The following is a 144,179-nucleotide window of genomic DNA, read 5'->3' on the forward strand; positions in this document are numbered from 1 at the left end:
GTATAGGCAGTGACAATGATGTTATGACTACTGCCTGGACAACAGTCATTGCAGTGGGCCATTATCTATGAATTAAATCCTGATTTTAGAGGTTTTAAAATGTGAAAAAATGTGCATCTTGGAATCAATAAAGAACATTAAAATAAAAGATAATAACACTGCCTGGAGGAGATGGGAGATTTAAGAAATCTCTCAGAAAGTAAGCAGGGGGTGGAGGGAGACACAGAGAAGGAAAATAAAAGACAAAAGATAAGAAAATGGGAGACTGAATACAGAAAGTCCACTAAATGAATGTAAGAAATTTGAGAATGAGGAGAGAACAGACCAAATGGAAGGAAAAAACAATAAAGAAATAATTCAAGTTTTCAGATGGAAAGGGCTCACCAAATACCCAGCACAATGGATGAAAATTATAATATTCAAAGGCATGTCACCATGAAATGAGGGAGAAAGGCTAACCTTAGAAACTTCCACAAGGAAAAAACAGATTGCTCATAAAGAAGCAGGTATTAAAAGGATGGTAGACACCTTAATGACTACATTGTAAGCAAAGAAAATAAAATAATGTAAAAATTCTCAGGAAAATGAGATTTAGATTTAAATTTCTATCTCCTGCCAAATTATCTCTCAAATATGAGAGTAGAATGAAGAAGTCTCCAGATATGCAAAGTCTCAAAAAAAGGTATCTACAACTACACTTGGAAGATATTAGAGAACGATATCTGAGAAGATACTCCACCAAAATGAATGAATAAACCTAGAAAGAATTCAGGGAATCCAACAAAGGAGAGCTGCAAAAGGAATCACCAGGAAAAAGGGGAAGGAAATCCAGGATGACAGCTTTATTTTGAGCCTAGAGAGTAACCAGCCTCTCCAGAAGCAGGTCAAAACAGTTGGGGAGAGAAAATTCCAAACAGATGAAACTGACAGAAAATCCATGTTACTGACAGGAGATCAGGCCATGGGGAAAATTACAGAAAAATATTAGACAGGGTAAGTTGCTTAAAAAACTAAGCAAAAGAAAAAAATCTTGACAGTTACTAACTTCAGGGAAAATATAAAGTTGATAAGTAATCATAGTATATGTATGACTCAACTAGTCAGCAGTGACAAGCATTTTTAGTCACATAAAGAAACCCCCAAACACCAACATACCCCAAACTGTGAAATATCCTGAGTGTGTTGTGAGATGGGAGCAGGGGAAAAGGTAATGATAGAAAATAAAATCCTCACCTTCCAATGTGGGAAATCAGTAGATAGTGCTTAAAAGTGGGGAAAGAAAAATCAAGAAATAGCAGTATAAGCATGTTATTAGAGATGTGAAGATAAGGACCAAAAGTTGCAGCTAAAAGTTCAAGTGGTTCCTTCTGGAGATTGTTAACCAGGGCTGTGTGCTTGGGCCTGCTCTTTTTTTTTTTTTACAATAAACCTTACAGAATTATTTGATAGATTAAAAGGCATAGCAAAAAAAAAAAAAAAAAAAAACCCAAAATATTTTGTTGTTGTTAAAACAACAACAGAATATTTGGAGAGAAGGAAAAATAAAAGAGGCATTAGAATGAGGTGATCCCCAGAATCTAGGCATGGGTCCAAGCCTTCTAATCTCTCCAACACTCAGTTTCCTAACCTATAAAATATAAATTATAGTAAGGATCCTAACTGCAAGAAATAAATACAGTAAGCTATGTGTAAAGGTTTTATAGATCTAAAACTCTATAGACATGTAAGGACTTGTATGTATTAAGTGCACAAGGCAAAATGCAGCATAAGAAAACCAGTTAATACCAATAAACAGGGACACTTGGGTCAGTCGGTTAAGTGCCTGCCTCCGACGCAGGTGGGATCGATCGAGCCTGCTTCTCCCTCTGCATGCCGCTCTCCTTTGTCCTGTCTCTGACAAATAAATAAATAAAATCTTAAAAAAAAAAAAAGTATCAAACTTAAAAAAAAATACCAATAAACAGTTGGCTCTTTGGAACTTGTTTGCAGCCTTCAGAAAACTTGAACCAAACACCACTGCTGTGCAGGGATGTCACGGCTAATCCTTACAAAAAAGAAAATGTTGCTTCCTCCCACAGAGCACTTAGGCTGTTCTCGTGAATGTTCGTGGAGTCTGAAGTGAAGCTAGTCTTTCACGTTGTGTGCTGGGTACATATCCAGGGTGTCTTGTAGGATGCTTCCCAAGGTAACTCCTGAGCCATCTTGACTAGATAACCACACACCAAAAATGGCCAAGTTTGTAGTATGATTAATAACATTGTATGAATTTCAGTTTCCTGGTTTTGATAACACTCCGTGGTTATGTAAGATGTTATCACTGAGGGAAGCTGGATGAAGAGGACACAGGAACTCGCTGTACTATTTTTGCAACTTCTTGTGAGTCTAAAATTAATTCAGAACAAAAAGTGAAAAATAAAAGTATCCAGACCCAATCAGTGCCCCAGAAGAAAGGGAACCCAAGCTCCATCTGGGCTGCAAGGAGGCTGTAACCCGAAGAGGACACAGGATTGTTCTTACAAGGAAATGAGGTATCTACGGCCTTCTAGGCTGCTCTGTTCTTGTCAAGAAGGAATGGTCTTTCACCAAATCCATCTTCCTGGCCACTTGCTTAGTATGTCTCCTCAAACCACTATTTTATTTATTTATTTTTTAAAAGATTTTATTTGTTTATTGGAGAGAGAGAAGGAAAGAGAGAGCATGAGAAGGGGGAGGATCAGAGAGAGAAGCAGATTCCCCATGGAGTTGGGATCCTGATGCAGGACTCGATCCTGGGACTCTGGGATCATGACCTGAGCCAAAGGCAGCCACTCAACCAACTGAGCCACCCAGGCGCCCCTCAAACCACTATTTTATTTCTGCCATTAAGAAAAATTATCAGGTATAGTCACACTCTTTGAAGAAGGAAAAGAATATAATCATTCTATTTATTTTCAGATAACAGAGCAGGAAATCAGAGGTCCTTGGGAAACCTGAAAAACTCCCAACTTTGTTTTCTTTAAGGGTGCCAAGAAGCCTTGTGCCATGGCACCGTGGGCGGAGGGGTTTCCTGCATGCTAAATAACTAATGCAAGATGCATGAGCCCAGAACTTCGGAAGTTCCCGATTTCTGCACCCCAAGGGGTTATGAATAATCCTCTCTAGTCCCCCTGACAGTCAGAGGTGTTTCAAAATGTTTCTAGCCTTCAACCCTCCTGCCCTTTGAGCTTACTGGGGAGAATGGAAGATGGCAAGTGGTTCATAGGCCTCCCCAACTTTAGGGAGCATAGGAATGGCCTGGAACAAAAACAGATCCTCAGGCCGTACTCTCTAAACTCCGTCTCTGGGCTGAGGCAAGTTCTCTCCAATATTGAGGATATTGACTATATCAACACTAACGATACTGACTATAGATCACCCTGTGGAAATCACTGGCAGAGGGTTCTTGGCTTATAAAAGATAAAGAAAATGGCTTATTCTACACAAGGTTGAGTTAAAAGATATATAAAAATCAAAGGGTTTGACATGAGCATGGACTGCTAAGAAGTGAAAAAATGTTTATCGGCTTACATTTTAGGATTAGTATTCCTTCCAATAATCAATCATTTAAGAATGAAAATTTGGGAGGCACCTGGATGGCTCAGTTGGTTAAGCATCTGCCTTCAGCTCAGGTTATGATCCCAGGGTGTTGGGATCGAATCCCACATCACATCCCTGCTGAGCAGGGGGCCTGCTTCTCCCTCTCCCTCAGCCCTGCCCCCCTGCCCCACTCATGCTCAAATTCATTCTCTCTCTCACGAAAGAAAGGAAAAAAAAGGAAAGAATGAAAATTTAGAATTGTCCAGTTATTTTCACTTATGACATATGGCATCACTCTTGTTATCTCCCTCTGTCTAATTGGGACAAAATGAGGGACGCCTGGGTGGCTCAGTTGGTTAAGCAGCTGCCTTCGGCTCAGGTCATGATCGCAGCGTCCTGGGATCGAGTCCCACATTGGGCTCCTTGCCCTGCGGGGAGCCTGCTTCTCCCTCTGACTCTGCCTTCCACTCTGTCTGCCTGTGCTCGCTCTTGCTCGCTCTCTCTCTGACAAATTAAAAAAAAAAAAAAATTGGGACAAAATGAAGCAGAATTCTTAGTGGCTTTTCCCCCCAATGGTAAGGACTTGCATCTCAAATGCACAGACTGTGAAGTATTAAGCAATGTATAGGATTTTCGGATTGCTATGTTGTACACCTGAATCTAATATGTCAACTAATATGTCAACTATATCTAGTATGTCAACTATACTTCAATAATAAAAATACATAATAAATAAATAAAGTGCACAGATTGGTTTCTTTTTAAAGTATCGACAAGCACAGGACCAGAAGAAATGTGATAACCAGACTTGCTCAGTTTCCCTAGGTTGTGGTTATTTAGGGAAGTTCATGGGGCAAATTGGCTTTAAAGCTGGGCAGGATGGTCTTTAACCAGGTCTTTTTACTTTTTTAAAAAAATTTTTATTACTCCAACCCAGTTCATATTTCCCTTCCTGAACAGCATTCCTTTTTTAAAAGAGTTTTATTTATTTATTTGACAGAAAGAGATCACAAGTAGGCAGAGAGGCAGGCAGAGAGAGAGGGAAGTAAGCTCCCCGCAGGGCTCTATCCCAGGACCCTGAGATCATGACCTGAGCCGAAGGCAAAGGCTTTAACCCACTGAGCCACCCAGGCGCCCCCTGAACAGCATTCCTATTTTCGCATCTCATTTACCTTCCAACTTGGCCATTTATCAGTTTTCCAAGCACAAGACTGCTATCCACAGCAGGACTAGGAGTTCTGGGCAGAGTGAAATCATACCACTCTCTTACATGCCTTGCATACAGTAACTGTTCAATAAATATTTGCTCTATGAATCCATGAATAAATACACATAGATGGCTGTCAGTCAAACCGGCTTCACCAATAAAACAGCTCTGGAGGGGACGGAAGGTATACTAGAGAGAGTGCTGCCTTTAGAGCCCCAGAGCCACTCTTTGCTTCCTCAATCTGTAACTATGAACCAGTAGGATCCCAAAGAAATATAGTACAAGCTACTAACGCAAGCTATCTATGTAGTTTTAAATCTTTTAGTAGCTCTATTTTTTTTTTAAGATTTTATTTATTTATTTGACAGAGAGAGATCACAAGCAGGAAGAGAGGCAGGCAGAGAGAGAGGAGGAAGCAGGTTCCCCGCCGAGCAGAGAGCCAGATGCAGGGCTCAATCCCAGGACCCTGAGATCATGACCAGAACTGAAGGCAGTGGCTTAACCCACTGAGCCACCCAGGTGCCCCCAGTAGCTCTATTTTTAAAAAGTAAAAACAAAAAAGAAACTATTATTGTACTCTATGTTAACTAGCTGGAATTTAAACAAAAAATTGGAGGAGAAAGTAAAAATAAAAAGGTGAAACTAATTTTTTAAAAGATATTATTTATTCATTTGAGAGAGAGAGAGTGCGTTAAGGGTGAGCAAGGGGAGAAGTGGAGGGGAAGGGGAGCAGGTGGGCGGGTAGAATCTTGAGCAGACTCCACACAGAGCTGGGAGCCTGATGGGGGGGTTCGATCTCACAACTCTGAGACTGTGACCTGAGTCACAAGCAAGGGTCGGAGGCTTAATGAGTAAGCTACCCAGGCACCCTGAAACTAATTTTAATAACATATTTTATTTAACCCACTGTGCCTAAAATATTATTTCATAGGGGGACCTGGCTGGCTCAGTTGGTAGAGCATGCAACTCTTAATCTTGGGGTTGTGAGTTTAAACCCCATGTTGGGTGTAGAGATCAACTGAAAATAAAAAATCCTGGGGCACATGGGTGGCTCAGTTAGTTAAGCAACTGACTGGATTTTGGGCAGGGTTGTGAGATCAAACCCTGCATCAGGCTCCACACTGGGTGTGGAGTCTACTTAAGATTCTCTCTCTTCCTTTCCCTTTACCCCTCCCTCAACTGTACTTTCTCACTCTCTCTCTCACTAAAAAAATAAAATAAAAAATTCTTAAAAAGAAAGAAAATAAAATGTCTTAAAAATAAATAGATAAAGGGGCGCCTGGGTGGCTCAGTGGGTTAAAGCCTCTGCCTTCGGCTCAGGTCATGATCCTGGGGTCCTGGGATCGAGCCCCACATCGGACTCTCTGCTCGGCAGGGAGCCTGCTTCCTCCTCTCTCTGCCTGCCTCTCTGCCTACTTGTGATCTCTGTCTGTCAAATAAATAAATAAAATCTTTTAAAAAAAATAGATGAATAAACATTAAAATATTATTTCATCATGTACCCCATATAAACTATGAATGAGACATTTTCCATTCTTTCATACCATTTTGAAACTGGTATGTATTTTACACTTCTAGCACATCTCAGTTTGGACCAACCACGTTTCAAGTGCTCATCACAACATACGGCCACCACTGGTTGTCATCCCAGTGGAGAACACAGATCCAGAGGTAGGTTGGTTATGAACAACCCTCCTTTTCCTTATCTGGAAAATTGGAACAGTATCTCCCTCATAGGGCTTCGGTGAGGATTCACTAGACCAATGGAAGGTGAAAGTGGGGGCTTTTAACACAAAGGCTCATTTCTTGCTTAGGCTACACAACAACTGAGCAGAGCACGGCCTCTTAAAGTTTCCACTACATCCTTTTAACATTTTGTGGGGGCAAAAAAGTCACATGGCCAAACCAAAACCTCAGGGGGAGTGAAGAATTGTAATCCTATAATGTGTCTGAAAGGTAGAATGCAAGAAATATTTGATGAACATCATGAAAGTCTAAACCAGAGAGTATTTCTGAAGTTATTCCAACAATGATTTTTACTAATTCCCCGAAGAACTCACTTCTGTAGTCCATACTACTGCCCGAGATCACCTTTCAAGCACAGGATTTTCTCCCAGCACATGTTTGTGTTTGGGGCTAAGAAGGAAGGAACCACTGCAGATATCTCAAAAGCAGCAAATCCCAAAGGTCTTCATCCTATTGTGCCTTTGCAAATGCTGATCCTGCCTGGAACCGTCCTCACTGGTCAAGAGGCAAGTTAAATACCACTTGCTTTGTTCAGTTTTTTGACAGATCTCTCCCACATGGTAGACACTGTTTAAGGAGTGGGGTATACCACAATGAACAAACAGATCAAATCTCTACCTTTAATGGGTCCTCCTTTCTGATTTCCTCTGAAGAATGAGGTCTTTCCTTCGTGAGCCTCACACTTCCATTACAGTCCATTACAGGATTGCCATTTGTTGAGATGTCCTTGTCTCTCACTTCTGTGGAGAAGGCTCAGTCTGACTCATCTTCAGCACCAGCTCCTTGACAGGTATAGTGTTGGAAGACAAGGTTATTAAAAGGTCAGCCTCTGAAACAAAAATTCACAAGTCAACTCCTAAGTTGGGTACCAAAGCAACTCTCCTAGGGAGAAAGCTGCTGATGAGTATCTTCTGGATCTAGAGACAACGGCCAGGATATATTGTGAAATGGACACTTGAGTGATAGAAATGGGATTGGAAAGTAAGAACTGATGGCCACACACAAATGAGAGAGCCATTGCACCAGACAGCCCCGGTGTCCTCCCCCACCCCACCCCCTCCCGCCTGGTGTTTGTACACCAGGCGGGGTATTAGAGTACAAAACTGGGTGGGGGGGTGGGGGGCTGGGGGAGGACAGTTTTGCCATCTGTGAAATGGGAATAGTCCCTACTTAATGGGCTGTGGTGATTACATGAGAGAGTCTTTGTAAAGGATAGCACTTGGTGCTTAATAGGAACTCAATGTATTATTATTATTGAAATCATTTTTTCAGTTATTGTTAGTATTACTAAAATAACCATTTCAATAATTACAAATAATGCCTTTTATTGTTTTAGATTATTGCTTCAATTTGTGTTGGTTTCAGCCACCACCTTCTACTGCATGTGTTGAGCACAGTCTGATTTAGACCCTCTGACCTCATTCAGGGCAAGGTACTTAAGCTAGCTGGAACCGGGCTTAGCTGATGGTCTGCAGACTGTGAGAGAGAGATTCTGAGGATATGGACAGTCATCTTCCAAGCCACATGAGGAGACTCTGAAGAAAGGAGCCCCAAACAGGAGGCATTGAAAAAAAAAAAGGCATCCTGATGACATTGCCTAAAGTTGGACACACCATGGGACATCTAACTTCCAGGAAACTTTTTTAGACCAATTGGGAACTACTTGGTACTGAGTTTTAATCCACATTACACAGTCACTGCCATCAGCATGCTGTCCACAGCTTAGCCTACCTAAGAGCCTGCCTACCTGTCCATGTCCAGGCTCTCTCTTTACCCCTCAAAGCCCTCCTTGGGGACACAGCAATTAAACTATCTTTTTTTTTTTTTTAGATTTTATTTTTATTTATGTTTTGTGACACAGAGAGAGAGAGAGAAAGAGTGTGTGTGTGTGTGTGTGTGTGTGTGTGTGTGTGTGAGTGAGTGTATGAGTGGGGGGAGGGGCAAAGGCAGAAGCAGGCTCTCCACTGAGCAGGGAGCCAGATTCAGGACTGGATCCCAGGACCCAAGCCGAAGGCAGACACCTAACCAACTAAGCCACCCAGGTGTCCCACAATTAAACTTTCTTATGGGGTTTTCCTGTTGCTGTCTTTACCCTTGCAAAGCAACCCCTCAGAGGGTTGGATGATGATGGGACTCCTGAATCACCATACCTTCTGGGGGTGTGGAATGCAGGCCAGGCTCAGGGCCGTTATGAAGCGAGAGGAGTTATGCTTGTGGTGGCCCTGATCCCAGAGATCACAAGGGCCCTGTTAAGTTCCTGAGTTTACTCACATTAAATCTGTTTCCTTGGACACTGTCATTGAATCTGCAACTTTGCCCTGTCCAGTATTCCTGCCTTTGAAGGAGCCTTTTCTTTTCACTTGGTGCACTCATTCTGGGGCTCTTAGTCCCAGCACCTAGCTGCTCACCAGGGGACCCCAGGAGTGGGGATTTACTCCTGTCGGGGTACCCCAGCCACCGGTAATGGTGATTGTCAAGGGAAACATCAGCCTGGATTGGCTGAGTCTATGAGACTGTATCATGTAACTAATTATGCTTTGACTATGGTTGTGGTTACCACCAAATCTGTCTGTCAAACTCACAGAACTAAATACCAGAAATGGTGAATTCTATTATTTGTAAATTAAACCTTGAAAGGGATCAGACTACGCCATACCAAAATATGCCACTCTGGCATAAGAATTATTTTTAGCTAAAGGCAACTGAGTATCAAGAGATGCGGGAAGAGATCATGTGCCCCCTTATCTGCTTAAAACAGGGCATAAATTTCCCTTTGTGAAGATGTCTCCCCTCCCCTCCACCAGAAAGAGAGTGACTCTTATCACTGTAGAGGAGGGGCTGGCAAGGAGATGAGTTTGTGTAAACACACCTTTACTAAAAGTAAACTATATCCTCCATTATTTGCCCCATATATTTGCTTGTCATTTCCCCACGATTTGTCATCCCTAGAAGCCCAAACCTCTCTCCTTTCTTAAAAGGGAATATAAATCCTGTATCTAATTGTTTTTTGGAGTTTTTCTGTCTATTTTCTGTCTATTTCTGTATATGTGAGTATTAATTAAAAGTCGATGCCTTGCCCCTATTAATCTGTCTTTTGTTGGTTTAAATAAAAGGGCTCTACTTACTGAACCTAAATGGGTAGAGGAAGTTTTTCCTTCTCGACAAGCTCAATTTAAAAAAATTTAAAAATTAAAAATAAATCCCTCCCTGAGAAATGTCTACGTAATATTAGTAATTGTGGGTAAAGGATAAAAGGCCACAAAAGAGCATGATCTGTTTGATCTTACAGTGGACATCTGTGGTTTGAATTTGCCTAAACCCTCTTTCCCCTCTGGGAGTCTGCCCCTCCCAGAGTCTGGGTGGTCTGCATGTAACTGTCAAGCATAATGCCAGGCCCTGGCCCTGTCTACTCAAAGGAGCAGGTACATGACTCTTGACTGAGCTTAAAATAATAACTCCATGCCCTTGGGAACATACCTAGAGAAGGCATGTGATCAAGCAGAGCCAAGCAGAGCTCACCTCTACACTTACAGACAATGGAAAAGAGAGGTGTCTTCTCTTCTTGGTACCGTCTCCTACCATTTGACTTTTAAATGAAAGCACAAAACCCCAGTTTCTACCACCATTCACGTCACAACACTGAGGGAAGCCAGGCTGAGCTAAGCTAAGAATCACTGTGCCTGCCACAGTTTATGCCCAACCTCAGCCTGGCCCCCTTACCACACTCTGGTCTTACAAAGTTGTACTCGTACCCAGAGCAGATGAGAGTTCTAGGGGCTCCACATCCTCACCCACAGTTGGTATTCTCAGAACCGAAACTGTTGCCAATTCCATAAGCATAAAACAGGATCTTGTGTTTTAAATTTGCATTTCTCTGATTACCATTAGAGTAAGAATCTTCTCATGTTTATCAGTCATATAGGTTTTTCCTCATGTGAATTCTTTTTTTTAAGTTAATAGTCTTTTTATTGGGGAAAAAAAGACTTGAATTTACAATTTAGAATGGATGTAAATTGTAATTTTTTAAACAGCGGTGTTGATGGTTGTGCTGAAGTCCACAGCCACACCCTAATCTGCTGGCCCCAAGTCATGGGTCAGAAGTTTTTATTAAAAACACAGTCAGAAGATGCTCCATTGGTAACATCCACTTTGTTGATCATATTCTGCAAATCAGCCTCTGCTGGGTTCTGACCCAGTGACCTCATGACAGGTCCAAGTTCCTCTGTTGTAATGGGTTATGGCCATCTTTGTCCAATAGGAAGAAAGCTTCTTGACCTCATCTGTTAATGGGTTAGCTCATCAGCCACTGCACTGAGGAGGCTGGGTCCCCAGCTGGGTTCCTTCCATTCCCATCTGTGAATTCTTTATTCATGGCTTTTGTTCATTTGTTGTTGTTGTTGCATTATTTGTCTTTTTCTCATTAATTTCTGAGTTTGTTTTTCGATGTATTCCAGGTACTGATTCTTTGTAAGCGAAATAAATATAGTGAACTGATCTTATCTCATGTGACTCATTTTATTTTTTTACTTTAAAAATATATCTTTTTGTTAAACAGAATTTTAAAGTTTTAATGTAATTAAATGTATCATTTTTTCCCCTTATAGTTTATGATTTTTACATCTTAAGTAAGAAATTCTTCTCTAGGGTGCCTGGGTGGCTCAGTGGGTTAAGCCGCTGCCTTCAGCTCAGGTCATGATCTCAGGGTCCTGGGATCGAGTCCCGTGTCGGGCTCTCTGCTCAGCAGGGAGCCTGCTTCCCTCTCTCTCTCTCTGCCTGCCTCTCCGTCTACTTGTGACTTCTCTCTGTCAAATAAATAAATAAAATCTTTAAAAAAAAAATTCTTCTCTATTTTGTTCAAAATTTTAAAATTTTGCTTTTTACATTTAGGTTTTTTTAGTTACCCAGAATTCACTTTTTGTATATGCTATGAGGTAGGGCCTATTTTGTTTGATTTTTTAAAATCTCCATGTGGCTAATCGATTGTCTTAGTAGGATTTATTAAAGATATTTACTAAAAATCAATATCCTGTTGAAAAAAGCCTTCCTCATACTGATTTGTAATGTCACCTCTATGATTATCAAGGTCCTTAATATGTAGGTTCTTTTTTTTTTAAGGTAGTATGAGTTCATGTTTTTATTTTTATTACTATTTTGTTGTTGTTGTTGTTTTTAATTTAAGTAATCTCTACACCTCGTGTGGGGCTGGAAGTCACAATCCCGAGATCAAAAGTTACATGCTCTTTTGACTGAGACTGCCAGGTGCCCCTGAATTAATGTTTTTAGTTAATCCTAATCAATACAGAATTTGGCATGGAGTGTGACAGGTGACAGATCCTATATATGGAATTGATTGGGTTGAGTTGAGGGTGGGCTGAGGGCGCCACCGTTCTGGGCTGGGAAGTTAGCCATTCTTGGCACATGGTAGCAGAACTGTTGGTTAAACTGAGGTTTGTTGTATGTTGGGACTGCAGCATTTGTGACATTAGTAGGAAAAACTCAAGCTGTTAGATACATCTTTAGCCTTTGGAAAGGAGCTACAGTAAAGACAGATTTAGCTGAAGGAGGGCCATCTGAAAGAAAAGGGGGAAGAAATCATATAGCCTTCCTTACAGATGTCCTTTCTGTTTCCAGAAGGATATCCAAAATTGTTGTATATATATTTGGTTGTCTGAAGCCTGCCAGAATTTGAAAACCAAATTTTCTCACAAACTAAGGATAGTTATCTGTAAAGGAAGGAAACTAGAGTATTTATCAGAAAATACAAACGGGTTCCAGGAGCCTGATGTGTTCATGCCCCCATCTCCCCCCTTCCAAGCATCTGTTATAAAGACTCACAGCTTAGATTGAGGATGATTGCACCGCTTTCGAAAAGTCAGTCGGAAGGTGCCTTTGTGGCTCAGTGAGTTTAAGTGTCTGCCTTCGGCAGAGGTCATGGTCACTGGATCTGGGGTTAGAATTGAGCACAGCGTCAATCTCCTTGTACAGTGGGGAGTCTGCTTCTCCCTCTGCCCTTCCTCCCCTAACATACTCATGCTTTCATGTATGTGCATACGCGTGCACTCTCTCTGAAATAAATAAAATCTTAGAAAAGAAAACTCAGTTGGGATACAGCCTAGGAACACAGAGCAATTTTTGACACCTTCTCACCCAAGATTATTACATTAACTTCTTATTGCTGTTGTACCGATTTGCACTAATTTTTTAGCTTAAAACAACACAAATTTAGGGTGTCTGGGTGGCTCAGTTGGTTAAGCATCTGCCTTCAGCTCCAATCGTGGTCTCAGAGTCCTGGGATGGAGTCCCATGTTGGGTTTCCTGCTCAGTGGGGAGCCGCCTTCTCCCTCTCACTCTCTCTCTCTCTGTGCTTTCTATTTCTATCTCTCAAATAAATAAATAAATTTTTTTAAAACACACACACACACAAACTTATTATCTTATAGTTCTGGGGGTCAAAAGCCCAAAATGGGTATCATTTGACTAAAATCAAAAGATTGTCAGGGCTACTACATTCCTTTCCAGAAGCCCGAGTACAGAATCCATTTCCTCCTCTTTTCTAGCTTTTAGAGGCTGCCCACATTCCTTGGCTAAAGGTCCCTTTTCCAATCTTCAAAGCCAGTTATGGCCAATCAAATATTTCTCACCACATATCACTGACACTGACTAACACTGACTCTTCTGCCCTCTCCCCTCCACTTTTAATAACCCTTGTGGTTACATTAGGCCCACCTATCCAGGATAATTCCCTATTTTATGGTACCCTGATTAGCCACCTTAACTACCCCTTGTCATGTAACCTAACATAGTCAGAGATTCTGGGGATCAGATGTGATTGTCTTTGGGAAATCACTATGCTGCTGCCTGAAACAATTATTTTGTAGAATTTCCTTATACACATATGCTGTAAGTGGCTACATAGCATCATAATTTATTTAAGATTTCCCAGTTGATAAAATCTTTGGACTTTTTTTTCTTTTTCTTTCATAAATGATACTCTAACAAATACCTTCATAAATATGGTTTTATATTTTGGATTTTTTCATTGTGGTTCATGGAATAAATGGTGCCAACAATTTTATAACTTTAAATGCCTATGCCTGGGGGCGCCTGGGTGGCTCAGTGGGTTAAGCCGCTGCCTTCGGCTCAGGTCGTGATCCCAGGGTCCTGGAATCGAGTCCCGCATCCGGCTCTCTGCTCAGCAGGGAGCCTGCTTCCTCCTCTCTCTCTCTGCCTGCCTCTCTGCCTGCTTGTGATCTCTCTCTCTGTCAAATAAATAAAAATATTTTTAAAAATGCCTATGCCTGTATTTTTTTGGCTAAAATAACTGCTAATTTCACATTTCTTTATATTACATGAGAATATTACGTCAGTAAACTTAACGTTGCTACTGGCTTTAGCATTTAACAGTTTTCATTTTTCTTTTTTGACTATATTGAGGCTAAACAATTTTAATACTGTAAGTTTTAGGATGGGAAAGATTGGGGGCTTTCTTACAATCATTACTGGATCCATAGCACCTAGATGGGGCCTAGCATTGCAGTATCTGTGGAATGACTGAATGGAAGAGCTTAATAGAACAGTTAAGAGCTCCGAAATCAGAGAATTCTTGGGGTGCCTGGGTGCCTCCATGGGTTAAGGCCTGTGCCTTTGGCTTGGGTCATGATCCCAGAGTCCTGGGACTGAGCCCTGCATCAGGCTCTCTATTCAGTGGGGAGCCTGCTTCCTCCTCTCTCTCTGCCTGCTTCTCTACCTCCTTGTGATCTCTGTCAAATAAATAAATAAAATCTTAAAAAAAAAAAAACAGACAACTCTGGTTCATGGTTTCAGACACTTTATAGGGATTTATTTATTTATTTATTTTTAAGATTTTATTTATTTATTTAAGAGAGAGAAAAAGACAGAAAGAGAGATCACAAGTAGGCAAAGAGGCAGGCAGAGAGAGGGGAAAGCAGGCTCTCCGCTGAGCAGAGAGCCCGATGTGGGGCTCAATCCCAGGACCCCGAGATCATGACCTGAGCTGAAGGCAGAGCCTTAACCCACTGAGACACCCAGGTGCCCCGTGATTTATTTAATCTTCACAACAGTTCTATAAGGTAGGTACTATTACTGGCACAGGCCCTATTTTTTAAATAATGAAAAATAAGGCACAGAGAGGTTAAGTAACTCTCCCAGGCCACACAGCAATAAATGGCAGACCAGGATTTAAGCCCAGGTTATGAATTCTGGTTCCAGTAACAGTGTTCTTAACACTGCACAGCTTCTCTGATGTACAACTGTCCACCTCATAGAGTTGTTATGAGGATTAAGTAACATAACAGAAATGAAGCACTTCTTGACCAAAACAGTGCTTGACATATATAATAAAGCATAATAAGTTTTTGCTCTTTTGTTATTTATATTACTACAACTATTATTATATCTTATGAATTGTTTACATCATTTATCCATTTATATATTAGTGTCAAAAAGATTTTGTTGTCTATCTTTTTTTCTTTTTCCACTGGGCATGGAGCCTAACATGGGGCTTGAATTCATGACCCAGAGATGGAGACCTGAGCCAGCCAGGCCCCCCTTCTGGTGTCTACTTTTATGTGAGTTTATAAAAATAAAAAGTGAATTCTATTTAAGGTTTCCTTATTTTTTTTTTAAAGATTTTATTTATTTATCAGAGAGAGGGGGGGAGAGAGCGAGCACAGGCAGACAGAAGGGCAGGCAGAGGCAGAGGGAGAAGCAGGCTCCCTGCTGAGCAAGGAGCCTGATGTGGGACTCGATCCCAGGACCCTGGAATCATGACCTGAGCTGAAGGCAGCTGCTTAACCAACTGAGCCACCCAGGCGTCCCAAGGTTTCCTTATTTTATATGTAGTGTTTGTTCTCATTAAAATCATGCCTGTCCATTAGGATGGGATGTTACGCACCTGACTCCGGTCTCTGCTGTATATCAACCAGGATGAAATACGCTCAAACAAACTTCCCCTTGTGCCTGACATAATTCGAAACAGATCTGAACAGACCAAGGCCACAACTTACGGACCTACCTTCTTCTTTGCACAATGGTATGAATGTACTTAATGCCACCGAACGACACAACTGAAAATGGTTAAAATGATAAATTTTGCTATGTTTATTTTACAATAAAACAAACAAAAACATACCTTTTCAAGCTGAAGTGGATTTTGAAAGAGTAGGATTTTAGATTCATAAACATCTCTAGCACAAATTTTCTAAAAAGCTTTAAAAATGTTCATCCCGGTAAGATATCATATGTGTATCCAGGGATGGTATCATTAACGTAGAATCTTTTCTTACTAATGGTTTCGTGGGGTGCCTGGGTGGCTCAGTGGGTTAAAGCCTCTGCCTTCGGCTCAGGTCATGATCTCAAGATCCTGGAATCGAGCCCCACATCGGGCTCTCTGCTCAGCGGGGAGCCTGCTTCCCTTCCTCTGTCTCTCTGCCTGCTTCTCTGCCTACTTGTGATCTCTGTCTGTCAAATAAATACATAAATAAATAATCTTTAAAAAATAATAATAATGGTTTCTTTTTTCCTAATTTCTTCATTCATTAAGAAACTAATAGCTTGCCATCCTTCCCCCAACAGACAAAAGGGATATGGGTAAAGGGCAAATTTCTGAAATGTTATTATTTAATATTTAAATATTTAGACTAAAAATAATTACAAGAGTTTGTACCACTGCTCTCATGATTCAGCACTTAAGGATTCCTCATGCATGGGGCACAGCTCAGTCACGGCATTAGACAGACAATATCATAAAGTAGCAGAAATAATTGTCTCATGTGTCATAGCCAATGAATCATTCAATTAAGTAAATCATTACATGACCAATCCCAGTAGGGGTCACTGTCATTCATTGCAAAATCACGTAACATTGATTTAGAAGAAAACTTTTAAGATCATGCAATCAGATTATTCACCTGGAATACAAATTCTTTTTTTCCACGTCCTCTGAATCTCATTACTTTGAATAATCTATTTTAAACCTGTGAACAAACGTTTTATCAAAGTTCCACAGATGACTTCAAGGACAAGAGATGGCTGTTAAAAAAGAAAGTGAAGGGGTGCGTGGGTGGCTCAGGCATTAAGCATCTGTCTTTGGCTCAGGTCATGATCCCAGGGTCCTGGGATGGAGCCCTACACTGGGCTCCCTGCTCAGTGGGGAGCCTGCTTCTCCCTCTCCCACTCCCCCTGCTTGTATTCCCTCTCTTGCTGTGTCTCTCTCTGTCAAATAAATAAATAAAATCTTAAAAAAGAGAAAGAGAGAGAGAAACTGAAGCATATTACAGATTTTAAGTTTATTTGAGCAACCACTGATTTGAATCAGGCAGTGCCAAACTGGAAGCGCTAAGGGGTTCTCCCCCCCCGCCGCCCCCGGAACTGGGTTGAGACTTTTTTATAAAGACAGAAGCAAAGCCAGGAGATCATTTGATCGGCTACGGCTAGGGCTTTATAGTCCAGTTTCTGTTTGCAATTGGTTGTCCTTAGGTTTTTGATTTCTTAACCTTGAGGCATTTTCGGTGTCTGTTTTGTTTGCTTCCGTAGGCTACTAAGGTATCAAAGCCACCCCAGTCTAGTGGCCTCCTTGTTTTAATTAATTTAATGTAGCTGATGATAATCTTTTTAAAAACCAATTGTCAGAAATTATTTCCATAATTAGCAACTATAAAGTAATTGATATCTGCTGGAGAAAGTAGATCATGGGATACATTATCACAGTTCCCCAACCTATCCAAGACTACTCTTCTTTTTTCCCACAGCATACAAATGCTGTATATTAAATCACAGCAATCAAAAAACTATTTCCACTGAAAGGAACTGACTCCCTGTTTGATTTCAGGTCTGGAATAGGAAAAGCAAAAGGTGGGCCTGGATCATGGTCATCTTACTGATCCAGAAAGTAAGAGTGTTTAAAAGTGGATGGGACCAAGTTAATAAGGCATAGGAGCTTACTAAAGATGCTGAGGACACAACAGTCCAGCTGAGGTGATTAATCTGAATTTAATTTTGATACATTGTATAAGACAGTAGGCCGGGACTCTTTGCATATGGTACCTTTCCTTTTTTAAAAACTTATTTATTTGAGGGGTGCCTCAGTGGCTCAGTGGGTTAAAGCCTCTGCCTTTGGCTCAGGTCATGATCCCAGAGTCTTGGGATGGTCATCTGACTCTCTGCTCAGCAGGGAGCCTGCTTCCTCCTCTGTCTCTTCCTGCCTCTCTGCCTACTTGTGATCTCTGTCTGTCAAATAAATAAATAAATAAAATCTTAAAATAACATTTATTTATTTGAGAAAGAGAGAGAGCACAAGCAGGGGTCAGGGGCAAAGGAAGCAGCAGCTTCTCCAGTAAGCAGGGAGCCCAACACAGGTCTCGATCCCAGGACCCTGAGTTGAAGGCAGACACTTAACCAACTAACTGAACCATCCAGGAGCCTCACATATTGTATCTTATAAGTAGGGGGAAAAGGCTGAGATTAAGGGAAACTAAAGCTACATGACAATTAAATGCAGTATATGTTAGATTGGGGTCCCGGATTAAAAAGAGAAAAAAAAAACAACTATAGTGCACCTGGGTGGCTCAGTGGGTTAAAGCCGCTGCCTTCGGCTCGGGTCATGGTCTCAGGGTCCTGGGATCGAGTCCCACATCGGGCTCTCTGCTCAGCGGGGAGCCTGCTTCCCTATCTCTCTCTCTCTCTCTGCCTGCCTCTCCATCTACTTGTGATCTCTCTCTGTCAAATAAATAAATAAAATCTCTAAAAAGAAAAAAAAAACAAACTATAAAGGACATTATTGGGACAATTGGGGAAATTGGACTTTTGGCTGTGACTAAGCCACCCAAAAATATGCCTCTGATGGCCAGTGGATTATTTTAGCTAATGACATGGAGGAAAAGCTCTAAAAATAAGGTACAAGTTTTCCTTTTGTAAAAGAAATGGAAATTTCCATTTGTAAAGATACTGCTCTCTCCGATCAAAGGAAGAGGAAGTCTCTTCCACTTATCCCAGGAGAAAGTGCTGACCTTAATCTGTGAAACAAGCCTTACTAAACAACCTTAGTTTACCATACTTTCTAGGTCACCTTCTCAGAACTTGCCTCCCCAGGCCAAAAGTCCAAGCCACCTTTCCTGTGTTTAGCCCAAGATCGAACAGGAACCGGAGTTCTAACCACCCCTTTGGATTACTCATCGCTGGGTGCTCCCATGTGGACATGTGCAGAATACATGTTAATACACTTCTGTTTGTTTTTCCCCTGTTGATCTGTGTTTGGACAGTCTAATTTATAGGGCCCCACCTGGAGAACATAGGAGGGGTAGAGGAAAACTCTACCTTATGGCCATTATTTTAAGTATTTTAATAGTAAATGATTATTAGATAACATACCAATGTTAAACTTCTTGAATATGATCACAGCATATGTGGGAAATGGTCCTTTATCTTAGAAGTTAGGGATTAAGTAGTTTGAAATAAAGTGCAATGATGTCTGAGAGGTACTTCCAGATGATTCAGAGACAATTATTTAAAGAAGGGGACAGAAAAAGAGAAAGAGAGGAAGTGAAAGTGGCCAAACAGTGGGCATTTGTGAATCAAGAGAATGGGTACAAGGGAGTTCTTTGTGCTATTCCTGCAGCTTTTCTAGGGGACACCTGGCTGGTGATTCGATTCTTGATCTCGGGGTTGTTAGTTTGAGCCCCACACTGAGTGAAGAGATTACTTAAAAGAAAAAAAAAAGAAATATTCTTCTAAGTTTTCTGTAAGTTTAAAAGTTTTCAAAATAAAAAGTTTGGGGGAAATTGCGTTAAAAGGGTCCTTACCACATCTTTCATTTATTTTTGCTTAGTGTTGTCTTTGTTATAACCTAGTCGTGTAAGAGTCTATATTCAGACTCATAATTACTTTTCAGAACTTCAAATTCTTGCTATTTGGGACCAATAGATTTCTGTCTGAAGTACAGTTAGATTTCTGTCTGAAGATTATTCTTTTGGTAAAAAAAAAAAAAAAAAAGGAAAAGGAATCATTCTAAGTTCCACATTCTAGATTTTCTAAGGAAATTATTTACCAATAAAGTGCAAACATTCAGCCCAGGGTGACCATGGCTGGATGGTCAATGGGAAGATGAAACTGGGGTCATAGAATTTTAAAGGCTAGAAGGGATCTTAAGGGTTATGAATACGTCATGTTTCTGCCTGAAGTGCCTCACACCTGCCTCAACCAGTGAGGGAGCAGACCTACAGGGAGCTAGCTGCCTTGCCATTAGGATACCATGGGAGCCAGCAGGACAGAGAGGTAACACACCAGAGGATGACCTTTGACGTCCGGGTAGGGAGCTCGATAATTATTAGTCTCTTCTATCCTTCTGGTGGACAGTTCTCAGATGAATTATACATGGCTCCTCACCAACTTTCCAGCAAGATTAAACTCCAGGTCCCCAGAGCAGTGAGCCACTGAAAATGCAATTATCATCCTATTCCCCCTTTCCAGTACCTCCTGCCATTGGAATCACTTCCCCGAAACGAATGGTGTACATATGAGCATACTTTCCAGGCTCTGCTTAAGATATCCATATTCAATAGGACCTTACCTGGTGCTTTGGAGTTCTGATCCTCTCAGTTTCTATCACGAAAATCATCCCACTCATCCTTGACATTCTGCAGTACCCCGCCAGGCGCGGACTCGGCATCCATCTTATCTGCTGAAGTAATGAAAACTCCTTTTTAAGGTCCCTACATTGGGAACATTTCTGGATACTTGTGGTCTGGCTCCCATCCTATTCCTTTTGTCCCTGCTGGTTGCCATCATTTCGTACCTGTACTGTTATTTTCACCGGCGAGCACTGAAATATACAAATAACCAAAATGAAAAAACTTACCGATGAGCTCAATAGTAGGATGAAGATGACCTGAAGACTGAATTTAAAGCGAGAACAAATGAAATTACCCAACTGAGCGGACACGAAACAGACTTAAAATATACAAACAAAAAACAGAACCTCAGGTAAGTGGGTCTTTGGCACAAGCCGAAACATGCTCTTTTTTTTTTTTTTTTTGGCATCTTTTGCAATGTTCATAGAGTAGTTTTCCTCCTTGTGTTGTTGTTAATAGGGCAAGTTACACTGATTCATATTCCTACTGTTAAGCCACTTTTGCATATCTTCGTGATGATAGGTTATCCTTTTTTTAACTGTTGAATTCTTCTTGTTAAGATCTATGAAGAATTTTTGCACTTGCATTCATGGAAATATTGAAAGAAAAGACACATAATATAAAAATATTTAACTTACAGTAACCTGTATTATAATAGTAGCAAAGGCAAGGGAACCCATGGTTTAAGAAATGCAGAAGTCAACTATGCATTTTATCTTGAATGGAGCTGGAGAGTTAAGGAGAGCTCCATTTCTCTTCTGGCTTTGTCATTTAGAGAAATGTAGATTTGTTGCAATAGCCTAAAGGTAATCACTAGTAGAATTTAAAAATAAATTATGAAACAAAATAACACAAGAAAGATCACCATACCTGTTCTAATTATGAGTATAAATACATTAAACTTCCTACGAAAGGACAAAAATTTTCAGACCAAATCCATCAATTTTCAGACAGCATCCATCCAATCGATGAGATTTCTAGGGATGCCCTGTAAAGTAGGTCACAGAAAAGAGGAAAGGTAAAATGATTCACACCGTGTCTTTTTTTTCCTAGTTTTCTAGCACTAGGTATACAGATGTTGAATTTTATTGAATGCCTTCTAGCATATACTGCTTTTTAAAGACTTATCAGAGAGGGACGCCTGGGTGGCTCAGTTGGTTGGGCAGCTGCCTTCGGCTCAGGTCATGATCCCAGTGTCCTGGGATCGAGTCCCACATCGGGCTCCTTGCTCGGAAGGGAGCCTGCTTCTCTCTCTGCCTCTGCCGGCCATTCTGTCTGCCTGTGCTCGCTCTCTCCCCCTCTCTCTCTCTGATAAATAAATAAAATCTTAAAAAAAAAAAAATAAAGACTTATCAGAGAGATACCTGGCTGGCTCAGTCAGAAGAGCCTGTGACTTGTGACCTCAAGGTTGTGAGTTCAAGCCCCACATTGAGTATGGAGCCTACTTTAAAAAAAAAGAAAAGATCATAATTCTTTGGAATTAAAGGGGTCCTTTTTTTTTTTTTTTAAAGATTCTATCCATTTATTCAACAGACAGAGATCACAGGTAGGCAGAGAGGCAGGCAGAAAGAGAGAGACAGGAGGAAGCAGGCTCCCCACGGAGCAGAGAGCCCTACGGGAGGCTCGATCCCAGAACTCTGGGATCATGAGCCGAAGGCAGAGGCTTTAACCCACTGAGCCACCCAGGCGTCCCATAAAGGGGTCCTTTTAAAACAAATAAAAGGCTTATTGAGCTTATTAATATTGCTTAAAGATAAACTGAGGCATATAAAAAATGTTAAGAGTTTATTGGGCAAAAATCAGTTCAAATCAGGCAATACCAACTAAGTGGTTAGGGACATTCCTTAAGGAACTCAGGGAGAGACTTACATAGAGTGTAGAGGCAAGGAAAGGAAATCATTGATCATTAAAGTGCAAAGCCTATTTGGCTGTTTGTGATTGGCTGTCCTTAGGTTTCAATTTGTAACCCTGAGACATTTCCAAGTGGCTGGTTTTCGTTGGCTTATGAAGGCTGCCAGAGCATCAAGCTAATGAACTCCTTGTTTTGTTTAATAATATTATACTAACAAACTTTCTAGTAGTTGATAATCCTGTAATTTCTGATATAAAGATTTTATTTATTTTTATCTCCGAGAGACAGAGAGAGAACGTGCGCATGGGCACACACACGTGAGGGGGGAGGGCAGAGGGAGAGAGAATCTGCAGACTCCCTGCTAAGTGGGAAGTCCTATGATGCTCCCCACCCCCATTTCACGACCCTGGAATCAAGACCTGAGCTGAAACCAAGTGTCAGTTGCTTAACCAACTAAGCCACCCAGGCATCCCTTATAGTTTCTCATAGAAATTAAAAGAAAGGATGGCCAAATAGTTATCAGGCAATCTTAAACAAAAAATAAGTACATAAGGCAAGAATAATGCTAACAATATCATACAGTGTAGAGGTGAAGTCATAAAGCACTGATAGAAAAGACTGTCTTACTTTATATTTTGCTTATTTCTTTACCTTTGAAAAATAGAAACAACACACGGACAGGTTGGGAAGCAGAGATAATACAAAATATTATAAAATTAAAAGTTTAATTTTGCATTTGCTCTGGCCGTGAACCTAGTTCAACTCCTGAAAGGATGTCACTATCAAATATGTTAATAAAGGTTATACCTCATATTCCCTTAAATTGTGAATAAGATTCTGTCAAAATACCTAATAACGAAAAATGAAATGAATATATATATAATACTGATAGATACAGGATATTTTAAAATACTTTTCTCAGTCTTTCCCATATCAGAAAAGCAACAAATAAACTAGATTATGGAAGCTGTGGTAATAAAATGAACAAAGTTACCCTAATAGCTGCATATCGAATGTTAAACCTTTCACATGGACAATCTGCTTCTCCAGTCAATGGAATTAGGATCAGGCAACAAAGAAACTACTGATGAAATTTAAGAGCAGAAATTATACAGAGTACATTTTCTGAGCACAATGCTGTAACACAAAAAATTAGTATCGAAATTTTAAATTCTAAACAACCAAAATTGAAACTAGAAATGTACTTACACACGAAGGTTGTTAATACGTAAGGAAGATTATCTAGACTCTAGAATCCATTTTCCTCAAGTGTTTTTACGAATATGTATACACACAAATTATGAATCGAACCTTAGTTTTACAATGATATAGGGAAAATATTGATTTTTATCACATGAAGAAGGCAGGTAAATTTTGTTGTTAACCTTAATGAAATTACAACAAGTTAAATGAGCGTGCTATCCATGGAAAAGAGAAGCATTTTCCTAGAATGGATTTTTGTTGTTGTTGTTGCTGATCTTTACCATTGTGACCATTGAAATTAATTAAAGAAAAACAAAAGAAATGCACTTTGTTTATGTGCATATGCCAGATAATTTATCTTTTATAGAGAAATAAAAGTGATGTTCAGAAAAACCTGCCAAGATGTGGCTGAATTAAATGATCTTTTCCCAACATGAGAATGCTATTATGACATTCTATTCTAGAATAAAGAAGTAGTATGGTTTTTTATGTTTGTTTGATTTTGAGTAGACCCCTCTTATCTACCTCTGATCACCTCAATTATCGCTTCATCCCCCATTTCAAATGGTACCTGGGTGTCTGGTTGACTGACAGCCAGTCAAATGAGGATCTGAACTTTCTCCATGACAAACCCTGTTGCTTGAAGTCAGCTTGCCTTTACTAACTGTCCCGTGTCTCTTTTTTTTTTTTTTTTTTAAGATTTTATTTATTATTCAATGGACAGAGATCACAGGTAGGCAGAGAGGCAGGCAGAGAGAGAGACACACAAAGGGGAGGAAGCAGGCTCCCCACAGAACAGAGAGCCCGATGCGGGACTCGATCCCAGGACTCTGGGGTCATGACCTGAGCCGAAGGCAAAGGCTTTAACCCACTGAGCCACCCACGCGCCCCATGTGTCTCTTGATCTTAAGCACAACCGTAGAAACATTCTGCCCTGAGGACTTCATATTAATATGATTGTTGTTTTAGTCTCCACCCGTTTCTCAGAATTGTCATCTGTTATGGTTAGTTCCAGAGTCTCCTGGACTAGCTTTCACAAATGAAACGCCTGAAGAAATGGGAATCCTAACCATGAATCACAGATGAGTGGGGTGGAACGGTGGGGCCAATCTGGATTTTCCTCCTTCCTCATTTCCTGTATACTTATGCTTTCTCCAGTTTTTTCATGCTAGCCCAGCTAGCATTAATTCCGTTTTATAGGATAGATTTTGTGTTTTAGTTCTTGTGTTCCAAACACTGGCTAGACTGATTTAACAAGTGTTCCAGTTAATTTCTGTTATTGCTATTATTTCTCTCAACATTTTATTTTTATTTTTTTTAAGATTTTATTTTTTTATTTATTTGACAGAGAGAGATCACAAATAGGCAGAGAGACAGACAGAGAGGGAGAAGTAGGCTCCCTGCCAAGCAGAGAGCCTGATGCAGGGCTCGATCCCAGGACCCTGGGATCATGACCCGAGCTGAAGGCAGAGGCTTTAACCCACTGAGCCACCCAGGCGCCCCTCTCTCAACTTTTTAAAGAATATTGTTGTCATTCTTTAAGCAACTGTGTTAGTTGTTTACTTACTTAAAAAATTCTTCATTTTCCTTGACAAAGAATGAAGGTATTGAAGGTCAGGAAGTTATTATTACTATTTCTATCATTATTTTATTTTCTCTGCCCTTCCCCCCCACTCATGCTTATTTGCTCTCTCTATATATATATTTTTAAAAGATTTATTTATTTATTTTAGAGAGAGCATGTGCACACACACATGGGGTGGAGGTTGCTGACAGAGAGGGAGAGGGACTCTCAAGCAGACTTCCCACTGAGCTGAGCGTGGAGCCTGACATGAGGGCTTGATCTCATGACCTTGAGTTCATGACCTCAGGCAAATTCAAGAATCTGTTACTTAACCGACTGAGCCACCCAAGTGCCCCAGCTGACTCCACTTTTCACTTGATCTTAGCCAAAAGGCCGAGAAGTGATCTGAATCCACTTTTCTTCTTTCTTTTATTTCCAGTCTCTCCGAGGTCTTTTATCTTCACTGTACATGTGGTTAGGTTTTGTATTTTCATCTAATCAGTCTTTATGTATATAAAATGATTTTAAAATATATTTTATATTTGAATATATTTATCGTATATATAATATATATATAAGTTGGTAAAATTTAAAAAATGGAAGGAAAAAGAACAAAAAAATCTACATTTCCCTGATGGAAGTGATAATATTTTTATATATTTCTTTATTTTTACACACTAAATATAACCTTCTGGTTTCTTAAAAATAATAAGGAAGTAGATTTACATGGCAAAAAAAAAAAAAGTAAAAAGGAAAACAAGGGTCTAAAATTAAAAATACAAACTTCCTTCTGAATTATTTCTACCCTTAGTCCCACTTTCCAGAACAACTTAAGATTTTCTGGGTTTGTCCTTCTGGTTATAATGAACACTTTAAATTATATTGTTGTGTCTTGATTCCTTCCATTAAGAATGAAGACTTAAACACTTTATCTTTTATATTCCTTTCCCTCTTCAGCTCTCAGTATTTGTTAATTATAGTATTGTCTTTTGTTATCAGTATTTTCAACATGCACATACTCTTCTGTAATTTCCAGTGCTCCTGTGGGTTGACTGGGCTCCAGTGGGTCAACTTCTGCTCCATGAGATATGGGCGGAGGTCTATTCTTCTGAGCCTCCTAGGCTGCATTATTCAGATGGCTCACTCTCGAGGTCACATTTGGTACATGCCTGTAAGCTGGAAGCTCAGCTGGGCTTGTTGTCTGTAGCACCTTCACTTAACCTTTCCATGTGGCCCATGATTTTCACTGAGTGCCTTCTGGGTTCTGAAAGGTAGCTGGGTTCCGAGAGCGCCAAGAGGAAGGAAAGTAGAAGCTGCCAGTCAAGGGCTCGGTCTGGAAGTAGCATGATGTCACTCCCTCTCCAGTATGCTGGGTTTCTTAACTCTGAGCACAGAGACTTCTAGGTGCTTCCCTGAGAAAAATCTCTCTTACTTCTGATATTTGGGGTTGTAGTGTCACTTCCCATTTTTGTCCCTGTAAACTCTTCTACTGTCTTCGTGAATACTTCTAGCTTTGTGGTATTTATTGCTAATCTATCTCTATCACAATTTCTCAACTTGTAAATTCTAGATTTGATTATTCTTTCGGATAGCAGGGTTATTTTTTTTAAGTAGATTTTTTTTTTTAAAGATTTTATTTATTTATTTGACAGAGAGAAATCACAAGTAGACGGAAGGGCAGACAGAGAGAGAGAGGGAAGCAGGCTCCCCGCTGAGCAGAGAACCCGATGCGGGACTCGATCCCAGGATCCTGAGATCACGACCTGAGCCGAAGGCAGCGGCTCAACCCACTGAGCCACCCAGGCGCCCCATTAAGTAGATTTTTTTAGAGAGATTTTATTACTACTAAAATTACAAAGCTATTACATATATAAGATTGTGTTTCTCACGTCTTTACATTTGGAAGATATCCTGGCTAGATTAAGAATTCTATCATATCTTTTCTTTTCAACAATGTTTGTTGCTAGTGTCCCTGCGGATAGACATCTAAGGCCTGCCTGATATGTATTATTTTTTATTTAAAGGTGACAAGTCTTTTATGTTGGGATCTTGATCACTTTTTGATCTTGTCGTGATCTTATTACTTTTTTCCTGGGTATGTCAGTTTAACCTGAATATTTAGATCTCTTCTTTGAGAAGAAGTTCTTTGTATTAACTCGAAATAATTTTTTTTTCCTTTTGTTTTTGTTTTTGTTTTGTTGTGTTTTGTTTTCTTTTCTAGGAACACCTATTATGTGTGTGTTGAATCTTCTTTATTTTTGTTTTCATATCTATAATTCAGATGTTAGCTACGGCCTCTTGGTCCTTTGAAGATTGAAATAACTGATTTAGTCCACAACCCACTTCAGGAACTATAAAAGACCAAACATGTCACACTATCAACTGAATCTTGTCTCTCTCATCTCTCTATGTCACTGATATAAAGCTATGAGCATACAAAACTACATACCTTTAAAAAAAATGGATTTTCCCAAGAAATCGATTGACATCAATATTTAGTGATATTTAGTTGAATTTGTTTAAAATTTGAAAAGCTATGAGGAGCAGTTCTATCACAGGACTGGATCATCCCCTCTATGTTCTTCCTCTACTTCTGCTCCTCATCCCCTTCCTCCTGGATGGCTGTTCAGTTCCAAATTCTTCCCTGTGTTTGTGTACCAGTAACTTCTCTCTTTCTTTAAAACCTTTTTACCAATTTACCAACCCTGGTGCTAGAACTGCAGGGTGGGGTGGGGGGGTGAGGACAGGAGAACTCATTTTCTACTCTTATAATCTGCTGTACCGAACAAAGGCTTTAGTCACAGGTACATTCAGGTGTGCAAATGATGTCATCAAGATTATATTTCCTACTCTTCCTCTCAGGTTATGTTTGTCTCTGCTTTTATTTTTCCCCCTATGTGACCTAATTCTCTTCTGATGTAAATAAATTCTTTATATGTGGTAGGAAATATGGCTAGTAGTGCCAGTCATATGTATAACCTTATAATTCCTGGTTTAAAAATAAGAGACTCCCTCTCTTTCCAATATTTCATATATCAAATCCCTTGGAAGAAATAAGATCAGATTTGCTTGGGTCAGTGCCCAAATGTATTGTGTTAAATGGCTGGGGAGTCATGACTGAACGGAGTACCCAACCTCATTGCTGTTCCAGGGGGCTCTGGGAAGACCAGCTCCCACAGGAGTGTTGCCCCAAGAGGACAAAAACAGCAGGTGTCTACCACAACTCGCCCTCTTGGGTGTGGAAATGCCCCTTTTCCCTCCCCGGCTAGTCTTCCTTGAGTTCAGGGTTACTTCCAGGATCTTGCAGAAACTTTTCACTTAAATATCAACATTGGTACCCTAAGAAAGATTTGGGGAACAAACCTGGTTTATGTTTTCCTTTCTTTTGTGATTGTTATTTGTCTTCTCAGCAGATTTCGTGCACAGAAGTTAGAGTAAGAAGTTATTTTTATGAAAGGTCTTTTGTTTGCTCTGTTTTGCCTGCCTGTAAAAACAGAGAAATATGGTAGAAACTAAAGAGCAAATGAAAATTAAAAGGAGTAGAGAATAGACTGAAGGACGAAATGGTCTCATAAACCCCAACTTTCAAAGGGAAAAACTGTTGCAATGATTCCACATGCAAGGCTCTTAGGAAGTTACACTGAGGCAAGTCTTGGCAAGGCGATTCCATTGGTAAAAATGCTCAACCAACTAGGTATCTGAGTGGTACTAGAGTCAAAAGAAAAATCTTGCTTTGAAGCTATTTATTGAAAGAAATACACATTCATCAAACACTTAAGATTTGTAAGGTACTAAGTACAGAGTATTAACATGTCATTAAAACAGACTGTGTCTTAAGAACTTAAAATCTAGCTATTGTGTTATATAAATCCTTTACTTCCTCCATATGCTTTATTCTTTATTATAAGTGATAATTTTAGAAGATTCTATTGTATTTGTTTCCTTTCTAAAAAATATTTTTATGCATAATAATAGCTACCATTTGGTGAGGTCCTATTCTGTTATATACCCTTTACAGACACTCTATCTCTAATCCTCCCCCAAAAGCTATGAGGTAAAGGGGATGATATCCAATTTACAGATGAGAATAGTGAAGTTTGCGGGAGTTAAATAAATTTCTCAAGGTCAAGTGGCAGAGTCAGTTTCGAAACTCAAATCTCCAGTCTGTCTCTCACTGTGTTTTCTCCCTCAAGGCTTCTTTCTACATCTTCTCCCTTTCCCTACCTCAGGTAACTGCCTTCTGATCTCACAGCTTCTGAATTTGACACGGTTGTCCTCTCCCATGGGCCCACAGCATTGCCTCTAGCTTGCCCTTGGGTTGGAATCCACCTGGTCCTCTCAGTTGTGACTGATGCAGAAGGGCCCAGGGGGTTCAGATAAGACCCCCTAAGTTGGTATCTGCATTGGAGGCAGAAGTCTCCTTAGAAGAGGATACTGGCATCGGTGAAGATGACTGACATGAAGGGCAGCAGAAGGTAGTAGGATGTGTCCTTAAATGCACCACTTGGGCATAAAGATTATTTTGAGGTGAACACAACTGAGGAAAAGTAGATACAAGAAAAGTTCTCTTCCTTCCCTATTTGCCAAAAACCAAGGCATAAGTTTGTAAAGGTGCCCTCCCTTCCCCTCTCTACCAGAAAGGACAGAAATGAACCCCCAGAGACAACTCTAGACTCTTATCAGCCTAAAGCTGGCACCAAGAATCTACATAACAAACTTTATTAATGTGCCCAGATCTTCCCTAATTTCCCCACACATTTGCCTTCTTATAACGTACCACCCCCAGAAGCTTTTGTCTTGTCATACTTCTACAATATCATTATTCTTTTATTAAGATGCTACCTAAATCCTCTTTGAGTTACTCATCCTGGAGTAGCCCCACACATGTATGATGCGGGCCATGAGAAACCTCTGTTTTTCTCCTGTTAATCAATTTGTCAGTCTGATTTGCAGGTCCCAGCCACTAAAAGTAAGACAGATAGGGGGAAAAGATTTTTTTCTTTCCTTACAGCAAGCATACCTGAATGGCACACATTTATTAATTGATTATTTAATATCATTTTAATTGAATTTTATGTCACCATAGGAGGGAACTTGCCCAGAGGCATTCCAGTCAGATGAAAGGCTAGCATCGGAAATAAGTGCAATACTGAAAAGTGACAATCCAAAAAAAAGAAAAAAAAAGGGAATAGTTAAGCAATCATAGGACATAAATTGTCATATTATATAATCATCAAGATTCATGTTTCTAAAGGAATGTAATAGCATGGGGGAAATGCTCAAAATACACTGAGTTTTTTAAAAAGCAGAATAAAATTTCTAAATACATAACATATTGTATGAACACAATGTGCCATTTTAAATGATTAAGAGGATTAGTGATTTCTCTCTGTCAAATTAATAAATAAAAGCTTTAAAAAAAAAAAAAAGATTCTCTCTCCCTTAAGATGCCCCTTCCCCCCACTTAGGTGTTTTCACATGCACTCTCTCTCCCTCAAATAAATAAATAAACATTTTTTTTTAAGAAGGAACAATAGAAGGAGGAAGCAAGATGGTGGAGGAGTAGCAGACTGAAACAGGATTCGGTCCGAGAAGTTCAGCTAAATAGTCATCAAATCATTCCAACACCTACAAATGCAACAGGAGATACAATAGAAGAAGAGTAGCAATTCTAGGAACAGAAAATTGACCACTTTCTGGAAGGCAGGACGTAGGGAGAAATGAATCCGAAATGATGGGATGATAGACTGCAGGGGGAAGGACCAGGTCCTGGCAAGTGGTAGAGCAGTGGAGCACAAAATCAGAACTTTTAGAAGTCTGCTCCACTGAGGGACGTTGCTCCAGAAGCTAAGTGGGGGCTGGAGCCCTCACGGGGACAGTGTGGTCTCAGGACCCACAGGGTCACAGAGAGACCAGGGGTGTCTGAGTGTGGCAAAGCTGCCAGGTATTGAATTGGTGAAGCTGGCTACAGAGACGGAGCTGGAGCCGAGGAGTGAGCTCTCAGCTGGGGGTTACCTTAAGCCATGATCCAAGGCACATTCAGGCCACTGCTCTTTAAGCAGGGACCCCACAAATGCTAGATCCAGGGAGATCCCCCCTCCTTCCTCCTCTGGGAGGAGCAGCAAGGGAGAGCGCAGCAGGAATCGCTGGGCTTGGAGACTCCAAAATGGGCCATGCACCAGAGATAGAAACACTCGGTCAAAGGCCACGTGAGCTCGGAGTGTGGCTGGAAACCAGGGAGATGGGATGGATTCACTGCTTTTCTCTGAGAGCATACTGAGGAGTGGGGCCCCGAGCTCTCAGCTCCTATGGGCCGGAGATTGGGAGGCCGCCATTTTCATTCCCATCTTCCAAACCTGTATGGAAAGCATTCATGGAACAAAAACTCTTGAGAGTGAACCCGAGTAGATTACTTAGCCTGGCCCCTAGCAAGGGCAGTGCAATTCCACCTCGGGCAAAGACATTTGAAAATCACTGCAACAGGCCCTTCTCCCAGAAGATCAGCAAAAACATCCAACCAAGCCCAAGTTCATGGATCAATGAGAACTCTGAAATCCAGAGCTAGGGGAAAGCAACGCATAGAATTCATGACATTTTCCCCATGATCCTTTAGTCCTGCAAAGTGATTTCTTAAATTTTATTGTTTTTATTCTATTTTTTAAAAAGATTTTATTTATTTATTTGACAGACAGAGATCACAAGCAGGCAGAGAGGCAGGCAGAGAGAGAGGGGGAAGCAGGCCCCCTGCTGAGCAGAGAGCCCAATGTGGGGCTTGATCCCAGGATCCTGGGATCATGACCTGAGCCAGAAGCAGAGGCTTTAACCCACTGAGCCACCCAGATGCCCTGATTATTCTACTTTTTTTAAAACTTTTCCTCTTTTAATGTTTTTTTTAAACTATTTCATCTTAACAATACATTTTTTTAAAAATCTTTAAATTTTTATTGTTAAAGTCATATTTTATCCCTACATTGTATTTAACCTTATTTTTTGTATACATATAGGTTTTTTTTTATAATTTAAAATTGTGGGATACAATTGCTTCTAATAGATCAAAATATACCCTAAATCTAGCATATGGCTTTGTTCTAGTCTCCAGTCTGATCATACTCTCTCTTCTGTTTATTTTTTTTTATTTTTTTCAACCAACTTATCTAATCAATTCCTTTTTTAGAACCTTTTTGAAATTTTCATCTTTACAGCCATATTCCATCCCTTCCTCATGTTTACCCTTATTTTTGTATATAAATAAGTTTTTCTTTCTTTAAAATTTTGGGAGTTATTACTTCTAAGAGTCCAGAATATACCCCAAATCAAGTGGGTGGCTCTGTTCCATTCACCAGTCTATTTATATATATATATATTTTCCCCCCTTTTCTTCTTCCCCCAGTTTCGGGTCTCTTCTGATTTACTCAGCGTATATTTGTCTGGGGTCTTTGCCACCCTTTTAGTATTTTATTCTTTGTCCATATATTCATATCTGGATAAAAGGACAAGGCAGAGAAACTCACCACAAAAAAAAGAACAAGAGGCAGTATCGAAGGCTAGGGACCTAATCAATATAGAATTAGAGTTCAGAACAAAGATTATCAAGGTGATACATGGGCTCACAAAAGACATGGAAGATATTAAAGAATCTCTTTCTGGAGAAATAAAATCCCTTTCTGGAAAAATAAGAGAACTAAACTCTAACCAAGTTGAAATTTAAAAAAGCTATTAATGAGGTGCAATAAAAAAATGGAGGCTCTTACTGCTAGGATAAATGAAGCAGAAGAGAGAATTAGTGATAAAGACAACCAAATGACAGGGAATAAAGAAGCTGAGCAAAAGAGAGACAAACAACTACTAGACCATGAGGGGAGAATTCGAGAGATAAGTGATACTATATGACAAAACAGTATAGAATAATTAGGATTCCAGAAGAAAAAGAAAGAGGAGAGGGGGGTAGAAGATATATTGGAGCTAATTACAATAGAGAATCTCCCTCATATGGCAAAGGGAACAAGTATCAAAATCCAGGAGGCATAGAGAACCCCCCTCAAAATCAATAAAAATAGGTCCACACCCCATTATCTAATAGTAAAATTTACAAGTCTTAGTGACAAAAAGAAAATCCTGAAAGCAGCTTGGGAAAAGAAGTCTGTAACATACAATGGTAGAAATTTAGATTGGCAGCAGACTTATCCACAGAGACCCGGCAGGCCAGAAAGAACTGGAATGATATATTCAAAGCACTAAACTAGAAAAATATGCAGCCAAGAATGACAGCTAGGCTGTCATTGAAAATAGAAGGAGAGGGGCACCTGGGTGGCTCAGTGGGTTAAGCCACTGCCTTCGGCTCAGGTCATTATCTCAGGGTCCTGGGTTCAAGTCGCGCATCGGGCTCCCTGCTCAGCAGGGAGCTGCTTCCCTCTCTCTCTCTCTGCCTGCCTCTCTGTCTACTGTGATCTCTCTCTGTCAAATAAATAAAATATTAAAAAAAAAAAAAAAGAAAATAGAAGGAGAGATAAAAAGCTTCCAGGACAAACAAAAATTAAAAGAATTTGCAAACACCAAACCAACCCTACAGGAAATATTGAAAGGGGTCCTCTAAGCAAAGAGAGAGCTGAAAAGTAATAGACCAGAAAGGAACAGAGACAATATACAGTAATAGTCACCTTACAGGCAATACAATGGCACTAAATTCATATCTTTTGATAGTTACCCTGAATGTAAATGGGCTAAATGCCCCAAGCAAAAGACACAAGGTATCAGAATGAATAAAAAAACAAGACCCATTGATATGCTGTCTATAAGAAACTCATTTTAGACCCAAAGACACCTCCAGATTTAAAGTGAGGGGGTGGGAAACAATATACCATGCTAATGGACATCAAAAGAAAGCTGGGGTGGCAATCCTTATATCAGATAAATTAGATTTTTATGCCAAAGACTATAATAAGAGATAAGGAAGGACACTGTATCATATTTAAAGGGTCTGTCCAACAAGAAGATCTAACAATTTTAAATATCTATGCCCCTAACATGGGAGCAGCCAACTGTATAAACAAATTAATAACAAAATCAAAGAAAAACATCAACAATAATACAATAATAGTAGGGGAATTTAACACCACCCTCACTGAAATGGACAGATCATCCAAGCAAAAGATCAGCAAGGAAATAAAGGCTTTAAATGCCACACTGGACCAGATGGACATCACAGATATATTCAGAACATTCCATAGCAAACCAACAGAATACACATTCTTCTCTAGTGCACATGGAACATTCTCCAGAATAGATCACATCCTGGGTCACAAATCAGGTCTCAACCGATACTAAAAGATTGGGACCATTCCCTGCATATTGTCAGACCACAATGCTCTTAAGCTAGAACTCAGTTACAAGAAGAAAGCTGGAAAGAACTCAAATACATGGAGGCTAAAGAACATCCTACTAAAGAATGAATGGGTCAACCAGGAAATTAAAGAAGAATGGGAAAAAAAATCATGGAAGCAAATGAAAATGAAAGCACAACTATTCAAAATCTTTGGGACACAGCAAAGGTGATCCTGAGAGGAAAGTATATAGCCATACAAGCCTTTCTCAAGAAACAAGAAAGGTCTCAAGTACACAGCCTAACCCTACACCGAAAGGAGCTGGAGAAAGAACAGCAAAGAAAGCCTAAACTCAGCAGGAGAAGATCAGAGCAGAAATCAATGAAACAGAAACCAAAAGAACAGTAGAACAAATCAACGAAACTAGGAGCTGTTTTTTTGAAAGAATTAATAAGACTGATAAACCCCTGACCAAAGAAAAGAGAAAGGACCCAGATAAATAAAATCATGAATGAAAGAGGAGTGATGATGGGGCGCCTGGGTGGCTCAGTGGGTTAAGCCGCTGCCTTCGGCTCAGGTCATGATCTCAGGGTCCTGGGATCGAGTCCCACATCAGGCTCTCTGCTCAGCAGGAAGCCTGCTTCCTCCTCTCTCTCTCTCTCTGCCTGCCTCTCTGCCTACTTGTGATCTCTGTCTGTCAAATAAATAAATAAAATTTAAAAAAAAAAAAAAAAGAAAGAGGAGTGATGATCACAACCAACACCAAAAGAAATACGAACAATTATAAGAACATATTATGAGCAACTATACCATCAGCAAATTTGACAATCTGGAAGAAATGGATGCATTCCTAGAGACATATAAACTACCAAAACTGAACCAGGAAGAAATAGAAAACCTGAACATACCCATAACCAGTAAAAAGATTGAAGCAGTCATCAATAATCTCCCAAGAAACAAGAGCTCAGGGTCAGACAGCTTCCCAGGGGAATTCTACCAAACATTTAAAGAAGAATTAATACCTATTCTCCTGAAACTGTTCCAAAAAATAGAAATGGAAAACATTCAAACTCATTTTATGAGGACAGGATTACCTTGGTCCCAAAAGCAGACAAAGACCCCACCCAAAAGGACAATTACAGAACATATATCTGTGATGAACATGGATGCAAAAATTCTCACCAAAATATTAGCCAACAGGATCCAACAGTACATTAAAAGGATTATTCAGCACAACCAAGTGGGATTTATTTCTGGGCTGCAAGGTTGGTTCAACATCAGCAAATCAATCAATGTGATACAATACATTAATGAAAGAAAGAACAGGAACCATATGATAGTCTCAAAACATGCTGAAAACGCATTTGTCAAAGTACAGCATCCTTTCTTGGTCAAACTCTTCAAAATGTAGGGATAGAGGGTATATACCTCAATATCATTAAAGCCATCTATGAAAATCCCACTACAAATATCATTCTCAATGAGGAAAAACTGAGAGCTTTTCCCTGAAGGTCAGGAACATGGCAGGGATGTCCATTATCACCACTGCTATTCAACATAGTACTAGAAGTCCTAGCCTCAGCAATCAGAAAACAAAAAGAAATTAAAGGCAACCGAATCAGCAAAGAAAAAGCAAACTCTCACTCTTTGCAAATGATATGATACTTTATGTGGAAAATCCAAAAGACTCCACTCCAAAACTGCTAGAACTTGTAAAGGAATTCAGTAATGTGTCAGGATATAAAATCAACACACAGAAATCAGTTGCATTTCTATACACCAACAACAAGACAGAAGAAAGAGAAATTAAGGAGTTGATCCCATTTACAATTGCACCCAAACCCGTAAGATATCTAGGAATCAACCTAACCAAAGAGGCAAAGAATCTGTACTCAGAAAACTAGAAAGTACTCATGAAAGAAATTGAGGAAGATACAAAGAAATGGAAAAATGTTTGATGCTCACAGATTGGAAGAACAAATATTGTGAAAATGTCTATGCTACCTAAAGCAATCTACACATTTAGTGCAATCCCTATCAAAATACCATCAATTTTTTTCGAAGAAATGGAACAAATAATCCTAAAATTTTTATGGAACCAGAAAAGACCCCCAATAGCCAGAGGAATGTTGAAAAAGAAAGCCAAAGTTGGTAGCATCACCATTCCGGACTTTAAGCTCTATTACAAAGCTGTCATCATCAAGACAGTATGATACTGGCACAAAAACAGACACATAGATTAGTGGAACAGAATAGAGAGCCCAGAAATAGAAACTCAACTCTATGGTTAACTAATCTTTGACAAAGCAGGAAAGAATTTCCAATGGAAAAAAGTCTCTTCAAAAAATGGTATTGGGAGTATTGGACAGCCACATGCAAAAGAATGAAACTGGACCATTTCCTTACATCACACACAAAAATAGACTCCAAATGTATGAAAGACATCAATCTAAGACAGGAATCCACCAAAATCTTTGAGGAGAACACAGGCAGCAACCTTGTCGACCTCAGCTGCAGCAACTTCTTCCTAGAAACGTCGCCAAAGGCAATGGAAGCAAGGGCAAAAGTGAACTACTGGGACTTCATCAAGATCAAAAGCTTTTGCACAGCAAAGGAAATAGTCAACAAAACCAAAAGACAACTGACAGAATGGGAGAAGATATTTGCAAATGACATATCAGATAAAGGGCTAGTATCCAAAAATCTATAAGGAACTTCTCAAACTCAACATTCAAAGAAGAAATAATCTAATCAAGAAATGGGCAGAGGACATGAACAACATTTCTGCAAAAAAGACATCCAGATGGCCAACAGACACATGAAAAAGTGCTCCACATCACTCGGCTTCAGGGAAATACAAATCAAAACCACAGTGAGATACCACCTCACCCAGTCAGAATGGCTAAAATTAACAAGTCAGGAAATGACAGATGTTGGAAAGGATGCAGAGAAAGGGGACCCCTCCTACACTGTTGTTGGGAATGCAAGCTGGCTCAGTCACTCTGGAAACCAGTATGGTAATTCCTCAAAAAGTTGAAAATGGAGCTACCCTATGACCCAGCAATTGCACTACTAGATATTTACCTCAAAGATACAAATATAGTGATCTGAAGGGGCATGCGCATCCAAATGTTTATAGCAGCAATGTCCACAACAAACTATGGAAAGAACCTACATGTCCATCAACAGAAGAATGGATTATAGAAGACATGGTATATATATATATTCAATGGAATACTATGCAGCCATCAAAAGAAATGAAATCTTGTCATTTGCAATGACGTGGATGTAACTAGAGGGTATTATTCTGAGTGAAATAAGTCAATCAGAGAAAGACAATTATATGAGCTCTCTGATATAAGGAATTTGAGAGGCAGGGCAGGGTGTCTGGAGGGTAGGGAAGGAAAAAATGAAACAAGATGGAATCAGGAGGGAGACAAACCATAAGAGACTCTTAATCTCACAAAACAAACTTAGGGCTGCTGGGGGATGGAAGGGCTATGGACACTGGGGAGGATATGTGCTATAGTGAATGCTGTGAAATGTTAAGATTGATGATTCACAGACCTGTATCTCTGTGGCAAATAATATATGCTAATAAAAATAATTTTTAAGAAAAGAAAGGAACAATAAAGTTCAAACTATAGACAAGGGGCACCTGGGTGACCCAGTTTGTTAAGTGGCTGCCTTCAGCTCAGCTCATGATCCCGGGGTCCTGGGATTGAACTCTATGTGGGGCTTCCTGCTCAGTGGGGAGCCTGCTTCTCCCTATCCCTCTGCCGGTCTCTCTCTCTCATTCCCTGTCAAATAAATAAAATCTTTTAAAAAAATAAAATAAATGAAACTAAATAACTAACTAACTAAACTAAACTAAATAAAACTAAAGCCAAGAAAAGAAGGTAAGGGGTGGTGTCCTGGAAAATGCCAGTTGATGGAGTTCTGGAAACAAGAAAGGAGAGCAAGAAAGCCTGTGCTTCTCAGCATCATTGTTGCGAAAGATCGGGAGACATGTGATCCCAGAGCAAACAAACACATCACAGGTTCCTGCTTTCTGTTATAAATACTGAGTCACAGAGTTAGCTCCCTTTGTTGGCACTTTACATGGTGGATTTATGCTTCTGAAGCTCACCAGGTACTCTGGCGCAGGGAAGGTGATGCTCTCGCGAGTCCAGCTGTCTCTTTGAGAACATGCCCCTGTCTCACTAGAATACTAGGCCGGCTGTCTGGGTTACAAAGCAGCCCCTGTTTGCATAAAGTGAGACAGTTACCTCATTCACCTTGGAGCTCACCAGGGAAGCTGTGAAACTTCAGAGCAGAGAAAGCAAAATCTTCAGCTGTGGTCACCTTGCCGCAGCAAAAAGAAACCAAACAGGTTCAGCCTGAAACTGCCTACCGACCTTGCCCATTTCCTCACCCCAGAGAGCTTTGAGATCATTCAACTAAAGGACCAGCTTTTTCTATCTGTAAATGACATTTGGCCCAAAGTAAATGGTCTTGTCCTGGGATCTCATACAGAGTATAGGTTGGCTCCAAGACACAACGCCTCTACTGTTTGTCCCTGACAGGCACACCCACATACATTTTGAGGTCATGGAGGTAGATTTTTGTGGATAAGGAACGAATGAATTCCATAAACACACAAACTGGGAAACCACTGTTGTCAGATGGAAGCAGGGAAGAAAGTCCAGGAAGAAAAGCAGACCACCAGCTGGATCTGAGTAAACAATGCAAAAGGAAACACACATCACACATGCTCACATGTGTGTGACACAGCATTTGAGAATGTTCAATGCAAACACAGTTTGTAAGACAGTTCTACCTCTTTCTCACTTCCCCGCCTTCCCCGAAAGAACCAAGTACAATACTGTGGCAAAGAGAGCCACAGTGATAGCGTGAAATCTGGTGCACAAATCAGGAGAGAGTGAATAAAAACTAAGATGTTTTATAGCAGTGCAATGGTAATTCATAAACATACAAGTATGTATACTGAAGGACCTTGCAAGGTAGAGTGAGAAGGGGAGGATGATGGGAGTTAGTTCACATCATTCACTAGCAGACACATAAAGTACAATTCTCAAACTCAAAGGTTTCAGTTAAGCATTCTGAACTTAAGTAGAAAAGTCTCCTTAAATCTGGGGTAGACCATCATTAGGCTATCCAGATATAACAGTGGTTAATATTTCTTGTGTTAGGCCATTTTTTTTTTTTAAATAGATGAAGAAATTGAGGCAAAGAAAGGCTAAGTATCTCCATCAAGTTCTTGCTGCTAGTGGAACATTTTGCAACCAGGGTACCTGGCTTCTATCCAGGAGCCTAGAGCTCCTATTTTCATGCACCACACTCTCCTGCAGAGCTTACTCCTTCGCCTTCCTTTTTGAATTTAACTATTATTTTACCTTATTTTAAAATTGTTTATTGTTATTTTATTTTAATAACTCTGTCCACCAAAATCCTGGCATAATAACTTTAGATATTATAAATGACTATATTCAAATGTGTTCCTTTCCTTCCAGCTTCCAACCAACTTCTAGAAACATCCCAGAATCCACAAAAACTACTTTCTCTGGGGCATCTGTTCATCACAAGACTCTCTTACAATGGACTAAGATTTAGTAATCATAACAGTAGGTATTTGCATACAATTTTATAAGTACTTACTTTCTTATATTCTCACTTCCTGCAAAGTTCTAAAGCATGCCGTGGCTTGTACTATTTTCCCTATTCTGATGGTGGGATTACCAAAGTTCTGAGAGCTCAGGTGACTTATCCAAGGACACAGAGCTAACAGGTGACAGAACCAGGAGGAGAATCTATTTTCAGTGAGTGGTCCCCATGAGACAGATGGTCGGGAGGCCAGGGAAAGTCCCCGTTCTTTGGGACCTCTCCCATCACTAACATGGTAATACGTAACCCAGAACATATCTTCACGAGGTAGTGTTGACACATTTCAGTAGTAGGAAGAATTTTAAAGCGCTGATGTAACCCTGGAGCAGTGTCTGCATTCTGCATAAAAGTTTGAAAGAGACCTTTATTTTATTCCAGGAGGGACCTTCCCAGTGCCCTTTCTGTCCATTGTTCTCAGGGAAGGCTGGCTGCTGAGTAATCGGGGTGCTTGTGTTTCAGACTAGGATGGGACGGTAGGTGCTGTTTGATAATGTAATGCCATTATTAATGTGCCTCTCAAGAATGTAGAAGGGTCTTCATTTGGAGCACAGTTTTTTGTTTTTGTTTTTGTTTAATTATTAGGGAATTTCTGTTTCCTTTACCTGAATGTGGTATGAGATGAGGCAGTTTAAAAGGAGCAAGTGGGCCCAGACAACACAGAGGAGGGCCATTATCCTTTGGGAAAAATGAGAAAGGGCTCTGCACAGGGTGTAAGAGGGGCAGAGATTAGAGAGAGGAACAGGGTGTGGAGAAATGTCTGTGAAAGAGCAGACAGGAATGACAAAGAAGCCCAGAGGGTGGTGGGAGGGACGGGTAAAGTGAGGAACAGAATAGGAGTATGGAAAGGAAAAGCAATTCTCCTCTATCCCAAGGATACTCTGAAATAGTTGCAGAGGAAATGGACTTGCAAACAAGCAGGGTGGGTTCTTCAGGCTGTATGTGTAGGTTTTGTATAAATAGACATATTCTTAGTCACACGCACTCCTAAACTAAAAAGCTGGAGGGTCTAGGGAGAAGTTGGGTTACTTTTGTTAAAGGAATGAACTTCCCCACGTCTGGAATCTTAGAAGAACAATACGGATAACCAGAAAATGGCATTGCGTCCCACTAAACCTGTTTCTCTGGAAGATGGGGGTTGATGATCGATAGTAAGTTAAGGGAAATGAAACCACAGAAGTAACAGAACTGCAGCATGAGCAAAATTATTTATGCAAGGCACATGTAAATGTGTGACCTTTTGCAAACAGGATTTCGTCCCTCTTGATAATTTTAGACACCTGAAAGGGGCCCTATGCTATAGTCTGGATAGATCGATCGATCAATCGATCGATCACTGTTCCAGCCAGGGGAATTCAAAGACTGTACACATTCCCTTTTATAAAGAACACAGTAAGGATCTTAATCACCAAAATCAACTTTATTTTTTTTACATTTATGAAATACTCCTATTTATATGTTTGGTCCAATCTACTCTCTATTCAAATAAATAAAACATTAGTACACAGCAGGTACATCTAGTCTTAATGGGCAGCTAGATGTTTCTGGAAGAACCAACAGCAATGAAACAAGAGCACCATAAATATTTAAGTGATAATAATTAGACTTAGCATTGAAATGAGCTCCAAATTTATCTTAGTCATGCTTCAGAGTCTACAAAAAGGGCAGTCGACTCTCTGAGGATAATCTTTACATTCTAAAAGACCTAACTGTCATCACAATACATTGGTTAATACCCTGAAATCACTTTAGTGAGATTTTTTTTGAGGAATTAGTTGTTCAATTACTGCTAATGTGATATAACTCCAGTGTATATTTTATTTTAAGATTTCATTTCTTTATTTGAGAGAGAGAGTAAGAGAGCATGAGAGGGAAGAAGATCAGAGGAAGAAGCAGACTCCCCATGGAGCTGGGAGCCCAATGTGGGAATCCATCCTGGGACTCCAAGGTCACGACCTAAGCCGAAGGCAGCTTAACCAACTGAGCCACCCAGGTGCCCTCCAGTGTATATTTGAATGTATGAAAAAATTTAACACAAAGAAAAATGATCCATTGAAATATTTCAACAGTATGATTCTAATATAGATTTAAGATTTAAAAACCAAGTTTCCTTCAATGATAATTTTACTGTACTTATGGTATTATGTGAGCAAATTTTGTGTTAGAACTTTTATTTAATGTAGGGGAGCAATCATGCCACCTCAAAGTGTGTCTCTGGTATATGGATTATTTTAGACTGATTATTTAAAAAACAAAATAAAATAACAAAAATAAAAAAACAAAGGCCCTTTGATCTTCTGCCTAACTGCCTGAAACAGTTTAGTTAGTGGACCTGTTCCTGGAAAGGAGCTATCGCCATAGATAATTACAGTATGATATAAACTAGGTGTGGTAGACAGGGAGGAGCTTAGCAAAGTCTGTTAAAATTCTGTTCTGTGTTCCATTTGTTTTTGTGTGACCCATCCACATTTGTTTCCTGAGCATCTACTCCATCTACTCTTTTTTTTTTTTTTTAAGATTTATTTATTTGAGAGCGAGAGAGAGAGAGAGTGGTGGGGGGGGGAGCAGAGGAAGAGAATACTTAAGCAGATTCCTTGCTGAATGAGAAGCCCAACATGGGGTTCAAGTTCATGACCCTGAGATCATGACCTGAGCTGAAACCAAGAGTCATACACTCAACTGACTGAGTCACCCAGGCACCCCACTTAGTCTTTTTTTTTCTAATCTCCCTGTGAATTGTCTTTCTTCCTTTCAGGTACCAGGTGCCTACCTTCTTCTCATTAGCTCTGAAAGGAATATAAGCCTCACTTATCTAACTGCTTGTGGACCTCATATTCTTATAGAGCCCCAAGTATATAGGTAATTAAATTCAACTTGCTTCTGTTAATCTGTCTCATATCAACTTAATTTTTAGCCCAGCCAAAAGAATTTTGAAGGGTTGTAGAAAACTTCTCTTCCTCAACAATACTAATACTTTTATTCATCAGGACATGGTTGAAATAGAGTTCTGATAGAGAAGGAAACCTAAATTAGATGGTGTTACAGGTTAAAACCGTGTCTAAAAAGACATGTTGAAATCTTAACTCCCTAGGCCTCAAAATGTGACTTTTTTTTTTTTTTTAAAGAATGTGATTTTCTGGGACACCTGGGTGGCTCAGTTGGTTACGCTGCTGCCTTTGGCTCAGGTCATGATCCCAGGACCCTGGGATCAAGTCCTACATCGGGCTCCTTGCTCGGCAGGGAGCCTGCTTCTCTCTCTGCCTCTTCCTGCCACTCTGCCTGCTTGTGCGTGCTCTCTCTCTCTGACAAATAAACAAACATAATCTTAAAAAAAAAAAAAAAAAAGAATGTGATCTTCTTTGGAAATAGGGTCATTAAAAATACAATTAGCTGAGATGAGGTCAGACTTGACCTAGGGTGGGAGGCTGGGTGCTAATCCATTATGACTGATATCCTTATAAGAAGATGACCATGTGATGGGGCACTTGGGTGGCTCAGTCTGTTGGGCATCTGCCTTCAGCTCGGGTCATGATTTCAGGGTCCTGGTATTGAGCTACACATTGGGCTTTCTGCTCATCGGAAGCCTGCTTTTCCCTCTTCCTGACACTCGCCCTGCTTGTACTCTCTCTCTGGCAAAAAAATAAAAATAAAATCTTAAAAAAAAAAAAAAAAGAAGACGACGAAGATGACTATGTGTGACAAACACACACAGAGAGAATGCCATGTGACCACAGAGGAAAAGACGAGTGAGGCAGCTGTAAGCCCAGGAACACCACGGATCACTTATGACTACAGAAGCTAAAAGAAAGGCATGGAACAGAGATCATGACCCTGCCAATACCTTGTATTTACGGCTTCTAAACTCCAAAGCTGCAACAATGAACTTCTGTTGCTTAAAGTCTCCCAGCTGTGGCACTTTGTTACAGAGGCACAAGGAAATAAATATAGATAGGAAAGGATGCACCCACCTATCTTGTGGAATGATGAAGAGGTGCAAAATGCAGAAGCTTTGGGGCTCAGTAAAAGTGGAACTGAACCCCAACCCAGCCAATTCCTTCCTGTCAGTAACTTCACTCAAGGTAATTACTTCAGTCTGTTTCCTTAGCAATATGATAGAAATAAGATCCTTACAAGATTGAGGGCATTAATTATCACATATATGAAAGTTACAAGGCGCAGAGTAGGCTCTCAAGAAAGGCTAATTTGCATTCATTACATCCGAGCATATTTAAGTGGTCCATTAACCTTCAGCCATTTTGATGTTATTGTTTACATGCTCTTTCCATTGTACCTGTTGACATGGGATTTTTATGTTTACTTCATATGGTTATGGAAATTAAGAACTCTTTTCTTTCTTTTCAATTTAATTATTGAAAAAAATTACTGAATTTCAACTGAATTATTGAAAAATTATTAGAAAAACAACCCCCAAACTTCTTTTGGAAGCGTAAATTTCTATTGGCCTGGATGCTTAGTCAGATTTTTGGCGTTAATGATAAAAAAAAAAAAAAAGAATTTTTCATAACTAATGGAAAACAGACAGTAGAAACTCTAGTTCCTGATTGTAGTTTGAAGAACATTCAGGAAAGCGAGAGGGTGAAAATTCCCAAGCAAATACAGTTTGTTCATTTAACTTTATCTTGAATGTTTTCAAGATAAAACAAAAAATTGTTTTTTCAGAAATAGTAAGATGTTCTTTCACAGAGTACTGAAATGTAAAGTATCCAATCTAATGACTCAGTTTCAAAGTCTGAATTATTTAATAGTCTTATTAAAAGGGGATAAAACTTCTGGTTCAAGATGGAGGAATGACATATTTATGTGATCTTCTTCCTAAGACCTCATTAAAATGACAATAAAGAAATAAAGAGGTATAATTGAGGAGCAATCAAGAGATGAGAAAAGCGCCATCAGTGATCTAAATCTTTCAATAAATTCCCAAAAGACAAAGAAGAAAGTGGTAAAGAGAGAAAAAACATAGTGGAGGCAATTCCAGTCTGAAGGCTGCATGGAGAGGCCATACCTGAGAAGGAAGCCAATCTGCCTACAGATCCCAACACGCAAGGACTCTGAAAATTCACTTCCCACATATCTTTTCCTAGGAAATTACTTGGCGGTATGCCTCAGCAAGACAAAGGAATAAACCAAGGAAAAGCACCGCCATGCAAGAAATGGTGGTTTCCAATGAGGAAAGTAGTTCAGGGAAGTCTCAGGGTGACAGCTATGCAGCAGACCTAGCCAGCAAGTAAGAGGCTAGAAGAAAAAAGGGAGGGTGTTTACTCTCTCGTACTAACTTTGAGATTTTAGGCCCATATAAAAAGGCCTACAGTGCAAAACTAGAAAGAAAGAAAAACAATTAGAAAGCCACTTTATTCATTTGGATGATTTGGCTGCAAACTACAGGAAAAAAGCCAATGTGGCTTAAAGAATAGGGAACTTATTATCTGACATAACAAGGGCACTACAGGTAGGGAAGCTTCAGGGTTACTGTTTAACTCAGTGGTTCTGGGTCTTCATTAAGCACATAAGTTCTTTCCATTTTCTCCCTGCCAGCCTTACTTTGTAAGCTTTGTCTACAGGCTAGCTCTTCTTATAGTATTAAGAAACCAGCTGCTCTGCTTTTTTTTTTAAGACTTTATTTTTAAGTAATCTCTCTATCTAACATGGGGCTGCAACCTACAGTCCCAAGATCAAGAGTCACATGCTCTTCTGACCAAGCCAGCCAGGCGCCTTTCCGCTATTCTTTTGTTCTTTTTTAAGGTTCATATCCAACATGATAGAACCCCAAAGAAGATACTATGTCTCTCCTGGAGAAAAGGATACTTTCTCAGAAACCCTCAGCAGACATCTTTTCCTGTCTCACTGGCTAAAGGTGTGTCATGTGTTCCTTTAAAGAATTGCTGGAAAGGAGAATGGAACCAGAATGCCCAGGTTGCTAATTGCCACTTGATATCCATTCTCTTCTTCCTCCCTTTCGATAACAGAACTACCTTGAATTTTATCTGGACACATAATCACCAACCTAGGAACTACATTTCCCAGCTTCCCTTGTTCCTAGTGTAACCATGTGACTAAATTCTGGCCAATAGGATATGATTGGAGATGTGGGCAATTTCTGGATTATTCCTTTAAAAGAATTAGTATGGCCAAGACTGATTTTGTATAGAGGTGGTTCCAGATGCATAGGCTGGGAAGCCAAGGGCTTCCTTTGTGCTTCCCCCTGCATTCTGTGATCAAAAACTAATAAATTATTTTTAAAGAAAAATAAATAATTAATAAATAAATAAAAGAAGTAGTATGGGGTCACCTAGCTGGCTCAGTCAGTGGAGCATGAAACTGTTGATCTCAGGGTTGTGAGTTTGAGTCCCACATTGGGTGTGGAGATTACTTAAAAATAAAATAATCATAGGGTGCCTGGATGGCTCAGTCAGTTAAGTCTGCCTTCACCTCAGGGCATGAACCCAGGGTTCTGGGATTGAGCCGAGTCTGCTTCTCCCTCTGCCCCTCCCCCACACTCATGCTCCCATTCACTCTCTCTTGCAAAAATAAATAAATAAAATATTTACAAAATAAAATCTTAAAAAAAAAGTTATATGCTCTCCACTGCCTCACATTTTCCCTTTTGCTAGTATGAAGGTTTGGTAGTAGTGAGTCAGCTTTAAAAATAAGATGAGGGCAATTTCTAAGGAGATAACAAAGCAAGAGATAGAAGGAAACTTGGGATACAAGGTATTTTCACCAAGCTAATCCTCTTACACTTCTAGTTTTGAATTTTATGTGATAGAGAAGTAAATTCTGTCCATTTATTCTGATCACTATTAAAGCAGCCAGAGCAATACCCCAGTTACTGCAATGGCCATACTTCACATAGACCCCAAACTAGCAAAATGAGCATTAACCTAGAAGCTTGCTGGAAATGCAAACTCTTCGACCTCATCCCAGATCTATAGAGTCAGAATATCTGTGAATGTAGCTCAGCAGTCTGTTTTAATAAGCCTCCTAGGTCATTCTGATGCAGACCCAAATATGAGGAAATCCAGCCCATCTGGAATCCTTTGTCTGGCCCAGAAAATTTTGGCTACGTGGTTGAGGGTAATACCTGAAAAACTCAGGGTCTTGTTAGATTTTGTTAAATGAGGTTAGGGTAGATGCTAGGTAGGCAACCAACAGCATGTGCCATTATTATAATAAACATAGTTAATTAACTTTCAATTCTTTTTCTTTTTTTAAAAGATTTTATTAATTTATTTATTTTTATTAGATTTTATTAATTTATTTATTTAACAGAGAGAGAGAGGGAACACAAGCAGGGGGAGTGGGAGAGGGAGCAGCCTTCCCACTGAGCAGGGAGTCCAATGAGGATCCTAGGACCCTGGGATCATCCATCGCCTGAGCCAAAGGCAGACACTTAATGACAGTCACCCAGGTGCCCCTGATTTTCAATTCTTAGAATTAATCTAAAGATTTAGTTAGATAGTTGATTCTTGAACAATATAAGGCGTAGGGATGCAAATCCCTACATAGTCAAAAATCCCTGAATAAATTTTGATTCCCCCAGAACTTAACTACTAACAGCCTATTGTTACCTGGAAACTTCACCAATAATATAAACAGTGGATTATATATTATATACTATATTCTTACAATCAAGCTATAGAAAAGAAAATGTTGTTAATAAAATAATAAGGAAAGAAAACACATTTGTAGTACTGTATTGTCTTTATTTTTTTTTAAATCCACATATAAGTGGACCTGGACTGTTCAAATCTGTATTGTTCAAGGGTCAACTTCAGTTTCATAGCAGAATGTAAAGGTCATTGCCATTGACAACAGAAGGATGACAGACTGAGTGATAGAAATCAAGAGGAGAGGTGAGGGGTGCCTGGGTGGCTCAGTGGGTTGAAGCCTCGGGTTGTGAGCCTGGGGTCCTAGGATTGGGCACCCCGTCGGGCTCTTTGCTCAGCAGGGAGCCTGCTTCCTCCTCTCTCTCTCTGCCTGCCTCTCTGCCTGCTTGTGATCTCTTGTCTGTGAAGTAAATAAATAAAATACTAAAAAAAAAATCCCTCTTCCGGATGTCAGGCTAAAAAAACCTCTAAAAATAAAAAAGAGAGGTAAAAGAAAATAGGAGGGAAAAGAGATAAAGTCAATAGTTGACAGAACAAGAAATGAAGGTGTTTATTTAAAATTGTAACTGTAACCAAGAGAAGAGCTCAAAATAACATAAATTGGAAGCAGCCCAAGTTTCCATGAACTGAGAAATGGATAAAGAAGTGGTATATGTGTACAATGGAATATTAGTCAGTCGTTTAAAAAAAAAAGGAATAAAATGGGGCACCTGGTGGCTCAGTCAGGTTAAGTGTACAACTCATTATTTTGGCTCAGGACATGATCTCAGGGCTTTGAGACTGAGCCCTGTGTTAGGCTCCATGCTCCATGCAGAATCTGCTTCAGATTTTCTCTCTCCCTCTGCCCCTCCCCCCATTCGCTCTTGCTCTTTCTCTCTAAAATAAATGAATAAAATCTTTGAAAAGCAACAAAATCTTGCCATTTGTAACAACACGGATGGAGCTAGAGTGTCTTATACTAAGCGAAATAAGTCAGTCAGAGAAAGACAAATGCCATATGATTTTACTCATATGCGGAATTTAAGAAACAAAACAAATGGACACTTGGGAGGCTCAGTTGGTCAAGCACCTGCCTTGGGCTCAAGATTGACCACACTTCGGACTCTGCTCAGTGGGGAGTCTGATTCTCCCTCCCTCTCCCCTGCTCCCTCCTTTTCTCTCTCACTCTCTCTCTCTGATATATAAATAAAATCTTAAAAAAAGAAAGAAAGAAAACAAATAAGCAAAGAGAAAGAGAGAGATGAACTCAGAAACAGGCTCTTAATTACAGAGAACAAACTGATGGTTACCAGAGGGGTGGGCAATAGGGAGAGGGTAAAACAGGTGATGGAGACTAAGGAGTGACTTGTCATGATGAGCAACAGGTGATGTACAGAATTGCTGAATCACTAGATTCTACACCTGAAACTAATATAACCCTGTATGTTAACTAACTGGAACTAAAATAAAAACTTAAAAAAAAAAAAAAAAAAAGAACACAAATCTATTGGGAAAGAGGCTGGGGAAGAGGTAGAGCAAAGCTAAATTTTCATCTTTCATAGTACGGACTCAACAGTTAATTTCAGAAAAAACTACATCAAGAAATAGCAATGCTAGCATATTATTTAAAGACATGAGGCAATCACCATAAGAATAAAAACAGAAGTGACTAGAAGAGTTAAAAATAATTTTCCCTCTTGGGAGTGGGGACTGCTTTTCGTTATTAACCCTTCTCTACAATTCTTCTTCTTCTTTTTTTTTTTTTCCAACTTACAGAACGTGTTCCAATGATGAAAACCTTAAAAAGTATGTTTGCAGAGGTTATACACAAGGTGGGACAGAGTCCTCCTACAAAGAGTTCCTTTACAAAACTCTTTTGTTCAGGCGTGGGGTTACCAGAATGTGTGAAGAGCCCCAAGTCTCTCCTTTCTTGTGAGGGAGCTTTAAAAATGGCTGGATTAGGACAGAGTTTCTGACAAAAGGCCCTCTCCTCATTGGCATCATCCTTTGGACTGCTGTACAGAGTTCACATGCGGCCAGACTGAAGGAAAACCAGCTCAGAGTGGTCTGCTGGCGGTCTTGCCACTGCAGAATTTCCTCTCCTGACCACCACCGCTTTCTCATTCAGATGTGGGGCACACAGCCTTAATGGGTAATGGATGTTTGCTATAGGAGACTCCTCCTCATGTATCTCAGTTCTGAATGGGCAGTTGAAGGTTTGCATCATGGAAAGTCACAATATCTCAGCAATCAATTGCCCCAAAGCACTTGAGCAGACAGTAATGATGGTATATTGTAAGAGGAGCAATTAAACCATGTCTATATCTTTAAATTCAGTTGGCATGTTTCTTCTCACCATACTGTCATTTTTGTGATTTACTCTGTGCCCAAAATTACTTGTCTCACAAGCTGATGTCAGGCTCTCTGTTCTTAACACCATGTAATTATAGCTGGAAATGGGGGAGGTTGAAGTGGTTTGGGAGTAGCGTGGCACAGGGCAGTGGTTTTCAGTGGAGTCCTGGGGTGCTGCAGAGACACCTCCATGGAGGTGCTCCAGGGACTAGGAAGGAGTGGCCAGGATTCCACCTTATTCCCACTTGAATCAGGGTAGTCGATCCTATCCTGTCTCGTGTATTGGGAGGAAGAAGGTTCCAGAAATAACGCCCTGGAAATCACTGGTGCTATGAAATAAACACTGGACTAAAGATCAGAAGGCCTGGGTTTGCACATTATTTCTCTTACCTGCTTGATGGCTCTACAGCCATAAGCAATCCTAGGACATTTTGTTTGTTTGTTTGTTTGTTTCCACAGTTTGGCTTTATCTCACAGTACAGAAATCATCTGGAGACATTTCAGACAGACATCATTGAAGTGAAGGTTCTGTCAGACCAATACAGCATCACAGGTTGGTCTGTGGAAGCCACACCTGGGATACAAAAGAAGTTTCTATGTTTAGGTGCTTTAGGACAGGTTTCTTTCCCTTTTGCTCTAATCGGTTTTAGAAGATTAAAACACCGCACACAGGCTTCCTCCAAAAGGATTCTCAGTTGGGTTAGAATCTTAGACCCATGTAACACCAACGTGGGGTTGTTTTCCATGGGCACTGTTATAATATCTGATAGGATCCATAAAATGTAAAGATGTGGGGGCAAACGTGGGGATACTGTCCCAAGTTATGGATTATTCAATATGGAATCTCAACGCCAAGGGACATTTTCTAAACTTGAAAAATGGAGATAGTAGTACATCTCCCCCCGTGTCACAAGATTAACTTTTTGCATCAGATAGAAAAGGTAAATTCTAGACTATTATAAAAACACAAAGGTTTATTGTCTAGAATAGAGAAGAATACAGTCTCAAAAGAGTTCATTTAATTTGCTTAAATATTGACTGAGGACGACATAGACATATTTTTATAGATTAGCCCGGAAAGCTATGGTCAGTTATCCTGATGCAGTAGCTTTATTTATTTATTTATTTTTTCCTTTTGAGCACTCCCTTTCCCCCTCAATTTTTTTTAAAGTAGTGTCCATGCCCAGGTGGAGCCTGAAATCACAACCCTGAGATCAAGACCCAAGCTGAGATAAAAAATCAGATGCTCAACCAACTGAGCCACCCAGATGTCCCTCCCCAAAACACAATTTGTATTAAATTGCATACGCAGAAGAAATCTGTCAGTAGCCACAATGGTAACTGCTATTTTGCTGTAATTCATTTCTTTAGAGATAGTGATAATCATTCTGAAATCCATGGCTCCCAAAGGCCCACTTGATTTTAAATGCAACCTTTCAGTTCCTACAACATGGAGGATATAGAATGCAGCAAGGTTGTACAATTATACAATTCAAATGTGCCAAAACAATTTCAAGTTTGTTCCCTTTGATTGCTCATTTGCAAGCAGATATCCCTCCTCTATTCCACCCTCTTCATTTCTCAGTTATCAAGAGGAAAGCTTGATTTCGTTTCTTCACATTATTTCTATTTTTTCCCATTTATGCAGGTTTGTTTCAGTATAAGCAACTGGTCCAAAGTTCAGCTTCCCGTTAGGTCTGATAAAAAATTATTTGGTTGAGTAAATGCCTTTAGATAAAATACTCCATCTCGTAAATGTTGTCTCATCCACACTTTCTTCTTTGCCCTGGGAAGATGGGCAGGATTTATGTATCTTCTTGATGTCTTTCAAATAAAAGGTGCTTAGATGGTGCACTGTCCAGGCGGCTGTTGGCCTTAGAGGCAAGGTCCCATGTGTGTTTGGTATAAGTTTGCTGCTAGAGTAGTTTAGGGCTTGGTCAAGTGTCCAGCGGGCTCTCTCTCCTACAGTCACCTCCTCTGAGCTATACCTCACCCTCGAACTGTGCACTTGCCCAGTTGGTACACCCAAGCCTCTGCTGCCGGGTCCCCCCACTTTTGCCCCTTTGGGACCCACAAGGCTCCCAGTCCTCAAGTCAACCCCTTCTGCATCTTCCCCAATCCATGAAACTCACCTGCAGGAGGGTGTGGTACCACTTCTTGAGAATCAACAGCGGTTTAGGAAAACATACTCCATTCTCTGTCCCAATCATACTGTGTGACCTTGTCTTGGACCCCAAAAAGAACATCGGAACCCACCTAACCTGGCACTCTCATACCTCCAGCTCCACTCTGGTCTGCAATGACCGTAAGAAGAAGGGCAGACTTTGCCCCTCCCCTTCCTGTCTGACAGAACATTCCCCTTCACCATATCCTCTTTCTTCCGGAGGTGACCCCTTGCCCCCAGAGTGGAAAGGGTTCAGGAAACAGAAACCAGCTTATCGTGAGGAAACACAAGCCAGGAATCATTAAAAAACATTCTATCTGTTACAAGGGGGAAAGAAGTCTCTAGGACAACAAGGATTTGCCTCAGCTGGGAAAGACCAGGACCTGGTGGAAAAGAACGTCCTTCACCAAGGGAGCAAGGTGCTCAGGTTGTTGCATGGGGCTCACCTTGCCCTTACCAGAAGAGGTAGGAGGTAGGAGGAACCCGGGTCAGGAAGGACCCAGGTATGTGAGGTCTGCGTCCCTGTTACCTGGCACGGGATCTGGCTCATTAGATTCACAGGGAATGTTATAGTCAATGGAGTGGACTAACTCTGGCCTTTGCCACTGACTCACTCTTTGGCTTTGTCAAGTTTTCTTGGGTAAGTAATCTGTTTTTTTCTCTATAGAGCTGATAGGGGCATCTGGGTGGCTCAGTCCGTTAAGCCTCTGCCTTCGGCTCAACTCATGATCCCAGGGTCCTGGGATCCAGCCCAGTGTGGGGCTCCCTGCTGGGAGTCTGCTTCTTCTTCTCCCTCTGCCACTCCTCCTGTTTGTGCTCTCTCTCTCTCAAATAAATAAATAAAATCTTAAAAAAAAAAAAAAGTAAAGCTGATAATAAATAAAACCTACCTCGCAAGGTTTTTTCCAAGTGTGAAAAAAGAGATTTTATATGTCACTTGGCGAACTCAGAAATGTAGGAATAAAAAAAAAATCCCTAATTCTTCAATATCCCCAGATAGCAATAAGGTAATAAGATAAGTAATAAGGACTAAAAAGAAAAAAAAAAAAAAGGACTAAAAAGAAACACTTATTTTCTTATTGGCATTCTTTAATAGAGTAGACAGAGTAAGAGGTTTTTTGTTTTTTTTTTTTTTCATGGAATCAATATAACTATTTTCATGTTGAAAGAGAAAAATCTGGGGGTGCCTGGCTAGATCAGTCCATAGACAAGAGACTCTTGATCTCAGGATTTTAAGTTCCAGCCCCACTTTGGGTATCAAGATCACTTAAAAACAAAATCTTTAAAAAAAGAGAGAGAGAGAGAGAAGGAAAAATGTGGCAGGTGAACATTTTTATTCTTCAAGACCTGGCTCTTAATGCAATCAAGTCTGCTAACTACTGCCCAAAGCTCACCTTGTTTGTCACTCATTCTAACAATGAGGTAAGTTTAGAATCATTAGGTAAAATTCTGTCCCAAAATTTGAATTGAGATTTAACTGGAATTTTGTTAAATCTGATTGTTAGAATACGGAGTTTTCTTGTTCAGGAAGATGGTAGCTTCATTCACTTACTCAAATTATTATTTTTCTCTGAGTACATTTTGGAGTTTTCCTCATAGAATCTTGTGTATTTTTTGTAAAGAATTTTATAAGTTTTTTTTCCTACTATAAGAGAGACATACATCTCTCCATCATATTTTAGCTATTTACAGATGATATACAGAAAAGTTACTGACCTAAAAATCTGTCCTATAGTTGCCATAATAAAAAAATAGCAATAAAAAATGATAAAATTATACTAGTTTTGAACAGTTGCCAAATGTCAGGCACTATGCCGTGTATTTATACATACTTTCCTGTTGAATCTTCACAGTAACCCTGTTGTTATTTATCATTATTATTCTAAGTTATAAATGAAAAAATTGAGGTTCAGTGAGATGAAGTAACACGCCCAGGGTCACTCAGTTCATTACTGAGCACTTAATCAGTTCCCTTAGGTTTTCTAAAAACACAGTCTTATCACTTAAACAAAATGAGAATTTTATCTACTCCCTTCCAAAAGTTCTGTCTCCTATTTTTGTTTCATGCTGCACTGAACTGGTCATATTATAAAAGGGTTTTTTGTTTTTGTTTTTAAGACTATCTATTTATTTGACAGACAGAAATCACAAGTAGGCAGAGAGGCAGGCAGAGAGAGGAAGGGAAGCAGGCTCCCCACTAAGCAGAGAGCCCAATGCCAGGCTCAATCCCAGGACCGTGGGATCATGACCTGAGCTGAAGGCAGAGGCTTTAACCCACTGAGCCACCCAGGCGCCCCGGAACTGGTTATATAATAGTAAGATGTTAAATAATTATCATCTCTTAAATGTTCCTGCAGCCTCATACCCTGAGTGGACATGGGTACAGATGATGCTATAGTCAGCTGCAGTAACAAGAAACAAGAATCCCTGACACTTACATGGTGCACCAAGACAGTCTGAGTCTAAACTTGATGCTCTCAACCATACTAATTCAGGAACTATTCTCAGCTGGTCTAGCATGTTCCATGCCACTCTAGCATGATCCTCATGCTTCAGACTTTTTCCTCTACCATCTCCCACCAGTTTCCTGGCTTTGTAGTCAAGCTTTATCTCCAACTCAAGCCCCAGTTGGACTGGTGATCCTGTTTACCCTGGGATCTTATTTGGCACTTCCTTGCGACACTGCTTCCAATAATGGTCTCTTGGCTCTACCAATGAAATTAAATAAAGAGGTGGCCTTTCTCTGTGTCTTCTTTAGGCCTCAAGACCCCATCTTATTTAAGGCCCCAGTTTCCTTTTACCAACATAACACCATCGAAGTCTCTCCCAACTTCCCTTTAAAATATCTCTGAAAACAGGGGCGCCTGGGTGGCTCAGTGGGTTAAGCCACTGCCTTCGGCTCAGGTCATGATCTCAGGGTCCTGGGATCGAGTCCCGCATCGGGCTCTCTGCTCCACAGGGAGCCTGCTTCCTCCTCTCTCTCTCTGCCTGCCTCTCTGCCTACTTGTAATCTCTCTCTGTCAAATAAAAAAATAAAATCTTTAAAAAAAAAAATCTCTGAAAACAACAGCAAAAAACAGGAATTAGCGAGATTGTTTTGTTAATTAAAAACTCACCATACCTAATGTCAGAAAGACTAAAGAGAGGTGATACTCTTCTACTCAAAACTTGCATATTCCTTCAAAAGGGCAACTTGACCGTGCCTGCAAAAAAAAAAAAAAAAAAAAAAAAAAAAATCAATAATAGAATTTTACATATTCCTTGACCAAGAAATCTCACATGTTGGAATTTATCCCGTCATCATGGATGAACACAAATACATTTCTACAAAAGTCTTTATTTCAACATTATTTATGATGGTTAAAAATCTGTAGAATCTAGATGTCCAACAATGAATGGTTTGTTAAATAAATTATACTATATCCAGAGGAATATTTCATAACATGGGAAAGTTCACCATATGCACCGTTAGGTACAAAAAATATATTACAATCAACATATGGAGTGTAATCCATTTATGTTATATGAATATACATTCATTTCTACATAACTATGTGATTATAAATATCTATTGTCTATCTGTATATTTATATATCACTATAGAAATCACCACAGACAATAGAAATACATACCCCCAAATATTCAATTCTGTAATAATTGTATCATTGTGTAATTATGAAGAAATATTGTGTATTTCTTCTTTTTTGCTCACTGAATTCTGAATTTTCTACAGCTGACATACATTACATTTGGAATAGGAAAAATAGTCACTCTTAACAGCCATTTGTTAATTAGGTTTTGGCAAAGAGACACACACTATTGGGCTCAAATACAATAGAAGTTTTTTTTAATTAACATATAATGTATTATTTGTTTCAGGGGTACAGGTCTGTGATTCATCAGTCTTACAGAATTCACAGCACTCACCATAGCACATACCCTCCCCAATGTCCATCACCCAGCCACCCCATCCCGCCCAACCCCCTCCCCTCCAGCAACCCTCAGTTTGTTTCCTGAGATTAAGAGTCTCTTATGGTTTGTCTCCCTCTCTGGTTTTGTCTTGTTTCATCTTTCCCTTCCTTCCCCTATGATCTTCCATCTTGTTTCCAAATTCCTCATGTCAGTAAGATCATACAATAATTGTTTTTCTCTGATTGACTTATTTCGCTTAGCAAAATACCCTCTAATTCCAACCACATTGTTGCAAATGGGAAAATCTAGGGTTTTCTGATGGCTGCATAGTATTTGTGTGTGTGTGTGTGTGTGTACACATACCACATCTTTATCCATTCATCTGTTGATGGACATCTAGGTTCTTTCCATAGTTTGGCTATTGTGGATATTGCTGCTATAAACATTGGGGTACACATGCCCCTATGGAACACTACATTTGTATCTTTGAGGTAAATACCCAGTGATGCAATTGCTGGGTCATACCATAGCTCTATTTTCAAGTTTTTGAGGAACCTCCATACTGTTTTCCAGAGTGGCTGCACCAGCTTGCATTCCCACCAATAGTGTAGGAGGATTTCCCTTTCTAAGCATCCTCGCCAACACCTTGCCGTTTTCTGACTTATTAATTTTAGCCATTCTGACGGGTGTGAGGTGATATCTCACTGTAGTTTTTATTTGTATTTCCCTAATGCTGAATGATGTTGAAGACTTTATCATGTGTCTGTTGGCCATTTGGATATCTTCTTTGCAGAAATGTCTGTTTGTGTCTAAAATAGAAGTGTTCTTAAATCTTCCCAAACTGTCTTGAGGTAAGTGGTTCAGTGTTATGATGAAGCGTACTCCAGTTATTCAGGAACCAGAAGATTTCTTTCACCTTATGCTGCTATTATTTGGATTTATATCCTTTTCCACTTGGTAGAAGCTGGCTAACCTCCACATCCATATTCTAGACCACAGGAGAGTCCAGGACAAGTAGATTTGTCTATAAGGAGATGGCCTGGAAGCTGCACTTAATTTCCATCCACTGTGGGCTTCATCCTGGTCATGTCACCACACCAGTCTGCCAGGCAAGCTGTCATCTATAGCTCCCAGCCGCAGATACATGTTCCACTAAAACTGAGGATGAGGAATTATTACTATAATGAAGAAGTAGGACTGAATAGTGGGAATCAATTAATAGACACTTTCCCCAGATATTATAAAGCTACAATAGTTAAAATAATGTAATTCTGTGGTACAAGAATAAATAAAATAATAGAGTAGACCAGGTAAACGAGAAACAGTCTCAGATTCATTTAAGATTTAAACATATTTAAAAAAAGAAGGTAGCTTTTCAAATTAGGATGGATGACAGAATGAATTATTCAATCAGTGATGTTGAGAACTGGATAACCATTTGGGAAAAAACAAAATTAGATTAAATACCAAAATATATTCCAGATGTCTTAAATATTTAAAGTGCTATAGGGAAATACTGATGCAAATGGTGACCAGATTGTACTTCTGTAGTTGGTTCCCTATTCCACAGATCTCTGGGCCTTATTGAGTTTAATTACCTCTTCGTTGACCTTTGGCAGACAGAACTGCAATTCAGCCGCATAGAAGGCCATGTTTGTACTAGGTCAGAAGAGTGCTTTCTACTTTGTTGTTTTTTTTTTGCTGTTGTTGGTTTGTATCCTTTCTTTGATCCTTTTTCCTTTATGTCAACCTTATGTGTTGCTAAATACAATGCATAAAACTACATGACTTCCAACTTCTACCTGAGACTACCCTATATGCATCTGATTGTATTTGCTGCAAATAAAAAGTCTCCAACTCAACAACAACAAAAAACTCTATTGAAAAAATGGGCAGGGGCACCTGGGTGGCTCAGTGGTTAAGCCTCTGCCTTCGGCTCAGGTCGTGATCTCAGGAACTTGTGATCGAACCCCGCATTGGGCTCTCTGCTCAGCAGGGAGCCTGCTTCCCACCACCCCCCTGCCTGCCTCTCTGACTACTTGTAATCTCTGTAAAATAATAAATAACTAAAATCTTTTTAAAAAAAGAGCAAATGACTAGAATAGACATTTTTCTAAAGATGATATGCAAATGGCCAACAAATGTATGAAAAGTTGCTTAACATCACTAATTATCAGAGAAGATAAGGACACCTAGCCGGCTCAGTTGGTAGATCATGTGGTAGAGCATGTGACTCACAATCTCAGTGTCATGAAATCAAGCCCCACATAAGGCATGGAACTACTTAAAAAAGAAATAATAATAGAGAATCACAATAGAAATAATAATAGAAAATCACAAGGAGATATCACCTCTTACCACATTCTACCCACTGATAGTAGGATGGCTACTATTAAAAATTAAAAGACAAAACAAGGGGCAACTGAGTGACTCAGTTAGATAAGCCTCTGCCTTCAGTTTAGGTCATGGTCTCAGGATCCTGGGATTGAGCCCCGCATCAGGCTCCAGCAGGGAGCCTGCTTCTCCCTCTCCCTCTGCTGCTCCTCACTTCTTGTGATCTCTTTCTGGATCAAATAAATGAATAAAATCTTTAAAAAAATAAAATAAAATAATTTTTAAAAACCTAGAAAATTAAGTATTGGTAAAGATATGGAGAATTGGAAACTTTGTGGCTGTTGGTGGAAATGCAGCTGTTATGAGAAACAGTATGGCGGTTCCTCAAAAAATTAATAAAAATAGAACACCATATGATCGAGCAATCCCACTTCTGAGACACATAATGTATGACTCCACTTATATGAGGTATCTGAAGTAGACAAATTCATAGAAACAGGAAGTAGAGTGGTGGTTACCAGAGGTTGGGGGAAGAGGGAAACAGAGTTGTTATTTAATGGGTACAAAGTTTCAGTTTTGCAACACAAAAAGAGGTCTGGAGACTGCTTGCACAATGGTAGTATACTTAACACCACTGACCTATATACTTAAAATGGTTAAGATAGTAAATTTCTGTGGTATATGTTTTTTACCATAATTTTAAAAAAATCAATCTCCTCACAGAATTTGTGGCTTTAGATTGCAAGAATCAGAAATAGAGAGTTCTTATAGCTAAGCTATGCAACATAGTAGCCACCAGCCACATGTGGCCATGGAGCACTCAAAATGACTATTCCTAATTGAGATGTGCCATAACTTAATAATACACACTGAGGGTATGGGATGCCTGGCTGGCTCAGTCAACAGAGCATGAGACTTGATCTTGGGGTTTTGAGTTCAAGCCTCATGTTGGGTTTAGAGATTGCCTAAAAATGAAATCTTAAAAAAATAACAGTAATAATACACATGGAAGTTCAAAGACCTAGTACAAAAAATATTAAATATCCAATGATTTTTATATTCATTACATGTTGAATGATAACATTTTGGATATATTATGTTAAATAAAAATACAGTATTATTATTATTAAGACTTATTTATTTTAGAGATAATGCATGAATGGGGGAAGGGGCAGATGGAGAGGGAGAGAGATCATCTCCAGCAGACTCCCCACTGAGCATGGAGCCCCACAGAGGGCTTGACCCCATGATCCTGAGATCATGACCTAAGCTAAAATCAAGAGTCAGATGCTTAATTGACTGAGCCACTCAGGTACCTCAAATAATACATTATTAAAGATAATTTTAGGGGTGCCTGAGTGGCCTAGTCAGTTAAGCATCCAACTCTTGATTTCAACTCAGGTAATGATCTCAGGTTCAAGAGATCAAGCCCAGAGTTGGGCTCTGCACACTGGGTGTGAAGCCTGGTTGAGAATATCTCTCTCTTTCCCTCTGCCCCTCCTCCCTCAAAAAAAAGTAAATTTTACCCATTTCTTTTTCTTTTTACTTTTTAAAAATAGGGGTACTAAATTTGGCAGAGATTTTGGAGTTCTCAGACTAGGAGTTTTGAATAACTAGGAATAATATGTCAAGGAGTCTAATGCAGAAGGTAGACAACATAAGGACAGCTGGATGATAAAAGCAGAGAGATGGAAACTCTAAGAATCAAAAGAAAACGTTAGAAATCAAAACCTGTGGCAGAAATGATGGGCTCATCAATAGACTACACATGAAAAAAGAATCAGTGAGCTTGAAGATAAAAGAGTAGTAACTTCCCAAACTGAAAATCAAAGAGAAGAAAAGAAAGAATGAACAAGATGGAACAAAATATCCAAGTACTGTGGGACACTTACAAAGGGTGTAACATATAAGGACTGCAATACCTGATGGAAAAGAAAAGAAAAGAAAAAAAGACTTAAAATAATCATAGCTGAGAATTCTCCACAATTTGTGAGACACAAAACCACAGATTCAGGAAGCTCAGAGAATACCACACAGGATAAATACAAAAAGTGTACACATAGGCATATTATATTCAAACTTCAGAAAATCTAAGACAAGGAGCCAATCTTGAAAGAAACCAGAGAAGGGAGGAAAAAACACCTTCTCTATAAAGGAATAAGAATAAGAATTACATTGGCCTTTTCTTCAGAAACCATACAAGCAAGAAGAGAGTAAAATATTTTAAAACATTAAAAGAAAAATCCAGCAACAGAATTCTACATCCAATAAAATTATCTTTCAAATATGAAGGAGAGGGATACCTGGGTGGCTCAGTCAGCTAAGCTGCTGCCTTTGGCTCAGGTCATGATCCCAGGGTCCTGGGACAGAGTCCCATATTGAGCTCCCTGCTCAGCAGAAAGCCTGCTTCTACCTCTGCCTGCTGCTGCCCCTGCTTGTGTGTGCTTTCTCTTTGACAAATAAATATACATAAAATCTTTAAAAAAAAAAAAAAGTGAAGGAGAAATAAAGAGTTTTTCAGACAAGCAAAAATTGAGAGAATTTTTCTCTAGTACACCTACCTTGTAAGAAATGTCAAAAGAAGTTCTTTAGGGAGAAGGAAAATGATAAAGTTCAGAAAATTTGATCTACATAGAGTCTGAGAAATGAAGCATTTAGAAATAAAGGTAAAATAAAATAATTTATTTTTTTTATTCTTAATTGATCTAACAGATAACAGTTCAGAATAGTAACAGCAATGATATATAGTACAATTCTAGCTTATGGACAAGTAAATTGTATGACAACCATATCATAAGAGATGGGAAGGATGAATTAGAGATACCCTAATCTATGGTACATGCACTACCCATGAAGTGATAAAATGTTATTCAAAAGTGGACTTAAATTAGTTGTAAGTATATATTATAAACTCTAAGGCAATGACTTGAAAAGTTTTAAAGAAGTGTAACTGATACACTGAGAGAGGAGAGAAAAACTGAATCATATAAAATGCTCAGTTAAAAACAGAGAAGGCAGAATAAGAGTGGAAGACCCAAAAAACAAAGGAAACAATAAAAAAACCCAACCCACACACAAAAACAAAGAACAAGAACAGTGAATAAAAAAGTCATAAATATGGCATATATTAATCCAAGTATATCAATAATCACTTTAAATGTGAATGGTCTAAATATACTAATTAAAAGAGAGAGACTATCAGAGTAGATAAAAATAACAAGACCCGGGGCACCTGGATGGCTCAGTGGGTTAAAGCCTCTGCCTTCGGCTTGGGTCATGAACCCAGGGTTCTGGGATTGAGCCCTGCACTGGGCTCCTTGCTCAGCAGGGAGCCTGCTTCCCCCGTACCCCACCCCCATCTGCCTCTCTGCCTACTTGTGATCTCTGTCAAATAAATAAATAAAATCTTTTAAAAATAAGTAAGTAAATAAATAAATACAAGACCCAGCAATATGCTGACTACAAGATTGAATATGAAGACAGATTACAAGTAAAGAGAGAAATATCTACTATGTTAACACTGACCAAAAGAAAGTGGTAGTAGCTATATTAGTTTCAGACAAATATCTCCTGCAATATCTTGGAAGGCAGGACTCATGCCAATTAGGCTCATAGCTCTAGGAGGAGTGTTTGAGAAAAGTCACAATGTATATATATCTATATCTATATCTGTATCTATCTATCTATATATATATGTAAATATACTGATTGCTTTTTCTGTCTTTAGCTAAATCCTATGAGAGGGATGAGTCCAGACAAGAGTTAGGTCTGAAAGCAGAGTAAAATGGAATACATTTCCACTAAGGATGTTTAGTAAAATCTTTCTCATGTGCTCTTTACCAGTCAACAGGAACAGGCCAGATTAATAAAGTTTGGTTGCTTTTCTACCTATGCCAGTTGCTTCACATGGCTTCAGGTGATATCCATCATAATATTTTGAGTGTGGATAGGAGCCATGTACCAGCCAGTGAGTAAAAGAGGAGGCTCTTCAGGCCTTCCAGACACCATGTGTGGTTGTGGTTACTTGACCGAGGAGCTGAGTGGAAGGAAATATACCAGAAATATATTAAGAATTCACAAGACTGATCTTCAAGAACTTATAATTCTTCAACCCCTAAAGCAATCCCCAGGGCCCCCACAACTGAACCTAGGCAGGAGCATACACTTCAAAACCATTTCAGATGTGGTCATGAAGGATAACTGATTGAAAAATCTTCCAGAGGCAGAGCCGAAAGCAGAGCGGGAATGGGGAAACAAACTAACGGGGAAACAAACTTTACTGCCAGCGCAGGGAGCCTTTCACCTTAGCATGCATTACACCATTGCCGTAGGGCAATGATTGCTGTTTCTCTTTCCCTCTTTTTCTGAAAGAGGATTCTTATGATCCCATTCCTAATTCACCACTGTTTTTGGTGAGTGGAGGTGAGGAGGACAGATAACTTGTTTTTCAGAAGATGCTCACATGAAAGAGTCACAGAGTATCCTGATGGAGGAATGTATGTCACAGAGATCCTAGATTTTGAACTGAGTGAAATGGTCAGATGGGATTTTGTGTTGTTTCACTTGAATGTGGGACAAGTGTGTTTTATCTATAGGACGAAGGCTGAGCATGTATAATTGGCTCATCAGGGGGCTGGGCTATATGCATTTCCCCCACTTCCTCTAGCAACAGAATTATCAAATTTTAGATTAGCACATGGCCAGTCAGCCAAAGGCTATATTTCTCAACCTCCTAAGCAGCTGGGTTTGACTATGTGACTTGGTTCTAGTTCATGGGGTGTGAGAATTCATACATACCATACATTCTTAAGCTATTAAAAGAAATAGGCATGCTTGCCCTGTTCCTTTCTCTCTCTCCAGGGTCTGAAGAGGTGATAGGTGGCAAGAGCTAAAGCAAGCATCTCAGATTACAAGAGAGCAGCCACAGGGTACTGTGGCTGGTTGACTCTTAATTTTGGCTCAGGTGATGATCTCAGGGTCCTGGGATCATGCTCTGTGTTCAGCTCCTTTCTTAGTGGGGAGTCTGCTGGAGATTTCTCTTTGGCCCTCTCCCTCTGCTCAGGGCCTCTTGGGCTCTCTCTCTAAAATAAATAAATACATTGTTAAAAGAAAAAAAAAAAAACAAGAGTGCAGCCAGGGTGGAGCCACAAAATAGGTTAAGTGAGGTGACCCTCAGCACCTCAGAGCTGCCATATTACCCCCCTGAAATGCTTATATTCAGACTGACACAGAGAGAAATAAAGTTCTTTCTTATTTATTTGGGCCTTTGTTAAAACAATGAAAGCTTATAATCTAATTAATGCAGGTTTATGTTCAGGTATCATCTCATTACATTGTACCTCTTTTTCTTAATTGTAATTCTTTTTATTATAAGTAGCCAATCAGTAATAATATGAAGAATATCTGGGAGAAATAATATGTAACAAGTTTACTCTAATCCAAGGACTGGAAGTTCAACCAACCCTTGCAGGATCTAAAACAGGAATTAGAGAAGATATCAGGAAAATGGGGTTATTCTCACCTCTGCTTCTATAGAGCAGATTTTCTCTACATGGGTTGGTATACGACCCAATATAATTGAACTGGCTCCAACTTTACTTCATTTCCTAACAGAGACAGAATGACACCACCTTTCTGATTCCAGAGTTCCCACGATAGGGAATCTGGCCCAGCTTTGGCTAGGGTCTACTTTAATCAGGCATCCTATAGACGGGTATTAGAGAAGAAAGTTCTTAGAAAAGGTTGGTGTCGGGACGCCTGGGTGGCTCAGTTGGTTAAGCAGCTGCCTTTGGCTCAGGTCATGATTTCAGCATGCTGGGATCGAGTCCCACATCGGGCTCCTTGCTTGGCAGGGAGTCTGCTTCTCCCTCTGCCTCTGCCTGCCATTCTGTCTGCCTGTGTTCGCTCTCTCTCCCTCTCTCTCTCTGACAAAAACAAACAAACAAACAAACAAAAATCTTGGGGCGCCTGGGTGGCTCAGTGGGTTAAGCCGCTGCCTTCGGCTCAGGTCATGATCAGGGTCCTGGGATCGAGCCCCGCATCGGGCTCTCTGCTCAGCAGGGAGCCTGCTTCCTTGCTCTCTCTCTCTCTCTCTTTCTCTCTGCCTGCCTCTCTGCCTGCTTGTGATCTCTGTCTCTCTCTCTCTCTGTCAAATAAATAAATAAAACCTTTAAAAAAAAAAAAAGAAAAGGTTGGTGTCAGCTTCATAGATAACCTATGGGTCTAATATATAATTAATTTATGTTTCTATCTTCTGCATTATATTTTGTTGTGAGTTGTAAAGAAATAGGAACACCTATTCATTACTGGTAGAAATGCAAATTTGCATTGTGAAGTGGAATTTGGCAACATTTAACAAAACCACACGTGTTTGACACAGCAACTGCACTTCTAGGAAGTTGTCCTCGGGAAACATCTTCAATACTATGAAAATACAAAATACATATGCACAAGACTGTTCACTACCAAAAAAAAACCTGTTCACTGCAAAGTTGTTTGTAACAGCAGTCTAAATGTCCAAACATAAGAAAGTAATTCAAGTATGGTGCATCCATACTATGGAGTACTATAAAACTATTAAAAAAATAAATAAATAAATAAAGTTGATCTCTATAAACTGATATGGAGAGATTTCCAGAACATATTTCTTTTTTTTTTTAAGATTTTATTTATTTATTTGACAGACAGAGATCACAAGTAGGCAGAGAGGCAGGCAGAGAGAGAGAAAAGGGGAAGCAGACTCCCTGCTGAGCAGAGATCCCCATGTGGGGCTCAATTCAAGGACCCTGGGATCATGATCTGAGCCGAAGACAGAGGCTTTAACCCACTGAGTCACCCAGGTGCCTCCAGAATATATTTCTTAAGTGAAAAAAGGAAAATACAAAAAATATCTATGGCAGTCCACGAAATGAAGTCCACAACCTGAGAGTCCCTGAGATTTTCTGTGAAGTCAAACTCTTTTCCTCATATTACTTACAAAGTCATCACTTGTCTTTTTTCACTATGTTGGCATCTCACTGATGGTACAAAAACAATCAGGGTAAAACTACTGGGGCCACTGTAAACCAAGCTTGTGACAAGGACACTTTACTACAACATACTCTTGGGAAGGGGTGGGGGAGACAATTTCACCTTGATGAAGCAGTAAAATTTGGTAATTTTATTTATTTTTATTTTTTAAAGATTTTACTTATTTATTTGACAGAGAGAGACACAGTGAGAAAGGGAACACAAGCCCGGAGAGTGGGAGAGGGAGAAGCAAGCTTCCAGCTGAGCAGGGAGCCCGATGCAGAGCTCAATCTCAGGACCCCGGGATCACGACCTGAGCTGAAGGCAGATACTTAACAACTGAGCCAATTTAGGTTCCCTTAAAATTGGTAATTTTATTGAAACTTGACCCTAAGGACATGTCTTTTCAATATTTTGTGTGACTAAAGGGGAAATATACATGAATTACTTCTGATGCACACAGAGTGTGATGGTTATCTCAAGGAAAAGTATTTCTGCTGTTGTCTGAGTTACAAGCTGAACTAGCCACTTTTTCATGGAACACTATTTCTACTTGAAAGAACAAATGACAGACAAACTATTGTTATTCAGACATGGATATCTGATAGTTTTGTTTAGTTTTGTTTTCTCAGAAATGACTGAAGTGAACCTATTTCTTCAAGCAAAACAACTGATAGTATATATTACTAGTGGTAAAATTCAAACTCAAGTCAAAATTAGAATTTTGAAAAAGTCCCACCCACTACCATGGGGTTTTCAGCATACTAATTTCAGCTTAAAGATTTTTCTGATGAATTCAGAGATGATATTAAATCAAACAATTTTTTATTCATTCTGTACAATGCAATGTATCAACATTTGGGAGATCCATATATTTAAGTGAACCATAATTTTCCAAATGACTAAAGCATGATGGTACAAAATCATTCATGGTTAAAAAATACTATTGGGGCACCTGGGTGGTTCAGTCGGTTAAGTGGCTGCCTTCAGCTCAGGTCATAATCCTAGGGTCCTGGGATCAAGCTCAGGCTCTTTGCTCAGGGGGAAGTGTGCTTCTCCCCTACCTGACATTTCACCTCCTTATGCTTGCTCTCTGTCTCTCTTGCTCGCCCTCTCTGTGTCATATAAATAAGTAAAAGCCTTAAAAAAAAATTCTGTCAAAGAATAAAGTAGATCCATAGATTTTAAGGTAAGAGGATTTTTTTTTTAATGTAAGAGGATTTTTAAAAGTTCACTGATAATGGCTTCAGATTCCACAAGGCAACTAACTTTTAAGAAACTATCACTATTGTGTTTTAAAGTAATATCAAAGAACATGCACAATACTTGAAAAGACTGTTAAAATACTCTTCCCTTTTCCAAAGACATGTCTATTCCCTTTTCCAAAGCTTTTCTTTTCATGCTTCTATCAAAACAATATAACTGCAGGAGATCACTTGAAGAAGCAGAAAGAGAATTCAGCTGTATTCTATTAAGGCAGACATTAAAGAGATTTGCAAAAAAAAAAAAAAAGTAAAACAATACCACCTTCTTTCTGTTTTTTTATTTGAGAACATGGAGTAATTTTTCACAAAAATGTAATGTGTTTACATTCCAGGAGCTTATTATTGTTAATTTTAATTGAACTAGTAAATGTTTTAATAATTTCCCAGATTTTAATTTCTGATGTAGTAAATATAATGGATACCACCCACATAAACAAAAGCTCTTTGCTTCTTCAATAATTTTTAATAACGCAAAGAGACCCTGATATTAAAAAGTTTGAGAACTGGTTATCTATAGTATACTATCATATAATAAAGAAATATACATATATCTACTTATTTTTTTGCAAAAAGAAACACAGGAAGGAAACACTAGAAATGAATAGTCTTGGTTACCTAGAGGAGTTACCTACATGGTGGGAGGAACTTACAGGACTGACCCTTCATTAGGTAAATCTTATACTTAGTATTGACTTTGGAACCACGCTACTGTTTTTGTGTCTTTTTAAGATTTTATTTATCTTGACAGAGAAAGAGAACACAAGTAGGAGGAGTGGCAGAGGGAGAAAGAGAAGCAGACTCGCTGCTGAGTAGGGAGCCTTGCGTAGGTTTCAATCCCAGGCTCCTGGGTTCATGACCTGAGCCAAAGGCAGATGTCTAACTGACTGAGTCACCCAGGTGCCCCAACGCTACTGTTTTAAATACGAAAAAATTATGATAAAATCAAAAGAATATGGGGCAACCATAAAATAGAATATAAATTTTAAAAATAAACCTAAATGCATTTCAAAAGAATAAGTCACATTGAACAGGATGGAATGAAGAACTAACTCAAGTAACTTTTGAACATAGTATTTTGACCTTATACCCTCAGACTATAGAAAAAAAATGAATTTTAATAGTAGGTTTATTCTTTACAGAGGTGTGGTTGATATATTCTAGAATTGAACATGTGATAATTGCTTAAGAGTAAGGTGACACAGTTTCTCCCTGTCAGAGAAGAGAGTTACAACTACGAAAACTAGGAAGACTGAAATGAGTCTTGCAGTATCGGACTGAAACCATGAACTCATGGTTTTCAGCATATGGTGACAGGTGTGTGTGTGTACACACATGTCCACCTCTACCCTCTCTGACAGGTCCTAAAAGTAATGATACTTCAGTAGTTATAAACACACCTAGAGCCCAGGTCTTGGTTTCTAAATACCTTCTCTACTGAAAGTAATTAGCATTTCTTGGAGAAATAATTGGTATCAAAGCTAGAACAGGAAAATCCGTATGAGTCTGGAACATTTTCCCATGCCAGAAAAAGAAAAGTCCTCAAAAAATGACAGAGTCAAGTCAAAAGGATATGGGAGTCAGTTTGAGGTGCTCCCACTGGCCAAATATGAGACCATTTGAGCATCAAGATAACAGCGATTGGTTATAACCCACTGAATAGGATTTCACAAACCTATACTGATATAAATACACAAGCAAACAAACAAATGGGGAAGGAGCAGCTCTCAGTAGAACAGTAGTAGAAGGCTAATATTAATAGAATGCCAACAAATAAATGCAAAAGAAATGGTGTTAGAAACTGGTAAATAAGGGGGTGCCTGGGTGGCTCAGATGGTTCAGCGTCTGCTTTCGGCTCCAGGTCCTGGGACTGAGCCCCACGTTGGGCTCCCAGCTCAACAGGGAGTTTGCTTCTCCCTCCCCACCCTGCCTCTCCCCCTGCTTGTGCTCTCTCTACCTCCCTCTCAAATGAATCAATAAAATCTAAAAAAAAAAAAGAAGAAGAAGAAGAAGAAGCAGCTGGTAAATATGATGGTTATATTTGATTCAAGCTAGAATCACAGTGGATTGACACCATCTTAACCAAGTAATTAAAATTAGTATTACCAGTAAGGGGACAAGTCAACATTGAAATTCTAGTGCCACCTAATACAATGTACTGAGAAAGGCATAATGTCACTTTTGCTATATATCTATCAAAAATGCACAGCGCTATCTAATTATGAAAAAAGGTGAGGCAATGCCAGAGTGTGCTATTATAAAATAACAGGACTTACTCTTCAAAAATGGCAAGGTTGTGAATGACAAAAACCATCTGTTCCAGATGAAAGGATACTGAGTAAACATACGTGCAATTCTAGATTGGGTCTTAGCCTAGAAATTTTTGCTTCTTATGAAAAACATTCTTTGACAACTAGCAAAATATGAATCTGGTCCGTATTTAGGGTAATAGCATTATATCAATATTAGTTCCCTCATTTTTTCTTAAAGACCCATTTATTCCTTTGAGAGAGACAAGGTAGAGGGAGAGAGGGGAGGAAGAGAGAATCCTCAAGCAGATTTCCCATCAAGTGCAGAGCCTGATGTAGGGCTCAATCCCAGGACCCTGAGATCACACCCCAAGTCAAAACCAAGAGCCGGCCACCCAACTGACTGAGCCACCCAGGTGCCCCATTAGTTTCCTAAGTTTGATCATTGCATCATGTAAGGGGATGTCCTTGTTGTTAAGAAATAAACACGTGGGGGGTGCCTGGGTGGCTCAGTGGGTTAAGCCGCTGCCTTTGGCTCAGGTCATGATCTCAGGGTCCTGGGATCGAGCCCCGCATTGGACTCTCTGCTCAGCAGGGAGTCTGCTTTCCCTTCTCTCTCTGCCTACCTGTGATCTCAATCTCTCTGTAAAATAAATAAATAAAACCTAAAAAAAAAAAAAAGAAAAGAAAAGAAATAAACACGTGGGCGCCTGGGTGGCTCAGTGGGTTAAAGCCTCTGCCTTCGGCTTGGGTCATGATCCCAGGGTCCTGGAATCAAGTCCATCATTGGGCTCTCTGCTCAGTGGGGAGCCTGCTCCCCCACCCCCATCTCTCTGCCTGCCTCTCTGTCTACCTGCGATCCCTCTCTCTCTATCAAATAAATAAATAAATAATCTTTAAAAAAAAAAGAAGAAGAAATAAACATGCAAGTACTTTGAGCTCAAGGTGGCAACATAACCTGAAACTTATTCTCAGTTGATTAAAGAAAAAAGGGACATATCTGTGGGAAATGATTGTGTGTGTGTGTGTGTGTGTGTGTGTATAAAATGAACCAATCCTGAAGAATCTGGGTGGTGAAGCGTATATGGGAGTTATTTGTACTATTCTAACCACTTTTTTGTAAAGTCAAAAGTATGTTTTAAAAAATCACAAAACAAAAATAAATGAGAAAATTAGGATATTCAGACACAAGCTCTAACATGGATGGACCTTAAAGACATTATACTCTGTAGATTAAGTCTCAAAAGCACAAATATTGTATGATTTAACTTATCTGAGGGACCTATAGCAGTAGTCATAGAGACAGAAAGTAATAGAGAGGTTGTGAGGGGCTAGGGAGAAGGAGGAACAGAGAGTTAGTGTTCAGTGGGTAGAAACTTTCAGTTTAGGGTCATGAGAAAGGTTCTAGTGCTGGAGATGGTAGCCCAGCATAGTAAAGGGGCTTAATGCCACAGAACTGTACACTCAAAAGGGTACCCTGTATCATTTTGCATTATGTATAATTTACCACACATACAAAAAAAAAAGTAAATGAAGGTTGACAGCCCCAGATTTCTACTTTAACCCTACAATACCAGCGCTGCTTCCCCAGAACTGATTACAAACTGCAGATTCTTTCAACAAAACATTTAAGGAACAGCCTCCTTCCAGACCAGAGGTCTTGTAACATCCTGACAATCACAGTAAGAAATGGCCTATTTAAGTAATAGTTAAGAGCTGGCTCAGGAAGTAATCTCAGTCACTGGAGTAATGAGCCAACAGCCCATCTGCAGGCATCCCAAGGGCGGTGACCAAAAAACCAAGCATCCTGCCAACCTTTGCCTGTTGCACCCTTTGACCTCTGCCATATAAAAAGGAAAATTAAAGCGAATTGAAACGGCTGACTTGTCTGAGTTCTGGCACTGGCTTGGCCCAAAGTAGGCCCACATTCTCATCTAGGTTATTCATTATTCTTTTATAGTATCAACAGTGGTAAAGTGTCTTCCATACTTGAAGTACTTGTAGTAGTTGCCTGTACAGCATCAAATATTAAGGTGCCATAAATCTTGTCTTATTTTTTAGAAACTTCGAGTACCATGTGAAAAAAATCATTTCCCTTTTTCACAGCTACAGTGACATTTAAGGCCTTCCATCTTTATTTATTTATTTTTTCCCAAGCCTTCGATTTTTAAAAACCCCTTTAACCAGACTCTTTGCCTCTAATTCATTCTGGAGAAAATGGCAAACTTTGTCCTCCAAAAGTATTGCCAAACAGTCACCATTCCCTACAGAAGAAGGCCCACCCACCTCAGCCTAGCAGTTTGGCCTCAATATGTCTTTTAAGGTTTACCTTCCATGTATCTGCCAAATTAGACCACTGAACCTTAGAATGAATCCCCCAAAGAGTACACCCATTTTCAAGACTTTAAATATACATTGGTGAGTTGTTCTCTCACCAGCTTTGAACACGAGATTTCCTTTTTTTCAAAACCTTGCCAATTCTACTTCCTTCAGCTTTTAGAATTCACTAAACAACTCGTCTTTTTTCCTCCTTTGAACTCCTGGGCACATTCATCTATTGTTCTTTGCTTACTTAATTTTCACAACAGCCAGCTTCACACTGTACACATAGTGAGCACTCAAGAATATTTGTCAATATTTGCCAAGTGACTTAATATCACTATTTCATTCATGCATAACCTCTCATTGTACCTAGAACCTGAGGCCAAGGTCTTTTCTTTAACTAAAAAAAATAACACCTACTGTTTTTTGTGATGATAAAAGATAAGTCCAAGCTCACTGCAGGAAAAGCTACAAGAGGGCCCCTGGGTGGCTCAGTTGGTTAAGCATCTGCCTTTGGCTTTGGTCATGATCCTACTAGGGTCCTGGGATAAGCCCCGCAGTGGGCTCCTGGCTCCTTCTGCTTGCCCTCCCCCTGCTCTCTCTGTCACTCTCAAATATTCGAATAAAGTCAGGAAGGAAGGAAAAGAAAACCTGCAAGAGAGAGGGGAGGCATAATCTCACAACTTGGACACTGACACTATTTTACATTGAGAGTGACGGACTTAAGGCAACAGATAAAGCTGAATTCTAGACATACACAATTTTATTTTTGTTTAGTTTCTGTGGACATTGAAATTGTGTCTGGAATGGATGAAGGTTAGAGTGTAGATCTAGAGGACCCCAGCTAAAAGAATATAAATCTCCAATTTCCTTGACCTGGAAGAAAGAATACAAACTCCTGAAAGTCCTCCAAGCTTTCTGGGCTTTATTTCTCAGAACAATCCGCAGCTTGGACAACTGCTCTGTGTGAGTGACGGGCATGGGGATGGAGGGGAGGCCTCTAATCCTACAGCTAATCAGCTAATCGATGAGGAATGAATGTCAACTTCCCATTCGAGCATTGAAGGTTTTTTTTTTCCCAGCTTAGACAGCCTGTTACCAGATAAGGATTCTTTAACAGTAACTTCATTAAACTTTCTTTTCACGGCTTGAAGTTGCACAAACTAAATTTGTGTTATTATTCTCCCTGGATCAGAGTTTTTTGTGTTTTTCATGCAAGTTACAATTTATAAAATAAAATACAGATTTTGGAGAAATGAGAAAAGCAAGTGTACATTTAAGTTCTATTGGAGAGAAGACTTTTCCTAAACAATATCATTAGTATGAAAAACAGAGACTTTATTTTATGAATTGAATTTCAACTACAAAGAAGGGCCTGTATCTCAGACTGTGGCGCGAGGTGGGGGGGGTCTCAAGAATTCTTGGAGGCTCAACAAAATGTCGACAGAAGGCAAAGCACTGTGCTTACAGAATCATTAATCTGTTTAGAAAATGCACTTTGTAATCAGACAAATACGAAGTGACAAGTGACTGATGAAGGAGAAGTTTGTGTAGGCTTTTTCCTATATTCTTTCCCATAAAAAGGCTGGTAGGTGAACATACGATTTTATTAGATGAAAACAAAGTGAACCTAACTCATGAAATCTAGACCCTTTTGTGAAACGGTTGTTTTGTTTAGTTTTTTAAACTTAGTTTTAAAACTAAGGGGCGCCATGACTGACTCTTCATCCCAGGGTTGTGAGTTTGAGCCCCCACACTGGGCGTGGGGCCGACTTAAAATTTAAAAATAAATAAAATAAAATAAAAATAAATGGGATTCTTGTGAAGTACAAAATATTTAGAACTCACCAATTTCTGATTTCCAGCGAGGGATAATGTGTCCAAGAATTATGAGACAGACAGAAAGAGAAGGAAGAAGGCAAAGGAGAAAGGTGGGTGGGGGGGTAAAAACAGTTCAGCTACTTGAAATTCTACTTTTTTCAAACTTTATGGTCAGATTGTCATGATTCTACCCTGTGGAATAAGGCCTGGATGTGTTTTCATGTTACCATCTGGCTGCACTGGCTGAAAACAACTCCACACTAGACGTATCAAATCTTTCTAGACTTTCCTCCCCCATCTCCCTATTCTTGTCTCTCACATACACAGGACACACCCAAGGAGGAAATAATTGCCTTAAACACCTTTGTAGCCATTAGTTTTTTAAACGTAATTTATTTCTTTACGCCCAATACAGTAAAACAGTAGTTCTAGAGATCTCAAAGTGAGATACTGATTCGATGAACATGTTGCCTGAACCAAAAAAAAATCAGAGGACACGTGGTCTGACTGTTCAACTAGGAGAAATGGCAATAACTATTTGAAGATAGAATTGTCCAAAAAAGAAAATTTACCTCAGTTATGGCCCTAAAAGAGGCTAGGAGAACTAACAGCCTTAAAATGCCACCTACAGATAAGATGTAATTGTTTTCCCTGGCAAGAAGAAAATGTTTAATGATAGCAAAAGAAATAACTAGAAAGGAAGGTACAACAGGGCATCATTCTGGGACTTCTTCTTAGCCCCCTTAGTACACGAACCACTTAGACTAGGGAATGAAGAGTTACCAGCCAGAACATTAACTGTAAGAGCTTATCCAGAAATGATATGATGTCTGGTATTTGCTTCAAAACAATACAGGAGAGAAGGGAGTACGTGAGTATGAAGCCAGAGCGGCCTTGGGCTGATAACTGTTGCATCTAAGTGATGGGGATGTGAGGATTCATTATACTAGGATCTCCATATTAGATATTTAAATTTTTCCGTAATAAAAAGTAAAAAAGCAAAACAAAGAAAGACATTCTAGGCATGACAAGAGTCTTTGTTTCTGAGGTCACCTGGCTATTTTTAAGATCTTTTAAAAAACTGTATTCGGTACTAGTACACTTGAGTGTGGACTGTTGCCAAGCTCAAACAGAAGGGGAGAGAAAAACAGGGACAGATTCAAACATTTATTTCACCTTGAACAGGAGACCTGATCATCTACCCTGTAAATGTGTTGCTGAGGACAGCTCCCAAAACGGGTTGGAAAAATAAAATAAAAATATATCTAAGTTTTAAAAATAAAGTATATCCAAGTAGCTTGGACATGAGGATGTTTTCCTGCCTTTTATGGTAATATGGGAGAGTTGTTTTGGCTTTTTCATGACATCCTGTGGAGGCCTGCTGAACACTTCAGGAGATAACAGATTGTTCCCTTGTTCCCAAATATGCCAGAAGAGAAAGCCTTGACTTAAATGTTCCATGCCTTTCAGGGGATATGCTGACTCCCTCCCTCCACTGATAGCATGTATGAATTTGTTTTGTGGGAAAGCATCTTGCCCTATTTTTACATGTTGGAATACTTGGCCAAATTTTCTATAAAAATTACCTGCATTGGGATTAACCTTTCTAATTTTGTAGATTTGGTCATCTAGTTCAACAATGTAAATGGTTTGACAGCCTTTGTTATTGTGTCCTGAAAAAGGCAATGAATAATGAGCTCCCAGGGTGTCACTGGGGGTTATTCTCACTTGCTAATGTTTAACCACCCATGGCTCCTGGCCTGCAGAGCCAGACTTAAAGGCCCCAAATACAACTTCATACTTCTATTTTAGATCCCTGCTTATTTTTTATATAGGAGCTTCAAAAATCCCCTCAAACTCAAGCCAGGACAAAACCTCAATGTCCAATAAACGGGGAGTGGTACATAAATTATATCCCCAGTTGTAATGGACTATTATTTGGTCATTAAAAATGATGATGGTGGACATGTTTCCAAGAAATGTTAAAAGAAGTTCTTAAGAGAAAAGGGAAATAACACAGGTCAGAAACTCAGACCTACATAAAGGAAGAGCACAGAAGGAGTAAATGATGATAAAATAAAATGATGTAGGCCCCCTGCACCAGCCTATAATGGGGTACTTGCCTCTCTAACTCCATTTCACCTCTCTCTCTCTTCTCAGACTTGCACAAAAAAGTACAAGATGAAAAAAAGTAAAAGCCCCTTTATTGTGCATCTTATTCCCTTCCTTTTCTTCCTTCCAAAAGTAGCCATTGTGAATATTTCCTTGAGCTAATATTTGAGTTTCATTCCCAAAAATATAGGCATAAAATATTTTACACAAAAGGGATAATTGTTCTGTACCCTGCTTTAAAAGACCTTATCAATATATAATTAATCTTTAATATATTAACCTTATCATTATATATTATTAATTAGTCTAATATACTATTTTTTAAATTTTTTAAACATTTTATTTATTTGACAGAGAGAGACAGCAGGAGAGGTAACACAAGCAGGGGGAGTGCTTGAGGGAGAAGCAGGCTCCCCACTGAGCAAGGAGCCCTTTGTGTAGCTGGATCCCAACACTCTGGGATCCCTACCTGAGCCAAAGGCAGATGCTTAATGACTGAGTCACCCAGGTGCCCCTAATTTACTATTTTTGTTCTAATGACTGCTACATGGGTTTTCATGGGTTTTTAAATCCAGATTCCTTTTTTGGGGGCGGGGGGGTGAACTGCCTACCTACAGACTTTGCCTAACTTTTTAAACACAGAGCTCTTCTTTTTTATAGTCTGTAGGAGTTCTTCATAAATTAGATAAATTGGTCTTGTGCCTCACATATGCTGCAAGTATTTTTTCCCACTTTCTTTGTTTTTGGAAAATGTATGGTGTTTTTCCTCATAGTTCTTTGAAGACACAAAATGTTTATAAATGTTTATATCTTTTATTGTCTCTTGATTTTATGAGCTGATTAGAGAGGCCTCCCTCACTCCAAGATCATATCTATGTCTTCTTTCAGAACAGGCTGTGTCAACCTTGGCACTATAGGCTCCGTGGGCAGGATAATTTTTGTATGGTCCGTCCTAGGCATGATAGAACGCTCAGCGGCATCCCCAGCCCCTATCCACTAGATGCCCAGTAGCATCCCCCTCCTCTCAGGTTAAGCTCACCAAACATGTTTCCAGAAGATTGTCCTCTGGAAAGAAAAATCACCACATGCATAGGATCCATATGCCTTGACAACCACTGTTCTAGAACACGCATAAGTGCCTTTTTAATTACTTTAACATTTAAATCTTTATTTTATCTATCTATCTATTTGTTTGTTTATTTTAAAGATTTTTGTTTTTATGTAATCTCCACAGCCAACACAGGGCTCAAACCCATAACCCGGAGATCAAGTATCACACGCTCTATTGACTGAGACAGTCAGGCACAGCATTTTAATCTTTGATTCAGGTGAATTTTATTTCTGTTCAAGAAGTGAGATTGAGACCCAGCTTTATTTTTAACTACGAGTAGTCAACTGTCCCAATTCAATTTACCCCTGCTCTGAAAAGACACCTTTGCCAAAAATCTAAATCTCCATATATAATCTAATGTGTCTCATTGTTCTTTGTTTTCTCTTCCTTTTTCTCTTGGTACAAAACTTTTACATTTTAATTATTATCAACTTCTAAATATACTTTAGGGGCACCTGGCTGACTCAGTCAGTGGGACATGTGACCCTTGACCTCCTGCTGTTAAGTACAAGCCCCACGTTGGGTAAGACATAACTTAAAAATAAAACCTTTAAAAATATAATATACTTTGATACTTGGAGGGGCTTCCCCTGCCCTCTTTCATCCCCAGTGCTTCTCTTTCAGAATTTCCCTGCCTACAGTGAACTCTTTAATTTTGATGAACTGTGGCAATTTTTAGAAATCCTGTTGGTATTTTAATGGAAGTTGCTTTAAATTTAAAGATTGATTTGGGGAAAATAAACATCTTTATGCCTTCACTACTGAATCTTGCTAGAAAGAATAAATTATATCTTTTATTTTACTTAAGTCTTCCTTTATGTCCCTCAGTAGGGTTTTAAAGTTTCCTTCATAAAACTCGCACATATTTCTTGTTAAATTTATTCCTAGATATTTCATCATTTTATTGCTATTATAAATGGGTCCTCCACAGCATTGGGAAGAGGTAATGATGATAAATGGAAACATGCGAATGAATTAACCCCTTGACGAAAGGAGGAGAAAGGGAATAAGTTAAAAACAAACGGGTATGATATTCTGAAAGTCTTATTCTTGCTGCATAAATATGGTACTTATTCCAAATGATACATATTTTTTAAAAATGGACACATCGCCTCCCTGCATTCATTACTGGTTCACCTAACCTTGTTCCCTCAATGTTAATTCACTCCTTTTAATTCTTTGTCAGATGAACAAAAGCGGACTGTTTCTTACTTACCTTTCTAAAAAAAAAAGAAGAAAGAACAACATGCAAACAACCAATATAATAAAATATTTCACAAAAGTTATGAATCAGGAAAAAGAAGAATTAAAAATTGCCAATGAATACATTAAAATGTGCTCACCTTCTCAAACAAAGAAATGTGAACCTTACAAAAGTTAGGTGCCGTTTATTTGCCCAGGTGACTGACGAACTGAAATTGATTGTTAATATGTAAAGGCGTAGAGAAAGAGGTTTTCTCACATACTTTTGGTGTGATTTTTAAATACGTAAGATGATTTAGAGGGCCATTTGGCAAGATCTATGAAAAACACATACCTTTGACCCAGCCATTCCACTTCCCAGGGACCCTACAAATGTACTGAAGCCCCCAGACCTCTGTATAGGAGCTGACATTCTGTTGAGACACTAGTTTACAGTGAGGAGACGTTCCCTTGATTTGGATGGTGAGCCCATCCATGTTCTCTCAATTGTCAAGTATTTCAAATATAATTGGACTATCTTTTTGTGCTTAGTTACAAACTAGAACTATCTAAATACTCATCACTAAGCAAATTGTTACATAAGTGGAAAAAAGCAAACTACAGAATATAATTATTGTTTGGATCATTGTCTAGGGATTCAGAGTGACAGGACAAATTATTTAACCTCCCCAGACTCCAACAACTTCATTTGTCAGATGGGGTAATAACAAGGAATACTTCTTAGGGTTGTTTTCCAGGAATAAATAAGACTAAATAAGTGAAATGTTTGGAAACTGGCTGGCATGTTATATTCAATAAATGTTGATTGTAATTATTGTAATCTTTTCATTAATGATTCTTATACTCTCATTTTATCTTCTTTCCTTTCCTTTCTTTCTTTCTTTCTTTTGCTTTCTTTCTAGAAAGTTCTATACTCAACATGGGGCTTGAACTCACCACCTTAAGATCAGGAGTCACATGGTCTATCCACTGGGCCAGCCAGGTGTACCCACTTACAGTCTCATTTGCATACATTATTTTGTTTAATAAATATTTATTGAGTATCTATGATGTATGAGGCATTGTGCTAAGTGCATGAAAATTTTCATAATGATCATACATTTTAGAAGGGGATCAAAGGAAAGTAAGTTAACAGTCAAATAAGCAAAATAATTAAAAATTGTGGTTATGGAAGAAATGAAGAAAGGGTTGAGCTGGATCAGTGGTTCTCAGCCAGACGTAATTCCTACCTCCCCATGCCACCACCACCATTTCCATCCCCTCTGGAGGACATCTGGCAATGTCTAGAGATGTTTGGTAGAGAGGGTACTACTGGCAAGTATTGGTTAGCAGTCAGGAATGCTGCTAAACCACGCACAGGACAGCCCCTGCAACAAAGAATTAGTCAGCCCCAAATGTTAACAGGGTTATGGCTGAGAAACCCTGAGCTAGGTGGTGACAGTGAGGGGTGAGAGGGATACCTGAACTTAGGTCAGAAGGTCAGAACTTAGGTCAGAGACTTCTCTGGGGTGACATTTAGGCCAAATTTTGACTGGGGAAAAAGAGCCAGACTTGCAGCAAGTGGTGTGGGTCCAACCTGGGCACAGAGGACTTAAAAACAACAAATAACAATGAAAAATTCCTTATATTAGTGTGTAGTGTACATATGCCCCCACAGAGAGTAAAGGGGGCAATTAGGAGGCCTTTACATTTTAGCTGTCTTGTTGAATTTTAGAGAATAGCTTTTTTTTTATTATTTAAAAATGGGGGCCGGGGGCTGGGTGGCTCAGTCCTTAAGCGTCAACCTTCAGCACAGGTCATGATCCCAAGGAGCCCTACACTGGGCTCCCTGCTCCACTGGAAGCGCTTCTCTCCCTCTCCTGCTGCTGTGTTCCTGCTCGATCTGCTATCTGCTCTCTCTGTGTCAATAAATAAAATCTAAAAACAATAAATAAAATAAATAAAAATGGGGGAGGGGAGAGTATAAAAAGCAGACAGATGGAAGACAGCCTCTTGTAAAACTATAGGTAGATTTCAGAGAGGGAGATCTTAGAGCATGCCCCACCTGTTCAGGAGGCCCTGGTGTATCATCTGTGGTTAGGCTCTGCTCTTCATCACATTCTACATCCAATGGACCTTCCCCCAAAGAATGACAGAGATCACCTGATTTAAAGCCAGATATCTATGTCCAATACTTGGTTTTATATCTTTTAGTTTTGTTGTATATGATGTGTTACTTATCTTGACTTTAAGGGGGAAAGAATAACCCACCTTACAGTTTGTGTATTAAATGAGATAATTTAAGGAAGTGTTTCATAAACTGGAAAACACAATATAGATACACGCTGTTGAGAATAAAAGGGAAAAGGCTGTGCTCAACTAATAATCTTTTTGCTTTGTTACCTTGATTCCAAACCCCCTGTAGGTAAAGAAAGATGAAGAATGGACTGAAGAGGGGGAAAGCCTGGGAAAGGAAGTGCAGGCCAAGAGGAAAGTGATTACAAACAGAAGTTGTAGCCCCAGTTACATTATTTATGCAACTAAGAGCAGGGAGAGTAATCCTGATGGGGTGGATAAAATCACCACAAGATGATTGTTATAGCCCAGGCCCTTGGAAAGACAATGGCCAGCTTCTCCAAAAGCAGCCCAAGAACCTCTGACCTGAGATGTCAAAAGTTGATTATGGAATTCTGGTGCAGTATTTGGAGCCCAGCAGTCTGCATATTTTATAAAAGTATCTGTTCTCCAGAGACTAGAAGCAAAAGGCATCCAGCCACTGTGTGAGTCATCATCCTTGCTGGATGGAAATCACTCTTTATCAATGGCTGTCCAGTAGATGGAGGAAATAAACACATTCTCTGATCACCTGAATATATATATATAACTGCACACTGTACACACTTTCCTGGCTTATTTGCCTTTCTGTTTCTTGCTGAATTTTTGCGTTGGAAGGGTTTGTAGGCTGTGGATTAACTTACCCAACTGTCTTTCTTGGCCCTGAGGCGGCTTCAAAAGATGACACCAAATGGAACTTTGTGTGCCTAGAGGGAAAAAATAAATAATGGTGAAAAACGTGTATCAGCGGTCTTCTCCAGCACCAAGCACCTTCTTTTACTCACATAATTTTCCAATTTAACGCTTATATGAATTCAGCAAGTAATGTGTAGCAAAAGGGAATCTATAGCATTTCTTTTAGCAATGGAAGGAAACTCAAAAGTCATTGGATCAGTTTAATCGAGAAGCCCGGCCTGGGACATTAAGGGACTGACAGAGCCAGAACTGAAACTTGTTTTTCCACCTTGAGAAAAGCAAATAAACAAAAAATATCCTAAGCAATTGCGGGGGTTTTTTGAGCCCACTCGGTCGGGGTTGTTTTCCTTCCCTGTGTTATGCAGACTCCAGGCACTCTCTTCCCAGAATGCAACAATCCAAAGCTCCAAACAAGTTTGAGATCAGCCTGAGGTGGGGGTGGGGGTGGGATGGGGGTAGGGGAGAGCCCTACACGAGCCATCACACGAGATGATGCCGGTGTTCCTCTTTGGTGCATCTCGTCAGATTTAATAACAGCTTTGATATGATTCGCTTGAGCAAAAGGTGAGCATTGGCCGGATCAAGCCGGCCCTCCAGCGAGAGGTGTTCAGTTCGACTGTTTTCCTCCTCGCAATTTGAAAGAGGCTTTTAATTCTCCCCGCTCTTCCCTCTTCCCCTGTAAAGTTTTTCTAGCTATGAAGTCGCTTCAATACTTGGTTTCCATGCCGGTTGCCTGAGAATCGCAATAATTAGCCAAGTTCACTTAGACGAAAAAGATACCTTTGTGTACCTAATGAGAGCCACCGCGTGGCCAAGGATAACCACGCAGAAGGAAACATTTTTGTCTCGCGCTTCTGTAAACGCGGAGGGGGAGGGTTAAGCCGACCCGAAGGCGTGTTTTGTGGAGTGGCTTCGAAAACGGCCGAGGCAGCCGAAGCAGCTTTCGAAGTTAGCAAACAAAGCGTCTCCCCAGTAACCGCCGGGTTCCAGACGAAGCTCCTGCCACTCAGACCGCGGAGTCGCCGCGTCGGCCAGCCCCCGGCTCCTCCTCCCTGCGTCTCCCCTCGCTCCTCGCTCCTCCCTCCTCCCAGTTCCCCAACGGATACAAGCCACCAATCCCAGCAACAAACAACCCTTCAAATGCAAGAACGCCGCGGCCCTCTAACGGGCGGCCCCCCACCCTCTCCCCGCCCCGCATCTGTCCTGCACTCGGGCGCAGCAGCTGATTCATCTCCAGCCAGGCCGGGGGAAGGAACTGTGCTCCAGCAAGTTGCAGGGTAGCTTCCAGCCTGGTGGTTTCCCCTAGGACCATGTTTCCCCCCCTTTGCCGTTTTAGATGTGTGTTCTCTTAGGTGCCGAGCAGGCGGCAAACCACAGAAGAAAAAAATCGTAAGGCTGCTGCCTTCTTAGAATGACGCTTTTTTCCTTGTTTATTCATTTTAAGTCCTGTAATTGGTAAAACCACCCAAGCTTTGTAAACTCTGGCCTTAATTCACTCTCGAGGCGGGGGTGTCTTTTTTTGGGAGGGCGAGTGGGTGGGAGGCTGGCTTTAATTTTCAGTGTAATCCTAAAACAGAGGCTCCAAAGTCTAGTTAGTCATCGTTTGGCTGCCTTAGTCCTCGGGTTTAACCTTATTTCCACGGAGCTTTTCCTGCCGGCTTCTCCATCGAGGTTACAAAACAAAAACAGCACAGAGCCGAAACTGGAGGCAGACTCGGGCGCTGACGTCTCTAGTAGTCTTATTTACGTTGTTGTTGTTGTTGTTGTTGGGTTTGTTGCTTTTTTTGTTTTGTTGGGGGGGGTGTTTGTTTTTTAGTGATGGGGAAAGCCATACAGTGGCATGCGACAGTTCCTCTGCCTCAAAACAACAGGACACACACGCGCGAAAACTAGACCCAGCGGAGAGGGCGGGGAGGGGGCAGGCGTTTCTTGAAGTCGGCCAAACAGCATCTGGTCTTTTAAAAGGGTAATATCTCATCAAGGAACTCCTGTTGGAGCCCTAACTCTCAACCAAAATAAACCAACAGGAACATGTGTTTATTCAATGGCTAGTTTCTGTTTGAAATACCCGAGGGGAGAAGGGGTCCCCTAACAGGGCTTAAGCTCTAAAAGTAGACTGTTTACCGAAACAGACGACCAGCTCCAGTGTGGTCGCCCCTTTTCCTTAAAGGCGGCAGCCTCCTGAGTCCTAGGGTAGAGGTTTCAGGCCGAGTTTTTGCCGTGGGGCAGGCGCGCGCCCGGGCAGTCCCCAGGCTGAGACTTTTTAAAGAGCATGTGAGCATGACAAGTGTCTGTCCGCAACGAGTTAGATTTTGAAACTGCCTTGCAATCCAGTCCGGAACTCACAGCTTTAGCCGGGGGTAACAGACATTTGCCTGGGGTGTCGGTGTCTCATTCTCCTCCCCCAACCGCCCCCACCCACCCACCCACCGCCGTCGCCGCCGCTGGAGGAAGAGCCCCGGGAGGAGCAGGGTGCGACGCGCCGCGCCCGCGTGTCAATGGCAGCCGCGCATTCTGGAAGAAGTTGGTTCTTGTCCTGAATACTTTTCCTGCGGTGCCCCGCCCCTTGAATCAGAAGCAGCTGTCTTCTCCTGCGGCTAGAGCCGGGAACGGTGGAGTTTGGGGCAGCTGTCAAAAACGAGAGGGGAGCCTTTTCTTCCCTGGGGTGGAGGAGGGGGCAGCCTTTTTCCATCTGTTGCAATTTCCTAACCAAACGCACCCTCGCCAGGCGGAGGAAGAAAGGCCCAAAAGAGAAACCCGGGCGCCGGGCTGGTGTCGCCGCCGCCGCTGCCGCAGCCGAGCAAGGGATGCGGGCGGCGTGCGCGCAGCACCGAGGAAGGATCGGGTTTCTGGGCTCAGCCGCCCCCACGAGGGACGGATGACAGCGGGCAGAGAGGCGCAGAGTGAGGCAGTGCAGCCCGAGCGCTCGGTGCCGTCCTCCCCAACTAGAAGGTGCGGGGGAGGGGCGGAGGAGCGGCGGGGCGGGCGGGGGACGGGGCGGGCAGCTGGGGGCGGAGGCAGGACCTCCTGTACCTTCCCTCTTCGCCTCTCTCACTCTGACAGCGCCGAGGTACGCCGAGCAGGATCGGGGAACAAAGGAGAGGAGTGGGGAGGGGAGTGAGTTGGGAGAGGGAGAGTCCTCAGCCGGCTGCCAGAAGATCCCGGCAGGAGGAAGCCCAAGTGTCACTTGAATTCCACCCAAGAAGCGGGAGCCTGGGATCCGAGCGACTTGATTAGCAATAACGGCTGGAGCGCGTCCTGCAAGTTACGGGAGAGTCGGCTGGGAAGGAGGACAATCGCGTGCCCCCCTTTGCCCCCACTCCTGGCCCCTCGAGATCCCCGCATCGCCTCGCTCTGGAAGGGGAGCTCCAGAATGAAAAGCAAGAAAGGTAAGGCTTGGCGGGCTGTGCCCGCCGTGGGCGCGGGTCCCCGGGAAACGTGCTCGCTGGGCCCCGCCGGGCTTGGGGAAAGAGTGACTTAGTGGACTTTTCAGCCCGGGGCGCTCAGGAACCGCGGCGGTTCTCTTTGTTGAAGCTGCGTCTGAAATGGCAGTTGCTGTTTTCCTTCTAGACACAACACGAGGGGCTGTTGTGGGGAGACGGGCCTCTCCACGCTGCTGGCACGTTGTCAAGAAACACGCTCAGTGCCTTGTTTGTGCGCCTCCCAAGTTTCATTGTTTCAGCCGACACCCCACGCTCCGCGGAGCCGCCGCGTGGCTTCTCGCTGGTTCTCGCGGGTGGAGGTTTGGGCCGGGTCGTGGGGACCCCCCACCCCGATTCTCCCCGCCAGGACCGCGGAGCCGCGGCGCCTTTGTCTGAAAGTTGGGCTCCCGGGCCCCCACTCCCTCCCAGTTGGGCCCGGGCACTCTCTTCGCTGGGGATGGGGTGTTTTCACAATCGAAGGAATGCGACCCTGGCCTCCAAACCGCCCTAGGGTGTCGGTAGCCTTGGAAAGCTGGACTTTTTTAAAACTCCCAGTCTCTAAAAGTTTTCCCACGATGAGTATGAGGCACGATGAAGAGTCAGGACGGAGGGCGAGCAGCTTAAAGCGGCGTGTGGTCAGAATGAGTCCCAGTGTGACAAGCAGGCTTGGTTGTAAGGGCACAGAGTGAGTCTGTCATTGTTTCCACGAAGCGTTCTGGAAGCGTTACAACTAAAACTTGCCGTCAGTCTGGTTTAAAAACAAAATACACAGAAAGAAAAGAAAAAAAAAAAAAACCCACCGCCACGAAAGGTCAAAGAATGTTAACTCCCTTTTGAAGTTAACTTTTTTGAGTCCCTGACTGGGAGGTACCCCGAACGTTCCGTGGTGAGCCAGAGTTGGCTTTTCTGTTGTGATTTATGTGGAGTGGTTCAAAACAGAAGTTAATCGCTCAGGGAAGCCAGCGCGGGGGCGGCGGGGGGGGGGGGGGGGGCTGCTGCGCATGCCCGGGAGCGTCCGGGAGTTTTTGTAACTCCACATTCTTTCAGACTCCGCCGGCGGATACCGTCAAAACCCAGTGTGGGTAGCCGGGCAGCCTTCAACCCAGAAGAGTTCTTTCGGCCACGTTTTCACCTGGGAGTTCTTGTCCCTTTCATTCTGGGCCGGTGGCTTCAGAACACGCGGAGCTTCTCAACCCAGGCTTTCCCAGAGAGAGTAAAATTAAATACCAAAACCCGGGGTATTCATAGTGGTTGGTCGTAGGACTCCCAGCGAACCCTCCCCAACGGTCAGTGAGAACGTTGAGGGCTTAGAGGTTCGGAGGTTTAACGGGACTCGGTAACAGACGCGCGCGGGGAGCGCCCGGCGTGGCGTCTGGAAGGCTGTGTGTGTCACCTCGCCGACGACTGACGGGTCTAGCTCCTTACTGGAAGGCGTTTTCGGTCTCCTGGTGGAACTGACGGGCATCAGTTGGGGGGTTTGTTTATGTAGAGCGGTTCTTGGGAGCCTACAGCAAAGCTAGGTTTCCGCCGGAGGCGGGCTCCCCCCATTGTTCGGGCTCGGGTGGGGAAGGCGCAGAGCTGCCTCGCGGGTCCTCCCCCGCAGCCCCTCGGGTACGTTCGCTGTCCCCAAGGCTCTCCCTTGTCGTCGTCGTGCCCTCCCCTCCCCACCGCCAGCACTCCCCGGCCCTCCCCAGAACCCCCCACGAGTATGTCCCCCCTTCCCAGCAAAGGAACTAGGCTGGGACCCCAAATATTCAGGGTCAGCGGCCCCGGCCGCACCGGGTAAGGAGGTCCTGCTACCGAGCGCCGACTCATGGAAACAATGAAAGGTGACGTGTTGGAAGGGAAACTTTGCGACTGGTTCACAGCTTGTGCGGAGGAGCCGAGACTGCTGAGATTGCCCAGTTTCTTTCCCTTTTTAGGTTTTCCCGGCAAATCGTCTTGACGGTGGGCAGACCCCTCAGAATGTTGAGATTCACAGCCTCGTTTCTAGTTTCTCGTAATCTGAAACTCCTGAAGTCCTCTCTGCCCGTGCGGTTGGAGGGGCGATTTCAGTTGAGGCTGAGAAACTCGCTAGAACAAAAGCTTCCCTGGCTGTCCTCCCTCCCGGGCTCCTCCCTCTGTGGTCCTCCTGCGTCCTGCCTCCCCGCCCCTTTCCTCCAACTACCTCGGAGGGGGCCGCCTTGCGGGTCGGCTCAGCCAGGACCCGGGAAGAAATCTGCCCTGCCTGGCTTTTGTGGGGTTGGACTATTGTCTGTTTTTATAAAAGTCTCTGAAAATCTGAAAAGTTTTCTTGAGAACAAAAGCACTTTAAAGGCCCAAGATTTGGTAAGCCTGTTTTGTGATCTTAGTGTCTCGTCTTTAGGAAGCGGAGGATATCAGAAAGTTCTCACCCAGCAAATGGATTTAAAACAAGCAAAGATTGAGTGAGGAAGATCCCCGACGTCTTTTTGCTTCTAGTGTCTGACAGTTTGGAGTTCTTCCTTTAGAACTGCTCTCCAGCTGGGTCCAGCCAAGCTCACCTTGGAGTTTGTGCCTGGGGTGTTAACTACGATTTCCGTGGCATCTCCTGAGATACTCTAATCAGAAAACTTGTTAGGTTAGGCTTCCTTTTTCCTATTTGTATACTTAAACTCTTCCTTCGATTATTCTAACTTCTAGATCCCTTTCTAGCCTCTTCCAGGTATTTTTTAAAGTCCCAACTTCACAGCCATGATCTCTGGCCTTCCCCTTCCACCCCCAGCCCCAGTTCCTATTAAGAAAAGATTGATTTTCCCAGCGGTGGGATCCATAGGCCATCTTGTGGCTTTCTAAACATTTCCTTGCATGTGGATGGAGTAAAAAAAGGCTTGTGAGCCCCCTCCCCCACCACCACATTTTTTAAAGTGTAAGCAGAGCAGGACCTTTGGAAAAAAGTGGTAACCGGGAAAGCTCTGTTACAATAGGAAATGAGTAACGTGGAAAAGTCTTTTTGTTTTTCCAAGCTGAGCCACAATCCGGAGGGAGGGTTTTAATGAAAACAGTCCTGACAGCAGCAAACGTGGTTTGCTGCAGTGAAGTATCAGCTGGTGTGGCCAAGGAACTTGAAGTCTTAACTTCCTGTTACTTCAGCTTTTGTGCCCATACTGGAAATATTTGTTAAGAGGTCCAGAGGCCTGGCATTCATTTATTTAAATGAACTGAGAACAGAGTAAAGTCACACTTCAGTTTAGTGTTGCTTAACTGAAACCTGCTTTTTGTGTGTCACTAACCTATTCTGAAAGATCAGGCTTCTTGTCAAACTAAGCAAGCAGATCAAAGGGCAGGCTTCAGGGGTTTTTTTGTTTGTTTGTCTCAAACTCTTTTGTTGTTATCAACATACAGTTGGGAATTCATCGTTCACTGAGAAAATTTTCACACTTTTCTAGATTAAAAGGGGGGAAAGGGATTATAGCCTCAAGAAGAATGTCTGGCTTTTCAGACGTTGAAGAGTTTAAACAAATTGCTTTATTCAAATTTGCCTTAGTCATTCAATTACTTGACACATTTTTTAAAAGGTAGATTTCTTTATTTATCAAAGTAAATGTAAAACAGGAACTCATTTCTAATTTCTTAAGGTATTTTATTAGTAGCTCTTGGCCCAAATTTCGATATAGGTTTTAAAAGTTTCTCCAATTTTCTACAGTAAAAGCAGTTTCATTTTTAAATGTGCCTCTTTTTTTAAAAAAACTTGTTTTAAAGCAGTTTAATGAAATCCTCTGCAAAAGGGAACATAAAATACGTGGCGGTTAAAACTTAGGATTCTTCTGTGCGGTTTATTGATGGCTGTTGGTTAAGCCTTGAGCTGAAGTGAATTTGCAAGATCATCCTACTCTTTTGTTAGAACTTGCTTTACTTTGTCTTTGGAAGGTTCTTTTCTGTGGACACTCCCTCCAGCACTATCTGCCCCCTGCAGTCCAAAACTAAAAATGTGTCCCCAAGTAAAAGTCAGACTTAATTGTGAACTAGCTCGTCAACAAATCTTGGGATGCAAAGCTTTTTGAGTGTTAAAATGCTTTAAAAGGACGGGTTAAAAATTTTTTTATAATGCATCGAATGGTTTATCACGAGGTGGAGTATTTGTTTTTATTTTTTTTATCAAGGTTAGCTACTCTGAATTGCATCAACAAAGTTATGAACGTTCTGTTTTCTTTCAATTTTATGTTATTTTAATTTTTTTATATAGAACTACTGGTATTTTTCGAGCACGCGATTGTTTGTAATTCATTTACATTTTAAACATTCTAGATTGTCTTCAAAATAGATAATCTATTTCTTTAGTCATTCAGAGTTGCCAGTTGTCCTTTTGAAAGGGGGGAGGGTCCATAGCATTTGTAATTTAAATTTTTTAAAGTTCAAAATTATGTTTAAATGTTAAAGGGGCCAAGTCTGAATTTTTGTTGACCCCAGTCTATTATATGTGTTGTAAATATTCTCTACGGCTGTGAATTCTTAAAATTTCTGGTAGGATTAAAGTACTTACCGACAAAAGAGCATTTCCTCTAGGGGGTGCATATTCAGTCTTTGCCATGTAATATTTTAAGACTGAAGTCTACTTCTTGCTATGTAGTATTCTAGATTCTGATTAAACTGTCAGTTGAAATTTATAGAAATTTTTAAAAGTTTATTCAGTAGTAGCATCTTTTGAGCTCTTACTCAAGTACTAGTAGTAAAACAATATTTTTGTGTGCCAAAACTGAAAACTAAAGTGGCTGTTTGTACTTAGTAAAAGGTGACCAGTGCTTTCCATTAAAAGTAGGTGTCTAGTTTTGAATAAATGTAGGTAGCAATGAAAAAGAAATGACCATGGAGTTGGCAGAAAAAATTGAAATAAATTTTACCTTTAGAATTACTAACTGGGTTGGGGACGCTTAGATGGCTCAGTGGGTTAAGTATGAGACTCTTCATTGCAGCTCAGATCTTGATCTCAGGGTCATGAGTTCAAGCCCCTCTGTGGAGCCCACTTTTTAAAAAAAAGTATATATATATACACACAGACACATACTGGGTTAAGTGTTTGATTTCCCCTCCTTATATAAGTGGGAAAAAAATGTATGGACCCTTGGATTGTTTTTCCTGAGTTAGCAATGACCTCAAGGAGAAGATTGTTAGATACATTCCATCTGCTGTAGCGCCTTTCCTATTCGCATGTGACCCAACTATTCACTTCAGGTGCAGCGTTGCCTCCTCTGCTGCGCGAGACTTCTGGGCATCACTCAAAAGGAATGTGAGAAGTTAAATTCTACCGGAAAGTGGGTATGAAAGGGCTCGTGACCACTGGTTGAGAATCTCTAACATGCCACCACTGGTCAGGTTACCGTTGAGGCTTTGACATGTGCTCTGATACGTCAAGAGAGAAAACACTGGTACTTCGCTTGGCTCTCAGGAGTCAAGACAGTGTGGTTGCACACTAATGGCCCTAAGAGATAAGCTGTGCGTTGGTGCTCCCCTGATAAACATGGTTGACGCTGGCCTTTGTCCTTGACCAGGTGTTGTTGTGGCATCGGGCAGTGAGACGGAGGATGATGACAACATGGACATCCCTCTGGACCTCTCCTCCTCTGCTGGTGCAAGCAAGAGAAGGCGAAGGGGCAACCTTCCCAAGGAATCTGTGCAGATTCTCCGCGATTGGCTGTATGAGCACCGATACAATGCCTATCCCTCAGAACAAGAAAAAGCATTACTGTCCCAACAAACACACCTGTCTACACTACAGGTAAGGAAAAAGAACATGAGGTGTATGCATGGGGTTGGTTTCTTTCCCTTTCCAAAGACCTTTTATAGCATTCCTGTTTATCAAATCATTAAATGCCTCCCCACTCCAAAAAAAAAAAAGAAGAAGAAGAATATTTTTCTATTGTAAACTTTATAGTACTAACTGGCTCTTTAGAGAAGCAGAAACACTTGACGGTCATCTGTCAAATAGCATTTCCTTTAATGCCTAAAAGGGCTTTCTTTTATGCACCAAACATAAAGAGGAGGTTAAATCTTCCTCTATTGCCCAGGAAACTGGTTTGATATTTAAACAAGGGCAGACTTCAGTGAAGTAATTCATGTTGTGTCTGTTGACACAGTCATTTGAACTGGGAAAAATCAGTAACTGGGAGGAGTGGCCCTTTTCATACAGGAAAAGTTTTCCTGTAGTTGATTAACTTAAATGCTGGGGCAGTGGGTAATAGGTTAATATGGGGGAGTGTTAAAGGGTGAACTTCCCTCCCTAAACTCATTTTCAGACATTTGAGAATTTCTATCCTTTTCTTCTCTTGAAAAGGCTTAAGGATGATGAGATTAAAAAGGGAATTTGTATTAGAAGAGGAATAGATTTATGGCAGGAAATAGCTCTCTTTCTTGGCGGAGCTCAAATACCTTGAAATAACTTTGGAAGTTCCGATAAGCCTTTTTATGCCTTCTTTACTGCAAAGAGAGAGATCAATTAGGCATTTCAGAGAAGGTTCTCAGAACGTGTTTGCCGAGTGTTAAAGCATACCTTTATGATTTCAGGTCTGTAACTGGTTCATCAACGCCCGCCGCAGGCTCCTCCCAGACATGCTGAGAAAAGATGGCAAAGATCCAAATCAGTTCACAATTTCCCGCCGTGGGGCCAAGATTTCTGAGGCAAGTTCTGTGGAGTCAGCCATTGGTATCAAAAACTTCCCACCGACTCTAGAGGAGAGCCCATTTCATTCCTGTACAGCTGGACCAAACCCAGCCCTAGGGAGGCCGCTATCCCCCAAGCCATCGTCCCCAGGATCAATATTGGCTCGTCCATCCGTGATTTGTCATACCACTGTGACTGCATTGAAAGACGTGCCTTTCTCTCTCTGCCAGCCAGTTGGTGTGGGGCAAAACACAGATACACAGCAGATAGCAGCCAGCAGCTTCACAGACACCTCCCTCCTGTACCCAGAGGACACATGTAAATCCGGACCAAGTACAAATCCACAGAGCGGTCTTTTCAACACTCCCCCCCCTACTCCACCGGACCTCAACCAGGATTTTAGTGGATTTCAGCTTCTCGTGGATGTTGCACTCAAACGGGCTGCAGAGATGGAGCTTCAGGCTAAACTTACAGCTTAACCCATTTTCAAGAAGAAAAGTTTTCACAGGTGTTATTATGATTGCCGGGATGATGGCAAGAGACAAACTGCATTATTTTATATATTTTTTTATTAATATTTGCACATGGGATTGCTAAAGTGAAGCTTCCTGTTACTGAGATGTCTTCAATGGAATACAGTCATTCCAAGAACTATAAACTCAAAGCTACTGTAGAAACAAAGGGTTTTCTTTTTTAAATGTTTCTTGGTAGATTATTCATAATGTGAGATGGTTCCCAAGATCATGTGATTTATTTTTTTCCCCTCTTTCTCCCTTCCCTTTTTTTTGTTCTTTTTTTTTTTTTCTCCAGACTGTGCAATACTTAGAGAACCTATAGCATCTTCTCATTCCCATGTGGAACAGGATGCCCACATACTGACTAATTAATAAATTTTCCATTTTTTTCCAAACAAGTATGAATCTAGTTGATTGATGCCTTTTTTTTTCATGATGTAATAAAGTATTTTCTTTAAAATTTACTGTAATACAGAGTATTTTGTTGAGGGAAGCACTTCTTAAAAATGAGTAGGAATATAGCACCCAATGAGCAGGAAGTTGGGGGTAGGGTGGAGTGTGAGTTAGGGGGGTGTCACGAGCTCTTTGAAGAACCGTGGACAACAAGCCAGTATGTATAAACAGGATGTGTGATATTTACTCTTGATAGGAGGCATAAGCAGGCCCTTAAATCTTGACTTAAAACTGCATGACAAGTTGAAATGATTCATTCCATCAGTGTTTAGCGAACCACTAAATCCCTTGGTGATCTGTCCTTCACATTTTGAGACATGGCCAGTGTTGAAAAAAGGTCTCAAAGCTCCTGATTAGGACTGAAGTTTTCAGAAGGAAACCATAACCTATGGAGTCCCTCTGTATTTCCCTCTTTCATGTCACTCTTTAAACTTTATCAAGTGCTACAGTTAGGTTAGGCCCTTACATGCAAATACGATGTGAATCTGTACAGAAATCACCTCTTAAAACATCTGAAAACATTTTCTAAAATGATTAAAACAGTGGGGTTCTGTCAGCCATGAGACTGTTTGTGTATTAGGTTTATTTTCTAAGGTCATAGTGGGTGAAAACTGGTGCCATACATAAGTGGAGTTTGTTGGGATAGACAATTACTTACGAGGCCAGGATAGCCAGAAGGGAATTGGTGGTGTTCCTTTCACTTACATGGTTGACCAGATTTGTCACATGCCACAAAACCATTCTTTGTTGTCATGCTTAGTATGAGGTTTCTTTGTTATTGCAGTCCTGTTCTTTTCAGCCCTGCTCCAGCTAGGAACTGGCTTGAGTTTGAGGTAACATCAGAGCTTTAGTACTGTTTAAAGAATGTAGAAAAATTCAAAGTTAAGTTTGTCTAATTTTGTCAACTTAAGTCCCTACCATAGAAAGGGCTAAACTCAGACTTGTAAATAGAAAAGCAACACTGAGAAGTCAAGCAAAGAGGTGGAAGTCAAGTGAGGAAAAGGTGTGTGGTAGCCTGTGATGGGTGCAGCAATGAAGGGAACCTCGACCATGAGGGGGTGGCCCCACCTCAGGGTTGCAGAAGTAGATACAACCAGAAAAAGAAATAAATGAAGAAAAGGAAATATCAAATATAAATGAGATAAAGATGACTAAGACTCATTACCTGCTCTAATAGCTAGATCAAAGACTGAAATTCTTTGAGTAGAGATAAGGGAGACCAGCAAATCCTGAAAGGCTTACCTTGTTAAGATGTTTAATTAATCATACTAGCAGGGGAGAGAGAAGGCGCCATATGAGTGATTTAAAAGAAAAATGTCTAAGGTCAAACGAAACCCAAAAGTTTAAAAAAACGACAGAGTCCTCCAGAATTGCCTGTGTTTTATTTGACTTCTTTTCTGCTTGAGGTTCATAAAGATCCTGGTTGATAATAACTGGTCTGTAATAAATGTAAACCATTAAAAAACAGGTAAATATAATTGGAATGTGAAATATAAAAGACCATATAACTATCCATATTGCAGCTGAATAGAAATGAATTTTGTGCTTAGTATTTACATAATCGCTTTTCATTTACTTTTAGCTATTTGTGTTTCTGTTTAAAGTTCATCCCTCCTAGATAGGATACTGTTGGGTCTTGTTTTTTTATCTAGCCTTTTTTATCTCTGCCTTTTACTTGGTGTATATATTTGATTTATGTTTAATACAATTTTTTGTTAACTTTTAGTTTTAATTCCAATTAACATACAGTGTTATATATATTTAATATAATTTTTGCTATGTGTCTTTTGGGTTTTTCTCTGTTCCTCTGTCTTCTTTCAGGTTAGTTGAATATTTTTAGTGTTTCTTTTTAATTTTTCTATTGGCTTATGAGCTGTACTTTTTTTAATGGTTGTTCTAGGGATTAAAAAATACATCTTAAATTTACAACAATCTATTTAGGGTTATTATTACACGACTTCATACAAAATACGGTACCTTGCAACAGTATGCTTCCTTCCTTCATTTTTTATATATAGTAGAGTTACATACATAATAAATTAATTACAATGCTATAATTTTTGTTTTAGGCCGGTCCATGTCTCTTTAAAAATTCAGAGAAAAGAGGATATATATAGTCTTGTATTTTTGTTAAATATTATCACTTCTGGTGCTCTTCATTCCTTCTTGTGAATCCAAATGACATGTTATCATTTCTCTTCAGCGTAAAGAATTTCCTTGAGAATTGCGCAGGCCTGCCAGTGACAAATCATCTGTTTTTGTTCATTGAAAATGTCTTATTTTACTTTCATCTTTGAAGGACAGTTTCACTAAAGATCGAATTCTGGGTTGATGGCTTTTGCTTTTTGTTTTTTCCATCACTTTAAAGGCATTTGTTTTCTGGTTTCTACTGTTTGGGATGAGACATCAATGGTCTAATTGTTCTCTTGTATATCATGTCTTTCTCTGGCTCTTTTATCTTTGGATTTTTGTAGTTCCACTATGATGTGCTTAGGTAGGGTTTTCTTTGTATTTTTTCTGTTTGGGGTTGAACTTACTGCATCTGTAAGTTGATGTTTTGTTTTGTTTTTTCACCGAATTTGAGAAAATTTGGCGATTACTTAAATTTTTGTTTTCTGCGGTCTTCTCTCTAGAACTTACGTAGATTTATATTAGATCACCTGACATTTCTCCAGGCTGTTTTTCTTAAGTCTTGTTTCTATTTATTTTTCAAATCGAATAATTTGTATTGGGTAATTTTTTTTTTAGGATTTTATTTATTTGACAGAGAAAGATATACTGTGAGAGAGGGAACACAAGCAGGGGGAGTGGGAGAGGGAGAAGCAGGCTTCCTGCTTTGTGTGGAGCATGATGCGGGACTGTGGGACTCAATCCCAGGACCCTGGGATCATGACCTGAGCCGAAGGCAGATGCTGAGCCACCCATGCGTGCCTGTATTAAATAATTAAAAAAAAAAAAAGATTTTGTGGGGCACCTGGGTGGCTCAGTGGGTTAAAAACTCTGCCTTCGGCTCGGGTCATGATCCCAGGGTCCTGGGATGGCCCTGCATCAGGCTTTCTGCTCAGCAGGGAGCCTGCTTCCCCCCACCCATCTCTGCCTGCCTTTCAGCCCACTTGTGATCTCTCTCCCTGTCAAATAAGTAAAATCTTTTAAAAAGATTTTGCTTATTTACTTGAGAGAAAGAGCATAAGCAGGGTGGGGGTCAGAGGAAGAGGGAGAAGGAGACTCTTGAGCTGGAAGACTGACTTGGGGCTTGATCCCAGGACTCTGGGATCATGACCTGAGCCAAAGGCAGACATTTAACTTACTGAACCACCCAGGTGCCCCTGTATTAAGTAATTTTTAATTCACCAACTTCTCTGCTATCCCTAATATGCTATTGAGCCCATCCAATGAATTTTCACTCAGTTATTATGTTTTGTACATGTATCATTCCCATCTGGTTCTTTTTTTATTATTTCTGTTTCTCTGTTGAGATTTCCCATCAGTTTATTAATCAGAAGTATATTTTCTTTTTTTTTTTTTTAAGATTTTATTTATTTATCTGCCACATTACAAGCTGGCAGAGAGAGAAGCGGGAAGCAGGCCCCCTGCTGAGCAGAGAGCCCAGTGTGGTACTCAATTGCAGGACTCCGGGATCATGACCTGAGCCAAAGGCAGAGGTGTAACCCACTGAGCCACCTAGATACCACACAAGTATATTTTCGTATAAGCTATTTATAATAGTTGTTTTAAAGTATTTGTTAATTTACATGTCAAATCAGTCAGTTTGCACTTCATTTCAGAAAGGGTCACATTATTTTTTTGCTTGCCAAGTGATTTTTTTTTTACTGTATGCTGGACATTATAGATAATACCTTAATAAGGATTCTGGATTCTGCTACATTCCTCTAAAGAGTGGTTTTTTGTTTCTGTTCTTTGTTCCAGCAGGCAGTTCATTTGGCTTGGACTGAAACTTCAACATCTGTCTTCCCTGTGGTAAATAGTAGCTCAAATGTCTGATCAATTTTTTCAGCTTCCAGCTGTTGCCTTTCAGCGGGCCCACTAGGATCTCCCTGCACAAGCGGACCAAGGATTTGGACAGTTTGGATTCAGAGTTAGGTTTGCTCCTTCTGCTGCTCCCTCCTTTGCAGGATTCCTCTTCTAACTTTCCATTTACTCTGCCAACTCCAACTCTGTCCTTAGTATCTCAGGTCACTAAGGCTGCAGCTCTCTGCCACCTCTACTGAAGATGGAAGAGAGCCCTCAGGCATCAAGCCACAAGTTGGATATTTTATTCTTTGAAGTTCCTTCATTTTAAAGGTGAACAACCCTCCAGTTTCTTCCTGCTGTTGTTCACTCTCCAGGCCTCCAATTAGCTTTTTGCCTAATTTTTTGTTCACATTTTGTTGTTATTACCTGTAGGAAAGTTAGTCTGAAAAGAAATGACTCTGCCATTACTAGAAAGTAGAATTTTACTGTAGTTACTTTTAAATGCTAAATCACGAGTTCTTACATTTATCTGGAAATTGGAATCACCTGGAAGGCTTAAAAAAACAAAAACAGGAGCTCCTGGGAGGCACAATTGGTTTAGTGTCTGTCTTTGGCTTAGATCATGATCTCCGGGTCCTGGGATCGAGTTCCACATCGGGTTCTCTGCTCAGTGGGGAATCTGCTTATCCCTCTTACTCTTCCACTTCGTTCTCCCTCTTCTCCTCTCTCACCCTCTCTCTCAAAAATAAATAAAATCTTAAAACAAACAAACAAACAAAAAACAAAAAACAGGGAACCTAGGTGGCTCAGATGATTAAGATCCTGGGATCAAATCCCAAATCCCACATTGGGCTCCCTGGGAGCCTGCTTCTTCCTCTGACTCTGCCTCTCTCTCTCTCTCTCTCTCTCTCATGAATAAATAAATAAAATTAAAAAAAAAAAAAACCTGTGGCTTGGCTTATTAGGTAGTTTCTCTACATAAGGAGAACACTAGGAGTTCTCTTTCCGTACCTTAAAAAAAAATGTTCTTTCGCTTTTTGTTGAGGTATTAGACAATTTTTGTAAGAAATGTAATTTAGGCCTCCTGGGTGGCTCAATCATTAAGCATCTGCCTTTGGCTCAGGGCACCATCCCAGGGTCCTGGCAGCTGGCTCCCTGCTGAGTAAGGAGTCTGCTTCTCCCTCTCCCTCTGCCACTCCCCCTGCTTGTGCTCTCCTGCTTGCTCTCTCTCTCAAATAAAAAAATCTTTAAAGAAATAAAAATAAGTAAATAAATGTAATTGGATGTAGAGTTATCATCTAGGTCAACTTAGCCAATTAGAGTTTAACATAAATTTGGTATCAGACGCTGGGGTCGTATGTAGCATCCGTACAGTCCATGCAACTTGTCAAACTAAGCCAGCAACAATAGACCTAATACTTCAGGAAGATAAACATGCATTTGTAGCAAATGAAAAAATACAGTTTATCTCTGAAGACTTGTTCAGAGAGTAAAAAGCAACTTTCAGAAATCAGGTTTTAGGTCTCATTAAGCTAATTAAGAGAAGAATGTATCAAATCTTGACCTCTACCTAAAAACAGACTACTGAGATAAGGGGTGTTTTCTTTTTTTTTTTTTAAGATTTTATTTATTTATTTATTTACTTACTTATTTTTAAAGATTTTATTTATTTATTTGACACAGAGAGAGATCATAAGTAGGCAGAGAGGCAGGCAGAGAGAGAGATGGGGAAGCAGGCTCCCTGCTGAACAAAGAGCCTGATGTGGGGCTCCATCCCAAGACCCTGGGATCATGACCTGAGCCAAAGGCAGAGGCTTAACCCACTGAGCCACCCAGGCGCCCCAAGATTTTATCTACTTATTTGACAGAGAACTCAAGCAGGGGGAGTGGCAGGCAGAAGGAGAGGGAGTGGCAGGCAGAAGGAGAGGGAGAAGTAGGCTCCCGGTTGAGTACTGAGACCAATGGGCTCCATCCCAGGACCCTGGGATCATGATCTGAGCTGAAGGCAGATGTTTAACCGGCACCCCTGAGATGAGTTTTATGATTTAAAGACCGAAAAAATAATAAATAATTTGTGGCTGAAGAAATACTAGTAATTTGGGATGCCTGGGTGGCCCAGTCAGTTAAGAGTCGGACTTCCGCTCAGGTCACGATCCCAGGGTCCTGGGATCAAGTCCTACATTGGACTCCTAGTTCAGCAGAGAGCCTGCTTCTCCCTCTGCTTGCTGCTGCTCCCCCTGCTTGTGTTCTCTCTCTCTCTGACAAATAAATAAAATCTTAAAGAAAAAAAGAAAGAGCAACAATTTATGGTTGGTGGTCACAGGAGGACAGCTAATAAATGAGGGAAGCATGAAAAGTGATGAGTACAATAAAAAATACTATAAGGTTTTCACCAAATGTCAAGGAAATCGTTTTTGAATGAAATGTTTTATAGACGTCAATAGAATGTACAGCTTTTGAAGCGCTGTAAGGTTAACTTGCAAATGAAATCAAATTCCACGGTGGGAATTTACTCAGACGTAGAGAGAACTTATATAGACACAGACATTTAACTGACGAACATACAGGTTAGGAAAACGAAACCATGGAGGGGTTTCAAGATCAATTTTTGTTTTGGAAATTTGATTTACTCCATTGATTCTGTGATGTGTATCACATTAGGTAACATTTCTCCCCACCCCACCCCCAGCTTATGTGTATGGTAAATCTCCACAATCTGGAACATTACTTATTTCCAATTCTCTAATCAACAGTCCTCCAATTGTAATGTTTTCTATAAATGTATCATCTATAAACCCAATATTGCAATGAAAAATGTGAGATCAATGAGAAAAGGAAAAGAAACAATATTTACTGAACACTTTATGTGATTTATTTCATTAGTATTACATTTATCGAACAGTTTCTATACCTGTCTCCTTTAGTCCTCACAACCCTAGTGAGAGATGTTATTCCCATTATGGAGCTAAGAAACCTGAGGCTCATCCAAGTTCAAGGTGGCTGTGGTTAGTGGCTAATAGAGCCCACATTCACTAGGTGATTCTGTAAACTCCCTCTCCTTCCACACGCGATACCTGAAATGAAATAACTTGGACCTGTCCCATTTTTATCATGCTGTTGATCAAAAAAGATTTGATGGTTGTTTTGGCAGATGATCACATTCAAGTTTTATTTTCTAAGTACCTCTATTTTTCTGTTGTCTAGCAAGCTCCCTGCCATCCCCCATTGGTTTACCCTTTGGCCACCTCTGCTTCTCAGGGAGACTTGATTTCCTAAATCCTATGGCTGGCCAGAGCCTGAAATCATGAACTCTCCAATGCCAAGAAATCTGTTTTGTAGCTTCTCTGTGTGAGTCTTAACACCTAATCTCTGATTCACTGCATTTCATTTCCCTTTCTAAGTATCAGCTTTCTGAGCCTGCAACCTTGGGGCTACTACTTTTTTCAGTGCATGTCTGGAGTGGTGGTTTGTTTTTTGACTCAGAGAAACTTTAGACTTATCCTAGTGTATCTCATTACTCTGTGCTGCTCCTTTTAATTTCCTCGGTATAGAAATTGTCTTTAGGGGGAAACTGTATTTTCCCAAATAGAGATGAGGGGCCGCCTTGGACCGAAGACACCGCTTCAAGAAGTAACACTTTAAAAAGGAAAGTGAAGATTTATGACAGTGCCTTTCCACTCTTCTCTCCTCCAACCCCAAAATATCACCTTTTTTGGAAACAAGTCCATGTAAGCTGATTAGAGCCAGAGGTCTTAAATGGTATACACCAGCGGGCAAAGATCGGCTTTAAAATAAATACCACCAAGCAAAGAAAACAAAGCAGAGCATTATTTCCCTTTCAGAGACCTCAGCTACAGCAGGAAAAAACTCTGTGCAACTTTTATAATGGACTGTCACCTCCAAGCTTGACTCAAAGGTCGACTTTATTTGGTGAAATGTGTTGCTATTCGCAGGCAGGTGCTGCCCTGCTTTCGCCAAGTCCGTGTTAACTTGAACCTGCCGAGGTACCTTTGATCAGCTCCCTGAGAGCCTCACCGGCTTCCCGAGTTGGCTCCGGAAACATCAAAAGAACTGTAAAGCAGACTCTAATCTCAGCCTTCCTGTTTCTGTGTCTGCCCACTGGGTTCACATAATAGCATGTTTTCCTTGAAGGGCGTTTTCCTCGATTATACTGACTGTCACAATGTCAAACCTGCATCCAGGTATTGGGGGGCGGCGCTTTTTGTAACCCGATCTTTGCAAATGGAGAGTCAAGGAGGGTTCTCCGGGCTCTTTTGAGATGACATTTATGTGATGATGTAAATCAATGCCTGCTGGCCTGGTGCTGGAAGTAACCAGAAGATCCACCTTGGTTTAGGGGAATTCTGTTAGCGGGAAAGCAGCTAGGAAGTCCAACATGTTTTGTTCATGAAGACGACACCCAGACAACAGGTCTGGGTATTATGAACCGGGCCTCAGACAGTGGATTGGGTATTCTAAGTTATAAACAGCAATGTCCCTTACCAAGGGATCCCGAGTGTATTACCAGCTCGAAAGTGAATGGTCAGATAACATCCAGTCTTCCTCTTTTTTAAAAAATTGGTCTCTCATCCTTTGGCACTCAACAAGTCAATTCGTGTCCTTGGGCTCCATTTCTCTTTCAAAGCCCGTACAATTTTGGCTGCCAAGATTTTGTGCCTCTGCATTTGGATTTTTAAAAATGCTTTTAAAAAAAAAAAAAGATTTTATTTATTTGTTTGACAGAGAGAGACACAGCGAGACAGGGAACACAAGCAGGGGGAGTGTGAGAGGGAGAAGCAGGCTTCCTGCCAATCAGGGATCCCGGTGTGGGGCTCCATCCCAGCACTCTGGGATCCTGACCAGAGCCTAAGGCAGATGCTTAACGAGCGACCCACCCAGTCTCCCCGCTTGGTTTTTTGTTTTTTTTGTTGTTGTTGTTTGTTTTTGACACCGCCTTGAGAGGTGTTTTAGAACTGGGGCCGTAAGTGAAAGACAACTGAACTTGTGACGCTCCAAGCAAGCTAGCTGGTGTCCCGCTAAACCTGGATGTCACCTCGAAATTTGGTAAAAATAAATACCTAAAGCAGAAACGCTTTAAAAGTTTTAGAGCAAAACAGGTTGGCCTACAAAGATACGTGGTTGTTGCATGTTAGATAAAAGGGACCTATCTCCACACACCCACCATTCCCTGGGCTGGGTTCAGAGTCCTGCTTCCACATGCCTCAGGCCAGGTAAATGCTCCTAATCCTACTGCTGCCTTTGATCTTGTGTGGCCAGGCCCCACCCCACCTATTCTTCCCACCTTCTGGCTGCCTTTCTCCCAGCCTTACAATAGCAGCCGGTCCATTTCCTTCCCCCACTCCTCGTGTGCTGTCTTCCTTCCTTCTCTCTGGTTATACAAGGAAGTTGTGTGAAAGCTTCAGAAATGGGTTGTAGCCTGGAGAGAGTGGTGGCCCTTCTACTGAAGATGAGGTAATCCTCTCTCTCTCTCTCTCTCTCTCAAAACGGTTTGAATTTTTACCACGGGCATCCCTCTTGCGAAGTCAAAATAACACCGATTCCTCCTTACGAAGGGGCTGACCCACCCAGAGAGATTTGCTTTCTTCTCCCTCTGGGCTCCCTTAAGAAAAACACTCTGAGGGGTGCCTGGGTGGTTCTGGGGGTTAAAGCCTCTGCCTTTGGCTCGGGGTCTGGGATGGAGTCCTACCTCGGGCTCTCTGCTCATCCGGGGAGCCTGCTTCCCTCTCTAAATGCCTGCCTTTCTGCCTACTTGAGATCTCTGTCTGTCAAGTAAATAAATAAAATCTTAAAAAAAAAAAAGAAAAAAAGAAAAGCACTCCAAAAAGATCGCATTTTGCCTTTGGTGCTTTTTTGTTGTTGTTCTCATGAAAGATGTAAAACTTAGGACGACCGTGGAACAGAAACAGGTATACTTTTTCATTTTCTTGGAGGCAGAAGGACTTTACTGGATCATTTAGGCGAGATGAAAACACTGGGTTCCTCTCTTAACCTTTTCAAGTTACATGACCTCTCCAAGCCCGAGTCCCCTCATCTCCTTATTTATCTTCTAGAGAATGTTTTTAAGTTACCACGGCCAGTCCTTTACTAGAAAAAATAACTGGTTGAATAGAATCTCATTTGTCTATTTTTGGATGTCTTGCTTTTGCTTCATTCCCCAGTTACTCAAGGATAGTATCTCTCCTTCAACTCTTTGTTCTTTGCTCTTTGCTCTCCTTTTCTCTTTCTTTATCCCGCTTTTTTGTTTGCCAGCTTCTCGTAAAGGACATCATGAAGGATACAGATGAACAACCAGGTGAAGGGGTAATGGCTGAGGTCCAGAAGGGGTGAGGGGAGTGAAGGAGCTTCTGTCCCCCCAACCTGCAGGGTGCCCCGCACTGTGCGCCGATGTCTTCACCAACCTACAGGTTTCTTGCCTTTTCTGACTTTGATACACTGAGCTCGACTTCAGAAGAACTAAGTATTGTACCAGGCCCCATAACACTAGCTTCTCCAAGCTGGTTTTCTCACCAGTAAAGCAGAGGATAGGGTGACGTAAAGGATCGGGCCCGCCTCTGAGAGCACTAACTTCTAAGGACATAAACAATGATACCTGTTGATCTAATAACAATGTAGTTTCTTTGAAATCAGTAAAAGGTCCACAAAATACTGATAACCATAAGTTTAAGTAAAAGATTATGTGACAGAATGCAAGTAAAAAGTTTACGAGTGGAAATGTCTCTTCCTTGGGCAAAATTATCAAGAGGGGGATTGTAAACTTTGGGGATGATACTTCCATTCAGGGAGGAGAAGAGCCTACATTCAACTATTCACCTGGGTGGTTCAGTGGTTAAGTGTCTGGCTTTGGCTCAGGTCAGGATCCCGGAGTCCTGGGATCAAAGTCCCGCCTCGGGCACCCTGCTCTGTGGGAAGACTGTTTCTCCCTCTCCCACTCCCTGCTTGTGTTCCCTCTCTCGCTGTCTCTCTCTCTGTCAAATAAATCAATAGACTCTTAAAAAGATAATAAACTATTAAATTGGAAAAGCCAAGTGTTTTGTTTTGTTTCAGGTAGCAGTGAGGCGGTAGAGTGAAGAGAGGACAGAATGGGCTACTGCCCTGAGAGGGAGGTGGAGGTGAGCAGAGGCGGGCAGAGTGCCAGGCCTGCCCAGTTGTCATGTCTGGTCTCCACTGGAGACAAGTGGGGAGGCTCTCAAGGATTTCCTAAAGACTACAGGCCTCCAGAAAAACCTGTAGTCGATTAGGAAAATGACTGAAATTCTAAACTGAGTGAGAGGTCAGAGGGGCATTTGGAAACCAGGTAGGAAATAACCTTATGACTTCAGGGAGCAAAAATGTGGAGGCTTGGAAGTTAGGATGTAATGCTTTTAAAACTGAGCTGTCCCTTCAGAGTAGCTGGGCAACCGTATGCTTTCACATTAAGGCATCTAAAGCACAGCATCAATGTTATTTGAGAGAAAGGGAGCCACACTATGCAGGGCAGACAACTCCGGAGCTCAGAGAACCTTGACTTTGTGCTCAGGACTCTGGAGGCGAAGGTGGAGGGGCAGTGCTGGGGGAGTGCTGGAACAGGCTGGCAGGAATAGAGCCCTGGGAAGCCAGGGAGAAAGATACCAGGTTCTACCTTCAGGCTGTGCTTTGGAATCTTCTGGCACGGTGCTTTGAAATGCAGATATCTGGGCTCCAGCCAGGGCCAGCCCCATTAACTTAGAGGACCCAGTGCAAAACACACATGTGGGGCCCCTTCAAAGAACAAGAAAAAAAGCACCATGAAAGCTACTAAAATCTAATGTTTCTTCCTTCTGTTCACCTGTCATGGTGTTTTCCACTTGCTATTTAATGTTTCAAGTAAAGGAAAAACTACAATTTTACATTATTAGCATGAATTTTTACCACTCATCTTTATATCACAAATGCCAGTTTTATTTACTTTTCTTTCTTTCTTTTTTAAAACCTGTTATTTCTTTATTTCACAGAGAGAGAACGCTCACACAAGTCATGGGGGAGCGGCAGGCAGAGGGAGAAGCAGGCTCCCCACTGAGCAAGGAACCTGATCCCAAAGACCTGGAGATCATGGCCTGATCCAAAGGCAGACTCCTAACTGACGGAGCCTCCCAGGCGCCCCACAAATGGCATCTTTAGATGGACGTATAAGAGCATGAAACATACGCAGAATCACACAAATCACACCGCTTCTGTTTCATAGTTTGTACACGCATATATATTTTGTTGTAGCGAGAATAGTGGAAACATGGCGTTAAAATAGCCAAACGTTCTTTGTTGTTTTTCACTTCTTAATATGCCCACATCCTACCGACATTCTCTACCTTTGGCTTCCTGAGCAAGAAAGGACTGAAAGGAGAAGGAACTATGGATCTCCCTTCCTTTCCCTTTCCTTTTGTATCACATCTTCGAAGTAAGTGGTTGGCTGGGGCACCTGGGTGGCTCAGTAGGCTGAGGGACTGCCTCTTGGTTTCAGCTCCAGTCACGAACTCAGCCCTGCATCAGGTTCTGGGTACAGTGCCATGTCTGTTTGAGATTCTCTCCCTCTCCCTTTGCCCCTCCTCCCACTTGGATGTGCTCTCACTTTCTCTCTCTCTAAAATGAAACAAATAACTAAAATCTTTGAAGCAAGTGGTTGGCTATTATAAGGAAGTAACGAGAGCAAGAGAAAACATGGTAGCAGTCCTCATTCATTCATGACTCTGAGAATGCCATCGCTTGCTTTCTGGCTGGAAGAGAAAGAATGACTTCTTGGCGGTGAACCCCTCCAGTTACTCAGTCGTAGACCTGGCACCCTATCTGGCATCTATTTGGAGTCTGCTCAGTCTCTTGCTATCTCCAGTGGGGATCTCCAGTGAGTCCACTGAAATCCTGAGCTCCTGGGATATGAGATGGCACACTCCATGAGAATGAGCCAGCAAGGACACATGTGACACCTAACTCTTCAGCTTATGAACATCCACTGCTGTCCCATCGGACGTCACCTCCAAAACACAAATACAAAGGTATAATTGTTAAGAATTTCAAGTTGGGGGGCACTTGGGTGGCTCAGTCAGTTAAGCATCTGCCTTCGGCTCAGGTCATGATCCCAGGGTCCTGGGATGGAGCTTGCCCTGCATCGGGCTCCTTGCTCAACAGAGAGCCTGCTTTTCCTGCCTCTCCCACTCCCCCTGCTTGCACTTGCTCTCTCTTAAATAAATAAATAAAATCTTAAAAAAAAAAAAAAAAAGAATGTTAAGATGGTTATAAAAAAAGCAATAAACCAAGCACAGGGTTCTCCTGAGCATGGAGCATGTCCACGTCCACATTTCCCACCCTAGACTTTATTTCTAACTTGTAAGTTACCGGATTCTGGCCTCTAAATTGAAGGCAAGGTGAGGGAAGTGAGGAAGAGTCAGGTTCCATCAAAGTTGCTAAAGGTCTGGGTGAAGAGGCAAAGGGAATTCCAGGTTCCCCTTTATTCCGTGTCCTCATTGTCAGTGTGTGTTCACCACAACTAAGCCACAGACCAGCAGTGGAGAAGCTCCAAAGAGGTACCAACATTTTGCAACGCTAAGAATTGAAGAGAGGTGGGACCACGTGTGGCTTTGGTGAGGGATATATCCCTCCTCCCACCATGCATTTTTGCCTTCAACTCTTGGAAGTCAAAGGACCATGACAGCAGCCAGGCTGAGGTCAGGGGCTTACCTATTACACCCCAACAAAGGAAATCCTGTTCTAGATCCACTGTTGTTTACAATCAAATTCAGCCAGATCAATCCTAAGCCCCACATATAGGAAATGTTGAAGAATACTCTGTTCCTGCTCTCAAAGCCAATGTGCACTTTACCCCATATTCAGACCCAGACCTAGATGAAGCAGTATCCAAACTAGTTTTTTTTTTTTTTTTTTTTTTTGACAGAGGGAAATCACAAGTAGGCAGAGAGGCAGGCAGAGAGAGAGGAAGGGAAGCAGGCCCCCCGCTGAGCAGAGAGCCCGATGTGGGACTTGATCCCAGGACCCTGGAATCACGACCTGAGCCGAAGGCAGCGGCCCAACCCACTGAGCCACCCAGGCGTCCCTCCAAACTAGTTTTTGCACCATCTTTTCTGGAAATGGAAATTTGAGATAAGACTGCAGTTCACAAAGGTAGTGCTTTCGGGAGAAGATTGCCTAAGTCTATTAACATGACTGATAAATTGCTTTCATGGATTGAGAAGTATCTAAATGACTTGGTAGCACAGTATTTCTCAATCCTTTCTTCCCACGGCGGACACAGAAAGCGGTCACATTGTGTAGCATATACAGCTAGGCTCAGCTCAGGGCTGGAGAGCGTCCATGGGAACTCCAGCTGCCTCCAACCTTGCCTGGGGCTCCAAGGCCTACTGAGCACTCAGTGTACCGTACCTAACCACTCCACAGGCTGCAGCACCCAGCATGGGAAGCTCTGCTGAGGTAACACCTGTTGGATCCTTCCCGAAAGTCATTACCCATTTCTACTTTCTAATGGCATACATTTTCCATTTCCGGAGGATTGAGGGAGAAGTGGTTATCCCTGGCCTGTAGAGGTGAGCACAGGACATGAGCTAAGTCAGTTGGTAAACCTATTCCCCAGGCCTCAGGGACTGGGTGGGGCATGGCCCTTCATCAGTCCAATCAAATGAAACTCATGCCTAGAATGCTGGGACAAAGCAATCCCTCCTCTTCTGTACACCATGTGTGTGGAGGTGAGACCACCACTATGTCCAGTGAGCCATCATGACAGAAGCCAGGTAGAGGAAGTCAATGCTTGGAAGAGGGTCCAGCAAGTGAATGGAGTCCAAGACCCCAATTCTTCAAAAACTTCTAGATGATTCCAGACCTGAGGCTTATATGGTTTTTAAACTTAGCACTTATGGGAACCAACAAAATCATTTTGTAGTTTAAACCAGGTCTAGTTACCGTTCCTCTTAATTGTAACTGGCTGCACTCTAACAGGTTCCGATTCTCCTGCGCATGTAATACTGATAGACCTCCAGCAAGCCCTTCGAGTTTTTCAGTAGCAGTAAGGAAAAATCCAAATTTCTATCGATACCGAATTGTTGTTAAAAGTATCCATTTGGGGCACCTGGGTGGCTCAGTGGGTTAAGCCGCTGCCTTTGGCTCAGGTCATGATCTCAGGGTCCTGGGATCGAGTCCCGAGTCGGGCTCTCTGCTCAGCAGGGAGCCTGCTTCCCTCTCTCTCTCTCTCTCTGCCTGCCTCTCCGTCTACTTGTGATTTCTCTCTGTCAAATAAACAAATAAAATCTTTAAAAAAAATAAAATAAAATAAAAAAGTATCCATTTGATGGGGCGCCTGTGTGGCTCAGTCGGTTAAGTATCCCCCTTCAGCTCAGGTCATGATTCCAGGGGCCTGGGATCAAACCCCAGGTCGGGCTCCCTGCTCAGCGGGAAGCCTGCTTCTCCCCCTCCCACTCCCCTTCTTGTGTTCCCTCTCTTGTTGTGTCTCTCTCTGTCAAATAATAACTAAAGTCTTAAAAAAAAGAGAAGGGCATCTCCATTTGAAAGATGTTTGGCCAGAGTTAGACCCACTGTCTCTGACCATGAGTGCAGTGAAGTGAACTGGGCTCTACAGGAAGCAGACCCGTGACACTGGCCAGTTGGCGAGGCTTACAAACCAACCAAGTTAAAACCACTCGTGCTGTGGCACACCACAAGCTCCAGGAGATGTTGGGGTGAGTTACCACAAAGGATTCTAGAAGCAGCTAAGGGCTTCTAAAAGTGTATTGGTTACCATTTTAGAGACAGGAGACCAGCCCTTAATAGCTGATTCTGTAGTTTCCTGGCTCCAAGAACTTGTCTGAGCCTCAGTCTCTTCTCTTAGAAAGTTGGAATAACATACTTTATCTGCCTCACAGAGATTTTGTAAGGATAACTGAGATAGTGGGTGCTGATGTGCTTCCTAAACCATAGACGTTGTACGGACACAGCGGATTACTGGTAAAGCAATATTTATTGGTTTATTTATTTTTTTAATTTGGTAGAACATCTTTTAAAGGCCTGTAGACACTCACCAAAAAGTAACTCACTCATCCTTTCTTTCCTATCTTAGAGTACTTAGTTATTATGTGATAATATTTTATTTTGAGGGGAATTGTGGTAAAATGCATATAACATGAAATTTGCCATCTTAACCTTTTTTTTTTTTTTAAACTAGACTCCATGCCCAGCACAGAGCTTCATGTGGGGCTTGAACTCACAACCCTGATATTGAGACCTGAGCTGAGATCAGGAGTTGGACACTTACCCACTGAGCCATCCAGTTAACCATTTGTCAGTGTGCAGTTCTGTGGAAATATGTACGATTGCACTCTTGCGCAACTATCACCATCATCCATCTCCAGAACCCATCTTGCAAAACAGACACTCTGTCCCTATTAGGCAATAACTTCCCATTCTCCCTGCTCCAGCCCCTTTGAGCCAGCATTTTACTTTCTCTCCCCATGAATTTGACTGTTCTCTCAGTCAGTCACTTAAACGGAATCATACAATATTTGTCCCTTCTATGACTGGTTTATTTCACTTAGCATTGTGTCTTCAAGATTCTTCCATGTTGTAGCATGTGACAGAATTTCCTTCCTTTTTTAAAAAGCTGAATGAACAGTTTGTTCATTTGTTTGCCTGTTGATGGCAACTGGGTTGCTTCTACCTTTTGGTTATTTAAGAATAATGCTTCTATGGATGTGGTGTCACAAGAACCTTCTTGGGACCCTATTTTCCATCCTTTGGCTATATACCCAGAAGAGGAATTACTATATCATACGGTAATTCCAGTTTTAATTTTCTGAGGATCTATCACACTGTGTTTTTCTTTCTTTCTTTTTTTTTTTTAAAGATTTATTTATTTATTTGACAGAGAGAGATTACAAGTAGGCAGAGAGGCAGGCAGAGAGAGAGAGGAGGAAGCAGGCTCCCTGCTGAGCAGAGAGCCCGATGCGGGACTCGATCCCAGGACCCTGAGATCATGACCTGAGCCGAAGGCAGCGGCTTAACCCACTGAGCCACCCAGGCTCCCTATCACACTGTTTTTGAGTGGCTATAGCATTCCATATTCCTGTGTGCAATGCACAAGGGTCCCAGTTTCTCCAGCACCCTCATGAACATTTGTTAGTTTCTGTTTGCTGATAGCCATCCTAATTGGCAAGAGTGGTGTCTTGTGGCTTGGACTTGTATTTCCTAATGACTAGTGATGTTGAACATCATTTCATGTGCTTATTGGCCCTTTACATATCTTCTTGGGAGAAATGTCTGTTCGAGACCTTTGCTCCTTTTTAATTAGGTTATTTGTTTTTTGTTGTTAGGTTGTAGAAGTTCTTTATATTGTAGAAGTTCTTTATATATATATGTAAATATATATATATGTAAATATATATATATATATGTATATATATGTAAATATATATATATATGTAAATATATATATAAAGAAGTTCTTTATATAATATAAGGATATTAACCTCTTATTAGATACATGATTTGCAAATACATGGCATTTTTTAATTTACAACTTTTTTTTAAAGTTTTTTTTTAATTTTTATTTAACAGACAGAGGTCATAAGTAGGCAGAGAGGCAGAGAGAAAGGAGGAAGCAGGGTCCCTGCTGAGCAGAAAGCCGGATGCAGGGCTCGATCCCAGGACCCTGGTACCATGACCTGAGCCCAAGGCAGAGGCTTTAACCCACTGATCCACCCAGGTGCCCCTATTTATAATTTTTTTAATTTATACTTTTTATCTAACGCATTTTCAACAAACTAAGATTTCATTAGTCTTTTCTGCAAGGCACTAATTTACAATCTATGATAAGATGAGCCAATAGTTTCAATATATCTACAGTGCATTGGTCTTAGCTCCGGCTGCTATAACAAAACAGCATGGGTGGTGGCTTAAAAGACAGAAATTTATTTCTTACAGTTCAGGAGGCTGAGAAGTCCAAAATCATGATGCCAGCATGGTCAGGTTTTGGTGAGACCTCTCTTTCTAACTTGCAGATGGTCACCTTTGTGTTGTGTCCTCAAACAGGAGAGAGAGCAAACATGGTCCCTGGTGTCTCTCCTTATAAGAGCACTAATCCAATCACAAGGACCCCACTGTCATGACTTTTTCTAATCCCAATTACCTCCCAAAGTCCCCATGTTTGATCACCATCACAATGGAGGGAATGAGTTCAACATACACCTTTTGGGGAAACACAAATCAGTTCATAGCACCACCTAAAAGTATTCGAGATAGACTTCAACAAACCAAATGATGCAAATCCAAACAAATATGAAATGACACTACACACCTATCAGAATGGCAAAAACTTGAAATGCTGATATCGCCGAGTCCTGCCAAGGATGCAGAACAATGGAACTCTAATTTATTGTTGGTAGAAATACAATATAGTCCAGCCACTTTGGAAGAGAGTTTGGCAGTTCTTACAAATCTAAACATACTCTTATCTTACGATCCTGTGATTGTGCTCTATGGTATTGATTTAAAAAGAGTTGAAGGGGCACCTGGGTGGCTCAGTCATTAAGCGTCTGCCTTCAGCTCAGGTCATGATCCAAGGTCCTCGGATCCAGCCTGCATTGGGCTCCCTGCTCAGCAGGAAGCCTGCTTTTTCCTCTCCCACTCCCCCTGCTTGTGCTCCCTCTCTCACTGGGTCAAATAAATAAATAAAATCTTTAAAAAATAAAAAATTAATAAAAATAAAAAGAGTTGAAAACACATCCACATGAACACCTGAACGTGGATGTTTATAGCAACTTTATTCATAATTGCCAAAACCAGGAAACAACAAAGACGCCCTTTAATAGGTGAATGGAGAAATTGTGGCACACGCAGACAATGGGATATTATACAGTGCTAAGAAGAAACAAGCTATCAAGTCACAAAAGACATGGAATAACCTTAAATGAGTATCACTAGGTGAAAGAAGCCAATCTGAAAAGTCACCTACTGTGATTCCAAGGATATGACATACTGAAAAAGGCAAGACTATGGAGACAGTAAAAAGATCAGTGGTTGCCAGGGTCGGGGTTAGTAGGAGAGATGAACGGGCAGAGCACAGTAGATTTTTAGGCCAGTGAAAATACTTTATATGATATTATAACAGTGGATATATGTCATTATACATTTTTTTAAACCCATAGAATGTCCAACACCAAGAGTGAACCCTAAGGTAAACTACAGACTATGGGTGATTATGATGTGTCATTGTAGGTTCATCCTTGGTAAAAAATGTATCATCCTGGTAAGTGATGTTGATAATAGAGAAGGTTATTCATATAAGGAGACTGGGAGTATAGGGGAAATCTCTGTACTTCCCTTGCAATTTTGTTGCAAATCTAAAACTGCTCATGGGCCCCTCGGTGGCTCAGTTGGTTAAGCGTCTGCTTTTGGCTCAGGTCTTGATCCCAGGGTCTTGGGATTGAGCCCCGCATATGACTCCTCACTCAGCAGGAAGCCTGCTTCTCTCTCTTCTTCTGCCTGTCACTCCCCCTACTTGTGCTCTCTCTTTTTCTTTCTCTGTCAAATAAAATTTTAAAAACTTAAAAAAAAAAATTAAAAAAAACTGCTGATAAAAAAAAAAGTCTTTAAAAAAAAAAAAAGAAACAAAGACTACTTTAGACAAACCATGAGAAACTGTGGACTCTGAGAAACAAACTGAGGGTATTGGGGGGGGCGGTTGGGTGAGCCTGGTGGTGGGTATTATGGACGGCCTGTATTGCATGGAGCACTGGGTGTGGTGCATAAACAATGAATGCTGGAACACTGAAAAGAAATAAAATAAAACAAAACAAACAAAAAAGGAAATGGAGGAATTCTTAAAATCTGGCTCTGTGTGTTTTTTTGGGGTCTCCACTCTCAAAGCTAAGGCCATTTCCAGAGATTCGTGTGTTGCCTCAGCTTCCACTTTGTCTGTGGAGCAAAGGGATCGGGACAGACTGATCTCCAATGTAGCTTCTAGATCATAATACAATGATTAGAAAATGTAAACAAACCCTAAACTTGAGATAGTGAGGATATGCTAAAGTATTCAGAAGGAAGTGTCTGTAATTTACTTTGAAATGCATAAAATATAAGAAAGATCACTGGGTAGAGAAACAGATGGATCATGGATAGCTAGGTGATACAGAAAGTCCAGTAAAATATTAGTGCTAAGTTCTCAGTAGGGGGCCTATATTGGGGTGTTCACTGTAAAAGTGTTTCAGTTAGTTGCATGTTTGAAATTTTACTTTGGAAACGTTGGGGAAAAGATGAGTGACTGGGCCTCCCGTTTTCATGACTAATGCAGAAAAAATGAACAACATGAAATAACCTGTTCAACTGGTTAAAAAGCTGTTAGATTTAATAGCTAATCTAAGATGTTGTAACTAAAAGGTTTCAGGCCTTTTTTTAAGAAACAAAAGGTCAAAACTTCTGCTATTGCAATAGTTTTAAGGTACCAATTATTGAATGCTTACTATGTATGCCAGGACTCTGCTGCATGTTTTCTTTTTTCTTTTCAAGTTTTAAATTTTTTAAAAAATATTTTATTTATTTATTTGACAGACAGAGATCACAAGTAGGCAGAGAGGTAGACAGAGAGAGAGGAGGAAGCAGGCTCCCTGCTGAGCAGAGAGCCCAATGTAGGGCTCTATCCCAGGACCCTGAGATCATGACCTGAGCCGAAGGCAGAGGCTTTAACCCACTGAGCCACCCAGGCGCCCCCAAGTTTTTAATTTTAATTCCAGTATAGTCAACATACAGTTTAATATTCAGGTGTGTGATACAGTGATTCAACAATTCTTTTTTTTTAAGATTTTTTTTTTTTAAAGTAATCTTCCCACCCAACTTGGGCCTTGAACCCACAACCCCGAGATCAAGAGTTGCATGCTCCACCAACTGAGCCATCCAGGCCCCCCAGTGATTCAACAATTCTATATATCAGCCTATGCTTATCATTACAAGAGCACTCCTTGATCTCCATCACCTTTGTCAACCGTTGCCACCCCCACCTGGCCTCTGGTAACTATCAGTTTGTCTCTATAGTTAGGAGTCTGTTTCTTGGTTTGCCTCTCTCTCTTTTATCTTTTGTGCTTTGCTTTGTTTCTTAATTTCCACACAAGAGTGAAATCATATGGTATTTGTCTTTCTCTGACTGAGTTATTTCGCTTAGCATCATACTCTAGCTCCATCCATGTTGTTGCAAATGGCAAGATTCTATTCATTTTTTTTGGCTGAATAATAATGTATCCACACCCCACATCTTCTTTATCCATTCATCAATCAATGGACACTTGGACTGCTTCCATATTTGGCTGATATAAATAATGTTGCTATAAACACGGGGTGCATATATCCTTTCTTTTTTATTTTTTTTAAGATTTTATTTATTTATCAGAGGGAGAGAGGGGGAGAAAGCGAGCACAGGCAGACAGAATGGCAGGCAGAGGCAGAGGGAGAAGCAGACTCCCTGCTGAATAAGGAGCCCGATGTGGGACTCGATCCCAAGATGCTGGGATCATGGCCTGAGCCGAAGGCAGCCGCCCAACCAACTGAGCCACCCAGGCGTCCCCACATATCCTTTCAAATTAGTGTTTTCTATTCTTTGGGTAAATACCCAGTAGTGCAATTACAGGATTGTGTATCTATTTTTAACTTTCTGAGAAACCTCCATACTGTTCTCCACAGTGGCTGTACCAGTTTGCCTTCCTACCAACAGTGCACCAAGGTTCCTTTTCCTCCACATCTGTCGGAGGCAGGCCCCTGGCCAGGGCGGCCTCCGCCATTAAAAGATGGCGCCTGGCTAGTTGCCAGGTGAGGATTGCCTCGTGAGACTAAGCAGAAGGCCCAAAGAGGAAGTAAATAGCATTAGTTGCTAGCGAAGTTGTTCGTTTAGGTGCACAGCCTGCTTCGCTCCCTCCTGTACCCTGCTCGCTGATTGGTCATGTAAGCGTATATAAGTGTGTAGACTTGCGGAAATAGAGAGAGAAGAGAGAGAAGATGCATCCGAACCAGGGCGTCTTGTGGGCCGAGGGCGATACACATCCTCGCCAGCACTCCTTTTCTTGTTGTGTTGAATGTTTTTTGTGAAACACGTCATCCAGTTGAATCCTCACGACAATCTCTAAAGTAGGTAAAATGGGTATTATCATCTGGTTTTGACAGTCAAGGAAATGGAGGCTTAATAAGCTATAAAATGAGCTCGCCAAGGTCATGGAGTTGGTAACTGACTAAGTGGGGTTTGAATTCTGAGCTCACTGGTCTCCCTGTCTGCTCTTGCCCACTATTCTGTCCTGTTCCATCTGCTGCTTCAGTCTTACTGACATTCTGTCAGGACGTAGACAGGAAAATTAGGGTTATGTAAATGGAATATATTAGCCAACCTCAGTGTGCTTTTGTGTTTTGAGCAGTGTTTTGAGCAAACACCTTGAGGACTAAAATGCTCATTGCCTATATGTGTGAGGGTCAGTTCAGTTGCATGGAATGGTTTGGCTTTGATCTTGTGTAAGTCAGGAGTCTGCATACTGGTGCTTCATATGTAAATTGAGGCAACAAAACTCACCTGTGTGAAAAAAGAGTAAGACTTTGTGTGCTTTCCTTCTTCACACTTTTTTGTGCCGCTTGTTCTGCATTTAGCTTGAAGCATCCACAGGCCTTGAGGACCATGAACAGTATGATAGCAGAAAAGCAAAGAAAAACACATACATGTTGTTGATTGGTTTTACTCTCAAAGTATGCTTTATTAAAAAAAAAAGGGATTTATTTATTATTTGAGAAAGAGAGCAGGGCAGAGGGACAGAGGGAGAGAAAGTCTCAAGCAGACTCCAGGGGGCTCTTCACAGGGCTCGACCCCACAGCCCAGAGTTCATCACTGGGTAGGAAACCAAGAATGAGATGTTCAACTGACTGTGCCACCCAGGCACCCCTCAAAGTATACTTTTGAGAATCAAAAGAGAGAGAGGAACAGGGAGGCATTGGGTTTATGCTCTACCAGCAGTTGAAGATCAGCAAGGGCTGGTAGGTGTGGTGAGATGAGGTAATGAGGTGAGGTGCCATCACAGCTGCGATGGGGAGGGGAAGGGAGATGGGCATTTGTGGCCTTGGAGATGGCCGGGGCTGTCAATGAGAGGTGCTAATAGGAAGGGGGAAGAGAAAAAATCATGCAGTCAGAAGTCTCCAAGCCAAGCCCATGAGACGCACCACTTGCACCTGACCACAGGCTCCACTGTGGAGAAAATCACCCTCTTGTACTGTTGAGGCATCAGGACAGCCGTTCCCTCAGCTGCCAGGACACAGCACCCGTGGCTTACCCTGCAGATAAAACTCTAAATAAATTGGGCCCTGCATGGACTCCCCAACTCTTGCATTCCCAAAGAGGACAGGTTCAATGGTGGTGGAGAAGCAAGTCCCCCAGCTCCTGAACTAGGGCAAGACTGATTAATGGTAAAACCAATGCTCGTGATGTACCTTATAAAGTTAGATCAGGGGTTCCTGGCTGGCTTTCTGTTCTCAGGCTCATGAGTTCAAGCCCCATGTTGGGTGTGGAGCCAACTTCAAATAAATATAAATAAATAAGTACTACAGTTCCCCTCTCATCTGAAGGGGGCTTTTGTATTTGCTCCAACCAACGTTTGTCAGAACTTCAGAAAAGAGGAGCCAGGGCTTAAATACTCCTTGTCATCCTTTAATCTGAGTTACTGATTCACCTGAATATCACTTGCCTCCTATACTTAGTACCTCCTCCCCATCCCCCACCTTCCTCCTACACTCAATACCCTCTCCTCATCTCAAGTCATCCCATGCACTTTAGATATAATTCCTCTTTATCTAAACGAACACAAAAACAATAGCAACTTTTTTACAGAGGAGATGAGAATAATTTATTACAGATATTACAGAATAATGTGTTACAGATTATTACAGAATAGGCAAGACATAACTTCAAGGGTCATCCATTCGACTAATATTTATTGAGTACCTTCTATATGCTAGGCCTTTGTTTGGTTGCTTGGAAATATAGAAAGGAATAAAACAGACCAAAAAAAAAAAAAATTCCTACTGTCCTGAGGGTTACATTTTAGTTGGGAGAAGGAGAGAAGGCATTTTATTTATGCATATTCTACTGTGAGTGCTGGGAAGTTGCAGGCTTCCATGGAGGAGAGATGGCAGAAGGATACCTTGAGAACCCTGCCATACTTTAAGAACCATTTTATGCCAAGTACTATTTTTGTGCTTTTGACACTCAGTTTATCTTCTCATGGCCCACATTTTGAATTCATGAAGCCTTTTGAATTGTGGGTGTGTAGATGTGTATGGAAAAGGAAAAAGGGACTGATATGCGGCTGATTCAACATGATTCCAAATATAAGCATTGCATTTGTAAACAGGAACCCAAAGGCTTCAAAAACCGCACACTTTAAGCCCCTTCCTCAAAATTAAAAGAAATCTAGGCCAGGTACTTCAGACTTCTACATCTCGGGAATTGGAGTGGGAAGGAGGGAGAACAGAGTGGATAGTCCAAAATAATTTCCAGGGCCATGGAAAGCTGGTATGATCACTGATATTTATATATACGTAAGACCACATACACATATACAAAAGACCAACAGGCCTTAGAGCTCTTTTTTTTTTTTTTTAAGATTTTATTTATTTATTTGACAGAGATCACAAGTAAGCGGAGAGAGAGGGGGAGGCAGGCTCCCTGCTAAGCAGAGAGCCCCATGTGGGGCTCGATCCCAGGACCCTGAGATCATGACCTGAGCCGAAGGCAGAGGGCTTGACCCACTGAGCCACCCAGGCGCCCCGCTTAGAGCTCTTTTAAAAGCAAGGAGGACAGAGAGGATGACTCTAAAGGCCATGTAGATTTGCAAATTATAATCTGTAGAAAACTGCACAGATTTCTGGGTGAGGGAGGAATAGTGGTGATTTGATGAAGGCAAGAACAATATGTTTCTGAACCAAATATTAAATCACTTGGTTTGGCAAAGGAGTTTTCTTTCCTGATCTGTATATACATAAATATCAACAACTATGAACAAAATCTGTAGTATCTAAATTGTCCTGGAAAGTTCAGGACCTGTGTGTTTGAACAACACGGGGGTTGAGATGTCAACCCCCCTGCACCACTGGAAATCCACATAGAACTTTCGACTTCCCAAAACTTAACTACTGATGATCTACTGTTGGCCAGAAGCCTTAATAATAAGATAAACAATCCTTTAACACATATTTTATATGTTATGTGTATTATATACAGTATTCTTACAATAAAGTAAGCTAGGTAAAAGAAAATGTTATTAGGAAAATGTATTTACAGTACTGTACTGTATTTATTAAAAAAAAAAAAAAAAAGATCGTTGTGTATAAGTGGATCCATGCAATTCAAACCTGTGTTGTTCAAGGGTGAACTATAGTTCAAATTTCATTCTTATATGAAATATCCAGAGAGAAATCTGACTGTCCACGAAATTCACTGTTGTGAAGGTTGATTGAATAAGGTGTCCAGGGGCGCCTGGGTGGCTCAGTGGGTTAAAGCCTCTGCCTTCGGCTCAGGTCAAGATCTCAGGGTCCTAGGATCGAGCCCCACATCAGGCTCTCTGCTCAGCAGGGAGCCTGCTTCCTCCTCTCTCTCTGCCTGCCTCTCTGCCTACTTGTGATCTCTCTCTCTGTGTCAAATAAATAAATAGAATATTAAAAAAGAAAAGAAAGAAAGAAAGAAAGAAAGACAGAAAGAAAGAAAGAAAGAAGGTGTCCAGGGGCATTGGGGTGGCTCAGTTGTTAAGCATCTGCTTTCAGCTCAGGTCATGATCTCAGGGTCCTGGGATCCAGCCTTACATTGGGCTCCTTGCACCATGGGGAGCCTGCTTCTCCCTCTCCCACTTCCCCTGCTTGTGTTCCCTCTCTTGCTATGTCTCTCTCTGTATAATAAATAAATAAAATCTTAAAAAAAAAAAAAAAAGGTCTGCAAGTCAAACCCCACCTTCCATAAATCTTTGCCTCCTTCGCTGCAGTTAATCACCTGATGTACTTTGTCAAAGGCAGAAGGCTTTGGTCTATCTTCAGCTTACCATCTAGTTTTCTTCTTCTGCATTTGCAGAGTGTGATTCCTTCCCTTCCCTTCTCCCAGCTTCCATACAGTAGAATGTGACTGTGAGAGGGTAGGGACAGCTCAGCCCAGAGTTTTACAGTTAATAAAGTAATCGTCTTTTACATTCAACATCCAAGCATAGTCTTTCGAGGGCTGGGGCTGAAGTATTAACCAGACCTTAGAACCCTAGCTGCTGTCTGAAGTCCTCTGTGGACTTTCCCACACTGAAGAAGAGTCCTCTGTCCTAATGTGTGTTAAAAGGCACAGGGCTGTTTGCCTAAACTTGGCTGAAACTGCCCTCTGGGTCACAGCGTGAACACCGGTGTCAGGTGGTAACAGCCCTGAGGGACAGCAGCGACTTCCGCCCAGCAAGAGCAGCCAAGCCTGCTGGGAAGAAAGGGTTGCAACCTTTAGTGAGACAAAGGGATGCTTTTGGGAAATGAAGAGTTCCTGCTCACAGACAAATAGGTCTTGAAAGTCACACGCTCTGATATGGTCCCGTCTGAACAGGAAAAGGAGGATTTCTTATTTGTCAGGAGGTCTGCTTGAAAAGAAAAGAAAAGAAAAAAAAGTGCCCACTAAAATATTGCTTACTTCCTAGAGGGAAGGACATATTCTTGGATTGAACTCCAAAGGATGTCAGTCTCAACAAGGATGTCCGAACTAACTCTGTCTTCTTATGGGACTATTTGTTTGCCAAGAACCAGAAGTCACTCAAATCAGTTAAATAAAAGAAGGTTGATTTTAAAAGACACAGTAGTAGTTGTACTTCCTTCTACGTGGACATTTGTCAGTGCTGTGATTAGCAAGGCAGTGGCACTCATACCACTGGGTCTGTGACATATGCAAAATTGTTCTGGTAGCTCTTTCAGCATGGAAGGAACTTTAAAAGTTTTGGAGTCTCCAAACTGAAGGAAGACCAACTTTGTTTATTTATTTATTTTAAAGATTTTGTTTTTATTTTATTTTTATATTTTTAATAAGATTTTATTTTTTTATTTGACAGAGATCACAAGTAGGCAGAGAGGCAGGCAGAGAGAGAGGAGGAAGCAGTCTCCCTGCTGAGCAGAGATCCTGATGTAGAGCTAGATCCCAGGACCCTGGGATCATGACCTGAGCTGAAGGCAGAGGCTTTAACCCACTGTGCCACCCAGGCGCCCCAAGATTTTATTTTTAAGTCATCTCTACACCCAGCATGGGGTCAAACTGACAACCCCGAGACCAAAAGTTGCCTGCTCTTCGGACTGAGCCCACCAGGCTGCCCAGGAAAACCTTTAAAATGCTGACCACTTTGCCATGGCTGTCTGGAAGCTTAGAAAGAAATGGAGTATTCATTTGACAACTCAGGATCCTGGGGGCCTGAGAGCTTGGTGAAGTCATCCATCAATTTTTCCTTTCTTTCTTTTGTTTAAAAAATTGTTTGGAGTTTTATGTTTTCATTCCATAAATCATCTTAAAGCCTTTTTAGGAGTTTCTTTAAAAAAAAAAAAAAAAGCAACAAATAACTAAAGAGGGGCGCCTAAGTGGCTGCCTTTGGCTCAGGTCAGGATCCCAGGGTCCTAGAATGAGTCCTGCGTTGGGCTCCCTGCTCAATTGAGAGTGTGCTTCTCTCTCTACCTCTGCCTCTCTCTGCCTATTTGTATTCTCTACCTGTCAAATAAATAAAAACCTTAAAAAAAAAAAAAACAACTAAAGAAAAAAACAAACTTCCTTGTATGGAAGTTTGGTATAGTCCTGTGGTATAGACCTACTAACCGTCAAGGTGCTCTGCCCCAGTGCAGCCAACCCCAAACCCTCCTGGGCACCTAGACAACAACCCCCACCCCCACCCCCACCCCCACCCCCACCCCCGCCCGGTGTCAGAGCCTGCTGGGCTCTCAGGCTATCATCTCAGGCGTATGCAAATAGACCCAGTTCCCCAGATGAGTTCACACTCTATGGTTGACGCTGTGTTTACTTTTTCCTTCAGTTCTGGTACCTTTGTTCTGAGAGTTACATCAAAGATTGCATGGGAACCACCTCCACATCTCCAGAGACTTTTTTTCCTTCCTTGTTGAAAGCCAACTGGAAGATTCCAGGGTTTTGTTGTTGTTGTTGTTGTTGTTGCTGCTGTTCTAAACATGCCTTGAAATTCACTTTATGAACAATCTGTTTCCTTGTTTGCAAAAGTAGGTGCTAAAATGCGTCCATGTTTGGTGAACTGAAAATCAAGGTAGTATTTTTGGAAAGGTCATTAGCAATATTTGAAACAAAGTACACGTCTAATTGGTCTATTTGTCTTGGAGTAAACCTGTAGATACAGCTTCCACATGTACTGAGGATACACTGTGAAACGATTTTTACTGCAGATTTTGTTTGTCATAGCGTGCTGTGGAAATAGCCTAAATGTTCATCAACCCGGGGACTAAATAATATATTATGGTTCACCCGTAAAATGGCATGCTATGGAGCCAATAAAGAGAATAGGTGGGTCATAACGTTCTGAAGTGATGCAATACGTCATTAAACGAAGGGAAGCAAATAATAAAGGAATGTGTCTAGTCTGCTTCATGTTTGTGGGGAAATAAAAAATATATATGCTTCAGTATGCATAGACAAATTTCAAAAGGAAAAACAATAAATTGTTCAAAGCTGTTGAATATTGCAGAACTGGAGCGGAAAAATAGGCTTATTTTCAACGTCCACCCTTTTGTTCTGTTTGAAATTTTCATATGTGTTTCTTTTTCACCAGTTAAAAACCGACAGATAAATGGCTTTGCTTGCACAAATTGTACATCTATGAACAAAGAATCTAGAGTTAGATGGGATTGAAAGACTAGCTCGGTCAGTTACCAGGGACCTTGGGATGCTTCCTATAAGTTACCTGTAAGTGACTATCTCAGTGTGGGTTACTGTGAAAATTAAGCTACGAACTGCATATGAAACAATATAGTCAGGACACAAAGCACTTTCCCAGTAAATGTACATGTAAATGTGTAATAATAATGGTGATGATAATAATGAGAATGAATCTTTGTGTGCTTACCATGTGCCAGGCACCATATTAAGAGCTTTACATGTGTTGATTTATTTAATCCTTAGAATAACCTTATGAGGTAAGTACCATTTCCATCCTAATTGTACAGGTGGGAAAACTGAGGTACAGAGAAGTTAGATAACTTGCCCCCAAAGACACAGCTTGTCAGTGGTCTAACTGGGATTCCAACACAGGCGGTCTGACCATAACCTAGCTCTTTCCCACTTGCAGAATGGCGCTGTTTCTGCTGGCCAGACAGGCCCACTCATGGCACAGTTCTGAAGAGGATCAGAGAGTCAGTGTAGTTTCTGAGAGAAATACTGGGAATATTTGTAAGCCTATAGCAATTCTTTCCTACCCAACCCCAAGTCAGAATATTACAATCAAAATATCACATGGGGGACACCTGGGTGGCTCAGTTGGTTAAGCAGCTACCTTTGGCTCAGGTCATGATCCCAGCATCCTAGGATCAAGTCCCACATCGGGCTCCTTGCTCAGCAGGGAGCTTGCTTCTCCCTCTGCCTCTGCCTGCCTCTCTGTCTGCCTGTGCTCTCTCTCTCTCCCCACCTCTGATAAATAAATAAAATCTTTAAAAATATGTATATATATCACATGGGTCTTTCCCCTGGAGGGTGTGGGGACTTTCCCTCTGCCCTTGTTTCCTCCCAGATGGATCCTCTCTGCTTGTGAATCTGTAGTCAGTGACAGAAACGCTGCTTGGAAATTATTACTTTGGGCTGAAGCCAACAGGGATTATGAGGTGTGGAGGGGGCGAAAGACCTTTCTTTTCTGTATTTATTATATAATAAACAAATATATTTTAAAAAATATTTTATTTATTTATTTGACAGAGAGAGAGAGCACGCACAAGCAGGAGAGCGGCAGGCAGAGGGAGAAGCAGGCTCCCCCCTGAGCACAGAGCCCCACACCGGGTTCAATCCCAGGACCCTAAGATCATGACCTGAGCTGAAGGCAGATGCTTAACTAACTGAGCCTCTCAGGTGCCCTAATAAACAAATTTAAATACTAAGAACCGCCTTCTTTCTTGGAGTGACACCATTGTCACAATAACTTCTCTCAGGATGATATACCAAGGTTCTCAGGGTAGTCAAGACCTCATACTTTCCTCCAGTAAGCATTTCCTTAATATTTAACTCAAGTTCTCTCGGTAGAATATTTAACCCAATTCTAATGCGATGCCTTTGCTGGAAGAATAGCTAGTCCTTGGCCTTCTCTTAACCTATCTTAAAATGAAGTGCCCTTGAGAAAAACTACATGATGAATTCAGCCACTGACAGGTCCAGAAGAGTCTAACACAGAGACATCTCAGGCTTGCTTGGTTAGGGTTTTTTACTTTCTTTCTCTGTCTCCAGAATTACTCAGAATTATCTGAATAATTATACCTCATTTCACCGCTATTTACTAAGTGTTTAATACTCACTCACATTCAGTTAAAAACAAACAAACAAACATTTTCCCATACCAACATCTCTCCACTGTTCTAATTTTCCAAACGATCAATCAGTTTTTTCCTTTCTCTGTAAGATTTCATTTTGAACGGTCTGCTAGCCAAGGAATCCTTGGTATACCAACTCAAGCCTACACACGAAGACACGAGCTCTTTTGAAAGGATCGTCCTTCAATCATTTCAGACTCATTGCCTTGCTTGACTAATGTAGGAAATAATTCAGGAGCCCTTGAGTTGCTCTTTCATGCTTGTCCAGCTCAACACTGGAAATGCCAGGCTCACCAAGATCTCCCAGGTACTGCTCTGGCCAGGGACCAGGCTGTAGATGAGAGAAGTATCTTCACTGAGTGTGCTGGGGAGAAGGGAGGCTCTTGATCAATGTGTTACATTAAATCAAGCTGCAAAGGAATCTAAGAGTAAATTATATAAACTATCTCCTGCTTGCCTTTGTTTAAGTGCTGCCTTTGAGGTCTGCTTCTTTTCATACTTGGGAATTACAGACAGACATTGTATTGGCCAAGGTTGCAAAGTACATTAGGGGTTATTCTAGAAAGGAAACAATGGTGACAAAGCTGATATTTTTTTTTTTTTAAGATTTTATTTATTTGACAGACAGAGATCACAAGTAGACGGAGAGGCAGGCAGAGAGAGAGAGAGAGAGAGAGAAGCAGGCTCCCTGCTGAGCAGAGAGGCTGATGCGGGACTCGATCCCAGGACCCCGAGATCATGACCTGAGCCGAAGGCAGTGGCTTAACCCACTGAGCCACCCAGGCGCCCCAAAGCTGATATTTTTAAAAAGACATTTTATGGGAGTGTCTGGCTGGCTCAGTTGGACTCTTGATCACGGGGTGGTGCGTTTAAGCCCCACCTTGGGTGTAGAGGTTACTTAAAAAAAAATTAATTTACAGAAGTAAATAAACATTTCAATAGAAAGAGTTATTTCCTAGGACCAAAAATCCTTTCAAATGGGCCATCTTTTAAAGTTAGTAAAATGTTTTTATTTTACCCTGGAGAGATGTTTCCCCCAATACACTTTATGGGGCCATCCGTATAGTATTATTTAGGTCCCCAGATGTTTCTCTTCATTTTTCATAATAGATATTGCTGGCAGGCATTGGACTTGAAAGTCCTAGGAAGAAGGAAGGGCTCATCAACTGATGAGAGAAGGGTAGCTATTCAGGAGGAGTATTTTCTATTTGCAGAGCATGACCCCCAGAAGCAGTGAAAGCACTAGGACTTAAGACTACAGAACCTGTAATTGTTTTTTTTTTTTTTTAAGATTTTATTTATTTATTTGACAGACAGAGATTAGAACCATGCAGAGAGGCAGGAAGAGAGAGGAGGAAGCAGGCTCCCTGCTGAGCAGAGAGCCCAATGTAGGGCTCTATCCCAGGACCCTGAGATCATGACCTGAGCCGAAGGCAGAGAGGCTTTAACCCACTGAGCCACCCAGGCGCCCAGAACCTGTAATTGTTGTATATCACCTTCCTTAGTGTCAGTAGGGAGAATGCATTTTTCTCCTTTGTAGCAGTAAAGAAAACTACGACAATTTGCTTCCCTTTCTCTCTTTCCAAAGTTAAAAGGTGATTTTTTTCTACTGGAAAATCTCTTTATCGTGATCTCTATAGAAGCTCCCTGTGACATGATTCGTGTATGAAGTAATATGGAAGGAGGAAAAAGGCTCCAAGTATGAGGAGGAAGAATGGCAGTCTTCAAATGCCCTGATGAAAACATTCGTGCAATGAATAGCGAGTTGAATCAGCTACATGGCAGAACTTGACTTTTGGTTTTTATCAGAGGGCTTTCCTGCTTTCAGCCATTTTCTATAAACTCAGGCTTGTGCTCATTTACACAGAAACATAAATGAAATAATCCATTGGCAGGCTAAATGGAGACCCAGGAATCAGGAATCCTTGGTACTGGGATTTCACATTCCTGCGATTGTCTGGTGATGCCTCCCTAAGCCAGCAGTAAGCCCGGAGGGAAGCATATGGACCAGGAAGTAGCACACTATTTCCTCTCTCTGTTTTAGGGGAGATAATCAGTGACTTACAGAAGAATTTAAGACCTAGTTTGTACACTCATAGCAAATGAATTGGGACCCACAGAGGGTTTTCAGACACTATTGCCAGTTTCTGTTTGCAAAAGGAGCTGATCTGATCTTGGTTTAGCAGCTGAAAGTCAAACAGACTAGTGAGCAAACCTCAGGTACATTTCACACCCTTCAGTATCACTGGCATTTGAGAATGAACACATTCAGACGCTATGATTTTTAACATGCCATTTATTTAAACAAAAATCAATTTGTATTTTCAAGGGGTGGCTTTCAAAGATATTAAAAATTTCTTTCATGTTTAGAGCAAACAATTTTGTTCAATTTCTATAAAAAACAAATTTCAATGAAGCAAATTTCAATTTTGCTTCATTGAAAGTCAAATTTGCTTCATTGAAAGTCAGTTTTACATGCAAAAAAGAAACTCATTTTGTTTTGGAATTGGCCAAAATGTTTAAGAAGCCCCGGTGAGATATAAGAATTAACTAGGTAAAAGGCAAGAAGTATAATCGCTGGTCACGCTATGTGAATAGTTAGTGCACAAAACCAAGTAATGAGATCTTTGCAGTTTCACAGAGACTGAGCCACTTGATTAATCCTCTTTTGAAACAGTTTCAAGGGGCCCCAGTGTGGCTCAGTCAGTTAAGCGTCTGCCTTCCGCTCAGGACATGATCCCAGGGTCCTGGGATGGAGCCCTGCAGCTGGCTCCCTGCTGAGCAGGGCATCTACTTCTCTTCTCCCTAAGCCTGCTGCTCCACCTCCCTGCTTGTGCTCTCTCTCTCTGTACTCAAATGAATAAATAAGATATTTAAAAAAAAAGTTTCAAACATACATTGTGTTATTATGTACAAAAATAATAAAAAGTGGCTGATCTGCTTAATTTCCACATTTTATGCATATACATGGGTGGGTTTGCCCAAGAGCTTGGTGGGGAAAAACCACTGTGGACACAGGTTTCAGAGTTTGGCATTTTCAAAGATGTGTAAGGCCACTTCATAAAACATTCTAATTTACCTGTTTGGGGGTAAGTCTGTATTTTCGTGTATAAAGTAAGGTTAATGAATATGACCACGATGAAAACCAGAGGAAATGGACAGTGCCAAATAATTATCAATTTTAAATGTGGGAAGAAGGACAGAGACCCCACTGAAGAGGAAGCTGAACAAAGGCTTAGATTTTGGACCCAAATGTGTCACTTGATAATTATATCCCACTGGGCAAGTCACTAAGCCTCAGTGAGGATAGTTTTTCATTACTTTGGGATGAAATAAAAACCACAAAGCATTATTCTGATCTTCCAAGGGTAGAGGCTATGTAGGAAACAATGAATGAAATGTTTGAGAAGAGATACAAGTGGGTAAAATACACACAGATCTACATGTGTTTGAGAGGCTAATAATTTCTTTCATGAAATATACAGCTCCTGACCTGAACCTTTCAGATGCATGTGATCCTCCCAGTAAAAGGCCTTTTGGTTTTGATCCCTTAGATAGGATACAACGTCTACCCACCTGTTCAACAGTGGCTAGCATATGTGTTGTCACAATGAAAGTTAGAATGATAGTGTTTCTTAATTACTTAATTATTCCCTCCAAAGACAATTTTATTTTGGGAGAAGCAGGGCTTTGTAGTGAAAACTCACAGACCTGAAAGCAGTGCATTATTATTTTATTAATTTCTTCTTTTTACATTATGGGAAACATTCATCTATTTACAATTTTTTTTTTGTCCACACACAATCTAGGTAAATAAGCCTATGAAATTCCACTTCATAAAGCCATAAAAATGTTCCCCACCCCTCCATCTGAAGGCTTTCTAATGAATCTTTTTTTCCAAACCAAAATAATTTTTAAAAATTACATCGGGAATTCAGATATGCTAGTGATTTACATTCCAGTTATTTAAAATATGCATCTAGACATGTTTTAAAAAAGAAATGGTAAATTCACAAGGATAAGGCTTAAATTAAAGTGGTAATGCACAGTAAAACATTAAGGAAACACCTATAAATAACAGAAATATATTACAAATAAATTAGTTCTATTTACCATTTCAAATATTAAAAATCTTTAATCCATTTCTTCATCTCTCTTTACAAAAAGGTTATGTGAATTGTATGGAAACATCTGCAAAAAATATAATAAATACTTAATTTCTTTGAACGTTTTTTGATGTGGGAGACAAACTTCTTTTGTAATTCCCCCCTCCCCAAGAAAATGCCCAAACAGCTTTATACCAAAGTTAAACAAAATAAGTAATTTTTCAGGGTACATACATTTTCCATTATGAACTAAAAAACATTTCTACAAATACATCAAAAAGAACAATGTAACAAAGGTTATGCTCATGGATGTCAGCTTAAGGGGGCAAGTGGTTAACAAGCAGCTTTATGTGGGGTCATGTTTTAAGATCCATAATTAGCTTTTTATAAAGTGTTTGTACAATTTGTGTTTTTAAGGAAGGCAGAGGTCATGATGCCTGTAGGCAGTCAGCTAAAAGATTTAAAATTCTTACCAAAAATAGCTTATGAATATACAAATACCATTCATGTAGACAAGATAAATAGGCCTTCTCTTGTCTCTCTTTAAAATATCCTGGGCTAAACCAGTTTCCAAAGAAAATACTGTAGGATGATCTTGAATCGTATTAGAAATCTATTTCCTAATCCCAATCTCATCTCTATTTCAGGGCATGGAGCTGTAGTTGGGAACATGGGTCTTCTAGTGGATATCGCTTCCTTCAGTTAGTCTATGAGTTCCAAGTCATTTTCAAGACTGAATGTGACTATAGGCTACCCAAGGCGGCAGTTGGCCTTACTTGATGCAAACTTTGTGTGACCTTCCATTGCTGCTACAAAGCAAAGAAAAGGTATACTCTTTTTAACAGAAGTGGACATTTGAAGTTCAAAATCTCGGTAAGCTCCCATCGTGCAAAGCACTCAAGGTGCTTTGTTCACTCTAGTTAAAAGTTGGTTGGTTTGTTTTTAAATAAGTTAGTAGCCCTTTTCTTGTAAACCACAGCAGTAAACATTTGTGCCCTGTTTATAAAGATAGCTCAAAGCATCAATGGCTCTGAGAGGTAGCGAATTCCCTAGTGGTTTTAGAATATGTCCATGAAAATAGTTGTTGCCAGAACCCATCACCTCTCTTAATTTCATAAGTAAAATTAAATTAGCACCTGGCTACGAGAGTGTATTTTTTAAAAGAGCTCTGGTGCAAGCTTCTTTAATGTGTATTTTTCAACCGTCATTTTTCAATGGTAATTCCTAATGCTTTGGGGGTGGGAGCTGGACATAAGATGCCAGTGTTCTTTAAGATCACCACCTCCTAAATGTTTAAACTGCTACGAGTTAGGGCATTTAAAGATAACTTCAGCTAGATGCAAAGTGCACACTGCCCATCCGTCATGACTAAAAGCATAAATCCACATTCTCCGCCAAAAGCCTGGGTTTCTTTCAATGCTTCTGGATCATGACTTTTCCCCCACTTCCTGTTGGTTGCTGAACCTTCCAAATCAAATTTCTTCTCTCACTACCTGGGACCTCAAGATGAGGGGCAGCTCTTTGGAATGAGGCTGCCGATCTGCTTGGGTAGAAAATTGATTTTATCGGTTTGATGTAGGACACGATCCTTATGCTGGGGTGGGATAGGGCTCTACGTAGTAGTGAGAGAAGACCAAAGGAGAAAATATGTCTGCATTACAAACTACTGGGTTACAACAGATGGATGTGTAGCATTCAAAGGGATGATGGGAAAATCCAAACTTCTCTCTGAAAACACCCTAGCTGCCATTTCCATCACTTCTTAAGCGGATGTGTACTTCTATATGTGTAATTAGGTGGGCCCCCCAGGATGGACACTAACAAAATAAGAGGACCGACACTTTCCCCTTTAAAGACCCCCACCACAACAACAATATAATACACATAGTACAATAAAAGTTGATAAAACATTTCAGGTCTAAATTTTCTTAATAATAGGACAAAAAAAAAAAAATCCCCCTTATGTAGTATATCTGAAACTATCAGTGTTTCCTTGCCTTTCTTCATGTTATTGCCTTTCAGAATAGATTAATTTCCCTGAAAGATCGAATTTACAATCTTCTGCTGATTGAAACATTTGAAGCAGTGATTGATGGAATAACAGTGAGGCAGTTTTGTGCAGCTGTGATTGAAGCAGGTACCGCCAGCACCTGCGGATTTCGCTTCTCCCTTCCCCACTACGTATCCAGGTCCCCCACCCCCGGCCCAACTTGGTCCCCTCTTGGCTTGTCACTCATCGATTCCGGTGAGATGGCGTGATTTCTGAGGTTGGAAATAAAGTGCTCCATCTGCTTTACAAAATAATAACCGTTTAGGGGAAATAAAGGGAATCGGAGCCCTAGTATCTTTCAACGTGGAAGACGGTTAAGTCCCAAAGGATCACCCTGTGATACTGGATTTCTGAAATACCCTATGATTTTATATTGCTGAGCTCTAGGGACAGACTAACTCGGGAGAACTGAGGATGGTGGGCGACCTAAAGGGGCCATTTCTACACAGGTGGGTTCGGTTCTGCCAAGAAAAGAAAGGGCCGGCTCTCCGGATGAGGCAGGGTGACGCGTCGGTACGGGTGGCGAAGCTCGGTGGAGAACATGGGCAAACCGGTCCGGGCTGCGGGGGCTACTGGGGGACGGCTCCTGCAAGACCGACAACTACACCGCGACAGTGGAAGTCACTGAGCTCCGGAACGGACGGGCTCGGAGGGCGGGCAGGGGGGCGGAGGGAGGACAGAGCGCGGAGGCGGCGCGGCGGGGCCGGGCGCTCAGAGCCGGGTCTGCGCCTCGGGGATGTAGATCTCGATGCTCTCGGCGCTCTCGGTGGCCGAGTTCTGGCGGACGGACGCGGCGCGCTTGGCGGCCATCAGGCGCTTGCGGGCCTCCTGGCGCTGCGAGCTCTCCAGCGAGCGCTCCCGGATCAGCGGCGCGGGGCCCTTCGCCGGCTTCTTTGGCACTGGAGGAGGGGCCCTTCTCTCCTGATCAAAGCAGAAGGTTCAGGACATTACACAGCTTCTCAGGACAAGCTTGGGAAAAACTGGGATAGGTCAGTAGTTAGAGCACGCACACTTTTTCCTTTTCCTTTTTTTTTTTTTTTTTAAAAAACCTAAGGGTGGTTAGCTCTGATCTGCACACTGTGAATATATAATATATGCATATATATATATATATATATATATTCTTTATTATTCTGGCTTGGGTATTCAAAAGTTACAGGGGGAAAAACAATTACGGGTAAGCCTAAGGCCAAGGGTAAGGCTGAATTGCAGAACTAGTCTTTCCAAGGGGCATTTAAAATGCCCCTTTCTGAAAGGCTGCGGCTCCCAGCACATTAAGTGTGGTTCTCTCTGGAGGCTCCAGACTCTTCCGGGTGCCAGAGATGGGTTGGGGGGCAGCGGCTGCCTCCAGGAACTCTGCGTCCCCACTAAAGAGGTGAGGCAACGGGTTAAGCTCAAAGCTTGGTTCAGAGTTTGAAAACATCCCCGCCCTCTCCCGGGGCCCACCCAAACCTGGATGGCCAATAGAAGAAGAGATGATAAAGCTGTGTTCTTTAGCTTTGTCGATGTCAAAGTGAGTTATTATACCCTTTTGCACATCACACACAAACATACAGCGATATTCTTTCCGGGGTCACCCTGGAGTGAGGACACTGATACAGTTCCTATATTGGGAGCGGGAGTGGGGTTTGGGGGGGGGGGGCTGGAATCAGTTCCCGGATAGCTTCTAAAACATCCCGGTGGGATATCACTCCTTAGGGGCCTCAGGATGGCTGTGGTGGCCCAGAAGGCAATTCCAGTCACAGGGACAGACACTGTGTGGTGAAAATTTAACACAGGACCGAAAGAAGCTCTCCCTCAGCATCAGCAAACTATGAAATGGTCGGAAATTTTTAAATGCCACTGCACAGACAAAAGCCACTCAATACTTGGGTCCCGGGAGAGGTGGGGGGGGCGGGGGGACACATAGTGGGAAAGAAGCAAACTTAAACCACGAAGGAATTTTTAAGGCTGGTGATCTTTCAGGCCCGGAAAAGATCCGTGTGAATCTGTTGTTTTCATTTTTAGTGAAATACCTTCAATTCTCATGACACAACTGTGAAGGTTATCTTAAAATAGGGATTCTGTGATTCTCCAAGGGGCACTCTTTGTCTCTTAACACACACTCATTGCTTCAAATCCTCCTTGCTTGCCTGGGGGAAGTGACTGGATAAATTTATTACATTAGAATTGCCCACAGGCTATTTAAAGTGGAGTCTGGGTGGACAGAAAAGGAAAGTACAGAGTGCAAACGATATTTGGCCAACTCTGGTTGTGCTTCGTTCTTCCCCTCAAGTTCGTGGGGTGCTGAAAAGCTCTAGGCATAGACAAAGTGTATAAAAATTTAGAAATCCAGTTCACTAATGACTCAACAGGGTACATATGTCAATTCTTAGCATCACAATTTTTTGGACATTTTAAATCTTCATTGTTGGGTAACTTGATATTTTTGAAGAGTGAGAATATTGGAAACTTTTTAGTCATATCTCCTTTACTTGTACTTAAAAAAAAAAGTAATATTTGAAAAAAAAATCAATGAATGAGAAGTTAGATAGATCAACTCTAGAAACTAAATTACCAGTATGTACGTACATCCGTAGTGTTTTCTTATATAAGAACAATTTAAAAGCTTATTTAGTAGACAGTTTTAAACACAGATTAAAGAAAACTAGATTGAGTGCAGATGTCTGGCTTCCCAAGTGAGAGGACACACATATATCAATAGTACTTTCATGCTTAACACTAAAAACTCCCAGGTTGTTGGTGATAGTATTGGAGATGAGGGACAATGACAATAACCCTCCTGTCAATTAGGCATGGCCCTGGGGACTGGATTTCTCCTGGGAGTCTACTGACCCTATGAACTCAGATAACATGATGGAGAGCAGCAGAATGGATTGGATTGCTGTTAGCTCTCTGAGAGGTAAGGAGATCTGAAAAGGGCAGGGCCGCCAACGCTTCATGGGAATAGCCAAGTCTAATTTTTAGAAGCTTAATCTCTCAGAACTGTTTGACCTCAGGCCCTAGGAAAGCAAAGGGTTAAAAAAGTCAAGCATGACAGGAGGCCTAGGGAGGTAGATACTGGATACCTGTGTGAGCCCGGTGGAGCCACCATAATCAAATGTGAAAATTGCAGTTTATTTGTTAAAGTAAAAGAATTTGAGTCTTTATTTCTAGACTGTTGAATGAGAATCCCAGTGAGCAATATTCCCCAAGGCAAATCAACCCAAAGTAAAACTCTTAAAAAAACCCAAAAAACAAAAACAAAAAAACCCCCAACATTTATGATTACTGTGAAGCTTTATGGAGTATATTTTTAAACTTGAACAACAGTGGTTTCTTTATTACTATATTTATGAAATGATTATCAAAGTCGGTTAGTTTTTCAGGGCTTCCTATTTTTCTCCGAAACACATCCTACGGGTGTAAGGAAGTTGAACTCTTGCTCTATATAATCATGCACTGAAGATGTCATTTATTTTAGTTTAAAAAGCAAAATGGAGGCAGTTCCTTCCAGTGACTAAAGTGATTTAACTTAAAGTTTAATTAACAAAAAAGCCACATTCCCATTTTCCAATTCACAAAGACAGGTTTTTCTTTAAAAATATGCCTGAAACATATTACAGATAATATCCCAAATGATTACTATGTAAACATTGTCATTACAATGAGATTAATATGATATCAGCTCCATTTCACATTGTAAACAGCAAGACTGAATGCAGAAGCCTATTTAGACTGTCCAGTGTTTGTGCAGGTTTTTAAATGAACCATACAAAATCTACATTGTTCTACCTTCTTGTCAAGAGGATCCATCTGTTTCCAATTATTGGCCTTTAACTGATGAAGTTCATCAAATTTCATACTAATATTTTCTATGGACAACTGCAGCATGTCCCAGAACCCGGCCAAATCCTGTGAGGTGGGCCTCGGATGAGCATTGGGATTCTGTACAAGAGAAAGAAAAACATTCACACTTTAGAGAAAGCCTGTGATAATAAGTGCAGGACCAAAGGGCTATTTTAAAATATTTTAAATAATGTACGGGGGATGAGTTCCTTTCGGCTTTCAAATAGGAGATAAGAGTGAGGCTATGGGGACGCCTGGGTGGCTCAGTTGGTTAAGCGGCTGCCTTCGGCTCAGGTCATGATCCCAGCATCCTGGGATCGAGTCCCACATTGGGCTCCTTGCTCGGCAGGGAGCCTGCTTCTCCCTCTGCCTCTAGCCTACCACTCTGTCTGCCTGTGCTTGCGCTCTGTATCTCTCTCTCTCTCTCTCTCTAACAAATAAAAAATCTTAAAAAAAAAAAAAAAGAGTGAGGCTACAAATGGCAATCTTATCTATCTACCTATGTACCATCTATCTATAAAGATTTATTAAGGAATAATTGACAACAGTAAGGTAATTTAAAGTGTACGACATGATGATTGGATATTTACACACACTGGGTAAGGACTCATCCCATAGAATTAATAACCACCTCCATCACATCACATATTTATCTTTGTGTGTGTGCGAGAGCATTTAAAGTTCCACTCTCAGCAAATTTCAGTTATACAATACAGTGTTATCAGCTATAGTCATCATCTTGCCCATTAAATCCTCAGACCTTATTCATCTTGTAACTGAAAATCTATCTTTTTGCCAGTCTCTCCTTTTCCCCTCCACCCCAAAACCCCTGGCAACCACTTTTCTACTCTCTCTTTCAATGAGTTTGATGCTTTTTTTTTTTTTTTAAAGATTCTGTTTCAAATGGTAATTTTATACACTCATCTGTCTGAGTCAGTGATTCTCAAATGTCAAGGTTGTAAAACTCTTCTTTTGTAATACATCTATCAATGTGGTATGGGGAGAGAGTCCAAACTTTTCAAAAAACTATGTCAAGATTCATTTAAACCATATCTAGCAGCATCTGGGTGGCTCAGTAGGTTAAGTCTCTGCCTTCAGCTCAGGTCATGATCTCAGCGTTCTGGGATAGAGCCCCACATCGGGCTCTCTGCTCAACGGGGAGGGTGCTTCCCCTTCTCTCTCTGCCTGCCTCTCTGCCTACTTGTGATCTTGCTCTCTGTCAAATAAATAAATAAAACCTTTAAGGAAATATATCTAAATGAAGATACTGTCCCTGGGGAAAAAATACAATATATTATTATTATTAGGATTGGAATTGACTCCACACCATCCCACTTATTCAGAGAACAGATAAAGAATCTAAAATAAGATTTGTTTTAACAATTGTGTTGAGTAAAACAATAAGGTAAACAAATGATGAGTAATAAAATATTGGATTTTTAAAGTACTATGTTTTTAGCAATTACAATGTTGCTAGTATAAGAAGTCATTTTATCATACAAGTACTTTGGCAAAATCATTGGAAATGAATTCATTTTCAATCAACCATATCATAAAATAGCAAATGTGAGAACACATATCTATACATACACATAGATGTCTGTAATGACACATTTTCTAGATAATATTAAACATTCTTTAGTGTCTAAGGATTGACTTTTTTTTTCACTATCCATATATCCCTGACAGGTACTACAAAGTATGGCTCATTTAATTTATATGATTACATATAATAATTTATATGTATGATTATATACATATAATAGTTTTATATATGATCATATATATATTTTTTATGATGTAAAACAGACAAAACATATAAGAAATTGAAGGGGTCATGCTCATTGTTAATCACTACCACCAATGGTAGCCAAAGGTATTCATAGTTAGGTGGGTGGGAGCCTCCAGATGTCAGAGGCTTCCATCTGGGTCAGTTTTGGTTTTGTGGGTATTCAAGGCAATCTGATATACTATGAAACCCCATGCCATATAATAACCTAAGGCCATTCTGTACTTTAAAAACCAACTTTCAGAAAGTACAAAGTCAGTGCTCATCAAAGTTAATAGGTTGGAAAGAACTTTTTAGCCCTTGATGGACTAACATTATTGGTCTGGTTTCAAAATGAATATAAGTAAAAACGTATTTATAAACTTACACTTCTCAAACTACCCATAGTTCTGGATTCATTGGAAGATGTAATTTCTGAGTATTTGGTTTAAACTCTAGTCTACTGACTTGTGAATTCAACTAAAGAATTTTCCTGTGGTATTTTCATTTAGTAAATTAACTCAACATCTAGGTTCAGAATAGATGGAAAATAGCTTTAACAAAGTACATCGCAAATGGAGTTTTATGGTCTTCTTTATCTCACCAGTAACTAAGAACTAAATTTTTCACATTTTGGAGTTTACTGAAGTGTTTTAGGTTACAGGCCCTAATGGCAAAATTGTTTTAGTGCAACAATGCATGAAATGTTAGGTAGGCCCAAAGAGTTTGTTTAACTTTGTATGATGGGCAATTTGTTCCCTCTTCACCAAGAATATCTTTGCCTCCGTATCATCAAGGGGAAAGATGGGGAAGCAGAGAGAAAGAGAAAGAGAATCTCATGTGACATTCCATGCACAAGGAGTTGCAGCTCTTGCCTTAGCCTGAACCAGACCTGTAGGTCAGAGGTGGTAGAGGTTGTGGAAGGATGAGGGGGGCTGGGTTCCTTAGTTTAGTTTTGTTGGGATAAAGTAATGCTCATGCATTTACTCTGTGCCTGAGAGTCTAGTCTGGGTTAAGATGCAGGTGTTTTCAGGTGTTTTCTTCCTCAGAATAAGAACGCAAGAAAGGAGAACCGGGTCTGTTTGTGGCCAATGTTAGCTGGACTTTTGTGCAGCTTTACAGAGCTACGCAAGGCCAACATCTGGCCACCATGCTTCTTGCTGCAGAGGAGCTGGAGATGACTGATGAGCCCCATGTCCCTCTAGGAGGGTGAGGAATAGAACTCAGATCTTGGGAATCTTGGGGGTCGAGAGGAAATCAAAAGGGACAGAGGTCAAACAGACTGGAATTTGAATCTTGGCTCTGCCTCTTACCCCGTGACCCTGGCCAAATTATTTATTGATTTATTTATTATTTTTTTATTCCTGGCCAAGTTATTTAGCTTTTCCATCTCAGTTTTGCTCAGCTGTAAATCTGTCATCAAAATAATGTCACTATCTGCTCCATAGGGTCTCTCTGAGGTTTTAACCAGATCAAAATAACTAAAAGTGGCGACCAGCACATGATTGGTTTTCCTTCTTGCCTTCTGGGGCAGGTCTTGAAGCAGCCATTAGTGGCCCTCTGCCAGAAGTACGGTTCTGCTTCCTACCTCTAACATGCTACCCACGTTTACAACTAACTTCCTCTACTTGCTAAGGCATGTGAAACCATCAGGGACTGGGAAACGTCAAAAGCTGGCTTTAACAGTGTTAACCTTTCCTAGAAATCTGCAAAGTTTTCAAATGTCTTCTCTGCGATTTCATCTTCAAAATCTGCACAGTGTTTGCATTCTACTTCATAATACACCTGTTTATTGTACAACTGTTAAAAAGTGTGCTGTCTTTGCCCTAGAGTGGCTTCCCTGTATCCTTTAGCCAGTTTGAGAAAAATAGCTTTATCTGTACTTTTGTACATTTGAGGAGCCAACGATCATGTTAATTAAGATCTGTGACACATTAGCAAGTTTATAAATTAGCAGGAATTCTGTTCATGGCACAGGGTGAAGCTCAAAAAAATATTTGTTGAATTCACTTATCAATGCATTTACTAACCTATATTGTCTCATAATCCAGATTATAATTTCTGAGAAGGTGGAGGAAGGGCCAGGTAATTTTGGCTGAGGGAGGGGAAAACAAACTACAGATGTGGGTGGTGAGTGTGAGGAGAAGGAAAAGGATCATCCCAAAGGGAGGTTTCGGAAAGAGAAGACTGGTGAAGAGGGACAGAGAACACCAACTTTTGCATGCTTTCCGTTTTCTCTTGATTGAACCTTATCTTGGTAAATCCCATTCAGCCTATATTTGTCCTTGTTAACAAGAAGATGTGGTTAAGACCCTAAAATCAGAGTCAATTAGATTGCAAATAATCATGCTAATTTTACTCTGTATAAGATAAACAAGTTGCTTTTCATGTTATTTATTTTAGAGCAAGCTTGACCAACAATTGACCAATAAAAGCTATTCCTGTGGAACGACACTTGCAGACATAGTAGGCAGTTTTTTTTTTTAAAAGGCGTATAGATGTGAGGAAGCTCTCGTCCTTGTACTTTGCAGCCAATTTAAAAAATGTTGTTGATGCTAGTGGTGTTTTTCTCTCTTCGTTTTGCTTATTTGGTTTTGGTATGTCCAAGAAGGATGAATGATTCATCCGTCTCGAGGAGATCAAATCTACACTTTGGCCTGCCGTCCACCTCTTGGCCTTGAATGAAACCCCTGATGATGAAATAGTTACAGACGGCTATTTCAGAAGGAAAATCATTATCCAGAATGGTTCTTATTTTTGAAATATCAGGTGTTCTGTATTTTGGTAAGAATAATGAAATCAGGGCTGTCATGCGAAAGCCAGGAAAATGGAAAAATTTCTGTTACGAAAACCAAAACAAAACAGGAAATGGAGTTTCGACTTGATTAGATTTTTCTCCTAAGATTATTTAAGTATAAAATAAACAGTTCTAATTTTAAGAAGAGTAGGAAATAAGATTCATCAGAAAATTCTATTGCAGGTAAGAGAGTCCAAGGGGGCTTCACTTGGTTCAAAATCAGTTTTACTTTAGTTGTACCAGTCTTGGCAACACATTCTCCTCCTGACTAGGAAGTGGTAGTGATGGGGAATGTTACCTACCAGGTTTTCTTCACACAGTTCTCTGAACTGGTAGAATTTCTGGGCCATGAGAAGTTGGGCACTGCCCACTGCGGTTCGGATTTTCCCTAGAACTGAAAAAAGCAAACATACAAGAAGTTTACACATTATGTCTCATGGTTGAGATTTAGTCTGGTAAAGCAAAGAGGAAATTGTGCTGCAATAATTAGGGAAAACAGCACCCATACAGCACATGAATACACACACACACACACACACACACACACACACTGCGCAGTTGCCGCTGTTACTCTGCTAGTCTATGGAACAACAGACTTCTAGAGTAAAGTATAACATTGACTTGGAAAAAAAAACAAACCACAAGCTCATCCCGCGTATTCTTAGGAATAATGGAGTTTTCCATCACAGTGCTGGAGGTTACAAGAGAAGAGGCAAATAGTTTCCCTTCCTCCCCCTTTTACCGCAAGGATGAATTTCAAGAGTTTATCAATATAGTTATGGATTTATTTGTGTCAGCCATCATGGTCTGCTAGCTCGCTTTTCCAATGCAAACCCTAGCCTGGGGGTATAGCTCAGGGGTAGAGCATTTGACTCCAATGCAAACCCAAACCCAAGAAAAGCATTCCTGACCTGGGGAGGGGGTGGATCTCTTGGCACACTCACCATATCCTATCCATAGCTTTCAGTATTTTTCCGGAGCCCAGCCACCGGGACTGTCAGGAAAGTGCCTTGGCCAGTTGAAGGATTTTCTAAGGAATGAACATTTTCAGCCTGTTGCCTAGGGAACGCCAGCACCGTTCCAGCTTTTCCACTCCACAGACCAATTTTATTGTTAATATAGGTTTAATTCCCTATGCACTGTGCTGAAAATCTCCTTTGCAAGCTACTTCTTGTCTTCTGTGCAGACTAAGTACGGCGAGAACCTTTCAACGGACGGGCGTGCTGAGACTCTGAGACAGGCGGAAGGGCTCTGCGTGGAGCTGTCCCGAGTCTGCATTGTCCCAAAGCCCTCCCTCCACCCGGTGGGGACCCGGGCTCTGCTGCCCAGCTGGAGCGCTGCCACCAGGCAGTTCTCAACACGCCCTCCCCATCGGGAAGGAAGGGGAGAAGGCACCCTGCTCGCCCCTTCCTGGGCCACACAGAAAACCAGACAGGGAGACTCCTCGGCAGGGCCCTTGCCCCGCCTGGAAATCTGTGCGGGGATGTGACCTAAGATAGAAGCGGTGTTTGCTCCACGGTTGTTCAGATGTGAATTGACAGAGCCTGACACCCAGGGCGGAATGAGGTCTCCCTTTCTCGACCTCAGTCCCCATAAAGTCTGAGAAGGAAACAAAAGAAAAGGAAACTTCATGTTGTTGCAGGATTTTCTAGTATTTTCTCCTCTGTTTAAAACTGCTAGGCTCAAAAACAAAAACAAAAACAAAAATCAAAAAAACCCCAAATCCAAAATACTGCCAGCCTAGATAAGGGTTTATGAAGCACATGACACATTGGAATGACTCTGATATTTTGACATCGCCCCCCCTTTACATGGAAGTCAGGGCATTCATGCGCTGTCACCCGTCACAGCTGCTCCCCCCAACCCCTCTGAAGAAATTACATCCTTGGTGATAGCTGGGGGTTCCCCTGACAGCATTAGGGCAGCAATTCCTCAAGTTAAGTATTTAATCTTTCCAGGCTGCTTTTAACCTCTTTTGGGGGGGGGGGTTATCTTTTAACCATCTTAACCAATGCATCTGTGGTGTGAGGCCCTTCTTCCTTTTGCACACCCCTGAATTAGAAAGGAAAGAGCATGTGGAGCATGTGGAGACACAGGGCAGCTAAGGGTTCAGGCCCTGAGCCGTGGAGAGCTCTGGCTCCCACACTTCCCAGCCCCTGCCCTGGACCGGTCACTTAATCTCTGCTCTCTCATCTGCGAAGTGGGGCTTACAGTACCTAGTAATAGGACTGTCAGGAAAGTTTAAAGCAGTAATAGTAGGAAATGCTTAGGACAGTGTCTGATACATAGCAAATGACCAATAAATGTTATGACCTAAGGCCAGGACACTATTCTGTCTCTCTGGGTGTCCCACACTTGCTCTGCCCGGAAGAGAAGAGAAAAAAACCAAAGTCTGGATTATTCAAAGGTAACCCAACATGGTTGGTTGCCTGGGACAGGTATATGCTTCAGATGACCTGTCCCAGATCTGAGAAGTTCTGAGCTGACATTTCCTAAGAGACCATGTGGCTTTAGGCAAATTCTGAATTATGTTGCTGATGGATTGAATGGTGACACCAGCAAATCTCAGATTGAATCCTGGGAGCTTAGAGCTAGTACTGAGGGGTCTCCAATTTGCTGACTGGGAAATTTGCATGACTCCTGGAACTCCCACAGAAACTCAAGCTATTCTGATATTCCTCAACACTGTGAGCGAAAGATTTTCAATTACACCCAAATACTCAAGCTGTATGACTACCATAGCAACAGTAGCTGAGTAAGACAGTGTTTCTCAAATGAGAAGAAAGCAGTGCTCCAAACAATCCTTCAGGTAACACTCAACTGTGTAGGTAAGGGTTAACTTGGATAGATGTCTTCTTGAAAGTAGAACAAGGGATATCTGTCTTCATTCGGGATGGTCTGGTGAGAGCTATAGATTTGGAGCAAAAATAACTGGGGTGGGGACGCCTGGGTGGCTCAGTTGGTTAAGCAGCTGCCTTCGGCTCAGGTCATGATCCCAGCGTCCTGGGATCAAGTCCCACATCGGGCTCCTTGCTCCGCAGGGAGCCTGCTTCTCCCTCTGACTCTGCCTTCCACTCTGTCTGCCTGTGCTCGCTCTCGCTCGCTCTCTCTCTGACAAATAAATAAATAAAATCTTTAAAAAAAAAAAAAAATAACTGGGGTGGACTCATGTCCCTTCTGTTTTCCAGGTTTTTGCCATCATGTTCCTTGAGTGGAAATTCCCTACTGGCTTGTGTGTGTTTCCAGAATCTGAGAGAAAGGAGATGCTGATGTAGGCCTTTAGTGAAACCACGCAACAGGAGGGCTTGGGGCAAACAGACGGTAATTCCTATCTCTTTGTCCTCCACACTTTTGTTTCTAGAGAACTAAAAACTCACTTTATTTTTTAAAAAAGATTTATTTATTTATTTGAGAGAGAGAGAGAGAGAGAGAGTGTGTATGTGTGTAGGGGCAGAGGGAGAGGGAGGGAGAGAATCTCAATGTAGGCCTTGAGTCAAGGTCTCACAGTTGTGAAACCAAGAATCACCCCCTAAAAACTCACTTTAATCTTTTTTTTTAAGATTTTATTTATTTATTTGACAGAGAGAGAGATCACAGGTGGAGAGGCAAGCAGACAGAGAGGGGGAAGCAGGCTTCTGCTGAGCAGAGGCTTAACCCACTGAGCTAACCAGGTGCCCCACTCACTTTAATTTTTAAGAAGAAAGCTCAAATGGGGATGCTTGGGTGGCTCAGTTGGTTAAGCATCTGCCTTCAGCCTTATGATCTCAGGATCCTGGGACTGAGCTTCCTGTTGGCCTCCCTGCTCAACTAGGAGTCTGCTTCTCACTCTCTCTCTCTCCACCCCAATTGTGCTCTTTTTCTCAAATAAATAAATAAAATCTTAAAAAAAAAAAAGAAAGAAAGAAAGAAAGAAAGAGAAAAAAGCTCTAATGAAGTTCTCTTTTCTCATTAGACATACACTTGGTGTATGAGATCACCCCCTTTCCTGAAGGTAAATTTCATATTTGTTATGTATCGAACATTTCATATTTGTTATGAGAAAGAAAAAAGATAATGAAGACGATGTGCTCCTGGGATTACATTTAGCTGGTTTCCTTCACGCTCAGGTCCATGTACCTTTTCCAGATTGTTAAGCTCAAACGCAGTCTGCAGTTGGTACCATCCATCTCCCCTCATTCATTTCGTCTTCTGGAATCATGCTTCTCTGCTGTATTTCCTCAGGCATGCCATTTAACCAAGAGTATACCATTTATTCATGTAATATTTAGTCATATTATAGGCCTTGTTCTGCTGTGCCACTCTTTTTATGTCGATAAGGCTGGTCTCCCTAGGTGTCTTATAAAACCCCTGATGGTTCATTTTTAAGATTCCTTTCACCCTATCCTTTCCTCCCCTGCTGTTAGACTGTTCCTCAGTGGAAGTACAAAATGACAACCCAAAACACTGGCGAACTAAATTCCTTCCATTTCAGAGGTAGGCACCTCCATACTAACTCCCCCACTTACACTTCTAGAAACTTCTCATCCTGCATTTAGTTGATGGCTATGGGGGATCAGAAAAGAGAGCACAGGCCTGGGTTAGTTTACCACATAAAGCCAAGAAGATCTTCTGGAAGGTCAGCACTGGTTTTTGAGAAAATCTGTCTATTCATATTATAGCCTTGTATTTTGCATGCACATTAAATCAGATCCCGTCAGGACCCTGTGAGGCAGGGAAGATATCATTATTCCTTGTGAGAAAATCTGGGCTTAAACTAAGAAGTACCTTTCCTGGGGCCTGAGGGTGGCTAGGGCCCTGTCTTCTCCCTCCCCATCCAGTTGTGCTCTTTTCTCTCAACACATATTGAAAACTGGGTCTGAATCTACTTACATGAAGCCATCTGAGGGTGATTTCTTTCCTTGATCAACACTCTCTAGACAGTGTCACTAGACAGAAGGGGGGCAGCTGTAGCAAGCTGATGGAAGAATGGGGACGTTCAGTACACACCCTCTCTGTCCCACATCCAGAAGGAAGAACAAAGCCCATGTACACGAAGTGATCATTGCACACAGAAATTTCCAAAGTAAAAAGAACGTAGGAACCAAGGATCCCTTGAAAGAGATGCTTGTGGGTGTAAGGTTTAAGTCTGGGTTTTGATTTTAAAGATTATACATCAAAATAGAAGCAGAGAAAGACTATTTTGGAGTGTGAGATGGGTGTCTCAGGAAAACTCTGATTTTAAATCTGGCCACATGCAGATAAAACCCCGGACATTGAGAGAAGAGCACACCTCTTCCCTCCCACTGAACCCCCTTGTGGGTGATGACTTTTATTTGGGGAACAAGGGGGTGGTATAAATGGCACAGGGGTGAAGGGAATGGCAATTTCTTTTAATCCTGGAAGTAGGTCCACGGCAAAGCTCAAAAGCAAAAAACAAAGCAAAAAAGAAGCAGCAAAAAACAAAGACTGTTTCCTTTGGGGGTAGAACTGACTTTCTGCTGTGTCCACATTAGCGTCTCATATCTGTGAGCATACCTGTTTCTCCTCCACCCTGGGGGTTGCCATTGATGGCTCCTCACCATGTCTTCCCTTCTCACAAGACTTTCAGGATCGAGTACTTCCCGGCCAAGAAGTGTTCCCCCAGTGGATTCAGATGAGAACTGGCTGTAAAATTAGATACAACTCCAACAGGATGTTGGAGAAGAATCCAGCTGGGTCTATCAGGACTCACACGCGAGACCCCATATGGCTTTAAGCTGCTTCAAGGTCACAAGCATCACCACTATCTGGACAGCTGGATATATGTTTAGGGAAAAATGATTTTGCTATTTGTTTCTGTTCCTGTCCTAGCAGGTTGGCTCAGTCATAAACATGAGAGAACTTTCATTTGGAAAAAAGGAGTCCTTACGCATCATTACCATATGCATCTTTTAATATTCCAAGAAGAATTAAGTCCCTAGAACTGAAAAGACAGAAGCAGTGGTTTTCCTGTTTCTGATTCTTGTCTCTTAGGGCCAACCTCACAGTCATCAGGCCCCCACATTAGGCATCAGAAGCAGAGAAGGATAGACACATTTCCTATGCCCTCAATGGCATGTCCCTGAAACCTGAATACTAAAACCAGTACAAGGTGTGCGGCTGGCTGTGAGTGGGGAGGCTTCCCACCTCATGTCCAGTGGACATAGTGGGCAGGATGCTCCCCAAACCCGGTCACCTACACCAGAATTCACCTAGCATACTCCTTTTCCAGTCTAACTCTTCTTGTCTGAGTAGTATGCAAGTCAGGGAGGCCACTTACCAGAGGCTGATCTTGGGAGAGCTTATGGCACTGAGACTCTGTTTCCTTTATCTGTCAAATAATCATAATACTATCTTCGTAGGATTGCACATTATTTAATGAAATAATATACAAAAGTTGTTAGAATGTAGCAGAAATTGTAACCTCTCTATTCTATTGACATTTGTTAGTTCTTGGGCATTTACCTGGGAAATTAAAAGGTGGCTTTGGCTGAAGTAGGGAGTTATTTCTTCTGCTAATCTTCATAATCCAGCCTCTCTCTTCAGTAGTGTGGACTGATTGAATGTCCTCTTTTTTTTTTTTTTTTTTTGTGGCTTTCACTCAGGCAGATTTAGGTGAGTGTCAATAATTTCTTTGGTCTGTGTGTCTAAAGCATCCGTCACAATTATTCAGGGGCCCAGACTTTCTGGCATGGTTTGTCATAGTTCCCCACATGCAAGAGCGAGAACAATGGCCAACTGGTTGCTGGGTGGAGGAGAGGGGGAGGAAGGAGGATCCTGAAAGAGAGAGCATAGCTCTCTCTTCCTTTCTCCTCCACCCTGGGGGTTGCCATTGATGGCTCCTCACCATGTCTTCCCTTCTCACAAGACTTTCATGATCTACGTTCACTCCTTCCATCTACCTGTGTCGTTGGCCTGATTCCCTTTTAGGGTTCTCTAAGTCTGTCTGGATAGTCTCTGCTTCTCTGTGCTCTAACACTACTGGGGATGCCTGTGAGCACCCTCCCATCTCTCCCATTTGGAGGGAGGGAGAGATATCCTCCCCACTCTCAAGGTCCCCTCTGCCTAATATAAAATGCCTCTTCTTCCTTGTCCTGGGCTGTACTGTGTCCTCCCCAAATTCAAATGTTGAAGTCCTGGGGTGCCTGGGTGGCTCAGTGGGTTAAGTCTCTGCCTTCAGCTCAGGTCATGCTCTCAGGATCCTAGGATGGAGCCCTGCATCGCTCTCTCCTCAGCAGGGGGCCTGCTCCCCCTCCCCCCATTTGCCATCTCTCTCTGTGTGTCAAAATAAATGAATAACATCTTAAAAAAAAAAAGTTGAAGTCCTAACCCTCAATACCTGAGAAGCTTACTGTATTTGGAGACAGGGCCTTTGATTTGGTAATTAAGTTAAAAAGAGGTCATTAGTGAGGGTCCTAATGCAATATAACTTGTGTCCTTATAAGAACAGAACAGAGCACAGACACACAGAGGGAAGACCTGTCACCAGGTCCGCCAAGGGCGGAAGCCTCAGAAGAAACCAGCACCTTGATTTCAGACTTCTAGCCTCCCAAAATGAAAACACGTGCTTCTGTCGTTCAGGCCAGCAGTGTGTGGTACTTGGTTACAGCAGCCCTGGTGGAGTCCTACCTTCCTGCGAATGCTCTCAAAAGGATGGAAAGCCTCTGCTCCTCTGCTTCCCCAGCCACCATTAGTCTCCCCACCCTCTGCCGCCTGGCCCTCCTTCCTTTCTTTCCTCTGCTGGATGGATCTGCATTTGGCACCAACTCACCCCCCCACCCCCACCCCACCGCCAGTCTCTGGCTCTGACCCTGCATTCCTTGTTCCTTAGGGCTCTCTCGTTCACCTCATAAATGCTGAACACAAAATTCAG

General features: G+C 41.1%; 2 protein-coding genes and 4 long non-coding RNA genes across 12 annotated transcripts in view; 3 read left to right on the forward strand and 3 right to left on the reverse strand.

The window, feature by feature from the left end:
• Positions 1–7,131: 7,131 nt before the first annotated feature.
• LOC309848006 lies at positions 7,132–62,151 on the reverse strand. Of its 2 annotated transcripts, none has more exons than XR_014302781.1 (8): positions 62,009–62,151; positions 54,996–55,077; positions 50,101–50,284; positions 28,137–28,257; positions 23,001–23,090; positions 21,025–21,142; positions 20,094–20,345; positions 7,132–7,290 (listed from the first exon to the last, which is right to left on the reverse strand). It is a non-coding gene; the product is annotated as an uncharacterized lncRNA (long non-coding RNA). The 2 variants fall into 2 exon arrangements; XR_014302782.1 differs by lacking the exon at positions 7,132–7,290 and adding an exon at positions 12,344–12,452.
• On the forward strand, positions 52,122–80,519 carry LOC309848008. Its single transcript, XR_014302784.1, has 2 exons — positions 52,122–52,514; positions 79,613–80,519. It is a non-coding gene; the product is annotated as an uncharacterized lncRNA (long non-coding RNA).
• Positions 62,998–82,253, reverse strand: LOC309848009. Its single transcript, XR_014302785.1, has 3 exons — positions 81,104–82,253; positions 80,166–80,228; positions 62,998–63,201 (listed from the first exon to the last, which is right to left on the reverse strand). It is a non-coding gene; the product is annotated as an uncharacterized lncRNA (long non-coding RNA).
• A 105-nt stretch (positions 82,254–82,358) lies between these two features.
• On the forward strand, positions 82,359–91,230 carry TGIF1 (TGFB induced factor homeobox 1). 6 transcript variants are annotated; one of them, XM_082698969.1, is made up of 5 exons: positions 82,359–82,740; positions 82,946–83,169; positions 83,421–83,606; positions 89,147–89,373; positions 90,159–91,230. In XM_082698969.1, exons 3-5 carry the CDS (start codon positions 83,591–83,593, stop codon positions 90,732–90,734), a joined length of 819 nt encoding a protein of 272 aa, XP_082555095.1. In that variant the 5' UTR covers positions 82,359–82,740; positions 82,946–83,169; positions 83,421–83,590; the 3' UTR covers positions 90,735–91,230. The 6 variants fall into 6 exon arrangements, with proteins under 6 accessions (XP_082555095.1, XP_082555091.1, XP_082555092.1 ...); XM_082698966.1 differs by having other exon boundaries at positions 82,550–82,740; positions 83,281–83,606; XM_082698967.1 differs by having other exon boundaries at positions 82,676–82,829; positions 83,281–83,606.
• Positions 91,231–100,520: 9,290 nt separating this feature from the next.
• On the forward strand, positions 100,521–103,832 carry LOC309848007. Its single transcript, XR_014302783.1, has 2 exons — positions 100,521–100,667; positions 103,187–103,832. It is a non-coding gene; the product is annotated as an uncharacterized lncRNA (long non-coding RNA).
• A 21,646-nt stretch (positions 103,833–125,478) lies between these two features.
• The window catches only part of DLGAP1 (DLG associated protein 1), an 812,994-nt gene continuing 794,293 nt past the window's right edge, over positions 125,479–144,179 (reverse strand). Inside the window, exons 10-12 of the mRNA XM_082699052.1 lie at positions 136,612–136,703; positions 131,691–131,843; positions 125,479–128,837 (exon numbers count right to left, since the gene is read on the reverse strand). Coding sequence (XP_082555178.1) covers positions 128,628–128,837; positions 131,691–131,843; positions 136,612–136,703 — 455 coding nt within the window. The 3' untranslated portion in view covers positions 125,479–128,627. The remainder of the gene's footprint in view (positions 128,838–131,690; positions 131,844–136,611; positions 136,704–144,179) is intronic.

The sequence above is a fragment of the Mustela nivalis genome (assembly GCF_964662115.1).
Source record: "Mustela nivalis genome assembly, chromosome: 14".
NCBI lineage: Eukaryota > Metazoa > Chordata > Mammalia > Carnivora > Mustelidae > Mustela > Mustela nivalis.

Bases quoted from the DNA above. Each gene is read 5' to 3' on its own strand.
- TGIF1 (XM_082698965.1), top strand. The intron at 89,374-90,158 runs GTAAGGAAAAAG...TTATGATTTCAG, and splicing joins CACACCTGTCTACACTACAG to GTCTGTAACTGGTTCATCAA.